The sequence below is a fragment of the Cajanus cajan genome, chromosome 11, assembly GCF_000230855.2.
Source record: "Cajanus cajan strain Asha chromosome 11, NIPB_CcT2T_4, whole genome shotgun sequence".
Classification (NCBI taxonomy): Eukaryota; Viridiplantae; Streptophyta; class Magnoliopsida; order Fabales; family Fabaceae; genus Cajanus; species Cajanus cajan.
Genome location: NC_138527.1, coordinates 31,351,852 through 31,488,461, shown reverse-complemented (window position 1 = coordinate 31,488,461; position 136,610 = coordinate 31,351,852). Strand labels below are relative to the sequence as shown.

Sequence of the window (136,610 nt, the reverse complement as noted above, 5' to 3'; positions counted from 1 at the left end):
ATTGAAGATGAAAGAGGTTCTTGTGCATCAGGGTTGCACTGCAGCACTGGAGGGTGCGGATAAATTACCCACAACTATGACTGATGATGTAAACAAAGCGATGTTGGAAAAGGTGCACAATTTGATTCTCTTGAATTTGACTGATGAGGTTCTGCGAGAGGTAGGTGAAGAAACAACGGCTGCAAGGATGTGGAAGATGTTGAAAGATAAATTCTAGAAGAAATCCCTAACCAATCGATTGTATCAGAAGCAACATCTCTATACCTTAGAATATGTCTGTGAGAGATCATCTTGATAATTTTAATCGAATTATCTTGGACCTACAGAGTATTGGAGTTAAAGTTGATGATGAGGATCTATCTATTATTTTGTTATGCTCTCTGCCAAAATCATATGAGAATTTTATTGATACTATGTTGTATGGCAGGGATAGTATTACTCTCAACAATGTGAAGGGCAACTTACAATCTAAAGAATTGAAGAGAAGAGTAGTCTCTAGTTCTAATGTGGATGATGTAGGTTTGACAGTTAGCAGAGGCAGAAGCATGGAGAGAGGAAATAGTAGCAAGGGTCATACACGCAGTAATTCACTTTCAAAGTCAAAGAAAGTGAGATGTTACAAATGCAAAGAGGTGGGGCACATAAGGAAGAATTGTCCACAACTGAAGAAAGATAGAAATAGTAACGTCAGTGCAACTGTCTCTGGTGAGAGTTCAGATGAAGGAGATGGCGGAGATGTTTTGACTGTTAGTACTACTGGTTTTGCTGATACATGGGTCATGGATACCAGAGCTTCTTATCACATGACTTTTAACAGGAAGCTGTTCAATTCATTTAAAGAATGGAATGGTAGTGTAAAGTTAGGTAATGATGAAGAGCTTGGAGTAAAAGGTAGTGGCATTGTACAGATAAAAATGTATGATGGCATGGTCATAACGTTTGATGCTTGGTATGTTCCTAGCTTACGGAAGAACCTGATTTCTATTGGTACCTTAGATAAACAAGGGTACAATTTTTCAAGAAATGATGGACAGATTACAGTTTCTAAAGGTGCTCTGGTTGTTATGAAAGAAAAGTTACAACATGGAATTTATGTTATGCTTGGCAATTCCTTTCAGGGAACGGTGTCTATATCCCATTCCTTAGAGCAACATGTTGATAATACAAAATCATGGCATTGTAGGTTGGGACATATGAGTGAGCGTGGACTTGCAGTGTTGATTAAACAAGGACTGTTGGGTGGAGCGGTGACAGGAAAATTGAAGTTCTGTGAATCTTGTGTTATGGGTAAACAACGCAGGCTGAAATTCAGTCACGGTAAGCACACTTCAACTGAAATATTGCAATATGTTCATTCTGATTTATGGGGTCCTTCCCCAGTGCATTCCCATGGAAGGAGCATGTATTTTGTGACGTTTATTGATGACTACTCTAGAAAGGTTTGAGTGTATTTTTTGAAGTCCAAGGATGAAGTGTTTGGACGTTTCAAGGAGTGGAAGACTATGGTTGAGAAACGAACCAGGAAATCAGTCAAGACTCTAAGAACAGATAATGGACTGGAGTTCTGCAATGCATTATTTGATGATTACTGTAAAGAAGCAGGTATAGTCAGGCACCTCGCAGTGAGACATACACCACAACAGAATGGCGTTGCTGAACGAATGAATCAAACACTACTTCAGCGTGCTCGGTGCATGCATTTAAATGCTGGTCTCTCAAAAGAATTCTGGGCTGAAGCAGTTAATACTGTTGCCTATTTGGTGAACGGGTCTCCATCTACTACAATTGACTTAAAGACTCCTTAGGAAGTATGGTCTGGTAAACCTTCTGATTATTCTGGCTTACGTATATTTGGTTATCTTGCTTATGCTCATGTTAATGATGGTAAATTAGAGCCTAGGACAATGAAATGTATATTTCTTGGGTATCCTACGGGTGTCAAAGGATATAAATTATGGTGTACTGAAAATAACAGAACAAAAAAATTTGTTATTAGCAGAGATGTTACTTTTAATGAGTCTGCTATGTTTGGCCAGAAAGAGGAGGTTGAAAATCTTGCAGGAAATAAAAGTACAAATAAGGGAGTTCATCAGAAGGTGGAGCTTGAGGTTAAAGATTCAAATAAAGAAAATTTGAATCCTGTGTAACAATCCAGTAATGTTCAAGAAGAGCCTCAAAGCATAGCAACAAGGAGAACAAGGAGGGAAATCATAAAACCTACGAGGTATGCAGATGTTACTAATGTTGTTGATACTAACTCTGTTGCATATGCCTTGGTAGTTGGTGAAAATCTTGATTCTGATGAGCCTAAATCCTATAAGGAGGCAATTCAAAGTAAAGAAGCATTGAAATGGCTAATTGCCATGGATGAGGAGATGCAGTCACTTAAGAAAAATCAAACCTGGGAGTTAGTACCATTACCTAGAGGTGTGAAGCTAGTGGGATGCAAATGGGTGTTAAAAAGGAAAGAAGGGATTCCTGGTGTTGAACCATCCAGGTTCAAGGCAAGACTTGTGGCAAAAGATTTTTCACAGAAAAAGGGAATTGACTACCATGAAGTATTCTCGCCTGTGGTAAAACATAAGACTATTCGAGTTCGGTTGGCTATGGTGAGTGCTTTGGATATTTAGAAGAGCATATTTACATTTCACAGCCAGATGGATTCCTTAAGGTCGAAAAAGAGAACCATGTGTGTTTGCTGAAAAAATCCTTGTATGGTTTAAAACAGAGTCCGAGGCAGTGGTACAAGAGGTTTGATGCTTTTATGATTTCCTATAATTTTGTTTGAAATGAGTTTGATAACTGTGTTTATAGTAGGAAGCTATCAAATGGTTCCTATATATATTTGTTGTTGTATGTGGATGACATGCTAATTGCAGCTAAGAGCAAGACTGATATTAGTAGTGAGTTTGAGATGAAGGATTTGGGTGCTGCCAAGAAGATTTTAGGAATGGAGATTTGGAGAGACAGGAATGCAGGTCTACTTTATGTATCTCAGAAGAAATACATTGAAAAGTTGTTGCAGTCTTTTCAAATGGAGAATTCTAAGTCTGTTAGTACTCCTTTGGCAACACATTTTAAACTTGATGCTAGCACTCTTCCTAGTACTATGAAGAGAAGGAGTATATGAATACGGTTCCTTATTCTAGTGCTGTTGGGAGCTTAATGTATGTCATGGTTTGTACAAGACCAGATTTGGCTCATGCTGTGAGTGTGGTTAGTAGATTTATGAGTAATCCTGGAAAGGCTCACTGGGAGGTTGTGAAGTGGATTATGCGATATTAGAAAGGTACTAGTAATATCTGCTTAGTTTATGGTTCTAATGATATTGGGTGTTGTCTTATTGGCTACGCAGATTCTGACTATGGTGGAGATCTCGTGAGGAGAAGATCTTTGACATGTTATATCTTCACTCTTTATGGTTGTGCTGTTAGTTGGAAAGCAACACTTCAACCTACTGTTGTTTTGTCTACCACTGAAGCGGAATACATGTGCTTGACAGAAGGGGTTAAAGAAGGTATATGGTTGCAAGCAGTGACAGATCCAGAAATTTTAGATAGTGGGGCCATAATTATTTATATATTTATAATGTTAAAAATTTTACATATAACTTTTAAAAGTATAAATATATATCATAATTATTTTTTACAAACTTTTATAACTATGCTTAGATTAAAGATGAAAATAAGTTAAGTCAAACTATGTTATATTATAATTTAATAGATTTGAACCTAAATTTTTTTAAAATACATGTCTTAAATATGACTTATTTATCTATCATAGACATTTTTTTAAATATTTGGTTAGAACTACAATTCTAAAAATATACTTTATAATAATTTAATACTAATAAAAATATAAAAATAAATATTTTAAGTTGTATAAAAATGAAGTTTAATTTATTTATAATATAAACATGTTTTTAATATCTAATATAATATTTTAGATAATAATTTATTTCAAACATATTTTATAATAAAAAATTTAAATAGAATATAAATATTCCAATATTTTCCATTTTGATTTTTTTAATCAACATATAGAATCTTACAATTCTTACTATTTTAATTTTTTTAATCAATGTATACATAAATAAAAAGCACATAAGGTAAATATATATGCTACAAATTTTATTTTATCAAAAATTAAATTTTTTAAAAAAATTAATTCGTTATTAAAAAGTATTCTTTATCTCATATGAGAAATAATCTCCTTAAAAAATTTGATAAATATCAAATAAATGAACAACTCTTTTAAGCTTGTATTTTATAATATCAACACACAAAAAAAACTTGTATTTTATAATATGATAATTTAAATATATATGTTTCTTTAATTAAAATATAATTTTTTTTAAAAATATATTATTTTTTGGATAAAAAAAATGTGTTGGAAAATGGTAGTGGGGGCACATGCCCCCACTCTCCCTTACGTGGATCCGTGCCTGGTTGCAAGGTCTTATTGATAGTTTGGGTTTGAATGTGCAGAGACGTATACTTTATTGTGATAGTCAAAGTGCTTTGTATTTGGCAAAAAATCCAATCTATCATGAAAGATCAAAGCATATTGATGTCAGATTGAATTTCATACGAGATGTAATTGAAGATAAATTGTTCTCCATAGAAAAGATAGTTACTGTAGACAATCTAACAGATATGTTGACTAAACCTTTGTCTTTTGAAAAGTTTAAGCATAGCTTGGACTTGGTAAATGTTCGCATCGCTTGAGACCCTTCGGGGAGAATAGGCAGGAGAGTTGTTCTTGATTACCGGTGACTTGGAAAAATTCAAGTCAAGGTGGAGAATTGTTGAAATGCCTTGAATTTATATCTTGTCCGTTACTATTTCTATCTTTATTTGGGTTGTAATGAAACTGTTATATTTTATCCTTGTTACAGGGCTAAAAGGCATCTGTATCATCATTTCTATTCATTCAGAAATAAGAAACTCTTAAACTGCTCTTGGACGTAAGTTACACTGACTAAACCACGTAATTTGTGTGTCGTCTTCCTTCTCTTGATCTCTTTCTTTTACATATTGTCATAACAAAAACATTAATGGCTAAAAGATTAAAAAGCTATTAAAATGATTGTATGAGTAATTAATTTTTAAAGATGCTAAAACCGTTACATTTTAATAATCTCTTAATTTTCAAGAATATTTAATAATAAAAAACATCACGTTAAATCTATACAATCATGTAGGAAGAACAAATCAGTTGATTTACACTAGAATTGATCTACTTGACACACATGTCTCACAACTATTGCTAAGTTTTTTATATACTTATATTACAAGTTGATATATAAATAATTCTCCAAAATAATCTTAACACCAAATATCAAACTTCTGTAATTTGTAATACTTATATACAACACAACCGATACTTGAGGATAAAAATGAATCAGTTTTGGTTTTATCATTTCTGCTTGAAAATATAAAATGAAAATGTTGTGTCCAGTTTGGGTTGGAATTAATTTGTTTTTGTTTTGAGAGACACGTCTGGTTCGTAACACGACTTGTGTTTCAAGAGAAGAGAACAAAACACGCATCCATAATAGTTTCTCTCGGCCCAAGTGATTCTCATGTGCTATCTATCATGATTCATATGCCGCTCATGGCACCACATGTCTGCTCAATGTTTTCTATTCTTTTCTCTCTCTTTTCTATCTTCTTCGGTATATAAACTAAAAGTCAATTTAAACATATTTATATTTTATTTATTTATAGAAATTAAACTCGATATAAAAATTTACAGAAATTCATACAATGTCCAATGTCCAACCGACTGATTTAAACTTCTTTTGGAACAATTTCATATAAATTAAATCATCTTTCTATTGCATTAGGCGCATATATTAAAGAAACAAAAAAAATGTTATTCATATAAAAAGTTATTTAATATTTACTTTTGAAGTTATATTACAAGTATTTAAGATGGTATATTTAATATCTCTTACTTTATGTGTTACTGCATATATACTATATACTTATATAAATTATTATTTTATATCCTATTTACTTGAGCATGATGCAAATAATTTCTGTCAACTAACTTATCTTAGAATAAGCATTATTTTGCACCGAAAAATGTTTATGAAAAGATTTTAAGGATTTATTCTCTTTTTAAATAAATTGTATGATATTTCTTGTGAGAAACATTTGGTTTTATTTTCATTTTATTCTTTCAAATACTATTAACTTGTTTTAATTTAAAATCTTAATATATGATAACAAACAGAGGATACACTTCGTTCTTGATAAATTCAATTTTAATCACTTTTGGGTTTTTTTTTAACGAGAGCATTTATAAGATATATATATATATATATATATATATATATATATATATATATATATATATATATAATATAAATTCAATTTCACCCCTATATATTAAATATAATTGAATATTTTCAAAAGCATTTTTGGAAAGTTTCTCTTTAACAAGAATGTTTCTAGACATTTTTCTTTGATGATGGAATTTTTAGGAATTTTTTAAATTATTTATAAATTTCAATTTTGATTTATCATACTTATTTATAAACTATATTTTAATGTTTTTAAAAGAAATTATCAATATCTAAAAATAATCTCGTATCACAATATAAACTATTTAGATTTAAATATATTTTTAGTCTCTATAAAATGAGTGAATTTTAATTTTTGGTTCTTAACAAAAATTCTTTATCTTTCATCTCTTAAAACATAAATATTATTTTTTGTTCTTGCAAAATGTTTTTGACCCCTTATAAAATGAGTAAATTTTGGTGGTTCCTATAAATTTTTATTTTGAATTTTTATCTCTCAAAAATAAAAAATTATTATTATTTAGTCGTTAAGAATGATTTTAAGCTATAAAATTATAAATAATATTTATTTTAATGACATAAATTTTTTTAAAAGATGTCACATACTAACATAATATTATTAACAATTGTGAATAACACATGAGATGATCATTTAACCTTTTGATAAACAAATAAGTAGTTAAAAATGGTTACACAATAATTAAAACTAAAAACAATGGTTTAAATTTTAGAGGGATGAAAATAAAATAAAAATATTTTATAGAGAACAAAATCAAAACTAACTCATTTTATAAGAGAAAAACATATTTAAGTCAATTATTTATCATAAATTTAAAAATATAATTAATATATTTAAAAATATTATTTATATATTTTTAAAAATAACTTATATATAATTTTTATTTGTATATATAATTTATTATAAATTTTAATTATATATATATTAAACATTTCGCATCTACATATGTTATATAAAATACTAGTTATTATAATATTAATCGATTTTAATCAAAATTTGAATTTTATTTAGTTGTTTGCTTTAAGTGGAATTCAATTTTTATATACTATTATTTAGCTATTCAATTTGCAACAATTCTATATGTATTACATCAATTTAGATTTGAATTTGGTTATTTTAAAATATCTATATTAACTATTTTACTAAATAATAATGTAAAATAAAAGCTTATTGTGAAAGATTTTTTTATTATTTTGTGAAATGAGAACATTTTTCACTAATTTGCATCTTATTACAGAGGGTCATTCTCATTCGCATATTCATTGACATGCTTCTCTTCTCAACATAATTCATGCTTTAAAGAATCAAGATTGAGAGGTTATTGGCTATCAAAACAAGCTTCATCCATCGACAGTCCTCTCTAGCTTTCTAGCTATCCTTGTCCTCATGGGAATATAACTAAATATTTTTAGGAAAATAAATTAATTTTAATAAAAATATTTATCTATATTTTAAATATTTAGATTTAATTTTTTTTTTATTTTAGAACTTATTTTTTATTTTTAAAATAAGATAATATTAATATTTAATTTTGTATCAATATTTTCTATATAAATAGAGATCTCATAAATAAAATTGAATTATGCTCTTCTGATATTATATATATATATATATATAATACAAATATAAAATAGTCCACCATTGGTATCTAGAGTTAAGTTTATAACCTATGAAGATGGAAATAGGAACAAACTTTTCATCACAAATTTTTTCATCTATCATTGATAAAGAAAGCTATGATTTTTTGGATGGTGAGAATGGAAGCATACTTATAGGCTTTAGATCTTTGGAAAGTTGTAAAAGAAGATTATGATATTTTTATGTTGTCAAACAATCCTACCGTAATCTAAATGAAAATTCACAAATTAAGAAAGAAAAATCAAGAAGTTTGTTTTACAAAATATTTTCACTAGAATTATGACTCTCAAATTGACAAAAGCAATTTGGGATTACCTAAAGGAAGAATATGTTGAAGATAAAATGATTCGAAGCATACAAGTATTGAATTTAATGAGAGAATTTGAGTTACAAAGAATGAAGGAGACTAAGACAATTAAACAATACTCAGACAAATTGTTTGGCATTACTAATAAGATAGGATTATTAGGAACACAATTTCTTGATTCTATAATTGTTGAAAAAATTCTAGTAACTATACTTGAAAGATATGAAGTTTCAATAGCGATCTTGGAGAACACAAAAGATTTGAGTAAGATCATTTTGATCAAGGTATTACATTTATTGCAAGCATTAGAACACAGAAGACTTATGAGACAAGAAAGAACTATGGAGGGTGTATATTTAGCCAAATGGAAGAACAACAATGGTGACAAAAACAAAAAGAAGAATTGTTCCAAGAGAACAATCAAAATAATAGCACTCAAAATTTTCCACCATGTCCTTATTGCAAAAAAAATATTCATCCACAATAGAGATGTTGGTGGAGACCTAACGTAAAATGTTACAAATGCGGACAATTAGGACACTTAAAATATGTATATGCAAATCTCACGAGCAACAAGAAGAAGTCAACATTGCTGAAAATCAACAAGAAGACGAAGAAGAACAACTACTCTCAATGTCATTTTTTGTGACAAAAAAACCTTCAAAAGCTTGGATTATTGGTAGTGGTTGTACAAACCATATGACTTATGAAAGAGAATTTGTCAAAGAACTCAACAAAATCCATATCTCTAAAGTTCAAATGGAGAATGAAGCATATCTTACAATAAAAGACAAAGGAACAATTATTATTTAAAGTCATTTAAGTTTGAAATTAATATATAATATTTTATATGTTCTTGATATTAATCAAAATTTGTTGAGTATTTCTTAAGTTCAAAATTTGTTAAGTGTTGCTCAGTTGTTAGAAAAAGGCTATAAAATATTATTTGAAGATAAAAATTGTGTGATTAATGATATAAACAACAAGGAAGTGTTCAATGTTTATATGAAAGACAAGAGTTTTGCTTAAATTTGGGGAAGGAAGAGTCAATTATAAATGAAGATACAAATGAAGAGTATAAAGATATGTCTTTAAAAAGAAGTTTGATGATGAAAAGGAGAATAAAAACGACGAAAAACCATCTTCAAAGGAGAAGTTCGAGACAAATGTTAAGGTGTTCCCACTCAAAAAAGATTACAACAAAAATAAAATAAAATAAAATAAAAAAATCAATCAAAAAGAGAAAATACAGATTTTAAAGTTTAAATTTAAATTAGGTGATAAAGATTTAGACTAGAAGGAGTGTTGGAAATAATATGCTTAAATATCTTTAAAAAAATAAATTAGTTTTGATAAGAATCTTTTATTTATGTTTCAAATTTTTAGATTTAATTTATTTTAATTATTTTAAAATTTATTTTCTTATTTTTAAAATAAATAATATAAATATTTAATTTTATATCAATATTTTTCTCCACAATAGAGACCTCATAAATAAAATTAGATTATACTTATTTAAAAAAAAATCTTTACAAAATAGAAATATAAAAATAATACATATGTCCAACATGCAACAGCTTAAGCTTTTGTTATTAGTTGACACAACGTTTGTGTCCTTTAGGCATGGCAACGGGGCGGGTTTTACGTTCCTCGCTCCCGCTCCCACAAATTTAAACTGCTCCCCCCGTTCTTGATACCTGCCAGGGATAAAATTTGGGTCCCTATCCTCGTCCCCGGCGGGGTTCGGGTTTCCCTGCCCCGCCCCCGTCCCCGCTCTTATTTTTTTTCTTCTTTTTTTTCTTTTAAATAAATATGAACAATTTAAAAAAAAATAAAAAAAAGTAAAATAATATAAATTTTTACATATAAATATTTATAATTTTGGTTTATATATGTAAATAAATAATTTTTTAATTATATTATTAAGTGAGACGGGGCGGGGGTGGGTATGGGGACGGGGGCGGGATAGGTATTAACATCTCTGCCCACGCCCCTGCCCCCGATTTTATCAATCGAGAAAAATTCGAACCCGATAAACACGAATTTTCCTCATCCAAATTGAGGCAGGTTCGGACAGGTACTTACGGAGACGGGTTAAATTGCCATGTGTAGTGTCCTTTGTTAGATTCCTCATGTTTTTTACTTTTCCGACTGGTAAAAAACTGAGAACATTAATTATAACTATGATATTAAAATTGAGAAGCCGAATAACCACTATCGATCTAGTAGTTGAAGATTTGTATAGGCGTAAGACAGAGTTCTTCTAGATTCGAATATTTACTATCATTGTAAAATATTGTTATGAATAAAAAAAATGACAACCCAAATTGTGTATTTAATAATAAATCCCACATTATATTTGAAAATTCTTATGTGATATTTAATTAAAAAAACTAGTAGAATTTATTATTAAATATACGATCTAAATAATCGATTTTAATTTAATGGTTACAATTATATATCATTCTCACAATAACTAAAGCACTCACCGCCAAATTCATCTCATGAAATGAAAACTAATAAAATGTTTAGAAATATTTTAATATTCATTTTACGTATTAAATTTTCCCTTCATTTTAATTAAAATTGTATTTTCAATGTTTCTTTTTATTCTTAATATAAAAAAAAAAACAATATTGTGCATTCAATTAATTTTACTTTTATATATATATATATATATATATATATATACATGAAGATGGGTCAATAGCAGATATGAAGAATGGCATTGTAAGAATGCAGTTTGGGCCATCAGAATAGCTGCTTCTCTCAGTAGTTAGGGCCGAATAATTGGTCCAAAAATTGTAAGCTGTTGATCAAAAAAATAAATTATTCTTCAGCTAACGCAGAAAAAGACAAAGACAGAGAAATGCTAAAATAAACAACAGATAGAGTTTATTGGTTCATATTTAATAATCTTAAAGTTTAAGAAACTTATATTATATGGTATTTCGTTCATTATTTAATAATACTGTAGTATACACATAGTGGTTGTAACTTGTGAGGACCGAGGTTTCTGCAAAATCAGTGTCTCTCATATATTAAATCAAAAGCCACTCCTGCTCTAGTCAATGCAATGTGATCACCCTCTATAAACTTGTAATACCTGTTCCATCAATACCATAATTTGGTCAGTGAGTAAATTATGTTAAACTCATAAGTTTCTTTTTGATATGTTAAGAGTAAGTGGCTAAAGTCAAGTTCTAAACCAAGATAGTAATATTGGTATCCAGTACCAGATGCCTGGTTGTAAGGGTTGGCATTCTGAATCCTTCTCAACCAAGCAGCTAGGGTGTTCAATTGGGAAGCGAGGATGAGTCATGGATATTGTGTTTAGTGTTCCATCATTTTCTTGCCAATCTTCATTCCTGCACACCCAATTATGTTCCTTTTAATAATTTTAAAAAAATCTATAAAAAGGGGAAAGTGGTCACTCAGCAAACTCAAGCAATTCTATCTAATAATGCTTCCTATTAAACTCAATCATATCACATCATCATTCATATATTACATTAATAATTCATGTCACAATTATGTGTCACATCAATAATCAACTAATAGAGACAAATAATCAAATAATAAGGTGATAAAATCTAAAAAAATTAAAAAAAATTAGTAACAAAATTCACAAATATGTAATGCATATGAAAACCTACCGGTAGGCTTTATAGGGGGGAGAAACATGTGGAGGATGGAGCCACCGGCCCATTTGCCAAACTCTGAAGAAAAGCAATGGGGGAATTCCAAGAATCCATGAATGAACTGTGACACCCATAAACTTCCAACTACGCTTGGTAGCATAGCTGAAGTAGTATGTGTTTGGAAATGTGTGTAGATGGTTGTTGAGTCTTATTGAACCTTGAATTGTAAGATCTGGGAGGATCCAATCCCCTGAAGCAAATGGGCCTGAATTGCCCAGGAGGCATTGGACAATACCCCATAAGCCCATCTTTTTCCATGACATGTTAAAGTGATCCAAACCAAAATTGTAGTACTTCTTCAGCCGGGAAATGTCAAACCAATAGTAAATTATCACGCCAATGCGGCAAAGTTGTAACAGGCAAAAAGGTTTCATTCTTCCCCCATCCTCTGGCCTGAAACAAGCTCAATTTCTAGTGTTGGTAACTAACAAAGTTTTGAAAAAAATAATCCATGATAAAGTATGGAAGAAAATTAAGATGAAATTATTTATGTTCTTTTACGGTTTTCTCAAATTGAAATTGGAGTCTCGTTATCTTTAATAGTGAGTATGTTTAAATAAACTTGTTAAAAATAAACAAATAAAATATAAATGAGTTTCTATGTAACTAAAAGTATATTATACATAAAGTTAAAAATGAGATTTTAGAAAAGTTAATAAGAGAGAGTTTATACAATTTAGCACATGCTTAAGTTAATTTTAACTTACGAAAAAAACTCGTTTCATTTTTTCTCATATTTTATTCTCTTTAAAATATTTTTGGAGAAATCTATCAAACAGACCCAATATTTTTTTAAAATGTTCCAAATAAATCATGTTTTCCTTTTAAAAGTAATTTTTTTCTAATTTTTTCATTCATAAATTATTCAACCGACACATTTAAAAGTAATGCATTTATTAAGAGAATAATATTATTTTAATAAGATTGTATCAAAAAGTAATATGTATTATTATTCTTAATATGTGTATAAAAACCTTAAACTTACTCATTATGTAACAAAAAGAGTATTAAATTAGTACTTGAGATTTGGAATTGTAAAATCATTGGGATCAACCTAAAATGAGAGTAAAATAAATATATAAAGATTTAAGTTTAATTTTTAGTGCAATTGTAATAAGATTTTCCATTGATAAAAAATGTAAAATTTAGAATAAATTACACTCCATGAGATTGTAGACAATCATTTATTTTCTAAATATTTCCATCATATAATGTATTTTAAATAATTAAAAAAATATATTAATATGATATTTAAAGTATAAGGATAAAGAAAACTATGTAGAATCTGATTAGTCAAAGTAATTTAGTATAAAGTTAAAGCATAAAAAGAAAAAAAGAAAAAGAAGTGACCGCATGCCATCTATGTAGGCTCTTGTAGTCCCATTGAGTGCTCCTGATACAGAAGTTAAGCATAAAACCCAGTTCTCTGAAGTGTTTTCATACCCTTTGAATGCCTGGGGCAGTAATATTAATGTCAAATTAATCATCTTACATTTACTTAAAAGGGTAAAAATATGATCACTTTATTACCTTATCAGCAAGCATTTGTTGCAAGACACGAACAACCTGTGCTCCAACTAAGTGTCCAACAAAGTGAACTGGGTGATCCTCGTCCCACTCAGGGTAGTATCCTGCATCCCAATTTTAAGTTTTAAACAAAACAATACGAAAATAATAATATTAATGATTGAACCTAGCTAGCTAGTTTTTGTAATACGAAAATCTTTTCAAATATTTTAAGAAAAATGGATATGAAATATTTATGGGTGAAAGATGAGAGGCGATGGAACCTCGTTCATAGATTCTTCCAAACTGAATGTGTCCACAAGCCTTGCTGTGCTCTTCACCGTAATCCACTTGACCACCTTTTAAATAATAGAACAGTTCGCGAGCTCTGTCACAAAATTCTTTTTCAGAATATTCGCAAAACATGCATGCATGGGACATGCACACAACCAATTAACAGGGTAAATGAAGATAAATATATATATATATATATATATATATATATATATATATATATATATATATATATATATAAAGCCAAACCATTGGCAAAATTTGAACAATAAATTTGACTGATCAACACACAATTTCTGCTAAACAAAGTGAATATAGCATAATTATATAAAACAATTATAACACTGCACAATGATGGCATATTTTAGGTTAAATCAATTTGTTGGTCTATATTTTTTAAAAAGATATTTCTAAAATGATTATATAGTTTAAAAATTTTGCAATTAAATTCTTCACCTGTTAACGGTGTTAAAATTCTGTTGATTTATATTGGTAAGATATTGTGTCATGGAAATTACCTTTTGATAAGCTAATTAATTAATTTTTATTTGTAATTATTTTAAATGCTTCTAATTAAATATATAATTTTAATATAATTATACCAAAATTTAAGATTTATTTTACGTTTAGATTTAAATTATATTTTAGTTTTTAAGCTCGTTGATATATTTTTATTTTACATTTATTCATAAAAATTAAGAAATAATGAAAAATAATAATATTTTATCAGTATTCAAAATTTTAATTTAATATTTTAGTTTGTACAATACATAAAATAAGTGTCTATTTCATACAATTAAGATTATATTGTAATAAATAAATTTTTTAAAATATATTGAGTATATGTAAATAGTTATTCAAAATTAATCTTATTAATTAAGATAATTATTCTAATTTATATATAAAGAAAATATAATATTAAAATATAACAAATATTTAACCTATGCAAAACACAAAATAAACGTTTATTTTATATAGCTATGATTTGCTTTGGAATGATACATATATAATAGTTTTTCTCTCTCTTTGTTGTACAATCTATTATATATGTATCATTTCTCTTTGTTAAAGGTGTATTTGGTAAAACTAGCCAATAAGCTTGCTGAAAACTTATAAATTACTATAAAATAGGAGTTGAAAAGTTGAAAATTTATAAGTTAATTAAGGAATTAAATTGAAAGTATTTGGTAAAATTATGTAACTAATATAAAATAATATATTTATTTATTTGATAATATAAATAAGATAATAGCATGAATAAAAAATGATTTTTAAATTTAAAAAAAGACTTCAAACAAATTAATAAAAAAAATTGATAGTGTATAAATTATAAATTACTTCAATTAACTTGTAAAAATATAGCATAAATTCTTAAAATAAAATTCTCATGTTAAACAAATTTATTTTTATCAAATTAACTTATAAATTGATAATAAAAAAAGTTATAATTTCTTTAAATATCTCGCAAAATATACTCTAAATAAATATATTATGACAGAACGTGCATTTGCTAGTTATTTGTTTATTTATTTATTAGAAGTTGTATAGTGGTATTAAAATAAGAGTGCCCTAAACAATTAGGATTAGCCTAATGATTAAGAGGGAGGAGTTAGGGTAGTTAGAAGCATGAAGACCTAGGTTCAATCTTCATTGTGACTATCTTTATAATGCTTCCTATCTTTACCCAAAAAAAAAAAAAAATAAGAGTGCCTTAGTGTCTAGATGAAAGAACTCACCTATCATAGATACTGGTTAAAGAGCCCAAATCAGGAGCCAGAACCCTTTTTCCTTTGTTCACTGCCTCAGCAATGTCACACAAAGCACCCAATCTCTAAGACAATGAATATGTCAAACAAAGACATCAAAATTAAATAAGATATAGAGAAATGGAAATATTAAAAATAAAAAAGTTGGGGGGATTGAAATTTAAGGCATAAATAAAGAAGGGTAAGGAATAGACTACACTAGACTCACCCCTTTGGCAAAGGAGCCAAATCCAAAGTAGCCATGAACCAACACAATAGGAGGAGAGAGTTCATGGTGGCTTTGGGTTTCTCTTTCTCCTTTTGGCATTTCCTCTTTCACCTTAACATTTTCAGCAATAGCCCCTGAGAGATCTTCACCAACATCTGAACTTAAAATGTCAAACCCATATAGCACAAGAACCAAGCAGCTCACTAATACCTCCACCAACTGCTCATAACATGCACTCCAGAGTCTCATTATTTTTTGCAACCCCAACATGAAAAACAACTAACTACTTCCAAAACCAAAGCACCACCCTTCTTTTATTGCCCTACAAACCCCAAAACAAGCCTGTTTGTAGCAGTTTAAGGGGTTCAATGCAAAAACTGTGTAACACTAGAACCTCACACCAAAGTTTCCTCTATCCTAAAATCATTTTTTTTTTTAATAAAATTTTACTAATACCAAAGAAGTGCGTTTTGAATAGTGTGACAAACAAAGAATATGTCATTGGTATTTCCTTAAACTTATATCAGTAGAGAAAAATTAGTAACACTCTTTTAATGTACTCCTTTTAAAACATTATTTTACTGGTTCAAATTTATTAAAAAATTATAAAATTATGAAAGAAGTTATATAAAATTTTATATATTTTTAAATATCAACCTATAAAAAGTTTTTAAATAGAAAAATGTGTTGAAGTGTTCATAGTATTTCACAATAAACTATGGTATGGTTATGATGAACCTTCAAGAAAACCTGATACGCCTCTTACACGCTTTTCGTTTGTAAATGGTCTGTTTTCACATTTTCTTCGTTTCCTTCCGAATGACCAATCACATAGCATACCTTTCGTATAGTATTTTTTTGTCCATAGAGCTGAGAAAATCACAACAGTAATTTCAAATTAAAAATATATATATATATGAAAGGAGTTCATTCTGGCTTGCTTTTGTTGTGAGTCTTCTTACACCTGTCATTGAACTAGTGGAATGACTTTCAGTATAATCTGGACCAGTGGACCCCTAAAATAAGGACAACTACTAATTAACAACTACAAATTTTTCTTATAATAATTGCGTGGCTAAGTATCAACCGCATAAAACTATGGAAATTATAGATTCCAAGCTGTACACAAAAGCCTTTTCTTTTGTTGCCTATTTGAAAAACGGTGGTAAAGAAAGAGAGTGGAAAGTAAATTTTGTTATTTGAATTGGAAAACAGAAAGTAAAAAAGGAATAAAATTTTGAGAAAAAAAATTAATGTTAAAATATTTTTTTAGTCTATATAATTTTACTTATTTTACCTTTTAATTTTTGTAATTTAAAATAAATTTTTAGTTTTTATATTTATTTTTCAATTCTTTTAGTTTCCATAGTCTTATATAAATTTTTTTAGTCTTATATTTACAAATTTTTAATTTTTATAATTTTTATTGTTGATTTTTTTTTTGTAACATTATATATTTTGTATTAATATAGTAAAAATATTTAACTTTGCAAGATAAAAAAAAAAAAAAAATATCTCTCAACAATGAGTATCACATAATGAGGATATAAAAGAATTATAAAACATCAAAAAATTTAATTTAAAGTAATTAATAAAATAAATTTGACGTAAGATACAAAATTAAATTAATATTTGTCATACTAACATAAAAGATGCAAGATTAAAAAAAATTAACAATAAAGACTAAAAGAATTAAAAAATTATAAGTATTGGTACGTAAAAATCTATCTTAAATTATAAAAATTTTAAAAAAAAATTATAGACTAAAAATATTTATTTTAAATTAAAAACTTAAAAATAAAGTGAAACTATAAAAAATATTATAACTTATTTTTTAAAAATCATACTTTTACTTTCTCTTAAGTCAAACAAAAAAATATATTTTGTTATCTGTATTTGTTTCCTCTCTTATTTCCACCTAACACATGCCATTAAAGAAATACTACTATTATGATTGTATGAGTCTGTAAAGTGTGAATATATCAGCTTAGAAATACTCGTGTTTGAAAAAACAAATGGTTAGATTATTATACTTATGACATCTAAGAGGTTCCATGTTGGGCAGAGGGAATTTCTGATCAATTATCGTCTCCTTTTCTTTCACAACACAGTTGTAAAGTCCAAAATTAAAAAATGTATGGAGCAGACATGGATAGAGAACTCAACAATTCATGATATTTAATATTGAGATAATAATTGTGTACACTATAGTGATTGTGGAAACTATTGACTATAGCCTCTGATATCTCTCACAATCCTACAAATTACAGAAAATGGTAGTATAAAAATGGGAAACGTTGGCTTAATATTTACATTTACAAAGATGAAAGGACATTATAGGAAATGAATAGCCTGTTTCTTTTCATATATCTCTTTGAATTGAATGGGAATAAAGAATTGTGAGCTAGTGATGGATTTCATTAGGCATTGTTGGAGGCTTCTTCCTAAAAGCATGTTTCCTACAGCGTTGGAAAATACTGTCATAGATCAAGTCAAACTGCACTCCGGCTCTCTCCCGATTTATAATGAATAGTATATGATCACCCTCCACAAATTTGTAGTACCTGTTTCATCAAAATATCATAAATTGATCAGTACAGAATAATTTCTCAAAACAAATGATACACAGACAAATCTTTTAAAACAAAAAATTGTGTTAATTGCAAAACCAGTAAACACACTTGACTTTACACCAGATTAAATGGCATTACTTAACAGTTAAATTGCAAACAGAATACCCATGTCTGGTATCCTTAATTAGTATTTTAGGCACATTCAGTTCAGAAAATAAACTGCAAAGAATGGTCCACTAGTTCTCTGACTTTATTAATGGAAGGGAGTCATCCATCCATGCAAATAAATAAAAACAAAAATTTCAAAATCAATGGATAATGCGTATAGCAATTAAGAATTTCCAAATATTAGATTGTCTAACCAAGTATCTATATTTTTAGGGTTACATAATATACATCTATATTAATTAAAATTTGATGCAACTTATAAAATGAGGGCACTGCACTATAATGATCTCCTGTTAACCAATTCAATCATGTCCAACCTTGTTGTATAATCAAAGCTAGACTAAATGGCAGTTATAGAATCTAATCAACTTAAACAGTTTGTGGACTAAAAAATTTTAGATACAAGGAAATAATACACAGCTAGATTTTACTATGTTATGGATTTACTATTGAGCAAAAGAATGCGGTAGTAGTTTTACAAACCAGATGCCAGGTTGTAAGGGTTGGCAATCTGATTCCTTTTCAACCAAACAGTTGGGGTGCTCAATTGGGAGGAGAGGATAAGTCATGGATATTGTGTTTAGGGCTCCATCATTATCTAGCCAGTCCTCATCCCTGCACAAGCAAAATTTACATTATTGATCAAGCTTGAGATAAGTTACAATTGAGTACTGAAAAAGAAGGAGAAGAAATAGTATCAATTGCATCTAAAAACCTACTTGTATCCCTTATAAGGGGGAGAAACATCTGGAGGAAAACGCCACTGGCTCATCTGCAAAACTCTTATGAAAAGCAGCGGGTGAATTCCAAGTATGCTTGAAGGAACTGTAACACCCATGATCTTTGTTGTGCGCTTGGTGGCATAGCTGAAGTAGTATGTGTTTGGAAAGGTGTGTAGATTGTAATTGAGTTTTATAGACCCTTGAATTGTAAGATCAGGGAGGATCCAATCTCCTGAAGCAAATGGACCTGCATTCCCCAATAGACAGTCAACAAGACCCCATATGCCCATCTTTTTCCATGACATGTTAAAGTGATCAAACCCAAAATTGTAGTAATTCTTCAGCCAGGGAATGTCGAACCAATCATATATTATAACTCCAATGCGGCAAAGTTGTAACAGGCAAATAGGTTTCAATGTTCTCCCATCTTCTGGCCTGAAATAAACTCAAATTACAGACTAGCTTAGCATTCAGTTTGCTCAATGTAACCAATGCTGGTAATTAGCAAGATATTGATCAATATGAATGATGGGGGATATAGGCCTTACTTATCATGCAGTTTTGTTGAAAAGCTCAAAAAAATTAGTTGAGGAATGTATATAATATGCTGAAACTAATAGCATAACCGGATAGTCTTTCAAATACATCATCCCGGCTATTTGTCTTTTTTGCAATTGGAACTATTACATGCTCTCTCAATCTCAAACCACCCCATTTCAAGCTAACAACTATAAAATAATAGTTGAAAGTTTCAACATAACCAAAAGTTGATAAAAACTCACTGCATGCCATCTGTGTAGGTTCTTGTAGTCCCATTAAATGCTCCAGATAAGGATGTGATGCTTAATACCCAGTTCTCTGAAGTGTCATGCCCCTTGAATGACTGAAGACAATAAGAACATCAAATTATCAGAAATACGAAAATCACAACAAATAAATAAATAAACAAAACACTTTACAATTAGAAGGAAAAAAAAAAAAAAGGTGAAAGCACATGAAACAATTAAGACCGACCAACCTTATCAGCAAGCATTTGTTGCAAGACACGAACAACTTGTGCCCCTGCTGAGTGCCCAACAAAATGAATAGGGTGATCCTCGTCCCACTCAGGGTAATGTCCTGTATCCCAATAACAACAACAAAAGACATTTTCATAGAACATTAGCAAATTACAAAGAGAAAGTGTGAGAATTAAAAAACTAAAAACAACAACAACAACAAAAAACAGAACATTAAGATCACCGAACCTCGTTCGTACATTCGTCCAAACTGCGAGTGTCCGCAAGCCGTGCTGTGCTCTTCACCGTAATCAACTTGCCCACCTTTTAAATAATAGAACAATTCTCGAGCCCTGAGACCCAAAAAAGAAAATATGAACCCTTTTCAATTCTGTTGCATAAACAAAACAATACACACACCCATTTAGTAGAAAAACCCCAAAACCCAGATTTTACGCCTCAATAACCTACCTATCATAGATACTGGTTAGAGACCCCAAATCAGGAACAAGAACCCTTTCATCCATCTTCTCTGCCCCACCAAAGTACGACAAAGCCCCTAATCTCTGCGAAAAACAACCATGGCACAGACAACTCAACACCCCAGAATGATATTCATCAAAAGGACGAAACTGGAAAGAAAAACAAGGGAAAAAATACAAAAATAAATAAAAACAATGAGCCTCACCCCTTGGCCAAATCCAAATATCCCATGAACCAACACAATAGGAGGAAGATCATCATCATTTGCTCCTCTCTCTGATACTCCCTCTTTCACCTCAACATTCACGTTGGACTTGTGAAAATATTCACTGACAGCCTGCGACAGATCCCCCGCCACAGCAGAGCTAAATATGTAAAACCCATAAAGCAAATGAACCAACGAACTCACAAACAGCTCCACCAATTGCAGATAAGAAATCCATAACCGCATCATTTTCCTCCTCCTTGCAAATCCAACAATAAAAACAACCCCTTTTTTTCTCAATAAAACCCGCAAGAGCCTTCTCAAAAGGAGAAACCGCAAAGGAAGGCTCTTTGCAGGGTTAAAATCAAAAACCGTTCCAACCCTTGATGCTGACACAGACCCCCCTAATTACATTAAAAAAAACATTAAATTTCTCCTACGCTGAAACAACATACAAGGTGTTATGGTAATTGGAAAGTTCACAAAGGGCGAGAGGTCTCTCCTTTATATATATATATATTTCACAAACACGCGCTCTTCGTTTGCTTCAGACTTTGAACGTGGTCTCTTCCCACATTTTCTTCGTTTTCTACCTCACAATTCACGATCGTCTTTTACCTTTTGCCTATTTTTTATTAGTCCATGTGGCTGAGAAAACCAGGGCGATAATAATAAACCTTTTATTAAAATTTAGTTGTAGTTTATCAAAATCCAAAAGAACTAAAGGTGGAATTGGAATGTGACACTTGTGTGAATTTGGTGAATGTGGGCACCACTAAATTTGACAAAATCTATACACAAAATAAAACTAAATTTTCGGCCATAAAATAGTGGCCAAAATGTATAAAAATAACATTGGATAAAATATAGTAAATTGTATGATCTAAGGTTCTAGGGGTTTCTTTAACAGTTTGGAAGTGTGGTGTAACAAGCTGGAAGGTTCCCTGGTTTCAAACCAAACTCAGTTGAATTCACCTTATCCATTGGAATTCGAGATTCCACGCCAACAACAACGACAACAAAATCAAATACATTTATTCATCATATAATAAACTCTTGTTGGTTGTTCGTTGGGTGATCCACCCCCAACGCGCTTTTCTGGGGATTGTGGATTGACGCACATTATTAGACTACAACAGAACGTGGAGTTTTTCACTAGGCATAGGAATTGGATTTCGTGCTCGTGGACCTCGTGATGGACAGTGGATTTTATTTTACTCAATTTCTTTTCGTTAGGAATCATGTAAATGTTTAGTGGTCGTGACTAATTTGATGTGATTTGTGTTTCGTTATTAGGCGTCACTTGCTATAAATAAAAGGTTTCGTTAAGAAACATGTTTGGTTCCTACATCTTTCAAACACTTTAGAATAACTGGTTTGTTTAGGTGGTATGCATTTAATTATATTATTTTTAAAATATCTTTAATTTAATTAATATGTTATTTACAATGACTTTTTATAATATAAAAGGCAGTTTAGAAAATTATTTTTTTAATATAATTAAATAGTGTTAACTAATTTTTGTAATGAATATGAACTATTATTTTTTAATTTGTTGTCTATATTTTAGTTCTTTAGAAGTAATGACTAATTAATAATTTGTTCACTAAACTTTAACAAAAGTTAATATAGATGTAACATATCTATCGTTAAGTCTTTATATATCATTAAGACCTAATTTATTACAATTTTTTTATTTAATTTGGGATCTCTTTCTGGGCTTGATTATAAACAAAATTAATTAACTTATATGTTAATTAAAAAGTTAGTTAACATTATTTAATTTCATTATTTTCAAATAAAATACACATTTATTTTGTGTCTTAATCTCATAAGTAATTCATTGTCATTATTGTACTCTTTGGTACAAACCTTGATCAAGGTTTCACCTCTCTACCTTCATTCACACCATCTCTCTGCTATTGTCCTTTGTTATGGTTATCCTCACTTATTTCCTTTGCACTCACGTCATCCTCCTTGTTAATTTGAGGGTCTATCAAGCAACAAGTTAAGATCCCAAGGATCATTATCATAACCTCAAATTAATGGTTTTCAAACATTTCTTCTTATAGTCCTTTAATATAGATTCCCAAAATCATCATATATATTATAAAGTTTGAAAGTATGTGTTTTTTTTCCCTAGAATATTTATTGTCGATAGTAGTGATTAATTTTCTCGTTACATTGGAAGTACTTCAAAGAATAGGATAACTAATCCCAAAATTTAACGCGGCTGTATACACAAGGCAGGATTCAAATCCCTGACCTTACTTAAGCGTGGATTAATCCCTGAAAATATGTGTTTAGATTAACATTTACATTTCACCTTTTTAATGGGATATTCATATATAAAAAAAATAACGAAAAAGCAATTGTTAATTGCTTTGGGTGATGCACGTCCACAATTACACGTCACCAATCCAAATATGGATAAAACTTTAAGCTCTCGCATCAAATCAAATCAGCACAATTACCATAAGAATTTTAAATCAAATTAAGGGATGTTGATCGATAGTTTTTGTTTTTTTATTTTTATATATGAATCGGTAACAGAAGTCAGTCAACATAAAATTATATTTGAATACTTTTAGTTGTGTTAAAATTAAGTATTAATTTTCTATAATTTTTAATTAAATATATTTGTATTTTATAAATTGATAAATTCAATATAAAATTGTTGATTTTTGACTGAACCATAATTCATGTTCATCAAAATAAGCATGAAGCTTCGTTGTGTGGATATGGGGTACAGTACTGGATATATATATGGATACGGGTACAATTTGATTTTTCAAAAATCTAAGCTATGAATATGTTAATGTAATTTTGAGAATAATTTTTTTAATTATATAAACTTAAGTAAATTGTATGAATGATAAAAAAAAATTATAAATAAACAAGATATTTGTCACTTGAACTATAATATTAATATTAAGAATAAAAAGTATAACACCTAAAGTGTGATTATAATATCACACTTACTTTGATTATGATATATCACGCTTTAACTATTTCAATTTCATCATTTTCTTGTCTGTCATTCATAATAAGGATTGTTTCTAACTTTAATTCATCAAAAGAAAGAACAGTAATTTTGAGAACGTCAACTTTTTTAGGTGAATTTCATTTATCTACACCAATATCTCACGTTTTGTTCTCATCCTCTACACAACACTTGATCTTTCATGAGAGGAGACGAAGATTTGTATGTATAAAAATTAAATTTTCAACTATTTTAAGATTGAGCCTATTTCATAGAATGAACAAAAGAATGTGTTTCGATTTCTCATACAACAAAAAGATTATTATGGTTATGAGAAAAATTTCAATGCAATGGATTAAAATTTAAGAATTGTTGCACCATACATGACCTACTAATTAATCCTTTGATTTTATTTTAAAATTTCTTGTTAATATGTATAGGTTTTATTTTTCGGGCTTAGTATGAGTTTAATATGCATTCAAAAAATACATATATGTATCCAAATTAAGTACTCACTTTTTCTTTTAAAAAAATAGATGCATACCTAGTATGTACCCACAAGTACCTAACATATATCAATATATGAGTACAAACCTGATACATGTACAACATGAATTTTGAAATACTCATACTTCAAAGACATGAATAATTAGATACTTTGGCAATGTTGAGATACTATGATAAATGCATATAACTTTTTTCTTTCAAAGTAATAGTAAGAGTCTTAAGTAGAGATGTCAAAAAATGATATATCAAATTGAACTCTAAAAGAAAGTGATCCAAAAAAGAATAAGCCAATAGGATGACACAATCATTTTTAAGCTTTAAATTATTAGGCTTATTTAGTCTTGTATTTTTTTTTTAATTTTCTTTCATAAATTAAAACAATAAATAAAATAAGATAATTTTGTTTGACTCAACAAAACAATTTGGTCTAGTTCGGCATAATAATAAATTAGGCCGAATTACAAAATAAGTAGTTTATAAGATATTTGAGTTGAATCGGATTAATTCATTTACAAATATCAGTTCACATAGTCTAGTTCATTTGAGAATTCTAGTCTCAAGGCTTTTTAAAGATTATTTTACCTTGATTTAATACAGTGATAGAATAACTTCAATTTATGTTAAAAAATAATCAATCGCGAATAATTGAATTATGTAATCATCTCTTTCAACATTATCTTTGAACAACTCTTTTAATTAGATGTTGAGATAACTTGTTATTCGAATTGATTTCAATCACAATTCAAAACATAATCAATACTTTAATTTAAAATATTTTTATTTAAGAAAATACCGTGCTATATTCATATACTGTAGTGCAACTAAACGAAAGGAAGTAATTTTGATATGACTTGAGAAATGTTCAACTAAAAATGGTTAGAGAGTAACTTGCACGGCTTCAACAAAACTAGTTGGAATGGTGATTTTGCGCATCTCTTGAAAGGCGAGTGGCACATGCATGTTCCGTGTGAGCAATTTTTTTATGGAGTAGAATAACGTGGTTATTTTATGGTATTTGTCTGAGAGAATATTTTATGAATTATTTTTATAAGGTTATTACATAAACATACTCCACAATGATGAGATATTGTCCGCTTTGGGCCTTAGTCCTCACGGTTTTGTTTTTGGTCATCACCTAAAAGGTCTCTCTATCATTGAAGTATATTTGTATTATATAAGTTGTTATTTATTGTGTTATTTTATCTATGTGGGACTTGTTTGAATCCCAACACTGCAAGTGAAATAAATTTAGAACCCTCAACCCCCTTCTTATTCAGATTTTGGAACTTTCAATCATTTTGACTTGCTTTGCTGCATAAACAAGGTTTTTACTTTTTAGTATTTTAATCACAAGACACATTTTTTTATTTGTAAAAATTACAATGAAAGATTCCAAACTAAAGCCACCACACTGTTTTAGTGTTATTGTTATGAAGCAGATACATCGGAGACACTGTTCTGTTTGATTACCAATTTTATGTCTCATTATTTTAATCGCAATCATAGTGTTGCATGCACGTGTTGACTGTTGAATTTCAATACTGGTTGTAGTTTTATGGGTCACCAATTTTGAAATATCAGTTGGTCCATTAATGGTTGTCAATAACGTGTCATGAAATTTCGGTTGAAAGATTAATAAGTCTACCTTTTCTATTTAGAGTATACTTGTTTTCTATTTTTTAAAAAATAGTTCATTTATTATTTAACATATTTTTCATTCACTAAATATAAACATAAAATATAAAAATAATATAATATTAGTATAATTATTTTTAATATATTTTCTATCCAATAAATACTTAAATAGTATAATATTATAATAATATAATATTAATGATAGTGTTTGAAAAATGACAATAAAATAGAGTTAAAAAGATATAAAAAAACAAAAGTGATTATATATCTATATTTATATAAAGAGATCTATATATATATATAGAAAGAAGAGAGTTTAAATGACACATATGTAACTTTTGTTAATTATTACATCGTTCAATAATTTTATATTAAATATAAATTTTATTGATATAATTATAAAATTATAATTTTATATCATTTTGTATATTTTTATTAAGTTTTGTTAAAATTGAATAATAATTTGAAAGTAATTAGACTGTTCACATTTTTGTATATTTTAATATAAATATAAATTTTTTTTACATATATTTTAAGAGTAGGAAACTTTTAATATAACAGTAAGTTTTGAAAAATTTATATTTAATAAAAAAAATAATTTATGTAATAATTGATAAAAAATTATATTAATATTTGAAAGTCATATTAACAATGATTTTTGATTGATTATCGGTGAATTTTTTTATACTAATATTATATAGTTATTAAACTCTAATTTAATTTTGTTTAAAAAATCAAATGATAAAATTAAAATTAAATTCAAGATGTCAAATATTGATAAATACGTGCATGTAATTACTATAATTTATTCTAATTTCAAGTTGAAATTTTGAGTATGCAATTACATTATATATTTTGAAGAAGAGTTTTGTGATCTATACTAGTTTCAAACATAATAATTGAATAAATATATTTTCTTAACTTTAAATCTTGAAAAGCTTTTATATTGTAAGTTGTGTTGAATTTATATCATGTAGAGTCTTAAAAATATGTTGTGACTTGTCTATACTCTTTATTTCAAAAGAAGGGATTTCATGATTTGCTCAAACCAACATATAAAAAAAGATTATAATATCTCATTGCAATTTTTTCTTTTATAATGAAAGTTGTTCTCATAAAAAAAAAGTTGTATGTTCGGAATAGTAGCTTAAATTTATAAATATTTTTTAAAATAAACTGATTTTATAAAATTTTAAATTTATGATTATTTTTAACAATCTTTTTTCTTTTAAATTGGTTTACTACATAAAAATTGAGTTTTTTTTCTGCAACTAAATAAAATTAAACATCATCATTCAATTAAAATTTTATTTTAATTATAATTAATTATTAAAATAATTTAATTTTTATAATATTTTAAACACACAGTTAAATTTATTTAATTACTATTTAGTAAGTTACAATATATATATATATATATATATATATATATATATATATATATATATATATATAGGAGGGTTCAAACGACACCGGTGTAACTTTAACTAAGTGTTACACCGCTCAATAACTTTATATTAAATGTGAATTTTTTAAATCCAACCGTTAGATTGAAAGTTCATATCTCTTAGATCATATATATCAAATTTTATATTAATCTAAGATGATTTGATACTTCATTCTCATAAAACAAAATTGACGTAATATATACATTTTAAAATATATTAAAATATGAACACTTTGATTACCTTCAAGTTGTTGTTCAATTTTAACAAAATTTGACATATATGATCTAAGAGATATGAACCTTCCATCTAACGGTTGGATTTTTAAAATTCACATTTAATATAAAGTTATTGAGCGGTGTAACACTTAGTAAAAGTTACACCAGTGTCGTTTGAACCCTCCTCGTATATATATATAAAGTAAATTAATGTTTGCATTAATTATGCTGTTTGGTTGGATCGAAAGAAAATAAAATGAAAAAAAAAACACACACACACATATGACTAGGGACCGATTCAAGGGAGCAAGCTAGGGCTTGTCTATCCTCTCATCCTGGATAGACATAATTCTCTCTAGTTGCTTATTTTTCTCTAACATTTATTATTATTATTATTATTATTATTATTATTTTATTTATTTTTTTCTTTCTCTCTGTCTTTCCTTTTATTTATTTTTAATTTATTTCTTTTTTTAAAAGGCTGCATAGCAGGAGAGGATCAGTTTTTCTTTTTCCCTTTATCCTTTGAACAGCAATGTTAAATTTTTATAAGCATACAGTAACATGCATCATTTTCTTATTATTTCACATGTATTAAGAGTTAACATCATTAATTTTAACTGAACACAAATAATTACACTGTATAGTTTTAACAAAATACGGGACCAAATGAACTTTTAAATAATAGTAAGGTCAAATTGAATAAATTAAATAAAATTAAAAATTAAAAAGGTAATTTAACCAAGAATTAATGTATTATGATAAAATATATTTATTATAATAAACATGTGATTATCAAGAAAACATTTTATTCTTTAATTATATTTTAATTTATTTAAAATTTACTATTTTTATTTTAGTTATCATAATTGAAAGTTTACTTTTCATCAATTTCTATATATTAAAAACCAACAATTATTTTTATGTGAGAATATTTTTAAGAGATCATTTTAATAAAATAATTTCTCTTCAACAAGAAAGTTTTTAGAATTTTTTAACATTATATTTAATTTAATTTTTATTTATGATGATTATTAATTAATTAAATTTTAATTTTTTAAGATAAATTATCAATTAATAAATAAAAACCTTATGATTTAATATAAGTTATCTATTATAAATTTAAAATATAATTTATATACTTCAAAAATTATTTATTCAAATTTTAAATATAATTTATATATTTAAATATATATATATAATTATTTTAAATTTTAGTTATATATAATAAATATTTAATTTATAAATTACACATGCTAAAATAGTAGGTATATTAATAATGAAAAATAAACTTAAAAGCAAGATAGAAGATGTACTATCCGTACTGCGAAGCCGAGGTCCGAGCCCGGCACCACAGCGCAGGACGACCTCGGACACGTGTTGTGTGACGTCAGCTCGTCATCCTAATCAGATCATAACTGATCTCGGGCCCAAGGCCCAACACAATCCTAATTAACACCAAGGTACGTGCATTATTTATACGAGACTCACACTCATACAAACCCTAACTTTAGCATCGGAGTCTCTTTTGCAGGTACCACCCCCATCTTGGAGCATCAAGCGTACCAGCGAAGGAGGCTCACCAATCTTATCGGTCACGCTTATAGTATTCACCAGAAGCCATAGCAGACACGCAACAGACGACGCAAACCACTCAACTTCCATGGACAACGAAGCCACATTGAGGAGACTGATCAACCAGGTCGAACAGATGCGGCAGCAACACGACGCCGATCTGCGAAACATGCGTGCCCAGCACGAAACCGACCTAGCTGCGATGTGGACCGCTAATGAAGCAGATCTAGCGGCGCTACGCGCTGAAAACGAGCGGATTCGCGCCCAGCTCCCTCGGCGCCCCTCTGATCATCCTCCTGAGGCGAGCAACCTCCACGAGGAAGAAGGGCACTCGGTCTCTCAGCCCCGAACTGCGACTAGGGCACTCGGTCTCTCAGCCCTAGTCGCAGTTCCGACGAACAAATCGGTCCATGAAGTCAGCAAAGCCCTAGTCGCAGTTCGGGGCTGAAAACGAGCGGATTCGCGCCCAGCTCCCTCGGCGCCCCTCTGATCATCCTCCTGAGGCGAGCAACCTCTACGAGGAAGAAGGGCACTCGGTCTCTCAGCCCCGAACTGCGACTAGGGCACTCGGTCTCTCAGCCCTAGCCCCGAACTGCCACGCATCGGTCTCATGTTCCGACGAACAAATCGGTCCATGAAGTCAGCAAAGCCCCGACTCATGTCACAGGGGGTCAAGCAACCTTCCTCCGTCATCCCTTTGTGGACGACATCATGGAGACACCACTCCCTCAGGGGTGGAAGCCTCTCCACCTCGATCGCTATGATGGCACGACAGACCCCGATGAGCACATCGACCTATATACCACACAGGTAAACCTCTACACCAATAACGATGCTATTCTGTGTAGGGTTTTTCTGACCTTGCTCAAAGGGGCCGCGCTCAACTGATACACCTAGCTACCTGCCGAGTCAATCGACAGCTTCAGCACTCTGGTCAGGCGGTTCACAATGCAGTATGCAACAAGCCGACCTCACCACATCACTTCGGCCGCCCTGACCAGCCTCAGACAGAATGACTACGAGCCACTTCGGGCGTTCATGGAGCGATTTGCAGCCACCTCGGTTAAGATCAGAAATTTGAACCCCGAGGTCGCCCTGCATGCCATGCTCATGGCACTCAAGCCCGGGCCCTTCATCGACAGCCTATGCCGTGAGGCCCCTCATGATATGGACGAGCTCCGAGCTTGCGCTGCTGGGTACATCCAGATGGAGGAGCATGCCGAGTTTCGCAAGGCAATTCGCGACAAACCACAAGGAAAGCAAGACCAAGGTCAGGCCACGAACATTTAAAGTTGGTGACCTTGTTTGGCGATTACGGGGAGAAGCAAGAACAGACCCCTCCAAAGGAAAATTTGGAACTTGGAATTCCACCCACCTCAAATTTTATTTCTCTTAACTTGTAAATTCAGGGGATGTACTCTTTTTCCTCCTCAGCCTTTTTTCCCACTAAAGAAAAGGGTTTTTGGCCAAGGAAGGTTTTAACGAGGCACCCCTCAGAAATAAATCAACAAAGCAACTCCATTCCCATACATTTTCGGTATTGGCACATTAACCATGACGACTAACCAAGGTTGAGTTCGAACCTTGATATGCCAAGGTCGAGTCCGAACCTTGAGATCACATTTTCTTAACCAAGGTCGAGTTCAAACCTTGATATGCCAAGGTCGAGTCCGAACCTTGAGATCACATTTTCTTAACCACGGTCGAGTTCGAACCTTGTTATGCCAAGGTCGAGTCCGAACCTTGAGATCATATTTTCTTAACCAAGGTCGAGTTCGAACCTTGTTATGCCAAGGTCGAGTCCGAACCTTGAGACTACATTTTCTTAACCAAGGTCGAGTTCGAACCTTGTTATGCCAAGGTCGAGTCCGAACCTTGAGATCACATTTTCTTAACCAAGGTCGAGTTCGAACCTTGATATGCCGAGGTCGAGTCCGAACCTTGAGATCACATTTTCTTAACCAAGGTCAAGTTCGAACCTTGATATGCCAAGGTCGAGTCCGAACCTTGAGATCACATTTTCTTAACCAAGGTCGAGTTTGAACCTTGATATGCCAAGGTCGAGTCCGAACCTTGAGATCACAATCTCTTAACCAAGGTCGAGTTCGAACCTTGATATGCCAAGGTCGAGTCCGAACCTTGAGATCACATTTTCTTAACCAAGGTCGAGTTCGAACCTTGATATGCCAAGGTCGAGTCCGAACCTTGAGATCATATTTTCTTAACCACGGTCGAGTTCGAACCTTGTTATGCCAAGGTCGAGTCCGAACCTTGAGATCATATTTTCTTAACCAAGGTCGAGTTCGAACCTTGATATGCCAAGGTCGAGTCCAAATCTTGAGACTACATTTTCTTAACCAAGGTCGAGTTCGAACCTTATTATGCCAAGGTCGAGTCCGAACCTTGAGACTACATTTTCTTAACCAAGGTCGAGTTTGAACCTTGTTATGCCAAGGTCGAGTCCGAACCTTGAGATCACATTTTCTTAACCAAGTTCGAGTTCGAACCTTGATATGCCGAGGTCGAGTCCGAACCTTGAGATCACATTTTCTTAACCAAGGTCGAGTTTGAACCTTGATATGCCAAGGTCGAATCCGAACCTTGAGATCACATTTTCTTAACCAAGGTCGAGTTCGAACCTTGATATGCTAAGGTCGAGTCCGAACCTTGAGATCACATTTTCTTAACCAAGGTCGAGTTCGAACCTTGATATGCCAAGGTCGAGTCCGAACCTTGAGATCATATTTTCTTAACCACGGTCGAGTTCGAACCTTGTTATGCCAAGGTCGAGTCCGAACCTTGAGATCATATTTTCTTAACCAAGGTCGAGTTCGAACCTTGATATGCCAAGGTCGAGTCCGAATCTTGAGACTACATTTTCTTAACCAAGGTCGAGTTCGAACCTTGTTATGCCAAGGTCGAGTCCGAACCTTGAGACTACATTTTCTTAACCAAGGTCGAGTTCGAACCTTGTTATGCCAAGGTCGAGTCCGAACCTTGAGATCACATTTTCTTAACCAAGGTCGAGTTCGAACCTTGATATGCCAAGGTCGAGTCCGAACCTTGAGATCACATTTTCTTAACCAAGGTCGAGTTCGAACCTTGATATGCCAATGTCGAGTCCAAACCTTGAGATCACATTTTCTTAACCAAGGTCGAGCTCGAACCTTCAAACAACAAATTTGGGAGCTCCTCAGAAGTCCCTTCGCTCTTACATCACTCGGTGCTTGGGGGGCAAGTGTACTGGCCAGCCAAGTTGCCGACTTGTCCCTCACCAATTTATTGACTCAATCAAAGGTTTACCTGCCTGACCAAGCAGTAAACTCATCATTGCCGAGTTCCTCAGCTCGGCCATGAAATATGGACATCGGCCCAAAGAGGCCACGTCATCAAACAGATAAAAATACAATCTTGTTACCACGCCGCCTGCACGTTCTCGAGAACGAGGCGACAGTTGCAACACATGGCATCTTGACAGGCAAGCATGCGCGAAAGGTCACTGCTCCCTGACGAGCTCGGTCTTAACTCCTCGACCTACGGTCTTCGGAGCTCGGGGGGCTAGTGTACTATCCGTACTGCGAAGCCGAGGTCCGAGCCCGGCACCACAGCGCAGGACGACCCCAGACACGCGCTGTGTGACGTCAGCTCATCATCCTAATCAGATCATAACTGATCTCGGGCCCAAGGCCCAACACAACCCTAATTAACACCAAGGTACGTGCATTATTTATACGAGACTCACACTCATACAAATCCTAACTTTAGCATCGGAGTCTCTTTTGCAGGTATCACCCCCATCTTGGAGCATCAAGCGTACCAGCGAAGGAGGCTCACCAATCTTACTCGGAAGATCATCTCTACAGCAGATTTCCGGTAAGAACAGAAGATATATATTTTTAACTAATTACTTAATTTTATAATAAGAGTTTGATCAAAAGTTAATACATGTTTTATATGTTGATAAATTTTATAATTTAAAAGATCATATTTATAAATGAGATAATGATGAATTTTTAGCATATAAAATAATCTATCATTCCTTTTATGAGTTCTAGATCCATCTTTTAGGTGTGTGTCGATTCAAGTTTTTCCTTTCCTTTGGATTCAAATTTGCTTCCTCTTTCGTAACTTTCGGTCATTCGTTGCACAGACAAGTCATTATTATACCTTCAAAAGAAGATAGTAATTCAAGTAAGCATGAACAAAATAATAATAAGTCATGATTTTAAACATTTGATAAAATCTAATTAAATATAACCAAGTTGTATTAATAGTGTAGAAAGTATTTATTATCATGCAATCACATATTCTTAGTTTTTTATAATAACATTTTTTAAAATTTATCCTTAGAATAATGTTTATTAATTGACAAATTATTTTGAACTAAAAAATGAAAACAAATGTAATGGTGTTAAATTTGGTTCTAATTATTATTTGAAGTTGATAAAAAAAATTATTTTTCTAATTCCCTATAATATAATAATTAATATAAACAAATGTGTGGTATTTATGAATTAATATGAAAATGGCATTTTAAAAAAGTATAATTATAAATATTAATTAAAAATAATAATTAAAATTGTAATAATCTATAAATAAATAATTTTAAATTATTAAAATATTCATAATTAATTTTACATTTAAAATTTTTAATATAGACGTTAAAGAAATTTTAATATACAAGCAAAAGAAATTTTTATTATAGACGTTAATGTTGAAAATGATATATTTGACATGATCACGTGAAAAGCGCAGGGGATAAAAATATTAAAAACAAAAGAGAATAATTTGAATTTGATGACTCGTCACTTGGATCCTTGTGTACCCTGGCCTCTAGAATCTTCCCCTACCCTATCACAGTCAGACTTTTTTCATTAATAGTATTTAATACACTTGCACTTTTTTTTTTGTTTTTTTTTATAAACATGATATATTCAGTGTCTCAAACTTAATAGATAAAGATTAATCTGTATTAACAATATTATTTTGATCAATTAATTTAATATCACAGAAATTAATCTTAAAAACATCAACCATATAAATTGAGACTATATTTATAATATACTTTTTTTTTTTTCTAAATAAAAGAGATTTATTAAAAAGGAGTACAAGGGGTACTCTAACCCATATACAAATATAATAGGCTAAAGAATACTTGTAGCAATTAAAAAATACGGTGCCTATTTTACAGTCACAGTAACAGAATATACGATATCTAATAAGCAATTATTAAGTAATTTATCACAGATTTTACACAAGGACATTGTTTGAAATACCCTTGATGATGACAGTATGTGATCTCCCACAAGTATAATATTACTAGTAGCTTAGGCATAATCAGCTAAAAAATCTCACCCTACGTACTCAGATGCTCAGAAATTGAGTATATGTCCAAAAAATTTAAACAGATGGCGGGGGAACCAACCCAAGATGAATAGGAGTACTGAAAAGAAAGGTCCTTAGCCTTAAGCCACTTCCAAAAACGAATTTGAATTATCTCCAATAAGTTAGAATGTAATATGACCTTATCAGAGAAAATAGCTTCATTCCTAGCAATCCAAAGAGACCATAAAATAGTCATCCACACAGTTGACCATCTTAACCGATCCATACTAGAGCAAATTGGTAAACCCACAAACTGTGCTAAGTAAAAGTGGCAAGAATTATGGAGCACAAACTTTATACCAAACCAATTTAAACACAACATCCATATGCAATAAGTAAAAGGACATTCAAAAAATAAATGGGACACTGTCTCCAGATCATGGCCACACCAAATACAGAATCCATCTCCAGCTCGTAGAATCCCTCTTTTAATATACTTACTAAGTAAGGTGAAAGAAACAATAATGTACAAAAGAAAAAAAGTTGAAATGAACAAGATACAAAAAAAATGAGATTGAAGAGACAATGAAAGAAAAAAATTGATATTTTTTAAAATTATTTTTTATTTTTATTTAATTAAATAAAAACTTTTATTATTTGTTTTTTCTCTTATGTAAATATACAATTAATGCCATATATTTTAGTTTATATATAATTTGATTTTATAATTTTAATTATTCATACAGTTTTTGTTATTTTTAATTGTTCAAATTAAGACATTCATTTCAAAATATTATCTAATAATAAATAGAATTTTCGTATAAGTTTAATCTATAACTGGTTTATATTAATTCATAAAAAAATTGTGTAAGATAATTAAATAAAAATAGTAAAAAAAAATAAAAATAGTCTTTATAATATTTTATGCTTTTTATTGCCAACTAAATTATATAAAATAAATCATTTTATACATCATATTTCAGGTAATTATTAGACAAAATTTTAAGAAAAAATACCTAATTTAAACAATTTAAAAACAAGAAATATTAAATATAAACAATTAAAACTAAATTACCACAAATTGTAACTATGATTTGATAAGATTGATTAATAGTGAATTAGTTTTGGTCAGGTCTATAAGGTTAAAACATTTATTCATGTTCATTATATCAAAATATTCCCTCATCCTGACACTTTGTGCCCAACATAACATATCCTGCATCTAGCGTCATCAAGGCAGGGAATTCTCTACCTTGTTTATGCTCGACGCCATCCAAACTATGCTTGATATGGGTGAGGTGAAGGCCCCTTAGAGCCTCACGTCTAGCGGGGAAAAACCCTCATTCGACCTCATATTAGATAGAAAATCTCTGCTTGACTCACATTTAGTGTCACCTCAACAATGCTCAATGTCACCAAGTTAGAGACTTCCATACTTTCACGTTCGACATTATTCAAATCGCGCTTGATGCCATCTCAATTCAAAACGAGTCTCTCTCATCAAGTTCGATGCCACCAACCTTGTGTCCGTTGTGATTGAGATAAAGCCCTCTAATTGAAACTGTGCTTGACATCACAAAGGCATGTCTAGCATGACTATGATTTCTGTTCAATGCAGATCATGAAAATTACTTCATTTTCCTGAAACTCAAAAAACAACCAACATGCATTGCGATAAACCATGTATATACGTCATAAACAACACACATTCACAACAAGAAGCAACCCGTGCAACAATAGATTAAGGAAATCACCAATTCCATCCTGACCCTCTAAAACACCAAAATCCTTTACCATTCAATATGATTTCAGCCATATTTATACCCATATTTGATGAAAATAACAACACAATTCATCAAATCAACCAATTAATTTGTCCTAACTCCTCTTATCTTTATTCTGAACCACCAATGAACAAAGAAGGAGAAGAAAGAAAGAAACTAAAATCTAAACTTTGCAAAGCTCTGCACCACTCTGAAAAACTCTCTTAACTCCATGGTCTCAAGCACACTAAACATCAACAATTCCTTCTATTACTTTGGAGACATTGAGAGACAAAAAAGAAGGAAGTTGTTTATCCTCTCCAATAGCCATGATACTTATATCTTAATACAATCCGATATTACATATTGAATCTCAAATCTATGCTTAGGACATATTTTTTTGGAGTTTTTCCTTGATAAATTGTGGCTGCATTTTTTTTTTTCTGAATTCTTTTTACCGTCGTGACCCGATCTCTACAGTAATTTGAACTAGGTAATTCATTTCAATCCAGTTACTACCGTATGGTTTTGATTTGATCCTCTATTAGCAAGTTTTTATTTTAACTTTTTTGAAGAAGATTTTGGATTTCTACACAACTTGCTGAAGAAGATTTTGGTGTCGAGTTTGATTAGTTTGACAATTTTATTGCTTGATGTTGTTTTCTGCTGGTATCAACTTCCTTTATTTATTTATTTTTCTTGTAAATTTATGTTGTATATTGTTTTCAATATATACTCACACACTTTTATTTTATTTAAATGATAGTTCTTTTCGATGATGTTATATAATTGGTCTCCAAGCTTTGTTACAGGCTGATGCTATAGGCATAGTTTTCTTACGTGTTTAATGTTGTTGTGTTTTTTTTTTAATTTTTTTTATCGTTTGTAATAAAAGAATAAAATAAAATGGTAACTTTGACAATTGACACTATGCTAGGAAGAGTGAAGAACTTCATAGTTTGGAACACGCCAAAATATAGAGCATGAATTAATTATTATGTGTATTGTGTTCATATTTGCTAATGTATTCTGTAATTTGCATTAACTTCTGAATTAAGAATGTCATTAGTTATGGATATGTTGGTGTAGATTTGTTTCTCCATTTAATAGGCGATAACCCAAATGAATAATCAATAGAACTTCCCGTGGTTTATTGAATTGGAATTAAGAGAAACATATTAATTTTATAAAACTTTAATTCTCTTTATTACACAGCTTGTGCTTCAATTTGGGCCTCGTTGTTTTTATTATTAATAATTTTTTTCCTATGAAAAAATTATACTTCCTTTTTGAAAAATTAGAATTCAGTCCAATCCAAACTCAAATTATTTCGAGTCGAATTGGATTCAATTGATTTTAAGCAATTAATATATTAGTAGTTCTCAAATTTGGGCCCATTTGGGCCTCAAGGAGAAATCTAGAGTATACAGAGAAACATTTCTTTCTCAAACTTTAAGCATAATCAAACATCCTAAAATTAGAGATCCCACTAGGATATATGTTTTGTCTTTCGCTTCCTCAAAGACAAGATTTGAAAGTCCTTTTTTTCCCACCATTTCAAGATTAACTTGCACGAAGCAATTTTTCACAAAGTATGGATGAAAGCTTTACACAAAATCTAGTAGAGTACACTATGTAGGGCGACACAAGATCCTCAAAATACATTATTATATTTGATTATATGGAATTAGTTTTATGTTTACACAAGTTATGTGTCAAATTTTATTAAGAGGAATAAGAAAACTAGAAAAGATACAAGAAATGAGAAAGGTGATTTTAATCAGTTTAGATAAATCACCCAATTACAAAGAGCAAGAAAGGAATACCACGAAGGGTAATATATTTACTATTTCTCTTTCAAGATTTACACAAGAGTCCAGGTGGTAATGGTATAATCAATGGGTGACTAGTTAGTCAAAATAAAAATAAAAAATCTTGATCAACAAACAAATTTAAATTCAATATAAGAATAATGACCCATGACCCAAGCTTCTTGAGACGGAAAACCAATGTCACCCAAACCCAAAAATGCCAAAAAAAGAAAAAAGAAAATAAAACCTTCTATATAATTTATTCCCTTAGGGACATCTTATGTTTCTCCCAGGTCCACCATAGTAAAAGTAATTTCCCCAAACATTATTAATCCCTCCTTGTATGTCATAGCAATTCGGGTGATCCGCAAGAACCCTAAGATTCGACAAGGGTACCAAGTTGTTATCCCAATCCACAACTTGCATATTCCTAAAATATGAAGCTTTTCCAAAACCTTCTCCTGCAAAATGTCCACTACCCATTTGGGTTGAAGTGTGAGACCCTGATTGCCTTGAATTCACAACTTCTCCACCAAATTGCACCATGCTTGCATGATCCCTTAGGTGAGTGAACAAAAATGATGGCCAATACCCAACTAAGATTCCTGATCCAAACTCAAGCCACCAATTCCCATGCTTTGGATCCTGTACAAAAAAATGAGCATGGCACCAAACCTTCAATCACACTTTTTGTTTAAAATGACTCAAAGATAGACATAATTATGAATAGCAACATGTTAGCCAGGTTGGTACGTGAAATGGGTCAAAAAGAGGAGAAAGAAAGGTGGTGAATGTTGGGGGATTGAGCAAGATATTGGGATTTTGTTAAAATAATAGTAAATTGAAGAGAGAAAAAAAAAAGTGAAGACCACAGAATTAGAAGCTCTTTGTTGGGAAAAAGGAAGAGAATCTTGAAAAGAAGGGAAGCATAGGAGAAAATACAGTTCATTATTAGAATTCACAGTGCATGCGTGTAATGTCCCAAAGTATTAAAGTGAGTAAAGTGGCATTGTTAACTAAGACGAGACATTGTACAAAACTTTGTGCACCATGACTTTATTCTTCCTCTTTTTAAATCAAATTTCACGTTTTATAAAATAAAAAAAAATAATTATCATGCCATGAAAAGCTTAAAAAATAATCTTCCCCTTGCTTCTTCTAATAGTCTATGTCACGAAATTCGATGGCTTTGCGAGACTTCCAAAATAATGGAGAGCCCACCATTGACTAATTTTGAACCCATTTTATTTATTCGTTTTTGGGTTCCTTTGGGCTTTTGACTACGAAATTTGAAGACTCTTTTGAACCAGAAAAGTATTCAAATCGGACGGTAAGCAGCAGTCTTCTGTCATCAAATCTTTTATCCTTAAGGTGGGACCCTTAACGTGGTCCTGCCTTGGTTGGTGGATTTCAACCCATCGTTTATGCTCATAAAAGATTAATCTAAACTAAGATAAAAATGAACCCTTATAATGACTTAATTTGTTTTATATATGACTTATGACAAAGTTTAACTTTTCCAATAAACAACAAAACATCACAAAATCACCCAAAATAAAAAAAAATAAACAGCAAGTAACCCAAAAAGAAAAGAAAATGGAGACTTCTGCATCAAATTGTTAATAAATATTTTCTAAGGTCAATATCGTAATGGAGCACGAAATTACCTTCCAGATAAGCAAGCTAATATCAAATTGTCCACCCGCATAAGAAGAAGTTGGAGAGATTGCAGCTCCAATTGCAATTCTATTGTTAGTTTGAACAAATCCTGAGCACAGTAAATTGTAGCACCCAGTTGCTTGATATGCATCACTCTGCAAATAATAATTAGTAATAATTTTCATTAGTTTCTTTCTTTGAAAACAAGAGTAATACTAATAATAAGAGTTAACTGTACTTTTTGTTATTGTAGTTTTAACTATGCATATTTTTTAGTTTTCAAGTTTTTTTTTTCATTTGTCCTTTTATTTTTAAAATTAAGTAAATTTAGTCTTAGTAGTCTCAAATTGTTATTTCTACCCAAATATATAAGATGCTGATAAATTTAAGGTATGAAATAGCTATAGAAGTTAGAAAAGTAATAAAAATTTGATAAAATTTAAAAGATCTTATAAGGTGTGAAAAATAATTGAGATTATTTATTTATTTAGACTGAAATTTGATATTTTAGTTGATGAATTTTTAGTATATGATAATTAAATTATGAAAATTAAATAAAAAACAAGAATTTAAAAATCCTAAGGATAAGAAAATTATAGTACTAAAATTGACAAACTTTTAAAATAAAAGAATTTAATTGACTAGGCTTAAACTTTATTTATATTAATGTGTTATCATGTAACTTAGACTTTAAGCAAGGATCATATAATTCTTTTACTTACCGTCCAATAAGTAAAGAATCTGGGGTATCTGTCCCCATAGAGCTCCGGGCTGACCTGCATCAAAATCAATTGAAATAAGTTTGGTTGTCAAAATTGCAAAATTAAATACATGAATGGTAGGTAGTTGAGCATGGTATCTGCCATTTGAATGCTAACCAAAAGGATATAGAAATTTATGAAATATTGAAAGAAAATGTTGGTGTAAATGAAGAATTAATTAAGATGCAGTAATGGCTGAGTTGAAACTTGCCTGCCAACCAGCTTCAATAGTGTTGAGATCATCCCCAAATGAACCAGATATGACCCACATTTGGGACAAACTGAATTCATCTTGATTTGCCACTCGAGGTGCCCACACGTTTATGCTGGCTTTTGCTCCATAGTACTGTGCACCACTCACATACCCAACTGCATGCTGTAACAACATACTATTGTTAGGTTTGCAAATAAAATTATTCAATTACTAGCTGAGGAACCATGGAATTCTGTGATTACCATAAATAGGAAAAGGTTCAAGTTTCACTATCCAAAGAAAGGAATCAAAATCCAGCTAATCAGAATTTTTTGCTATGCTTAGCTTTCATGACTATTCTTAGCTTCATACTAAAGAAGTCAAATACTCATTAAAGCATGGGGAAAAAATAGAAGCCATAGGAATGGGATGAAAGTGTTGTATGGAACACAACACACTTAACTCTCATGTGCTTGATTTACTAGTTTCTGCTAGAGTTGTTGGTTAATGTGATTACTTGGTTTGAAAAAGGAAAAAAGAAAAGAAAACCAAGTTTCTGTGCATACCTCATGTCCATTGCTGTTGGTGTCCCTTCTAACACGTCTTCTTACTTTTCTTCCAAATCTGCTAACAGAACTAGCCCTTAACATATCTTGTTCTGTTGTTCTTCTAATTGGAATTGTACCTTCTGGACAAGACTCTCCTGACATGGTCCATAACTGAAAATTCTCGCTCAATATGTCCATTTTGTTATGACCTTTTGGCCTTTCTGGAGGATCCTGCACATGCATGAAAATCTCCACTTTTTAATTCAAAATTCTTCCCAGCATGAATTCAAATAATTAATTAAAAGAATTCATTTAGATCGCATGAGAGAACATTTGGAATAGTTAGTAAATGAATCTGATGGATTAGTCCTTAACTTCTGTCTGTTGACAAAATAAATTCTTTTGACAAAAATAAGAATTACCAGTGGTTTGTGTCCCTTCAACATAGGATGATCAAAGGCTGGTTGCTGATGAGACACCACACAGTCTATTACATCACCATCAGGACTCTGCAAGGAACAATACAAAACAAACTTCACCATGTTATGGTTCAAAACAGGGGAGGAAACAGGGGAAGTGAAAAGCAAGAAACTTTGGCAAACCTGAATTGTCTTAACGGCGGCCTTGTTGATCTGTTGAAGACGAGTTCTTATGATGTCCATCTTGTGAACCTCTTCTTGCGGCTTAAGAGTGTTGTTGGCAACTAGGGTGGTTCCCATTTGTGAGGAACAAACAGGACAAAGCAAAGAAGCAACAAGAAGGAAATGTACAAGTGTGGAAATGATTGGGGAGCTCAAACACAAGCTAAAATCCATGCTTGAGAAATTTGACTTCCTTGTTTCTATTGACAAATCCTTGTGTGTTTGTTCACATTGGCTTTGTCTTCTTCTTCTTCCATGCACAAAACAAAAGTGTGTGTTCCTAGTCTTTGATTCTGCCAAGGGAAACACATCTATCCAACACATGGTGTGTATTCTAAGAAAGGTTATTTACTCCTTCACCATCTTCAATGTCTTGGAAGCACACAACAACGTCCTTCTATTCTCTCTCTGACTCTCTCTTGGAGTCTAGTGCTCAAGACTTGGGGGTTTTATTACTGACAACTTCAACTTCCAGGCGCTACCTGATTAAAATACATGCACCACAGTGTTTGGTTTTCTTCGAGTTTTGACCATGTGGGTTGGAGTACTTATAAATGCAAGAGTAGTGATGAAATCATGACCAATTTAAAAATTCCAAAAATGAGTGTGTACAAGGGGAGCATGAATCATAGCTTATAAAAAAAAGTGGTTGGAGTGTTTTTTCACAGTTTTTTTCTGGTCTGTAAAGAATATAACTATCATAGTGTCTATTAGTTTGTTAGTTCAATAATAGATACATTAAAATGGTGGTTTAATGTCAATTTTAACATTAAATTAGCTCCTTAACATTAATTTTTGACTTATGTTTATGATCAAACTACTGACATTTTAATATTAGAGAATTAAAATAAAGAGTTTATTCTTAATTGTTTCGTTTTCAAAGCGAAAAAGGTAGGGTTTTTTTTTTTTTTTTTTGCTTTTTCAAGAGAAAATAAAAATGTGTTGGTAGGAAACTGCAAAAAAGATTTTTGTTAACCAACTTTAATCAAGAAATGAGTTGTTAAAAGGGGTTAAGATTAGCAGAATTTAATGATGTCATTTTGTAGTTATCAATCATGATAGTTTTCTTTTGTTTCAGAATATGTTTTTGTTAGTGCTCTCTGTTTAGAAGTAAAAGAATTGGACAAGTAACCATGTATAAGAAAAGGTTAAAAAAATTAGACAGAAAATGTACTTGAAGCCATCCAAATTGGTCCTAAGACAGTTTGGGGAGAGGGAAAGAGAGGGAAGAAATATCGAAGACAGAGAGATACAAGAGGACATGTTTCCGGTCTCCGATACAAGAACTGAAACTTTAGCTTTTGTGCTGTTATTTTTTTGGGGCAAAATGGGACTGATGATTTCTGTTATTCTTTACTTTGTGTCTGAGGACAGATAGGAATTCCGACTGATTTTTTGCTTTCTCACTTCCCAAGATGTTCTATTCCGAGTCAGCTATCTACTACTACATTTTTATTCATTGCATGTATTATGTATTATACCATATAACATTTCAGGGATAACTTCCTATACTTTTCAGTCGAATCTATTTCCATCTTTGGAGGGGCTATTTGCATTAGTTGCAACTTGCAAAACAAGGCTATATCCACTTGTGTCCCCATAACTAGATAGAGCAATTATCTGCTAGATGAATTAAAATTTGTTTGAATACATGTTAGAAGAAATTTTCTATCGAAAAATAAAGAGTATTTTTCAATGAAAAAACTCTTTATTAAGCTTATATCCGATTAGACTCTTAATACATCATGAGTAATGCAGCTTCTATATATTGTATGAGGCATGAGAGTGAAGGCAAGTGTATGTATTGTTGTGGTAGGAAGGGCCCCCCCAACCTAGTTGGCACGCGCGCAAGCACCTGGCTTTGAGCGCTGCGTGTTTAAACATCTCATGCAATGCACCCTCCATGCGTATCATCCTTTGTCTATGGTTTTGGGGGCTCAATCTTTTCTTTGTCGTTAACCCCATCCAGATCACTAATCATGTTTACCAACGTAACTACCTTAACCCCACTTATTACATCTTCTATGCTCACCTAATTCCTTTTCCTTCAAACACTTTTGTTTTTTCTCTAGACTATAATCATTTAATGTCTTAATCTTATGTTATTACTATGGTGCGGCCGAACTAATCGATTGGCTGGTCAAAATTCTAACCAACACTTTTGAATATCCTTGGTAATAACGATACGTGTGGGAAGTGATAAAGGAGAGGGAAAATTAATGAAGTAAAGAACATACTACTGATTTATTAAGTACTCCTTCATTGAATATGTTTTTCTATTTCTTTCTTTTATTTATTTTGGGCTTGGATGTTGATTGCAACTTGAAGTTGTTTCGGGAAGAAAATGGTATTATCAGTGTTAAGCACTCATTTGAGTTAATAAAATAGTTTTGAGTATTTTGCTGCTAATTGTAGGATTGGTAGATTGAATTATGACGTTACTGTAGGGTCATGTTGGCGTCATTGATAGCCTGCCTGTGCTTACTTTTATTGAAAAAATTCTGCCCACTGACACTCTGAAAAAGATGTGAATATAGTACTATTTACACATGTGCTTTTTTTTTTTTAACAAGGGAAAATCAAGTATTATTATTTTTAAAATACTTTCCCATCCTTAATTGAGCTCTTCATTATGAAGTTCACAGTTGCAGCAATTTTAAACAGAAGTATCCATCTATATGCAAATATTGTTTTTTTTTTTGTTTTATGACATGATTATTTCTCAATTTTAGATAACGAATATGCACTTACCTTGGTATATAAGAAATACCAACCTCACTATCTTGACTCCGAGGCTACACAAAGACCAAAAATAGGCATGCCTAGCATAAATTATTGAGCAAGCACTTGATTGCAATTAAAAATATAGTTTCATTGTAGTAAAACTTGGTTCAAGTTACTTAGGCCTGCATACTTTTTAAATATGTATAAAACGTATGTCCACAATCAAAATGATTCATACCAACAATGCATAGTGAAAGTATGCTACACATAAGACTGGCTTAACCTTTGTAGGGATGTAGAAACTTTTGTTAGGACTAATTGAAGGCTTCAATTAATGGCATCAAATTAACACTGGAGTTGCTTTTCTTTCAGAATGTTTCCCTAGTTTCTCCTTTTTGGGGTTCTGGCAATGATGCCTACCATTTTGCCAGCAGCTCCTTTTATCTGTAGCTCTGAATTTTTAAATCTTACTTCTCAGAAGAGACCTGGCTCATATTCACTAACATAAGCAACATAAAAAATAGAAAGCACATATCCGGACCTTGTGACTTTGAGTCACTCTCATCACAGCTAATTGGTCGGCACAATAAATTATATAATCTCAGTGAAACCAGAAATTCATGTCTCTTACATCCACAAACATTCAACAATGTACTTTACATAAGTTAGTTGAAGGTCAAGAATCAATATATGTTTTGGTAGCAACTATAAAACACAAAAGGACAAAGATGCTTTCTTCTTTCACCACCTGTTGTTTGAGTGAAAACTGAAAAGACACCTCTAACTAACTCTTGGACAATTTCAAACAAGGGCTTAATTAACTTAATTATTATAGCCACCGGTTTAATAAATATGAAGCATTGTACAACCAAGTTTGGACTTAGAAAGTCCCCTAATTAATAATGCCTTGAAATTTTTTTGTTTATCTTTTAAGTTGTCATTTGTCACTCACTACATGTTAAATTTTTCATGGATTAAGACAGTTGAAGAGATGGAGACAGATGCTTTATTTGAGAAAACTATAATATAACCATTTGTTTTGCATGGTGGCTGTGAGAGCATGAAACAGCAATTTGACACAACTGATAAATGTTTTATATTGAAAAGGATACACATCGAAAAATTGACATGCGTTTGCATTTTTAATAGATTTTGTTACAAATTTCTTAAATTTAAGAATCAGTATTATAATGTAGTTTACTATTAGAGCAATTGATGGGTTCTCATAAGATTAGATGTTTGTACGAGTCATTTTAAATTCTTTAGGATTATAATTTATATATACTACCATTAGAACATCTCTAATCATTGAATTCTTAAATGAATTTTTAACTCATTTTTGTAAATTCCATTAAGTCACATATATTTAAAAACCCAACAAATTTTACTCCAATATTAAAGTTTTTAAATTAATTTTTTCTCTCATTTTTATTGGATTTATGAAATAGAAAAGAATATTTTTTTTTAAAACAGTTGCTTATAAAAATCTATTCCATTTGTTTCAATGGTTAAGAATTCATAAGAAGTTAAACAATTTCAATGGAGATGCTGCAGTGAAAAAATTGTTGAATTTCTTAAATCTCATGTATCATAGACAGCAATGGATCTTGATGAAATATATTTTGGGAGTCAAAACTCAAAAAACTTAAATACCTATACTTTAAAGTTTAAATTATTTATATTTTATATCACATATAAAAAAAATTCATAAACTTGTTAAAAGGGAGAAAAAAAAAATGCACCATTGAAGATGCTTTAAGCAAAAAAATTAAGGCAAAACATGCTGCAGACAGAAAAACGTAGTTCACAATTAGATGGGCATACAAAAACATGTAGGTGTAGTAAGATTTGAACACAGGTTATTCTCTTCCTAGTGCTTTTTGGGGTGCTGGTAGGTACGAGGCTATTACTAGTATTATGGAAGGTAATTCTAGTCAATAACTGATAGGTAAGGATGACATGGGTGAATGGTGGATGAGCGTGCAGTGTGAGAGTCTGTTATGCAGAGTTATGGTCTAAATAATTTAATTAAGATGAGTTTAATTGAAATTATTGTACCACACAAGAAAATAAGAACTGGAGAAAGGAAAATATAAAAATAGTAATTCCACTTGCACTACCAAGGTACATTTAATAGAAATGAATATGTAACGAGGGGGTGCTAAATATGATTTCTATATGAATGATTGATTCATTTTGTCAGAGAAGAACGTGTGTGATAGAAAAAATAATACTTAATGTAATACTCCATTATTTAAGTTTCCACTTCCACATCTTGTTCAAAGACTAGTAAAAAAATAAAAAAAAAATAAAAAAGGCTGAATGGCTATAAACAGAAATTAAAAATCTGAGTTGATATACTTGAATACTATTGATGCAGGCCTCTTCCTCTGTATGAAAAGATTTCCTTAGTTTGCAGACATTGACATTTCATAAGTTAACTATGAGAGTTTCTCTCTAAACCTCCTGATGAGTGGTTACATCAAAGTTTTGTCTTGTATTCTTTCATTCCATATAAGGCGTTACATAAGTGACCTTTTTTAATGCATTATGTGGGCAGCATGGTAGTGCTCATTGAGGGTACTGTAGTTGGTGGGCTAGTCAGTGACTTAATTCCTTAACGCTTATACTATTATTCTTCTGAAATTCTTTTGTGCAGTATTCTAATTGGGGCCTGTGCATATAATGATGATGTCTCCTAGTTGAAGCTGCGAGATTAGATTAGAGGGATCAAGCATATGGAAAAAGAGAAAAAGAGGGAGAGAAAAGAGCCACTTTGTGTGGTATTTATGTAGCATTTCAGAGTGGGAGCCGAACCTCCTCTTCATTGACATTATTATTAGTAGCCGGAGGGTTGAATGAATTTCACATCACATTTCAAGTGTACCATGTAAATTAAGATCACCCCATTTTTGCTTTTCTAATTACTTACATGGTCATTAAAGCAATAATTGTGATTAACAAAGATATATCAATGGATGTTATATATATATCAAGATAATTTTCATTTTAGAAGTGATTTTATAAGGTTGGATTTGTTTCGAATTTATATTTTTAAAACGATATTAGAGTCTATCTTAATAATTATGATTGAATCTATCGTATCTAAAGTTTAATTCTATAAACTTTATATTTAGTAATTGAACATTTTTAGTGTAAAAAGTTTTCCTCTATTTTTATTTAACCTTTTGTATATATAAGATAAATGTGATAGAAACAAAAAATTGTATGACTGCAAGTTAAATTTTTTTGCAATTTAGAAAGAAGTGTATAAAGACTAGGTTAATGATAATTATATGAGTGTTTATTAGGTTGTTGTGTGTTTTAGTTTATAATGATAGTTGATCTAAAGTGGTGATAGAAGGGGTTGAATTTGTAGCGAGGAAAGAAGTGAAAAAGTAAAAGCAGAAAGAAGATTTCACAGAATTGTTTGTCGCCAAGGACCCTAGCCATGAGCCACTTTGTCTAAGTGAAGACTCCATTGGCTTGACAAGTAGCTATTATGTTACATTGCTCATTGCTCATTGCTCATTGCTCATTGCTCATTGCTCATTGCTCATTGCTCATTGCTGAGTCCATCCCAAAAAATTCAACGAGAATTTGAGGTCAGCAAAGACCCGTAAGTTCTAAAGCCAGTTGACCAAAGTATGGAATAATAATGGACTTTGGAGGTAACATTGACCAATGCCCATTCCGTTTGTTCTAATGGCCCATCAACAAAACTTCATCTAACAATGCGTTTTCCGTGGCTCAATTCCGAAACCTCCAAAACAGAGTGGCGCATTATGTAATGTGATGTGACAGGGAATTATAATTTTCGACAATTGGAAATATTTTTATTTTATTATAATCATAAACATATTATATTATGTTTCTATGTATTTATAACTATATAAGAATTAATAAAATGCTAAAAATATTATTTTTGATTATTTTTGTTCAAATATTTGAAAAATGAACAGAATAAAAATAAGATGATATATTTTTGTTATTATCGATATAAGATTCAAAATATTAAATATAAAATCTCAAACTAAATACATCTTAAAGATGAAGCTAATAGTTTGTTAAAAGAATTTCAGTAATACATTTTTTTTAATATGGTTTTATAACATACTTTTTTTTTATATATGAAATACAAGTAAATGACATCAAATTAAGAGTGAAATCTAAAGAGTGAGTCATTATTTAATAGGGTTTATTTTTTTATCATTAATAATAGGTTTACTTGTTTATATATACAATAATAAAAATGTGTTAAAACATTAATTTGAAAAGGTAATTATATTTATATACTTGCATAACACTTTTTTTTCATCTATTTTTCTTCTTCGGTGCATATTTATTTTTAAGAGTTTGTTATGATAATTTTTTTAATACTTCTAGAAGAAAAAAATAAAATATTTTTTTCATAAAAATTAATTTATTCATAAATTAAAAATAAGGTTTTAAAGAACTAATATGACATAATTTTTACAAATTAGTTAATTTATAAACTAATTTTAACTCATAAGAAAATTATTTATTCTTCTTATTTTTGTTCCTATAAATATTTATGGAAATATTTATCCAAATAAACTCTAAATTATCTTTAAGTATTTTTCACTTTTTTAATTATGATAAAATTGGTAAATAAAAATGTTTGTATTGGGTCATGATAACTTAAATATGTTTTTAATCTCTTAAATTAAAAATAAATTTATTTTTAATTTTTAAATTTAAATTTATTATTTTTAGTCTTTATAATTTTTAAAAATTTTAATTTAATTCCTGTAATTTTTAAAATTTTATTTTAGTCTTTCAAATTATCAATAACATATTTAAAAATGATAAATTAAGACAGTTATGCAGTATAATAGGGTTTAGTGTGATGTTTTTACTAAGAGTGACACTAGTAAGTAGATTTTATCTAACAATATTTTTTTTTGTTCATCCCTGTAGTATCCACTGCCGATAGGCGTGACTAATTTTCTCGCTACGTTGGAGGCACCTCAAGGGGTGGGATAACTGGTCCCAAGATTTAACGCGGTTGCATACACAAGACATGATTCGAACCCCTGACCTTGCTTAAGCGTGTATCAACCCTTCTCGTTGAACCACACACTTGGGATTTCTAACAAAATTTGAATATAAAGATTAATTTTAAAAAAAATTATAAATATTAAAAAGATCAGTTTTAAATTTAAAATATTATAAATAAATTTACCTTAAATTTAAAAAATCAAAAACATATTTAAATCTAGTTTCATCGTACTAAAAAGAGTCTGGCTGAATTTAAAATCTCAACCTTACATTTTATCACGTGAGTTTGAGCTAATCCGCCTCTATTTTCTGGGCTCTAATTCACATCTTCATCAAATTAGCTCCGTTATGATGGCATGCTATTCTTTACCTTTAGTCCTTTATGCAAATGTGCTATTTAAAGGAGACAAAAAAAAAATTGTTTTAATAAGCCTCTTGCACTTGTTAGTTTGGTCCGTTGAAGACCGTTAGCATACAAAATAATTAATTTTCTTTCAACATAGTATATTACATATTTAAAATTAAAACTTAAAACTCTAAACAACTTAATTAAAAGATATAAGTGATAAATTAGTATTGTTTATATTAATCAATGTTGTTCTACATAATTATATATTATCACACTAAAAATAAAATTTGTCTTAAGATAGTTTGAGAGTTAAATATTTAAAAATAAGGTACATAGAATTCAATGAAAGATTTTCTTCAATCCTTTACATTGTCGTCAAAGATTATTACCATAGTCAGCTCCTTAACTTTTTAATTCAAAGTGGCACAATGATGGGTAAGAAAATTGCAGTCATTTTCCCCCATATTCTAAGCTAATTAACAAGGAAGCCACAAAACACACTAAAATACAAAAACAGTATATATCTTATACATATATTGAAGTAACTAGAGTTTTTATTCCGCGTTCCCTGATCCCTGTCCCAACAAATTATTCTATGCTAGAATAGCATCTAACTTTAGAATTATTTTCTTTTTCTATTTAAAAAGTGGGATATTAGTAAAGTGATTCTATAAAAAGAAGAGAATAGAATCATGAGAAACGATGGTAGGTGCTTAGATTAAATGATGGATCTCCCTCTAAAATAAGGTTAATTCGACAACATATCATCTATATATGTGTGCGTGTAATATTTAAAAGCCAAATATTTCATGAAAGTGGCCAATAGAAATATATTAAGGTTTCCAAGCATGGAATAGTGATGTTAAGCAATGATTTTGTCTGAGGAGCTTAAAGGGCATGACCAGCTTTTCAAGTTCAAAGTGTAAACACATGTAAATCCTCAAAGTGTGCATAGGAACACAGAGATTGGAACCATCTCAAAGATACAAAGCAGCGTTTCCATGAATCATAATTTGGGAGTGTGGTATTGTTTGGAAAGAATGTTTCTCTGCCGATTTTCCTTTTTCTTTCTGAACTTGTGGTGCATGCATTGCATGCTAGCATCATGTCTTGGCCAACCTGTCTAATATTGTAATACATCATCATCTGCATCATGATGGTGTTGCTCCAACCATGTACAAAATTTAAATAGGAAGGTCTTTAAATTGATAGTTACGTGGAGAAATAATTATGATTAATCATGTGCTTTATTCATCCTGCATTTGTGCATAGATGTAGAACTGCTCTTTCAGAAAGGGGTTCAGAAACGTTGGAGATAGAAAAAGGCTTGGTTTGGAATATATCACAACAAATGAGATAGAAAAAGGCTTTGTTAGATATAATTAATATTTTTGTTGTTGGGATACAAACAAGTCTCACATCGATAAAATAAAATAAAAAATAATAATTTATATAACTATAACATAAATATACTTCAATGATTGAGAGGTCTTTTGAGTGATAACCAAAAGCAAAATTGTGAGGGTTTAATCCCAAAACGAACAATATCTCATCATTATGGAGTATGCTTGTGTAATAACCTTATAAAAATATCCTGTCAAATAAATATCATACAAACATCATAATCATAATGATAAATTTTGGAATTTTCATTTTAAAAATGAATAAAACAATGTTCTGCAAACATTTATCGTGAAACATGCATAAATAATATATCCAAATTATCTTGTATGAGTATGACACACAAAATTCTCCTAAGACAACGTAAATGACGAAATTATATGAATTATAGGGTGTCACCGTAAACAGGTCAATTTGGACTGGATTGGACTAAGTTTGTTAGAAATTTTCTATTTACACCTCTTATTTATTAACTACACCCCTAATTTAAAAAAAAATATATTTTCTAAAATACATTTTTTTAATATTTTTTTCCTTTAATAATCCCTTTCTTGGGAGTGTGATAATTGTTTTGTATCTTCAAAAAAGGTTCCTCTTCTAGTAACTCTTTTTCATCCTTCTTCCAGAAACATTCCTTTCTGAGTGACTTATTTTTCTTTCATTCTTTTTATAAACATTGAGACGCTTTAATTGTTTTATGAGGTTGATATGTTTTTTTTCTCTTTTAAATTCAAAGAGCATACAGGCAATCCATGGGCTTCAGTTGGTATATATGGAACATGTCAATTACTGGATCAGAGGACATTGATATGCATCTCTAGTTCCTTTTGTTAAGAGCTGGTGTTGCTTTCAGTTCTTTGTTTTTACTTTCCCATTAATAAATTAAAAAAAAAAAAAACTTTCATTTCATCCAAGGAGAATTACCTTTGAATTACTCTAATTGGGTGTTGGAGAAAAATTGAAATAGATGCAAAGGTTTGTTGTATAGCCAATGAGCCAATGTAAAAAGTGTGTGAGGCTGTAGAAGTGAGGATAAAGTGAGGCCCATTACAAAGCGCCATATGGGCTGCAAATAATGCATTATTGGCCCATAATAACCCGTCAACCATCTTATTCACCACATAGGCATTTACTTGATATTTGCATATGCGGGGTCTTATATTTTGGCATCCGTTGAATACACCTCTATTAATAAATATTACACTTCTATATTTTTATTTATTTTAAATAATTTTTCAGAAAATATTTTTGAAAGAGAAAAAAATATACTTTTGAAAAGTATTTTCTAAAATAACAAACATTTTTCTGGAAAGTACTTTTAGAAATATGTTTTAATATCTCTAAATATCAAGAGTTAAAATATATTTAAGAGAAAAAAAATATACTTTTAGAAGAATTTTCTAGAAGATAAAAATATAGTTTTAGAAAGAAGAGAGACAAAAATATACTTTTTTTTAGTAAAGTATTTTTCAAAAATTCACAACTTTGCATCTAATGCATGTAATATTGAAGTTAGAGTGAAAAATAGGGTTTTAAAATAATAAAAATGAGCCCATGAGTGTGTTGATTCTAGAAATAAAAATCAAAAAATAAAAATGAAGAAGGGAGACATATGAAAAGTGATTAGATAGTGATAAAAATATAAAAGAAATCATTCGAAGAAAAAAAGGAGTTAGTGAGGAGGATAATTTTTTAAAATAAAATTTATTTTGAAAAAAAAATTGAGAAGAGGTTGTATCTATTAAAAAGAGAAGGCATATATAACATTTGCTTTTATATTTATTTGGATAAGTTTTTTATAAATATTTTTAAAAAAATGAAACAAGTTTTTAAGTAAGATATAATGATAGAATGTCTACAAATTAATTTATTTATAAATTAATTTTAACTTTAATTTTTTCTTCCTATTTTTCTCTTAAAAAGGCTTAAAGAGTTTACATATATATATATATATATATATATATATATTAAATTAGAATAATTATTTCAAAGAAGAGTATTTTTATTAGATCACATTCTTCGTGGGAGTATTTATATCTTTTTTCTTGAACAGGAACATATTTTTCATGATGTTTTCATAATTTCTTATCTTTAATTAACAATATATGTATTTGTCTACGATGAAAAAAAAATTTGAATTTGATATTATTATAATTTGTATTATAAATAATAACCTTCTCTATATGTCTATATATAAATCAGAATATATATATATATATATATATATATATATATATATATATATTAGAATAGTTCTCTTGAACTTTTTGAAAATTTTTCTTGACTTTTTATCTCTTTTATTTTATTTATTCTCATTTTTATTAAATTAAATTTAAATACTTTTAAAAAAAAATAATTAAAATAATTTTATATAACAATATGAAGTATTTGTAAAAAATTAAATATAATTTAAGTCATTAAAAATATTTTTATTACAAAATTTAATTATAATATAACTTTTAAAATTGTATTTATTATACTTTTTTGTTATATAAAAATATTATGCGCTACACATACTAAATTACTATTATATATTAAAACTATAATAATTATCATTTGAGATTATTTTAGAGATATTTTTTCAATAAGCTTTTTTTCTAACAATAGTGTTTTTAGAAAAGAAATTTAACCTTTTATGTGTTTTTTAATTTAATATTTCAAAATTTATATATAAATTTATTTTTAATATTTTTAAAATTTTAATAGTTAAAAATAATATTGTATATTATAATATAAATTATTTATTATAAATTTAAAATATAATTTGTATCTTTAACAAGTCATATAGTATAAATTTTAAATATAATATACATATATATTTAAATTATTTATTTATTGTAGGATTTTAATTATATAAAATAAATATTTATCATTTGAATTACACAAATTAAAATACTAGTTCTTTATATAAACTACCGGCCTACCAACAAAGTGTGACATGATTGGTAGATTGCCTTAGTCATGTGTATTTGTTAAGAGAGATCAATCTTTTCTGTTGATCTCAAAATCTCTAAAAACAAAAATTCACTAGTCTGAGTTTGACACACATTCAAATCAACAATTAATGCTATCTAAGTGAGAAAGTTTTAATTTTTTAATAGATAAACATCAAGTAATAATTAAAATATTATTTAAAATTATTGATTGGTAGTTTTTTCACACAATTAATCAATAGTTATGAATTTTGATAACAACTATTATTAATCACCCCAAAACATTTTAAATAAAAAATCACTTCCTTAAAATTCTCCATTCAAACATAAAACTATGAAATATTAGAAGAAAATAATTTCATAGAATATAATCGTGTGATGGATTGGTCATTCATCAAAAATACATGTCGAAAAGTCCGCAGCTAATGTCAAAGAGTTATGAATATATTATCTCAATAAGAAAATTTTATAATGAACAAAACTCCTTAAAAAGTGAGCAATCTCACTCTCAATTCAAGGTCATATTTTCTCTTATTAGAGTGATTTAATTTGTTACAACTCAACAAGTCCTTACATTTTATAGTTTAGTAAACTAAGCAACGAAAAACATAAATCTAACAATTAGATTTACAAAATTCACATTTAATTATTAATAACAAAGATTATATTCTATGCACATTTTTTTAAAGATAATTTTGCTCTTATAATCAACCATTTCTCAAAACTATACATTTCAAATTACTATTTCTTTTTCCAACATTTTCAAAAACTACACTCACAATAACACTCATTTAAAAAGTTATTATTTATTATTTTCTTTTATTTTTTAAAATATATAGAGTGTCTTTTCAAGTAATTTACATATAACGAAATATTCCTTTTAGTAATTATTTTTTGTCTTCTATTTTTATAGACTTTTTTACTTCCTTAATTATATATATTTTTCATTTTAATCAAAAATAAAAATTGATTGCTCTTAAAATAATTATTTTTTATTTTAATGAAAAATAAGATATTATAATATTTATTTATTAAATTTTATTAGTAGGGCAGAAACTTTTCCCCTACTAATCTTGATGAAGGTTACAACTGTTATGAGTCAAATATTTGACCGAGATAGGGATCAGCCGTCAGCGGTCTATATTGGACAGCTGATTCTAATGTTGTCGTTCTTATCTTTATCTCCGAAAAGGAAAGGACTATATGTTTGACTTTATAAAAAGTTGTTTCTAATTTTTCAACCCATCTTTATTTTTGTATGATTTTATCTAGAACAGTTAAACTTATTATAATTCTTCGAACCCGATTCTGTAACTCGGAAAAAATCCAAATCTGAATCCTATCAAAATAGATTTTCTTTATGTGATGATGTAATGGGAGTCTCCTTCATCCATCGGGTTCCTCTTTAGTTTCTTTGGGCTTTTGCCCTCCTTTTAATTAAAAAAGAAGAAGATTTTCTTGTGAAAGTTGACTTAGTGTAAAACAAGAGCTTACATAGTCAAATTTAGCTGCAGTTGTAATATCTAGTTATGTGTATGACAAGTATAGTGATTTGTTTGATGTATTAGAGTTTTTTTTTTACCCATAATTATATTAGAGTTATAAGCTATAACTTTTAAATTTAAAGTAATTTTTAAGTTAAAAAAAAAAGCCAAACAAAACCTAATAATCAATAAGTAGAAAAAGTAGTAATGATATATATATATATATATATATATATATATATATATATATATTCATTAATTAAAAGTTTAAAATAATAGAAAGAGAGAAAGTTGCAGGTATTTATCTATCAACTCCTATTTTGGATTTTTTAAGAGGTTGAGAATATAAAATGTTTTATTGGATTTTTTATTTTTGTCTTATTTTTTTTTATTAAGATATTTTGTGTTGTTGAACTTTATTATAAATTTAAAGCACATATTATGAATCAATCTTTTTATAATAATAGATATGTGAAACTTCTTTGGCTAATAATCATTTTTAAATACAGTACATTATAAATAATCATTTGATATGAATAATAAATTTGATAGTTTTATAATAACTAAATTAAAAGTTATATCTAGTTTCTACCTTAATTGCTAATAATGTAAAAAAAATTACACTGACAATGCTTATAAATTAAACCATTTCATATGTTTATATATATATATATATTAATGTAATAATTATTATATATAGTATGATAAAAGAATACAACATATATAAATATATTTTATAACTTAATACTAGTTTGGTTTCATTTTTTCAGAACACTTTTAAAAATATTAATTTTCGAAAATAATAACCAAATACCCTGTTAAAATTTAACACTTTATTTTTTTCAAAATTAAACTACTAATTTAATCAATCCTACAAATATTTGTGATATTAAGTAAGTCACCCAAATATGAAAATATATAAAATAGAACTTATTTGATTAATATAACTTGTTAAAATGACTGTTTTGATATTATTTGAAGGACTTTTTCAGGACAGCATATTAGTAATTTAGTGTTTTTTAATGTAAATTATAATAGTGGGCCAACTTTTAATGTTTTGTAAGTTCAATATATTTATTCATATTCGTCAAAAGTTGATTAGGCGTAGGTAATTCTTAATGTGAACTCGAACACTCTTTGTTATACTAACTTTATAAACTAGGTCCTATGTTCAACCCTTTAGGGCTTCTTAAGTAGTTCTCATTTCTTGGATATTTCTTACTTGCCACATGAATGATTTGCAATTATTGACTTGACCTTTACAACTTGCATTTCTTCTCTGATCCTATCCAATTACCAAACTATTTATAAGGCTATAATAAGATTTAGAAATACCACAATATAGCAGCCTTCAATTCCTCTTCAAAATGAAACATTTTTCTTTCAAGTTACTTGCATTTTGGTCTATGTATCTCCACTTGTCTTCTTCATTTGCATCGGAAAATGAGACCGATCATTTGGCACTGCTCAAGTTCAAGGAGTCCATATCCAACGACCCACATGGAATCTTGCTCACTTGGAATAGTTCTACTCACTTTTGTAATTGGCATGGAATCACATGCAACCCCATGCATCAAAGAGTTATAGATTTAAACTTGCTAGGATACAAGTTGAAGGGGTCCATATCTCCCCACTTAGGCAATCTCTCTTATATGACAAGTCTCGATCTCGGAAAAAACAACTTCTACGGGAAAATCCCACAAGAATTAGGACGCTTGTCACAATTGGAACAACTCTATGTCGACAACAACTCATTGGTTGGAGAAATTCCTACAAACTTGACAAGTTGCACTCATCTCAAATTCTTATACTTAAATGGGAACAATTTGATCGGCAACATACCAATCAAAATTACCTCACTTCGAAGGCTTCAAGGTATGTTTCTTTTTAAGAACCGATTAACAGGAGGGATCCCATCATTCATAGGGAATCTTTCATCCCTAACTGCTCTCTCGGTTGATAGTAACAACTTTGAAGGAGATATTCCGCAAGAAATATGTAATCTCAAAAGGTTGACATTTCTAGCACTAGGTGTCAACAAATTGCGTGGAACACTTCCTTCTTGTTTTTATAATATGTCATCTTTGACTCAATTCTCAGCTCCAGAAAATCAATTAAAGGGCTCTCTTCCACCCAACACTTTTCACATCCTCTCCAATCTCCAACTATTTGAAATTGGTGGCAATCAAATCTCAGGTCCAATCCCATCTTCCATCACAAATGCATCCAACATTTCAACACTTGATATTGGTGCAAACCATTTCACGGGACAAGTTCCAAGCATGGCTATGCTACTAGATCTTCAATATCTAGCTTTGGCTATGAATAATCTAGGTGACAATTCAACCAATGATTTGATGTTTTTAAATTCATTGGCAAATTGTAGTAAGTTGCAACATTTAGATATAGAGAAAAATAATTTTGGAGGTCAATTACCAAAGTCTTTAGGAAATTTATCCACCCAACTTGGTATACTAGCTCTTGGGGGAAATCAAATATTTGGAAACATCCCAGCCGAATTAGGAAATCTAATTAACTTAATTGGCTTAGGCATGGAAAATAACCATTTTGAAGGAATCATCCCATCAACTTTTAGGAAGTTTCAGAAGATGCAAGTGCTAGACTTGAGTGGAAACAAACTTTCGGGAGATATACCAGACTTCATAGGCAACCTTAGTCAATTGTTTTATTTGGATATGGGAAAAAATATGTTAGAAGGTAATATTCCTCCAAATATAGAAAACTGCCAAAAGTTAGATTACTTAAAACTTTCACAAAACAACCTTACTGGAACCATATCCTTAGAGGTTTTCAAGTTGTCCTCTCTAACAAACTTGTTGGATTTGTCACAAAACTCATTGAGTGGTAGTATCCCAGAGGAAGTGGGTAGTCTAATACATATCAATTTGCTAGATGTCTCTGAGAATTATCTGTCTGGTGAGATTCCTGAAACTATTGGAGAATGCATAATGTTGGAGTACCTCTATTTGCAAGGGAATTCTTTACATGGAATCATACCATCCTCTTTGGGATCACTTAAAGGTCTTCAAGGTTTAGACCTCTCACGAAACCTCTTGTCTGGATCAGTTCCTAGTGTTCTGCAGCACATTCCTTTCTTACAATATTTCAATGTATCTTTCAACATGTTGGATGGCGAGGTACCAACTGAAGGTGTCTTTAAAAATGCAAGTGGATTAGTGGTAACTGGAAATACTAAACTTTGTGGCGGTATTTTTGAACTACATCTACCACCATGTCCCATCAAAGAGAAGAAACTTGCAAAACACCACAAGTTCAGGTTGATAGCTGGAATAACTAGTGTGCTTGTTTTTCTTTTCATACTGACAATTATTCTAATTATCTACTGGATGAGAAAAAGGAGCAAGAGACCATCTTTGACTTCACCAACGATTGACCAATTGGCTAAAGTTTCATACAAAAGCCTTCACAACGGAACTGATGGGTTCTCAACTACAAACTTGATAGGGTCTGGAAATTTTAGCTCTGTCTACAAAGGAATTCTTGATTTAGAAGACAAAGTTGTTGCCATAAAGGTTCTAAACCTTGCAAGAAAAGGAGCTCACAAGAGTTTCATTGCCGAATGCAATGCACTTAAAAATATTAGACATCGAAATCTAGTACAAATTTTAACATGTTGTTCCGGCACAGATTATAAAGGTCAAGAATTCAAAGCTCTAATTTTTGAGTACCTGAAAAATGGAAGCTTAGAACAATGGCTACATCCTGAGACACTAACTGCAAGGCATATGAGAACATTGAACCTTGATCAAAGATTAAATATCATGATTGATGTTGCTTCTGCATTACATTATCTTCATAATGAATGTGAGCAATCGATCATTCATTGTGATTTAAAACCGAGCAATGTTCTTCTTGATGATGACATGGTTGCTCATGTGAGTGATTTTGGCATAGCAAGACTTCTCTCAACCATTAAAACTACTCCTTCTAAGCAAGCAAGTACAATCGGAATAAAGGGGACAATTGGCTATTCTCCTCCAGGTATGTTATAAACTCTCTAATCGATGTTCTTGCAATTACCCTCTCTTTTGATGAAAACTTAACAAAATATTAACAATTTTGCTATATATTTTAGAGTACGGATTGGGTTCTGAGGTGTCCACGAATGGTGACATGTATAGCTTTGGGATTCTTGTGTTGGAAATACTTACCGGAAGACGACCCACAGATGAAATCTTTGAAGATGGTCAAAATTTGCATAACTTTGTGAAAAATTCATTTCCTGATAATCTATTGCAGATTTTGGACCCATCACTTGTACTAAAACATGAAGAAGCAACAGTAGAAGAAAACAATCAGAATCTTACCCCAACAGTTGAAAAAGGCTTAGTTTCGCTCTTTAAGATTGGACTTGCTTGTTCTGTAGAATCACCAAAAGAAAGAATGAGTATGGTGGATGTCACTAGAGAGCTAAGCAAAATAAGAAAACACTTTCTTGCTGGTAATATAACTGAAAGTGAAAAATGACTTAGTTCTTTGCAAATTACTATAGAACAAATGTAGATGTATCATACTACTGGCAAATTTTAATAACAATTCTGTTTTTAATGATACTCGTGTATTTTGTTTTTATTTTTTTATTTTTTGAATTATTTCACGTATTAGTTTTCCTTTTCAAGCTTAACAAAATAATAAAATTGGGATTTCTAAATGCTTAATTGCATATCCTGCTGTGTTGTGCTCTTACCTGATTAATTACTTATGTAGTTACAATTTCATTTTTTGCCACTTTATATGTTTTACAAAATTCTGAAACTACAAAGATAACTGTCTTCTTCTCAAATTCAGGGGTTCACACTTGAATAATCAAAGCTGAGATCAAACGTTACGACTATTTCAGAACCAGAGAAGCACACCAACTGCACAAAGTTTATTTCAATTGGTATTCGCCCAGGAGGTGGATTTATATCTGTAACACAAATGTATAATGATATTTAAAACCATTTGATTGATCTTCCTCTTGATAAGGCCTTCTATCTTATGTTTGTTTTCAGAAGTGATGTAGCACGAGACTGCTAATTTCTATTTTGTTATGAGATAATTTGTCACAGATCATTTGTTTCCTAATTTCCTAAAATTATTCTGTTTCTATTCTGTTTTCTAATTAGTTTTCAAGTTCCCCTTTTTAAAGTTATTTTTCTAGTTTCTTTAATATGGTGTGTTGGATTTTATCTTAAAACTAATTGTCTTTATGTGAAGTTGTCCAACAAATATACAAGCTACACTCCAAGAATTGAGGCAAGCAATGTGAGACATCCCAATAATCTAAGGTGTAATTGTTTCTTAGTAATCTGAAAAATATTTTCTATTTTATTGTCAAATCTCTCCATAGTTTGAGTATTACTGTCTTGTTCTTAGATAATCTTCCACTGCACCAAGAAGCGTTGGTTCTCTTGTGACCAACTAATCTATGTGGTTAAATTTTGTCCTTTACAAAACAAAAGAAGTCTTGGAGTGTGGTTGGGATGTTGGTATGTAAATTACATTTGGTATTCAGAAAAAGTCCATGTTAATTCTAGAGTATTATTATTGGTTGGCGTATTGGTATGCTTTACCACACAACCATTACTGACAAACTAAGTATCAAGATAAACAATATATAAAAGTGACAATGACAATGCTGATACAGAACCCTATTATAGAAGTTGTAAACTGCATCCATGACTTTAACATTATGCCTTACATAATATACATTATCGTTCTTGGATTGATAGTTTATATTTAAGTAAATGCGCATTTAATCTTCTTTGTTTGGTGATAAATGCTTCAACCCACTATTCTCTGACATATATAACTGAGTCCCCGGTGTAGCAATAAACAAAGTCTACTAGTACATTAATTCCAATAGGAAAAAGAAAAAACTTCACCTTCCCACAGTTAAAAAATATTTGTAGAAGGGAAGCTGCCACAAAGCGCAAAACTAAAGCCCACATATGGTGTTAGTTACACACTCTATCATGTGACCTTGCTATCCTCTTGATCAATCCCCCACCACTTCTCAAACAATAATCAATGCTTGAAGGTAGTAAGTGGCCTTGTGATTTTCCATAAGAGTTCCAACACACAGCTTGTTGCAACCCTCGGTATTTAAGGGAGGGACTCAGTTGAATGTCTGTTAAATTAATATCTGTGCAGGGTATGGAATTGCTGCAAGCTAGATGAACAGGCTGCATACCATAAGTCCCACTTATTTGATCAAACTTAACACCAGAAATCACCACAGTGCCTGTGTGGTTCTTGCAGATTTGCTTGTCACAATAGTATTGGTCAATCATAATCGGAAACATAACATCATAGACTTGGATTCTTGAAAATGACACATTTTTAACCATACCAATGCCTCCCTATTAATTAAAAGAAGAAGAAAAAAAACTCAAATTAATGCCAATAACCAGTCTTTGTTTTAACCAGGTTCAATTGCATAATTAAGTTAATACCTGCCATGTTTTGATCCTTGCTCCATATAGAGTGTTTTTCATAGAGATATCCTCAACAATGATGTCAGAGACACATGCCGCACTCTTGTCTTTTCCTAATCCTCCCAAACTATATAAAGAAAATTAAATGAATAATGAATTATAAGTGTGAGTTTTCTAATCATTACTAGGAGGATTCCAAGTTGTACTAATTAGGTTGTACATATATTTTTCTTACCTTATGCCATGTCCAGGGCCACAATTAATGTGGTGGACATGAATATTAGAGCAACCGGTTTGGATGGATACACAGTCATCTCCTGATAATATAAAATAAGACCAACTACTATGTTAGTATTATAATCTTCTGATGGAAAATATAAAATTTAATGTAGGTACTGTGCGCAGTGTTACAAAAGTTAAAGTTATTTCAGTTGTTGCAATAATTTTATAAGCTGCACGTTTCAAAAGTTAGTTGTGGTGACAGTTTACCGTTTAAGATTGAAAAGGGTCTCATCCAATCATTCTTTGTCAAAGTAGTCACTAGTGGCCAATGCACCATACTGACCATGATTTAACAATTTACATTATTCTACTTTGCTAGCAGGTAAAAATGGAATGTACAGTCATTTTAAATATATTAAATTAATCCCTTGCCTGTTCCAATGATAGAACGTTGAATTTCTGCGTCTTGTGTGTTCTGTAAGTGAATGCCATCAGTGTTTGGGCTATTCTCTGGGGAGAAAATTGTAATGTTGTCAACTTTGATCCCCTTTGAGTTGTCAAATTTTAGATGGCACAAAGGACTGTTTATGATTCTGATATCGCGAACTGTGACCAAGTTGCTGGAGTAGAATCTTATAGCCTGCATAATAAATGCCAAACAAGACTAATAAGAAACTTGGAAACCAATGTTTGATTTCTACTTCTAAAAATTGTTTCGCTTTTAAAATGGAACGTTCAGATAACTGATGGGGGTGGTGCAAGAAACAAAGTAGAATATGGAATCAGGAAAGAGGTTGAACAAGATAAAAACAGAAGAAGATGATAGTTATTTCTTTTTTCTTTTTATGTTTTTTATAAGACTTGTTTCGAAAACAATTTTCAAAATTTAGTACTTTTTAGATGAGAAAATTAGTTGTTTAGTAGTATGAAATTATTTTAGAAAGCAGGTTTTAAAATCAGAGAGTGTGAAGAGAATCACATAGACTCTAAAACAAAACAAAATCACACACAACTTTGTAAGTTAAACTGTCGGGGAAAATCTTACAGTTGGTTTAATGCCTGGAATTTGTTTGGAGTAGCTCTTCTTCTGCAAGAATTCCAGAATACAAAGTGAGTTATTCGTGTTTGAAACTTCTATTAACTTTGTCACATATACTTGAATTTTTTTTTTCTGGCATATTTACCTGTGTGTCATAAAATTCTGAGGAGCTCCACCAGTTATTGCCTTGGCCATCTACAATGCCAGAGCCTTTAACGGTAAAGTTCTGGACCCACTTGAAATTTATCCACTGAAACAAATTTGATTTTGGCCAGGAAGATGCTTCAGGAGGTGCCAATAGAGTTCCATCTATCTGTCAGAATTTTATTTGCATCAATATGTCAAACATACAACACTATCAAAGTGCCACATAAAATATCGTGTGTGTGTGTTTTGTTATGCCCAAAACAAGCTCTACTTTTTATTCTATAGCTCTTGTAAACTATTACTTTGAGACTAAGTTAAAAGTGTTAAGAGAGGGAGAGAGAAGTGAAAGAGAACCTGAAGAGTAAGGTCAGGCATACAAGGGCCTTGCAAAGTGACAGGTTTGATGAGGAACTTGAGTTGTGCTGGAATTTTAACTGTAGCACCAGCAACTTTACATGCACCATTCCATGCAGCTACAAGTGCCTGTTTTATAATTAAACATTATCCACAATGTTATAACTCTAGCAATTGAAGCTCACTTTTTGTCTTTAAACTCTTGATATATATGTATATGCTCTTCCTTTATTTACCTCTGAATCATCAGAAACTCCATTGCCCTTGGCGCCAAAAGATAAAACATCAAAGGTACTCCCTTGAGGACCATAATGAGGAAGAGGGGTTGGCGTTGGACATGGAGAATGTGATCCTCCAGTGTGACCATTGCTACTATGACTACCTTTGTGACGTTTGTGAAGTTTTCTCTTGATATTAGTCTTCCTTGCTTCCGCAGAAATTATAGAGAATGTGACAAAGATAATCACCAACAAAGACAGGAAAAAAAGTGAGGAAAAACTTCTGTGCCTCTTCATTTTGTTTGTCACTTTTAGAAACAACACTAGCAACTAGAATTCTAGGATCTTGAGGTGGTATTGTGCTTCGTACAGGGAAGTCATGTGGTAGTTATAGACGGTTTGTATAGTGGAATATGATGGAAATAGAGTTTGTTTATTTTTTTACTTGGGGTACGAATTTTAAAATGTTATTATAAATCACTAATGCTCAAGATTAGGTTTATTAAATGAGACATAATATGAAGATTCCCATAAGTGTGACACGGGTTGTGTACTTTGCAGAAGTCATGTTTGTTTATTGTTATTTCATCATACTTTTTTCAGCCAAGTGCGGAACCAGAATTTTATGGTTGTCCCTCTGCAGTGAATATTCTTGTTGCTTGTGAAGAATATGGCTGCAATATATAAGTCCCCATTAAGGCATGGTTAAAGGGACTTTTGCCATCTTTATGTAGGTAAGAAATTTGGCTTATCCTTCCAATTGGCTGTCCTCTTTTCAACTCCATATCCATGTCCCTCCAATTGAATAATAAAAAGTTAGCATACAAGTAAAAGAATGAGAAAGAGCGATAAGTATTATCATTTAAAAGAGAGAGTTTTCATTTTAATATTGTGAATATTCAAAATTAGATGGACGGAAAAATGGTACGACAAACACAGAACAAGTGTTTTCACTGTATCCATTAAAAAAATGAAAGTGAATAATTAATTTAATATAAGCAGATTTGCTATCATAGTAATGGTAAAAAAATTAAAAGTATATTTTATTAAAAAATATTTAAGATTTGTTTAGATAAACTTATTTTTTTTCTTAGACATGATATATGCAATATCAAAATTGACATCTAGGGATGACAAATAAACTCGTACATGTGAGTAATACTCGAACTAGTCTCGACTTTGACAGAAAATACCTGGTTTGACTGGGTATGAATACGGATAAAATCCAATATATTAAATCGGGTACAGGTACGAGTACGAGTATATACTTACCCGCCCCATACTCGTCCTCGTAATACTCACCCCCAATTTAATTGTGTTAAAGAATTTTAATATTTTATTATATATAATTATTTATTATAGTGTGAAATATTTATAGTTGTTTAATTATTAAGAAATCTCTCGATTAAAATATGAGATAGAGAAACAACCTAATTATAATTGTAATATAATAAAAAAATAATTTAAAAATATTGTATATTTCTTTTGCAAAAAATAAAATAAAATAATTTTTGACAAGTACATGTACAGGTATGGGTATACCCAATACCTAACAGTGATGGAGATGGAAACGAAAATTATATACCCGACGAGTACATGTATGAGTTTGAGTCGTGGAGATGGAGACAGGTATTATGAAACTCATACCCGACCCACCCCGTTGTCATCCCTACTAACAACTAAAAATTAATTTATATTTACAGAACGTAATTTATGCTGACCAAATTTTATTTTAATACAAATAAAAATCGAGTTTGAAATCTTAAGCTATAACCTCAATGATCAATAAATTTGATTAAAAATAAATTTACTTAAAAATATTTTTTTAAAAAAATTAAAATAATTGTTTTTATAAACTAAAACTATCTTCTTCTTTCTCTTTTTTTTTTTTGTAATTGAAGGAGTAAAACACTCCAACAAAAAATAATTAAAGACCATGATGATGGTATAAAGTTGAAGCTACATTATCCTTAGCAATTGAAGAAAAAAAAAACTAGACAAAAATTGGCAAACTTTCAATAATAGACATTTGAAAATTGCTAGTTGGTACTTGATTCCTTCGTGCATGACATGAAATCAACTCAAATCACTGGCAGCCCTATTGAACGAAGCAATACTCTACACCAAACGTATGTATGATGCACAACCCTTCTTTATCAGAGAAACTGCAATCAACCCACCACTCCTTTTAAACCAAGCAGTACTCCACACCAAACCAAAGCAAGGACAGTATCATACGCAACCCCTCTTTTATCACAAAATCTGCATCCCAGGAATCTGTCTCCACAATAAAAAATAATAACAATAATCAATAACAACTATTAAATTAAAATAAACAAGTTTAGATTAAAAAATTATAAATAAAGTTACCACATTATTATACTTTTACCAAATAAAATAATATATATATATCATTGTTACTAACATCATTGTAATTGTGATCACCCAGTCATATTACTATTATTTCTTTTATCATTTTTGCTTCCACCACTAACAATGTTACTGTCGTATCACTATCATTGTTATTATTATTTATTTGTAATAATGTTAGTTTTATTTATAATCTTTTAATTTAAAAATTATTATTAATTATTCTCGTATTTTGCTGTAGAATGCAAGTAAGACAATATGTCAAGTAGGATTTCTAATTTTCTTTTAGACTGGAATTGTCTCGTCAATGCATGGAATATTCAAACAAATACTCTCTGCATGCGAGTGCTGATAAAGTAGAAATTTTCTGTTGTTAATGACAAGAGTGTGCATAATTAAACCCATATTTTTATACTTATATTGTTGTTGTTACATAGGCTCCTTTTTTCCTCTAATCGCACCATTTGACCATAATTATAAGGTTGATAAGGATAATGTACTCATTTGAATAATTGGTTGTAACAGCAAATTAAAAAAATAAAAGGAGCTTACCCAATTATAAAGCAGCAATGGATAACCAGGTCACGACCATACTAAATTAAACCCTTATCTTTTCCGAAATACCGGCTTTATTATGACTAAGAAATACACACCGCTGCTTCTTATTAATCCATTCATTGTTTGTAACCAAAAACGAAAACTCCATTCATTGTGTAACAATGTATCCCGGAAGATAGAAGCCCATCAGGTGTTCTTTGGTTTTTTTGTTGCAGACAGATAAGGGTGGGGCCATTAAAGCACTCACCACTCACCATTAAAAGCATTATTTTATCATCAATAGTATAATATATTTACCCAATTATCTTAACATTAATTTTTCTTAAACATGTAGGAGGTTGAATACCTACATGTGTCTAAAAAATCATCTGTCTAAAAAAAAATCAAAATGAGAAGTTGCATAATAGTTTCACTACTTAAGTTCTTTTGCAGTTAAAAAAAAACTACATAAGTTCTTCAAGTCTGTAATTTGATTAATGCGCGGTTTAGAAAATAGTTATAAATTTGAAAAATCAATTATGGTAATATTATTTACGAAATTGTTGCAATCACAACTATTTCCGGATCAATACTAAACTGTATTTCTATACTTTTGAGAAGAGCCAAAAAAACATTATTATTATTTTTCTTTTCCAAAATGATATAACCACATGAACAACAGTGATGATTTGAGCAATAAATGATGGTATGGAGAAGCATTTCTCGTACTAAAAAAATCTAAAATTATCGAATCTTTGTCACAGAAAGTGTGGTGCGATGAAGGGTAGGAATTGTGTGGAAAGAAAGACCAAATAGTAGCAAGTTTAGTTTAGTTTAATGGTAGGTTTATGGTATTTTATGAATGAGAAAGTGGTTTACACGTATAAGTTTGTAGCTGAAATTGTAAAGTGAGGCATGCATGGCTGTTTGGGCTGAAAAGAGTAATTGTGTTTGTCTTGTTCTAGCACGCGTGGGGTCTATGCCACTCTGTTATTGCTCTTCTTTGTTTTTGTTTATATCAGAAAAACTCTCTCCTTTTGCAAAGCATATATATACACATAAAGAGGGGCCAAATTGCCACTTCCAGTTTCCACCGATTCATTCCAGGAACCTACAATTTATATTTGACAATCCTACTTCCTAGTGTCACCACACCAGCTATTTTCAGACTAATAATGTTACTTTCAAAGAAACTTCTCAATTTTCATACAACTCAATCATACTGTTCTAGAACATATAAAAAAAATAAAATAGAATAAGCGTTTACACTTGGAGAGAATCTGTAACAGAAGGTAGTATCAAAGAAAATGATAGATTGCAATTTAAGAAGAAACTAAAGATATATTTTCCTTTTGGATTTCACTCATCTAAAATGAAAAAATTACACTTTAAAAAATAAAGTGCTACAATAATTATTGATTGAAAAATCAACGGTTGAAATTACAATTAATTTTAAATTTTATTTGATAAGAATTTAATTTTATCACAATTCTTAATTCGATCAGTTATATTATTATTATTATTATTATTAATTTTCATTTATCAGTTATATTATTAATACTTGTGAATTGTGATATATATATATATATATATATATATATATATATATATATATATAAATTATTTAGTGGTGGTAAATGTATATATGCATTTTTTATTTTTATTAAAATATATATTATAAGTTTTATTTATATAATACTACAGTTATATAAATAAGAAACTAACACTTAATTAAAAAATTAGGCCTAGTATAGTGTAGAGATTTAAGATATTATGGACATAAGGTCTAGTTCAAATTTTACTGATATTATTATAATTTAGTTGATAAAAAAAATACTTAATTCGTCAAAACCAATAAAAATAGTTAAATTATTTAGTTTAAATTAATGGTGTTATAATTTAAAATTTTATTTTAAAAAATATACATAAAATTAAATGATAGTTATATTTAATAACACAACTCATAAATCAATAATAATAAACAAGACTTATAATGTTAGTAGTCTAGTAAATGCATTTTTTTTCATAGAAAATACTCATTAATAGACTTATAATAAATTAAGAGTATTAAAAAAGTTATTTTTTATTATATAATAAGTGTCGTTTTAGGTTATTTTACACAAATATATATATATATATATATATATATATATATATATAAATGAAAGGGAGTGATAATTTTATTGTAATATTGTGCATTTTATTAACAATTGGTGTTTTTTATTAATTTAAATACTATATTGTGATTAGTTGTTTATTAGTTATAAGACTCTAAGGATTTAGGAATTCTTATGAATTTTAAGTTCTTTTGAGTTGTTCTAAGTTGAGGTCAAGTTTAATCTGTAAAGAAAAGTTAAAGAGAGAAACTCCGGAGTAAGAAATTCTTCCTCCATTTTTTGAGTCTTCTAGAGAGTGTAGAAGTCCTTCCTTAGAATCAAGGAACGATTGAATTGAGGTTCAAGTCACTAAAGCTAAGAATTTGAGTTTTAGAGTTACCATATGCAGTTTTCAGAGGATTCCATTTTCTATCCCTTCGTCTTCCTTTCTAATTGATTTTTAAGTAAGGGAAGCTTTTGAAAATTTTTGTGGTTGAATGAATTGTTGAATCATTGTCTGAAGTATGCATTTTCCTAGTTGTGTTGGTTGGAATTGAGAATCAGATACTTGGACTTTGAGTTCTTTGTTGCCTTTTGAAGAAATTGAGAAAAATGATGGTTTGATCTAGAAAAATGATAGAGCCTTCGAATGCATTCTCCGAAATTCATTCTGAACGATTAATATAATAATTTAAATTATAAAATATTAAATTAAATAATTATTTTATAATAAATTTATTAAAAAAATTAATATTTTAATATTCGGAACGTGATTCAGAATACGTTTTCGGACAGTGTATCATTTCTCTTTGATCTATTTATGAGTTGCATGTTGAAGATTGTTATATATTTGAGTTGAGTATGATGCCTAATTGTGTTTTATTGTGTTGCATGTTGCTTTGAGTTGGATTTTAGGTGAGGAGAGCTAAAAATGTGATTCTGCTAAGTGTAAAAATTATCATGGTGTCAAATGTGATGCAGACTAGACAATGTCAAGTGCCAATGTTGTGATATTAGCTAGGCGCGAGTTAAGTAGAGACTCTATGCTTGAACAAACTCAAACATTGATTTAGCCATGTTATGCGTGATTGACACAAGAATTCCCTACCTTATTCACATCAGACATGGGTAGTTTGGTGTTGGACATGGGTGAGCCAAAGGCTCTCTACCTAAGTGACGCTGAGCGTGGAAAGAATGGTACGGGTGTGAGATTCTAAATGAAAATATGTTGTTTAATTAGTTAAGTGTTGAATATTATGTGTATAAGTGAAAATGTTCAATGTTGTATGATTCTGTAAGACTTTAATTATGTATACATTGATTTAGGATGATGTATATAGATATTTAAGTTGTTTAAAGTTATAAGTTGAATAAAAGTTAAGTTGTATGTTATATAATGTTGAGGTGATTGTGTTAAGAATGCTAAATGCACGGAATTGAATTTTGTTGTGTTTTTTATATTGAATTTATATTTCTATAGTGTTAATATGAAAGAGAAAACATTAAAAAATTAATAACAGAAATTAAAAATATTTAAAAAACTGCAACTATAAGAAATAAAAAGATTTATCTTTTAATTATAAATAAGGATTAAAAATGATTGAATAAAATAAGTATAAAAACAAAAAAAATATATTTTAAACTATTAAAACTATAAAAAAAAATAAAGGTGAAACTATAGAATAAAAAAAATATTTTAGCCAATACAAAATTATGAAAAACACAAGTCGAAATAGAATTCAACAAAAATAAAAATAAAAAGGAAAACAAGTATGAGGCTAATTAACCTAACAAAAGTGCAGATCTGCAAGGAGAGAACACGAAGGTCTTACCAAAAAGTCCAAGCAGCTCGAACTGACCAATTAGTACATTTTGCAGTTTGGTCATGCAATATCATTATCAACCATATAATTTTGTAGATGCTTTGTTTTCGCACTGTTTCCATTTCTATGCACATCCTTCGTTACTTACGTAGATCCATCTAAAACCTCACAAAAACTGATAAACTAAAAAATATAATAAAAAAACTCTATTTTTAACATTTGAAAATGATAATTTTTTAAAAAATCATTTTAATTATTTTTAATTCTTTTAATATTTTAATGATATTACTATTTTCTAAAACAAGTTTGAGTTAGTGTGTAAACCAAATAATAAAAAGACTAAATTATATTTATGGTTCTTTTATTTATTTATAAAATTTAATTTATTTTCACTATTTTTAAATAATTTAATTTGATTTTTTAATTTTTAAAAATATTCAATATTATTCTTTTCTGAAACAAACATTGTTAGTGAAATATGATGAGAGAGTAACATTAAACATCATTTAAAAATTAGAGACTAAATTGGACATTTTATAAATATAAAGATTAAATTGAACAAAAATTTATCTAACATTTTTTGTTTAGATAAATTGAATTTTCTCTTACCTATTTAATAATTTCTTATATTAGATAACTCCTTCATTTTGTGATAATTTTTCTTTTAATTTCAACTACTCAATTTGTTGTCATTCATGATCTTGTTAAAAAAAATTAAACTTATCTAAATAAAAAATTAGATAAATTTTTATTTAATTTAGTCACACTATTTTTAAAATGTTCGATTTGATTCTATTATTTTTAAAATATTCAATTTGGTTCTCATGTACAATATTTTCTTTTCACCTAATTTTATTAATATTGTTAGTATTAATTTAAAAAAAAAAGGACAACATTTAACATTCTTTAAAAATTAAAGAATTAAATTAAATCTTTTTAAAAAATGAAATTAAATTAAATCTTAAAAATAAATAGAGTGACTAACAATATAATTTAACCTAATAAAAAAGGTATTAGTATATTGTTTATAAAAAAAAACTTAAGCTATCACATACCTCTAGTTAAATACTAATCTCTTAAAATATGCATATATATATATATATAAAGATTAACATTTTCGATACATGTTATTTATATACGTGGCGTGAAAATCAAACTTTTAATTACATATTTAATGGCATCATTTTGGTAACTAATAATGTAATGTAACTAATTAAATATAATATGCAGACACATTTTATTAATATTTTTAATTGGTCATTAAATTAGTCGGTAATAACATTTTTATTGTCTAAGTCAATAATAATAATTTATTAGAACAAAAAATCATTATGGTCATAGTAAAATAAAATAAAATTACATATACCCCCTTCCAAGTTTATCAAATAAAATTCAAAACATCAACTTTCATTAATGCAACTCATTGCGGTTGGTTTTTCAACTTCAAGATTTCAAATTCGTAATACAATCAAGATTTTGAGGAAGATTAGTTTTTTTTGTAAAATCCGTAAATATTCTTGTCATTATTATGGGTAAAAAAAAAAAAAATTTCAAACAATAATCATTCATCTTAATTTGACTAATTGTATTTAATTCATGCCAAAAATATATTCTATATCCGACAAACAAAACTTTAATGCAACTTTAACGAATAATTCCTGAACAAAAACTTTAATGAAAAATTCTAACGTGAATAAGAAACGTTCGTGAATCATCCTGTTTTTCTATATCTTCCGTGTCTAAAAATTCTGAAAAAGGAAATTAAGTTAACAAATGTAAATATGAAAACAACAAACAACGCTGTTACTGATTATATGATTAGCATGTAGCAAGGAAGACACGTAGTTAGCCTCAACTTTTGACTCTAACGTTGTTCACACGGTTTCTTCCTTTTTCACAATGCAAATGCATTGCGACAATCTATCTTCCAAACTTCTCGTCCTTTGCTTTCTTGTCCACACTTCCAATGATGTACACATTTTCTAGCATTTCAAGCCCCATCTCCTGCAAACAACAGAAACAATCTATTGCTTCTTCCAACTTCAATCAATGTCTCTTGCATCATTTTTTCTTGTCTTCCTTTGTTGTCATGCACTTCCTTCTCTTGCTGATCCAAGAGAGACAGAGGCAGCTGTGTTGTGCACCAACACCACAGCACCAACGCCTCTGAGACAAGCTTTCTTAGAAAACTTTTATGATGCTTTGGATGCCTTAACCAGTGAGGTCACAAGGCAAAGATATGCACTTATAGTTAGAGGATCTACTCAAAGTAATGCCACTGTCTATGCCTTTGGTGAGTGCATGAAAGATCTTTCTATTCCAGATTGTGGTGTCTGCTTTGCTCAGTGCAAGACAAGTGTCCTTAAGTGCTTTCCAATTCAGAGAGGGGTTAATGGTGGCAGGCTCTTCTTTGATGGGTGCTATCTTAGGTATGATGGCTACAACTTCTTCAATGAGAGTGTGAGTCCTAAGGACATGACTGTTTGTGGAAATGAAGATTTTAGAGGGAATTGGAGTGTTTACAAGGCCAATACTTTGGAGTTGGTGAGAAATTTGAGCGTTGAAGCACCAAAGAATGAAGGGTTCTTTGTGGGGTATGTGAGTAGAAGGAATGTGACTGTTTATGGGTTGGCTCAATGCTGGAAGTATGTCAATGCCACTGCTTGTCAGAATTGTTTGGCTAAAGCTGCCACTAGGATTGATTCTTGTGCTTCAAAAGGAGAAGGAAAGGCATTGAATGCAGGGTGCTACTTGAGGTATTCCACACGCAATTTCTATATTAGTTCAAGCCACAATAACCCTCAAGAAAAAAAAGGTGAGTTGGTGCCACTCGTGGAAATTTTCACTTATTGTCTCTTGGTTTTGGTAGATGTTTTTGGGATTTTAAGTAAATTTCAAGTGTACATTTTGTTACTTTTTTGTTAGTTATAGTATTTCATTTCTTAACAATACAAAGCAAAAATCTTCATGACTTATTCTGATTTCTTGGAAACCATGCAAATAAAGCCGTGTGTTACTGTGTTAGGAAATAAAAATCTTGCTATAATTGTGGCTGCATCATCTGCTTCCGTGGCTCTTCTGCTGATTGTTACAACTGTGATTTTCTTTGTAAGGAAAAATGTACTGAAGCGGAGGAGAGGTAATCTATGTGTGATATTTTGGAATATTAGATTATTGTTCATTGTTTAAACTTCAGGTACTGAAATTTATGTTGGTTTTTGCCTCAGAAAGAAGACAATTTGGTGTACTTTTGGAATCGGTGAACAAGTCCAAACTAAATATGCCATATGAAATTCTTGAGAAAGCCACTGATTACTTCAGTGATTCCAATAAGCTAGGAGAAGGGGGATCAGGATCAGTTTATAAAGTAACTTCTGATCTAATCTATTCTTATCTTTTTTAACACCAAAGTTGTTCATTTAAAAATGGGCTAAAACTAACTGTGTGGTTTCAAATCAATATAGGGAGCTCTGCCAGATGGTACTACCGTGGCTATAAAAAGGCTTAGCTTTAACACAACACAATGGGCAGATCATTTCTTCAATGAGGTCAATTTGATCAGTCGCATTCATCACAAAAATCTAGTGAAGCTTTTAGGATGCAGCATTACAGGACCTGAAAGCCTTCTTGTTTATGAATTTGTGCCTAATCATAGCCTCTATGATCACCTATCTGGTAGCAATCTAATATTATTTATCTGGCCTTAAACACGTTATCCTTTAAGTTAATCACTATTTACTAATATGTCCATTGATTTGGTCCAGGTAGAATGAATACTCAACAATTAACATGGGAAATCAGGCATAAAATCATATTGGGAACGGCAGAGGGCTTGGCCTATCTTCATGAGGAATCACAGAGAATCATTCATAGAGATATAAAATTAGGCAACATTCTCATTGATGACAACTTCACACCTAAGATTGCTGATTTTGGACTAGCTAGATTATTTCCAGAAGACAAGTCTCATCTTAGCACAGCCATTTGTGGCACACTGTAAGTTCATCACCCTCTTTAATATAATACACATACAACGCATAAATGCCATTTATAGAAGAATAAGCATATGGGAAGAAAGAGCTTGTTTTATAAACAAAGGAATTATCATAATAAAATGCAGAATTGATGAAATACTTTCTTAAATCTTGCATGTAATGGGTTATAAAATTAGTAATTAACTGAAGGCACAATATTAAGTCATGAAAGTTACCTTCCAATGATGCCCTTTCACGATTGATAAGCAGTTAAGCACTTTGGTATCTTGTATGAACCTCCAAAGTTAACCCTTCTGTTGACTTCTAGCTCCTACACATTTTCATCACATAGTTCATAAATTCAAATATACAATTTCTTCCATGCTCACTTGTAGGGGTTATATGGCTCCAGAATATGTAGTTCTAGGAAAGTTAACTGAGAAAGCAGATGTCTACAGTTTTGGCGTTCTAATTATGGAAATTATATCTGGCAAAAAGAGCACATCCTTCGTTCAAACTTCATATTCCATTCTACACACGGTAACCCTCTCTTATTATTGTCATTTGGCATACTTATATTAATTTGGTCTTGATATCAGGTGAATGACATCATGTAATTTTTGTAGAACCTGTTTGGATACAAATTATAAATGTTTTTGAGAATTTCTCTATTAAAAAAAATCTTTATTTTTAATAGAAAATTTCTTAAAAGCACTTCTAAAACTTTTGTTGTTGTTTTATACTTGTATTAATTCATTTTGTGCTTTTGACAAGTGTTGTCATAGCTCTAAGACTTTTGTTCTCTCCTTTTGTACAAGGTTTGGAGCCTTTATGGATCAAACAGGTTATGTGACATTGTTGATCCAATCTTAGAGGGAAATTATCCGGTAGAGGAAGCATGCAAACTCCTTAAGATAGGGTTGCTTTGTGCACAAGCATCTGCAGAGCTTAGACCACCCATGTCAGTAGTTGTGAAAATGATTAACAACAATCATGAAATTTGTGAGCCAACACAACCACCATTTCTGAATTGTGGTAGTGCAGAATTCAGTAAATCTATTTTACAAGGAGAGAGTTTTGTGGGTAGCCCTAGATCCTGTTCCCAGTCTTCAGAGGACAGCATGACCGAAAATCTGATTGAGCATAAATGGGTTACAATATAAATTCGAACTAATAATATACCATTCCATAACATTTTCTCCTCACGCCTTGTACATATTTAATGGGAAGGTGCTTGATATGCTTTTTCATATGCCCAGTTTACCTTCCAATTTCAAATTATAAAATATGCATGTTCAATTTGACTCAACATACTTACAGTATGTTTGCTTTGAAAAAAATTAATAAGAACCAGATATTGACGGATTTATAAATAAATGTATATAATATGATTTGTGAGGAGAGAACTACCGAGAATTACTCAATTTAAAAATCCTTGTCAACATTGAATTTTATTGATTCATAAGTAAAATTAAAAGTTTTGTTTGAATTTATACATTTATACAAAATTTATAAACAATTTGATATTTTGTTACATTGATTTAAATTGATGTATATTAATAGGATTATATTATATGTTAATTTAAATTTATATAATAATATATTATATAATTTTTTTAAATTTTGTAAAAAATATAAATTTAATTTATTCTTAAGAACTTTTAATTAGTGGTTAAACTGTTGAAATTTAATATAATATAAATCATAAGTTATTTAATAAAATAACTCTATCATAATTTTTAGAATAAGTCGATTCCTTGTCAATTTAAAAATATTAAAAATATTTTTTTTTAAATGACATAAAATTATAAAAATATCTTTGTTTATAAAAAATAAAATATTAATAATATAAAGACTTAACTTAAGCACAAGATGTACGCAAGTTAAACATTATACAATCATCATGTACAAGAGCAAATATGCTTATTCACAATGTAAAGCAATATGACATGTTCAATCAACTACAAAATATCATGTATAATAAATTTGTTGATTTTTTAATTATTACCTTAAAATTCATATTATTAATAATGATTTTTGTTTTTAATAGATGATTTTATAACTTTTGGTAAAATAAAATAGATGATTATAACTTTCCGTTTTATTATATAAAAGTGCCTCTTTATAGAAATTAAATTTAAGAATTATTGAAAAATGGAGGCTGACCCAATCAGGCCCTCTAACACATTGGAGTTGGAGACCAAATTTTAGACCCATTCAAAGTATGATAATGTAACAATACTTCTTGGAGTTAGAAAAGTATGTTATTTTAAGATATTTTCAAGATAGTTAAATTGAAAGAATGATGACACAAATAAAAATATTGATATGAAGAAGTAATACTACTAAACCACACTAAATTGACACTGTAATATTGAGATATTTTCCGCTTAAAAATTATATATTACAAATAAATTATGCAGATATTTACATTTTAAGAATTTTTTTTTAATTAATTTAAAAATTATTAGTCTAAAAAATTAATATATCACAACTTTATGTTTTTCTTGTTATTTTGATAATTGATAAGCATTTTATTTAGTGTATTTTTGTCATATCAAAATATTTTTAATTTATTGAGTTTGAGACTAACTATATTCGTGATATTATGACTACCATTAACTTGAAGAAATTTTGCATATGATAGAGAGTAAACATGAAATTTTTCACTAAATAAATCATCTATAATGTGTGAATATAAAATGCTTAAATATTAACTATTTTTTTATATTTTATTATTATTGTAAATGTCAACCGAAAAAATAGAATAAAATATGTGAATTAATTTTTTTAATTAATTTAAACTTATTTTATATTATTTAGATAGTTAGATATTAGTAAGGAAGATAACGTGTTAGGTCCCCTTTGGAAGAACTTATAAATAACTTAGTATCTATCATCAAAAATGGTAAAAAAATTCCATCGATATTACTCATAAGAGTGTTTGGTCAAACTAATAAAATATTTTATGGGTAATTCTATAAGATATTTATTTACATGGTTTGGTCTCTCATGTCTACTTTCACAAAGATATTTACTATCTCAAAATATATTATTTATGTTTCTAAAAATCTTCCTTTCAAGTTTTACAGATGAAACTTGAAAACACTCCTCACAAATTTCTTTAGATAAAAGTTGGAAACCCCTATTCATAAATTTCATAGATGAAACTTGAAAACCCTTAACATAAGTTTTACAAACACGACTTAGAAACTCCTAACACAAGTTTTATGATGAAACTTGGAAATCCTTCTTTGTATGGCCTCCTTTATAGGTCTACAATTCTTCTCATCTAAAGCCTTTATTTATTTATTGACTTAACATCCTAATTTTAAAATGGGAAAGTTTGCTCTTTAAATTCTTTTCACAAGCTCCCTCTCTCTCCAACTTATAAAATTTATCATTTTCTCATCTTGTATGATGACGATGGTTTGAGTGAATCCTAAATTCTTACTACAAGTGTACCTAGTGTTTTTAAATAACCTAAGTAGCATAAAATTGTTAAGTGTTTATGTTAGAGAACACAATCACTATGATTCCTAAGTTCAATTAAAAACTCAAGAAACCTTAGCAAGCTATACATAACATGACCTAGCATGTCCCATGTCATGCCTATTTATTGAGTTTCTCTTCTAATATTTTCTAATGACTTATATTTTTTTAGGGTGAGATGTATGATATCTTCTCATGAGTGAGGAGAGCATAAGGTTGCTTATGGCATCTTAGTCTCATGTAACAAGGATATAAAATCATGTTATATCGGTCACAAGAATTTGAATTCATAGGTTCTTGAGCGTTAATTAAGACTTGCTTATGATAAAAACAAGTTAGTTATGGAGATTGATATCTAAATATTAGTTGATTAATGAGAATGAGTCAATCTTGATTTTAGGCTCATTGAAGACTTACTTGACCAACTACATGTGTGCCCTTATTTTCCATCAATGGTACTTAGTCCTTCAAACGTTGAACTTAAAAGGCATAGGCAATAGGGTCAACTATCTCATCCTTTGAGGTGCCTCCAACGTAGCGAGGAGATTAGTCACCGCTATCGGCGGTGGATACTCTAGGGACGAACCTAAAAAAAAGGCATAGGCAATTGTTATTCTTGGTCAAGAAATGCACAATGCCTTAAGTGTTAAGCCTAAAACGTGTAAGAGGTTGTTATTCTTGATCAAACTGTCCATAACCCCTTAAATGTCAAGCTTAAAATGCATGTGACATTTGTTATTCTTAGTCGAAAAGTCTATTAAAAGATTAAAAAATGTTACAAAAATTTACAAAATGATGTCATTACTTACAATGAAAAGTTACACGATTTTATCTTTTAATATTAATCATTCATGATATGATCAAATGACCTTGATTCATTCCACTAAATAAGAGAAATTTTATTACGAAAAAAGTGATAAGACTGAATCTTTGACATCAAATCAAATAATGAAAGGATAAAATAAAAAGATAAAATTAACATGAATTTTTTAACAATCATATATTATTATTAAATAATTTAATTTTAACCATTCATGATGTGCAGTCAAATAAGATACACAAAATCTTAAATTCACTGAAATTTTGAAGAATAAAAAAATATAGTCTTAACATTTCTCTTTGAAGGGAGGGCAAGAGAGTAAATAAATATAAAGGATATCGATGTCAGTCATATTTGAAAGGCAGAAGGTTACCGCGTAGCTACACTCTCTCACATACCACACCTTGTGTCATACTCTGTTTTTCAACGAATTGAATTCTCTGCAACTTCAGTTTTTCAAAGTTTCAACCATCAAGTTGCGACCCTACCACATTATTCGTGCTTGACTCATTGCCTTAAATTTTGTCTCCACCTCATTGACTTCCCCACATAAAATCTTCACCTTCCCGTTCATCTCCCACACAACTAACTTCAATCCAATTCAATTCAATTCCTTCTATGCACAGGTAACAACTTCCTCCAAAACTCTCTTCCCACGTTTGATATTTTAATACTATGTAACAATATTTGCTTCGAGATATCGTGAAACACACTAAGGGACATGCACAAACGTTGTTATTGGTTTGCGTTATTCACTTTTCTTTGTTGTTTTTGGTGAAACCGTGTCCTTGATCGCTGGTTTGGCTCCTGGCTCCTGAGGCGTAGACATGGGTGGTTGTTGCCACGTGTGGGGCCTGTTTCTATGGCTAATAAATGGGGTAGGTTTTTTGTGGGGAAAGCTTTTTATTCCAATGCCCACTTTTTCTCTACAAGCTTTTATTTTCGTTAGCAGACAAAATACAAAGGCAATTAGAGTATGTGAATGAGTGGTTAACAGCGTTTGTTACTAAGGCAATTAACTCACCAATATCTTATTTTTCTAAGCAAAATAACATGGTTATATTGGCTAATTGATCACTATTAACAACTGATTTAGACATCAGTACTAATCGAGAGGATGGGGAAGTGATGGCTATTAATCCAAAGTGGGGCTGGGATGTGATGGGGTGCTTCCATTCTAAACCCCGTTTTTGAGACACTTGGCTTGGTCTAAGACTTGTTATTTTCAGCATCATTAATACGTCATGTAAGTGTGAGCAAGTTTAAAACTAGAGTTTTTAACTGCTGTATAAACAAGGGAAGAAAAGAACCAAAATCTACCTTTCTAGCAATGATTGCAAAAGCAGCAGAACTTTCTTTGAGACTTCAAGGATCGCAACAAAAAAGGTTAAGTACCGACTTGGGTTTCTGCCCTCTTCCCTTCACACGTTAGATGTTACTTTACGAATGTTTTTTTTTCTGCCAGAAGCCCCTCTTTGTCTTCAACTTGCCTTTCTTCTCGGGAACAGAAAAGTTTTGGGGTTCAATCTCACATCTTATATAATGAAATTTGGGCTATAATGGTGGTCTCCAACAATAGGTATTACTGTATTATTACCTCATAGGGATAAGGTTGCTTGAAGCATGTTGTGACCAGTTTAGCTTTAAGCATACAAGCAGTGGTGCCAAATAGATAACCTTTTACTTGTTTTGATTCACCAACAAAAATAAAAACCATGAAAAATGGAATGACTTTTTTATCAGGCATAGGCATTCAAAGCTTCTAAATCCTCCTTTTTCTACACAGTTTCTTGTCAGTGGCCTACCAGAGAAAGTTATTTGGATCAGATAATCCCAAAAATGAAGAAACCAGTCTCTCTCATATGTTCGCAATGCACCGTTCTTCTTCTCATCAAGTTCCTGTTGCTATCAGAGATTGCAATGGCAGAACCAAGGGCCAAGACAGTCCTAATAACATGTGGCCATGAACTAGAGCACAACACTACTATCTTTGTTCCAAATTTTGTTGCAACTATGGAGAAGATCAGTGATGAGATGCGCAAAACTGGCTTTGGCACAGCAGTTGTAGGGACAGGACCTGATACTAACTATGGCCTGGCCCAGTGTTATGGAGATCTTTCATTACTTGACTGTGTATTATGCTATGCTGAGGCACGCACGGTTCTTCCTCAGTGCTTCCCTTATAATTCTGGTCGCATTTTCCTTGATGGTTGCTTCATGAGGGCTGAGAATTATAGTTTCTTTGATGAGTATAAGGGACCAGGAGACAGAGCTGTATGTGGGAACACAACCAAGAAGAATTCAAGTTTTCAAGCAGCAGCAAAGCAGGCAGTTTTGAAAGCAGTTCAAGAAGCACCCAACAACAAAGGATATGCCAGAGGGAATGTTGCTGTAGCAGGAACAACTAACCAATCTGTTTATGTTCTGGCTGATTGTTGGAGGACTCTGGACCAAAGTTCTTGCAAAGCATGTCTTGAGAATGCATCTTCTTCCATATTGGGATGTTTTCCCTGGTCAGAAGGGAGAGCGCTCAACACCGGCTGCTTCATGAGGTACTCAGACACAGATTTTCTTAACAAGGAGCAGGAAAATGGGAGTTCAAGAGGTATACAAATTGCAGTTTTCTTCACACTTTATAGTTGACTATCAAATTGTGGAAGGATTCAGCATCTTGCATTTGAAAAAGTTTAGAGAGTAGGGGTGAAACATTAGTTCATTTAGATGACTTGTGCAGGTAATGTGGTAGTGATAGTGGTTGCGGTTGTCAGTTCGGTGATTGTTTCGGTGGTTGGAGTAACTATTGGAGTTTATATGTGGAAACAAAGATACATTCAAAAGAAACGGAGAGGTAATTGACTTGACTTATTTAATATCTCATCATTACCATTCCCCCAATGGTTAAAACTTAAAAGCTGAAAAAAGCCATTTTAATTTTTGAGCCAAATCAACGCAAGTTAAGTGAACTCACTTGAGATAGGTTTCATCGGTGCATATTTTCTTCATACACAAAATTCAAACCTTAAACCTTGCTTTACTGACTACCTTGCCCACTTAGACCACCAACATTGGTTGTTTTTATTGCATATTTATTTGATAGTCCCTGTCCTCTTAATCATAAATACTGTATATGAATTATTTTATCTTTTGAAGAGCCATCTTGTCCTATAAACAAATTGAGGAATCATTACGAGATACAACACAACAACGTTAAGAATATTCTCTGATCCTAATGTTCATTCTGGTTTACAGGATCAAATGATTCAGAAAAGCTAGCAAAAACACTTCAGAACAAGAGCTTGAACTTCAAGTACTCTACATTGGAAAAGGCAACAGAATCTTTTCATGAAAATAACAAGTTAGGGCAAGGAGGATTTGGAACAGTTTATAAAGTAGTTCTCTTCTCCAAAGACCTATATATCTATAATTTTACATATGGCAGCACTCTTACAATTTGTTATTGCAGGGAGTTCTAGCTGACGGGAGAGAGATTGCTATCAAGAGGTTATATTTCAATAACAGACATAGAGCAGCAAATTTCTACAACGAAGTCAACATAATTAGTAGCGTGGAACATAAGAATCTAGTCAGACTGTTAGGATGCAGTTGTTCAGGACCTGAAAGCCTGCTTGTATATGAATTTCTACCCAACAAAAGTCTTGATCGCTTCATTTTTGGTAATTACTGAACTCGTGCAGTAGGCTTGACTACTCTTTTCACCAATAACACCTCATTTTGATCACTAGGTGGTTATCAATTTATCATAATGTGAACTAAATGCAATATTTCTCAACTTATACATGACAGATAAAAACAAGGGCAAAGAATTGAACTGGGAAAAGAGATATGAAATTATCATTGGGACAGTCGAAGGATTAGTTTACCTGCATGAGAACTCCAAAACAAGGATAATTCACAGAGATATAAAAGCCAGCAACATCCTATTGGATGCAAAGTTTCGTGCTAAAATTGCAGATTTTGGTTTGGCCAGGTCCTTTCAAGAGGACGAGAGCCACATTAGTACAGCTATTGCAGGAACATTGTAAGTATCTTTTCATAAATCAAAACATAATTTTGAACAAATTGTAGGAGGCAAAGAGCCAGGTGCTATTGTAAGAAACAGCAGTGTATTATATCTGAAATAACCATTTACTCTCGGACATGCAGGGGGTATATGGCTCCCGAGTACTTAGCTCATGGTCAGTTAACAGAAAAGGCAGACGTATACAGTTTTGGGGTGTTGCTGCTAGAGATAGTTACTGGTAGACAGAACAACAGGAGCAAAGCATTAGAGTATTCAGACAGCTTAGTTACAGTGGTCAGTTGCAGATTCCTTGCTCTCTTTTTTTTCTGATCGTTGTTCAACTGTACAATGTACATTAATTGTGGTTAAGACAAGATAAACTACTGACGAAACAATTATGTTCTTTCTTTTATCAAATATGTTCTGGCAACATCAGGCATGGAAGCATTTCCAGGCAGGAACTGCTGAACAATTATTTGATCCAAATCTAGAGTGGCAGGACGAGCACAAAAGCAATATTAAGGATGAGATTTTAAGAGTGGTTCACATAGGACTTCTATGCACCCAAGAGGTCCCTTCATTACGACCAATCATGTCAAAGACACTACAGATGCTAACAAAGAAGGAGGAGCATCTTGTTGCTCCCTCTAATCCACCCTTCCTAGATGAGTTTACTATGGAACTTCACGACACAAGTGGTGACCCATTTTATCCCCTTAATGCAGCAGCTGATTCAATTGCTACTATGTCCCATAGCTCTTTTTATCCCAGGTGACCATGGGAATGCAGAGAAAACCACTACACACAGTATGTATGCAGCACAGCTTGTGATTGGCAACTTACTTGGTCTAGATCCGACATACTACTACACTGAAGGTTGCAAACGAAGCATATGTACCATTGCTATTTGAAATACATACTTCAGAAAAGGGGAGCTTTTAAGTCAATTTCCAATACCGTTACGGGAAGCAAACAATTCATACTGTATAGTTCCAAGATTATATAATTAATTATTGTACAATTTGACGTTAATCTGATATTTGTAACAGCACATAAATAAATAAATAAAGCAAAGATTATAAGCTTTTACTATTATGCTCTTTAATGAGTCCAATTTTAATGAGACATTGATTAAGCACTACCAAGAATACTCGGAACGTGATCAAGAGAAACAAAAAGGGGCTTTGATTACAATGTACTGAAACACGCAGTTTATAATGTACCAATCATGACACAACCAACATTTGCGAAAGGTCATACGAAGAAATATGAAAACGTGACTGGAGCATTTCCATGGAACATTTATCTCCGCATATAAAAATAACAAAATGCTGGGCAATAGAAGAGCAACTGTTTATTCAATAGTAATGCACATGGATTAACAACAGATTTTATGATTTTACAACCTGAATACAGCCCACAAGGGGGAAATAATCTGTTCATAGAAAAGATAAATCCACAAATCCCATCTTAGCTCTAACGCTTAGCTACTAAACACCCCATGAGGCCTCCACCAATCTCATAATGTTGGGCGGCAGAAAATCCAACTTCTAAGGCAAGTTTCTCCAATTCCTTCCCTGCATCAGAGGAGGATTCTTAAATTAGGCAAGCAATCGTAACAAAGTTCTACCATCAATGGACATAATTTATGTTTCCCGTTTGTTTGCTAATTATTTTCCAATTATTAAGCACAATTATGAACTGCATGAATATCACTAGGAATGATAATTGGACCCGAACCTAATGGATACCAGAAAAAATATATATATATATACAAGTAGAAGGTTTTATCAGCTAAATGGATATAGATCCAGGTTACACGCAAAAGTTCACAAGTACGTTAGTATATGGATTTTAAAGCACCCCACCTAAGACCTGCATGCAGGAATGAAAATAGGTCGGACTACTCGACAGTAGCCTTATAGCTTAGCCTACATTAGGCTCAGCCACTCAGGCCAAACCAAGGCTTTTATTAAGTTTATTTAGTTAAAAAAATCAGGTTCTACGCCATTCAAAAAGCCTTTTAGGCCTAACAAGCCAACCTATTCAAATAAAAGTAAATAAATATTTTGTTATTATTATTGTTATTATATCAAGTACGAAGAAGACAGAGGTCAGAGAACACATTATAATAATCCTATAGAATAGCTTCACAAAAATATACTTAAGCATGTTGAATTAAAAGTTTGATCTGATAAAATCTTCCACTTCAAAACAAACCTGTTAAAAATTCTCTTATTGAACTCTTGAGATATCTGTATTCCTCTGAAAGATCATAAACAGAGGCAACAGGGACAACAATATTGTCAATCATCCATTCCTAGCAGAAGTAAATACATGGGGTTACCTTCGGTGCATCCAGCAAATCAAAAGAATAAAAGGAGATTGTAAAAAAAATGCCGAATATATGATATGATGTGATAATCTAATATTCATTAACACATGGATTAAATTTTTCTCAAAACCTAGCAGTGCCAAGCATGATTACATCTGTCTAGTCAAACTGATAACTCTAAGGCATTGCTCATTGCTGAAAAGAATAAATTTATTGTCCTTTCACGTATCTTGATTTTTAACCTTAAGCCAAGCCTTCTAATTTACTGACATCAGAATGGTGACTATAATAGCATTGCTGCACCAATTATTGTTATATCTCATATGAAGTAACTAATAAGGCTGAGATATACCGTAACTGAAGAAGCTAGTGAGTCGTCGCTTTTATTAAAGTCGAGGATAGACACTGTAGCGCCTGGCAAGCAAAATAAACCATAAGATGCATCAAATTTGATATAGAGTTTGTTTAGATACAGTTTAGAAGTATTTTTTAAAGCTTCTCTACTGAAAATAAAGAGTATTTTTCAATAAAAAAACTCTAAAAACTAAAAAGTCTTTCTAAACTTGTATCCAAACATGCTAATAAACATCAATCATCATATTAATGGGTTGAAATACAAAACCTACCAGCTTTTAGGACACGTAAAATTTCCTGCATGGCTTTACGCTTATCAACCACATTCCGAAGACCATAGCCCATAGTGATAGCATCAAACCAACCATCAGAAAATGGTAAGTCAAGAGCATCACCTTCAACCCACCTATGATACAACAAACGATTACTACCTTTTGAAGTCACCAATGATACTAAGATACAACACAATCACAAAGGAACTCCTTACTATAAACACTGCTAGTAGCTTTATACCAGACAGCAAGGAAATTTTGTTTGAAGGACCAAATATTGTGGACAAAGGGTTAAAAATAATAAAAATAAAGAATCTCCAGACCATAATCTAATGTCTGCATACTACAAAATTTACCCATGCTCACTCAATATTCGTGAAGCGCTTCTTTGAAAGCGAGCACTGCCGAGATGAGGCAATTGATAGCTGGTCCTTGGAAAAATCAAGACCAATCACCTACACCCCAAAACATTCACATAAGACATACCCACAGTGTCACTATAAATGCTTAACAATAATAGCAAGAGTAAGAGTGTATGTTCTATCGATGTAAAGGAGCTTTCACTATGATTCAAGCACAAACTACCATATATAGTAAATTTATTAACTTTTATAATAACAACTTAAAAACACACCAACAATGTTTTCTAATTGGTTGACAATGTAATTTTTTGTTACTATGATATGGCATAGAATTTAAACTCAATAATAACAATAGTAATAGTTAAAAGAAAACTAATTGCCATAGGACCAAGACACACAACAATAATAATAAATCTACCCTTATATTACAAATTAGAATACATAATTAACTTGAAAAGTGGTGCCTTCACTCTTCTCACTTTCTCAACTTAAATTAAACACTCTCAATCTTTTCTCTTTTTTCCATTGGACGTGCATATCAACCATTTCCCCCACATCTAGCCAAAACATTTCTCCCAATCATGTCAAACTGCACTCCTTATCTGTCTATTTTTTCAATCTACCCTCTTCTATCCTTTATTTCTAAACTGAATTTAAATAATTTTTTCAAAGAAATTATAAATAGTCAAAATAAAACTTATATCACAATCTAAATTATTGATTGTAAATCCAAAATATAATTTATCCATTTAAAAACATTCATTTATCATAAATTCTAATTAGATAAACGTAAAACACGTGGAGAGAAGACACATTGCCAGAGAGAGAGAGAGGACCTTGCCATGAGAGCCAACTTTGTCAGACAAGAGAAAGGATAAATCCCCACTTCCACAGCACACATCCAACGCACGGTCTCCGAATTTCACTCTGTCCCCACATTCACAGCACAAAAACAACACCGAATTTAGAAATGAAAACAAAAACAGTGATATTTTGGAGTGAAGAAAGAAGGATACCCACCCAGTCCACGAAACAGCCATTCGCTTCCAAACACGGTGTTGTCCAAGGCTCAGCAAATCGTTGAGCTGTTCAAGCAGACACAGAAACGGCGTAAGTTATAAAAGAGGCGACACCGGAAAAGGAAGAAAGGGAGAGCGGCGCACGTTATCATAGACAGGTGCAATGCGGCTAAACAGCTCCCGGCGCTCGTTGGAGCAGCGAAGCAACGTCGGTCGGAAAGTGGAAGAAGAAGAAGAAGAAGGAACGAACGTCGCCATGTGCTGCTCCTGCTATACACACTTTTCCCATCGCTTTGAAATTCGGATTCACTTCCTTTTTTATTCATCTATTGATGACACGTGCGCGTCACGTGTTCATCCTTCGTGGGCCCACCCATCAGCCTATGGATTGGGTTATATTACCGCTTCCACTCTTTCAACCCAAAACAACCACTCATCCATTTTATTTTATTTTAACTCTCTACTTTGCTAGTTGGATTTTGTTCGGCTACAAAATTTAATTTAAGGTAGTCTTATCCTAAGCATAAAAGTGAAATTACATGACTTGAATTTTTTAAGTGATATATGTCTGTTTATTGTCTAATGGGCCTATCTTATAGATTTCATAAATAGTAGATCCAATCTAGGTCCATCTATATAAAGATCGAACGAGAATTGATCGATCATGAACTTAGGAAGGTCTAGATTTAAAATGCATCATTATAATGATTCATAATGGGAAGAAATTGTCAAATTTTTAGGATGTCAAATAAATTTTTCAAATTTAATTATTTTTATTATTTTATCTTTAAATATATATTAATATTATCACTTTTTTTTAAAAAAAATTTAGTTTTGGCCAAATGTAGATGATAATTTACTTTTCTTAGGAACTTATTTTACAATTTCTTAACACTAATATTATAATAATATATATTTTTAAATTCATGATAAATAATTTTTATTACATTATTTTTGTTTATTGATAACTTATTTTAAAATATTAAAATATAATTCATAAGTTAGTATGATAAATAAAAATTAAATTAGATAAGAAGTTAAAAGAATTTATAAAAATTTATGAGTAAACATCCAATGGTTCATGAAAGATGGTAAAAGTGAATTATGGGTTCCTAAAAGATTTTTTGTGACATATAGATCATTAAATTTTAACTTTGTTATACAAGTTAGTCATTTCATACTAATTCTGCTAGTCTTTTGATCAATCAATGGTTAATTGGTATGTTGTCATGTTTTCTTTCTCTGGGTTGATTGCTTTCTCTCCTAATTACTTAGTATGAGCCATAATGCAAGGATTTGATATTTTTCAATCAGTAATGAATACTTTGTTATGTTTAAATATTCTAGTCTTAGTTGCTCTAGTTACAATGAAAGGATTTGGTACTTCCACACTACTATCATAGGAGTTTTGCAATACATTAAACATAATAAAAGCAATCATATTTTATTGATGCATCGTTGTTTAAGATCTTTCATAAAAACAACAATTTTTTCTAAATTCAAAATTTAATAATTTAGGACTTACAATCTTTAACTTATAGCCAAAATAAACAAAAAAAAATTAGAAAAATTCTACGTCCCCGCAATCATGTGTCGAAACTTATTTTTAATCCTTAAAAAATTAGTTTAAACTATAAAATATTAAATTAAATAATTATTTTAAAATGAATTTATTGAAAAGTAAGAATATTTTAAAAGTTTGAACGTTTCGGTTTTTTTGTTGAAGGATATAGCAATTCTCAAGAAATTAAGGATGGTCGAGACAAAAAAAAAATCAACTATAGATAATTCTACAAAATTCAACAACAACCATCCATTATAATCAGAAATTAGAATCTTTAAAGATGACAAAGTGTTTGTTGCTGATTAACAAGTATCAAAATCTTATATTATGATTTATATTAAATGACTAGGAAAGAGAATAGATGTCAACTTGACACTTAACTATTAATTGTTTAAAAAACTAACAAAGTTAATAATTAAGTATAATGGAAGAACCTACTTGCATAAGAGGGTTAAAATTTAGTAGGACAGTGCATGGCTTGAGTTTTAAAAAAAACCTCATCAAACTGCATTGCACCATTTTATCAAACTAAACCAGCTTATGAACTATTTTAACCTTAAACACTAAGTCCTAAACCATTTTAACCACATCAATAAACCACTTTAGAACCAAATCACTTTTATAAACAAGTTCAAAATAAGTTTAAAATTGATTTCATAACTAAACCAATTTTGAAGCACATTTAAGAACAAAATAAGATTTAAACCATTTATTTAAGTAGAAAGCAAGTTTTTTCTTTTATCAAAAACAAAGTTATGATTAATGAACTTTTAGAGACATATTAAAAGAAAATTACTAGTTAAACATTTAATTTGGAAACCAATTAACTAGACAAATACATTATAAAAGGTAAAAAAAATTGTTTATTTTATTAAAAAAAATTAAGGAAAAAAATGTACACAAAAGAACTCTTAGAGATTAATTCCAAAACATTGAAAAACTATAATTGTATTTCAAAAAAATTAATTATGAAACATGATTTAATACGTGACATTTACTTTAATAGACTAAAGATAATAAAAAAAAAAGTTATAAAAAGGCAAAATTAAAACATGATCACTGTAAATAAAATTCAAACATTTTATGCAATATTATAAATTACTAAATCATGAGAAATGAGAGACAAAAAGATTAATTTGATTTAGTTTTATTTTATTATTTAAAAATTGGTACACCAAGGTGTCAAATTTATCTACCAATGGGTTCAATTTTTAAGAGTCATTTTAGGGAAACAATTTGATTAGTTTTCTTTCAAATTGGTTATGATTTTTTTTATATGGTGCAATTTGAGTTCAAATTTAAGTTTATTTTTTTTATTTTTTTTCACACTCTTAAAATTTAGAGATCTAAATATCACAAAAAAAATCTTTTAGAAATTAATTGATTACCTCTACCATCTTTTGAAAATCAAATTAGATATTTACTTTTAAAAAAAATCTTCCAAAAAAAATACTCTTAAAAACACCCTCATATAAGATAATTTTTAATGTTTAATATATTGAACTAATATAACAATATTTTTCAAATTAAATGTTTATTCTATTTTAATTGTGTTTGCTTATTTAATATGAAAAGAGTCCTTAATCTCTTTTACTTTATTTCTTTTACAAATATACATTCTAAACTTTAATTTCATATTAAATGATTTTTAAAAAATGAGAAATTGAAAAAATATTCCTAAACGTATTATAATTAAGAAAAATTAGCTAAAATTGCTTTATTTATAAAATTTAAACACCTCTAGGATATTTTCTTATTTATATTTATTATCTATTTATAAAATTATCACAGAATCTAAATTTACTTATAAAAAACATTTAAATATAGGTAAATAAATACAATCATAAAGTTCAGTAGTTTTATTTCCAATAGTCTACATACAAAGAATTGTACTACTATTAATTATATAACTCAAATGATATATTCAATATTTTACAGTATTTTAATTAAATTTATTATAAATTATATTGACTTATATATTTAAAAATTAATCACTTATATACTGTCAGTGTAAAAAAATTTTACACTAACAAGCAATCATATCTTTTAATAATGTCATGCCATTTACTTATTTAATCAAATAAAAATAAAATAAAATAATTTAAAATATATGATCGATTACTAGTATAAGAAACTTTACACTGCCAGTGTATAGATAATTAACTCTATATTTAATACTACTCCAGAAATGTAAAACTATAACAAAAATTAAATTTTTTTTAATTCAAATTGTTTTAAATTATATTAAATCAAATTTATACCAAATTAATCAGGAGATGAATTATTAAAAATAAGAAAATTGAATCAAATAATTTTTCTCTTCAAAATTAATCCAATTCAATATGTAAATACATCTAAATATCATTGTGAAAGATTAGCATTTCTTCTGCATCTTAATTAACAACCTCCACTTCATATGCAAAAATTGACTTGCTGCAATCTAACCTTGAAAGTTCTTATCTCTATCTATAACTCTTAATACTATTTAATAGTGTTAACACTTAAGTTTTGGTACATAAAATATTAACACCTTAACTACTTTAGCACATAACATACTTTAACACATAACCCACAAATAACCAGTGACCTAACAAACTGTTGATATATCAGAAAAATGTAAAATGATAAATTAATATTGAAACAATGTGGTTTATCGGAGTAAGACCTTGGACCAAAGTATATATAAGCATTCATTCTCAATGCCAGTAGTTATTTATCAAGAATACAAGTGACGCAAGTTACTATGATCATTTCCCTTTCTCTTCATGGGAAAGTAAGCATTTTACTGTCAGTAATCTGCTCTTAATTTAGAATTTACAAAAGAAGATACAAGCAATAATTAATGGGGATATACATTTGAGAAAGTCATGTACATGCACCTCATTCGTTCATTCATCGGCAAGGAACCGTCCGTTAAGATTTTCCATCATAGAAAACTGCATATTCTCGGATGGTTTCCAATGACGTTTTCTTTGATTAATAAACCAATTATTAATTTGCTTCTGATCTAGTCCTGTTGACCTAGCCAGTTCAATCTTATCAGCTTCCTAGATGATCAAGTCAAAGAAAATACAAGTAATATATATTAGATTCACCAGCAAGTTTGCATTTAGCAGGGGTATACAAAACACAAGCAATGAAACCATTTACCGTTGGGTAAGGCCATTTGTAGTGAACATTCCACCACTGAAGCAATATTTGTCTTGCTTCCTTCGGAAGCTTACCCTTCTTTTTCTTCTTTGAGAACTCCAGTTTCAAAGTACCAATGTGACTCCCAAACTTACGTAAAAGCTTATCCTTCAGCTCACGATCTTCACCCTTTACTTGCCCATCTTGAGCATCACCATCTCCGGTACTCAAATCTTCTTCCGAGGACACACCCCCATCGTCTAGCCAAATCAAAGCAAAAGCAAAATCATTAAAATAATAGCACCTCGAATTAATCTTACAATTATGCAAACGTAAAATCCTTTGCTGCAATATATAAAAAAAATGCCAAATATAAGAGCAATTATAATAAGTAGAATATACTATATAAATTGTCATGTATAAATATAATAAAAAGTAATGAAACATCAGACAAGTTCAAAATTAAATTAAATAACAATAAATGCAGGGCTTAAGCTTATAATATCAATATCGATATAAACTAAGAATAATATAAGTTCAAATACCTCGTCTAAAACTTAAGAACTTAATTCAAGTCTTAGTCAAACCTTAAATGAGAATTTTATTCATTTAAAAACCTTCATAATCAAGGTTTGTTGGTCCAGAAAGACAAGAATTTTAATTAACCTAAAGTTATCTGAATCTTGCGAAAGTAAAAAAATAAACAAAATGTGTAAGCTGTGGATTTGACTCAAATTAGATAGAATCCAATAAACCTTAGGAACATTCGATCCCAAAAGGATTATTTTAATACTAACAAAGTGGCGTATTTAACAAACAATAATATAATAATAATAAACTTTGTTATTATAACAAATTCGTACTACAATATCTTGAATTTAAATATTTAAGAATCAATTATAAACCTATGTCTATTAATTTGAACATAAATTACATTTATTAACCTACTTAAAACTTAAAAGTGAGTTTGTAATCCAATTTAGTGAAAAATCGATGATAAAAATAATAATTAGACATTAAAAATAGTCTTTCAAAATTTAAAATATAAAATTTGAAATACACAATTCTATCAAGTAAAATTTAAACATTAATAGTTCCAATGAAAATAGCAAAAATAAAAGGGAAATAATATATTTTCCCTTGTTTAGTTGGCACAAAAGAAAAGGAAAGAAAGTTTAGATGAAGAATACGTCAAAATTTGATACTTTCCAATTAGAAAAGAAAATGAGAAAATATGAATTTAAATGAAAAATGAAAAATAACATTTTTGAGTCAATTTGTTATTAATTTTGTTATGTTTTATTTTAAGTGGTGAAATAATTTTAAATTTTATTATTTTTTGAATTTATCTTGTGCCTTGACTAGTATTTTTTTATTATTATTAAGGGCATATTTTGTTCTTCTTTTTATTATATTTTATTTTTGTTCGGAATACTTATATCATTTGATAATTATATATTTTTCTTTCTTCTCATTTTTCACACAGCCAAACATGAATAGAAAGTCTCCTATTAAACAACTAAAATTTATTTAATTTTCCACTCTTTGTACTTTCGCTTTCTTTCTTTTTTATTTTTTAAATCCTTATAAAACTTGAGGTATTCCATCATTGTTATTCCATTTTCATCCCTAATTTTCATCCCTAGTTTCACCTGAACATAAATTAATCTTGAGAGGAACTTTTGTCACTCATCATTTCTGATCAGCTTATCTCAAAAACGAATAAAGTTTAAGGACAGGGCTAGTCGCCCACGAGCACCCACAACAAATTGCTTCTGACACCCACTCAATCCGACAAGGATTTGACCATCGCATGAGAGTACACTGTACACAGCAGACCAGATCAGAGCAGACCTAGGTTGGAAAGAAAGAAAGTAAAGAAAAAGAAAACATCAGTGTTCAGTGCCTGGTTCCATCCATTGTCACTATGACCCAAACCAGAGAGACTCAGTTTCCAACGAGGCAAACGGTACGGTATCATCGAAACAGCGTCTTTCATCCTCAGCCCTAGTCATTACACTGCGCTGCAGATCCTAATTACCCATTTCATAACCCTTCGGATCTTGGTCTTCCCTCTGTATCCAACACATTTTTACATTATACTATGTAATGAAGACCTTCTAAAATCCCCCCCACCCGGTATTAAAGACTCTACTAAGGAAAGAAAGTATCAGCTTTAAACAAGGAATAAAAGAATAGGATTGCTTTCTTTACAAAGAAAGAGGGACCCCGTCTATAAAAAAGAAGAGACATTTCATTTGGAGTTCGACAAGTGTTACGCATCATACAATAACCCAAGGGTCAATGACAGAGGCCCACAATGGGCCACAAGAGAACAAAATATCGGAAAATGGCAATGACAAGCACTAAGACAAGCACTGGGCAGGCCAGGCTAGAATGCGTGGGGAAGGTATATACATTCATGGCATTGACATTGAACGTTCTCTCAAAGAAAAAGGCTGTAGCAAATTCACAGCGAAATCTGCGGGAGTGCATGTGAAAGTTGTAACTCTTAGATCACCCGCTGCACACGGGATTTTTCTAAAAGGGCCTAATTAATATTCACCAGAACCACCAGCCCCAACCTATATTATAATACCAAAGTCTTTCCCTCACATTCCATTATTTATGTAGTTATCAAAATCTTAAGATTTGGAAAAACCTATAACGTACATCTGAAAAGTCCAAATTATTTTGGATATCCGAGCTCCAACCCAAGAAGGGCCATGAACCACCACAGAGGTGCATCATGCGTATGTGTAAATTTCAAAACCAAGCTAGAATTTTCAATACCACCTATCCAGCAGCATAATATTTTGTTTCACATTTCTACATCACTCACATATATGCATCCGCCAAGAAGTCAATCCTAGGGTTCTTCAGACCCCCGGAATAAATGAATGTTAACGCAGCAAGCAAATTAGATCATAAAAAGACAATATTTGCACTACGCAGGAAGAGAGAAATAGCACAAAACAGGGAGACATTAAATTACGATCTGATCTCTAGGACTTCAAAAAAAAGTCAAACATCCTATCCGCAAAACACGGTCCAGTATAAATACTTAGCTTGAGATAGTACTACGTATGCCAGCAATGCACATTTTAGTTGGTGAAAATTTCATGTTAGATCCACTAGATCATGCAAGTTTCATTACCTATTTAACACATCCAACGCAAAACTCATTTAATAATAAAAGATTTATCGAAAAAAATTAGTAAAAAAGAAGTGAGATGTTAGGATTTCAATGCCCCAATTAACATTAACATCCCATGCATGCACCCACCATTTCACACCACGATGTAAGCACGCCATAGACTGATCATTCAAGATCGGGGAATAGTGAACTTTTCTCCATTGTAACAAATAATGAACATGCAACGCAAGTGCAACGCAAACTACTATCAATGAATATTAGGTAATTTCAATATTATTACAAAATTACCAAATAAAATAAAATTACCTAATAATAAATATTAGGTTATATTTATTATATAACATATTACATTCAAGATTCATTAGTTATGCAATTACAAACCACTAAAATCAACATAACGGTGAGAGATTAGAATAGATAACTAAAGACTAAGGTCATTGTAATATTTCCTATTAAAAAAAATTATGCCACGGCAGAAGATCATAAAATAAGAATACGGCTGGATACAAATTTATGAGTTTTTTTAAATGCTTCCCTATTGAAAATTCGAAATTTTTTCTAGCACAGAAACTCTATAAAAAAAACACTTTTAACTAGTGTCTACACGTTTCTACACAGGCTCTAAGACGGAGATCACTAACAAATAACTACAATATTCATCCCTTTTCACTTCAATCCTTTATTTTTCTTCATATCCAAGTATAAGCCTTGATCTAAAGCAATAACTTTATCTATAAAGCCTAGAGGTATTAATAGATATCTTTAGCACCTAACTAACGCTTATAGTAAATAAAAAAAAAACTTATTTTTATCACACACTTAAATAACATTACACGGAAAGAAGATATACTGAGCAACCCAAACAAACATCCATTAACCCTAAGCCTAAAAAATACAAACCAGACCAGAGTGCAAAATATTACAATATTAACGCCCATTTACAGGTCTAATTGAGTAAAAGCTTCATTTAAATGGATTATCTAGGAATCAACTAGATAGTCGTTTGGGATGTGATCAGGAAATGTCAATATCGGAAGAACTTCAAACATTGTTGCCAATTATTATGGTTCTCCTGCATTTGGTTTATTTGACTACATGAATAAAATTAATCAAATTATGTTCAGAATAATACCATTGATTGGAACCAAGTGGTGGAACTAATTGAAGTCAGAAGCTAAGGTTTGGATCAACTAAAAAATTCCAGGTGCTTGCTTCTTTATCTTCTGTAGGATGGTATCTGAACCAAATGAGCTTTTTTTTAATCTCTGCCTAGGAGGACAAATAGTTAGTAATTATCTGATTGTAAATATCCTGGAGATACCTCATGTTCAACTTATTATCATTGTCGACGTTCTATTTGTAAATGGGTGGAGTACCATTCATACTCCTTTCCTTTCCAATAATATTGACTTCGAAAAAATCAACGGCAGCAATGCTGCACGAATCCTAAGAATAAACATAAGTTTACCAAATAGAAAGTTCATGTCGATCCAAGAACCAGAAAACTTGCTTAAAACAAATACAAGATTCAATTTGACACCTGTAGAGTTTGCAGTACGGGGACAAGAAAAAATAAAATCAAATGAAAAAGATAAAGTAGAAAGAAGAAATTAGAAACAAAAGGATTTCACATCCTGTCAACTTTGCTTTTGAGACAATCGCTAAAGGAATATAGGTTGGCAAAAAAGCATAATGAAGGAGTTTCCATCAAATTAAGGATGCAAAACAAAGCCATTTTACAAATTAAGACATCACCACTAAAAAGGTAATCTGTACTTTCAGGCATAAATAATAATTTTTGCCAACCATAACCAACCTGACCAACAACCACACCTTTTAACAATAAAAAAAAAAATCAAATATAGTATAAGAATCCACAGTAATCAAGCCTCCACAATTAGCCAAACGGTATGAGAGTTGTAACTGGCGTGGATAAAATTCAGTAACCACAATAAAATTCCATAAAAATAAGGCCGACAACCCCTAAATAAATATAATACACATGCTTCTGCTTCAATGAGTATGTTCAACATATGGTGAAATATTATATTAAGAAACATAATCACGTATTGATCACACAATGAGAGAGAACAAGATCAGAAAAAAGCAGACGAGAAAAAAACCATCAATTTACAATTGGCCGATTCCTTCAAATAAAATTTCACAGTAAATTTGCAAAATTAATTTCTTGAATGAAAGGTTGACAACAGGATAATTTTTTTTTATTTTTTATTTTTAACTATAATAAATACACGAAGTATCTACCATAAAAAACAATAACTAATCTTTACCAAAAACTCTAAGTGCAACACAACAACAAGATAATCTAACTTCAATACTATTGAGCTCATTCTTCTAATTTTTACTAATTAACCAACAGGATAACTGAAAGCTACTTAATTCCATTTATTTTTAATAAATCTGACTTTACTTTTGTTGCAGACAGACTATCAGCTCCTTAGACAATTCCCAATGAGCATTTTTCATCACCCAACAACATGCATCATCTGTGCTCTATTGGAACTCGATACATTAATAAAGTATGAAAGCAGAATCATTGCATGCCATTACTGTCAGATCATGTTGTGTCCATCTAATCCAAAATGGGTGATACATAAGAGCATCTGCAATGGAGATGCTCTAAGAAGCTTATAATATTCAAATTACATTATTATCATAGTAAGTCTTTGAAACATGCAAGTTTCATGTCTGCCGGAAGAAAGAAGATAGTCATCCATTTCTATTAACGAAGTTTACACACACCTTAAAAGCTTGCATATAAGATATTATATGGGAACGCATTTTGAAGCCGAATAACTAATTCATTTTCTAGTTTCCACCACTACAAATTTAGGTAGCATTTCTGCTATAGTCTTCCACAGCAATAAAATAATTTAAGCCTGGGCGTCTACTTTTTAAGCCTCTAATTTTCATGATAAATAAAAGAGGATAAGTTTCACACATGATTATCAGATAACAATTTAATATATAACAAAAAGTAATGTCAATAAATATCATTTAGGTGTCAAAGCATGTAAAACCACGGTCTTCAAAATATTCACTACCAGGCAGTTATTTCTTTGAGTTGCACAAGTAGAAGAAAGCATACCTATTATTACAGGAGAAATGCTATCTAACAATAAGCGAACCAAAATATAAGTCATGCATCATTTAATCGACTGCGGCGGGTATATGAATCACAATTGATAACTAGAAACCAAGTATCAATATCCAGTGCGGCAGGCATAACCATTTTACTCGAATGAATTTTCTGTGGAAGTTTTTCAAACAGAAACTATTTCAAAATAGGCATGCACTTACAAGCCTATATGAAAAGAGTAAAGAATACGAAAAACCATTTGATAAGTGGCAGATGCGAGACGGGCAAGAAGGCCCATTAAAACTGATGGGTGTTTTGAAAAAACACCATCTATTGTTTGGTCAGTGTCTTAAATCGAGGCCACTATTATGCCATTAAGAACATATGCAATGTCAAAATTGGAGAGCCAAATGCAGAAGACCGTTGCTTGTCAAACTTGACATTTACGAGCAGAAAATGAGTAAAGAAAAATAGGATTAAAAAATCATAAATAGCTAATAAAAGCGTGCAAGAGAACAACTCCAAGACCAAACAAAACAAGCCACACAAGTCCATAGAAGCTAGCAATTAATTCGAATACCCGTTATAAAGAAGGAACTGAAAAAGGCGAAAGGTTCAAACAGCACCACTACCCCGGAATGACCAAACAACCAAACTTTTTTTCCTCCTATGACGAAAGAAGCACAGATTACAGGCCAACAGTGAAAGCACACAAAGAAAGTTACATACATTAACAGCAAGCAGCTGCACAGTCATGCACATAAACACCGATCCATAGAATAAAGAGAGAGAAGTGTTAGGGTTTTCCTTTCCTTTTTTCTACATTCTAGTACACTCTTTTCCTTGCGCTACTTCGAAAGCTGCGTGTCATGTCTCATTCTTGAGAGCAACTATTTGCAGCTCAATTATAAGACTATTCTGTGAGGTTTACTCATGTTCTCAACCAATGGTTAAACAACCAAGAGCATAAAAAACAGACAGATCAAAGAAAGCAACCAATCATAAACCGTGCTCATTTCTCCATGTAGGTTCTTTTCTTCAACCCAACTAAAGACATCTAATCCTGTTCTACACGCATACTCAGAATTTAAACTCGAAACCACCGGTTTAACCGAAAGAACTAGTTGAATCAGGCGCCATTAATGTGCCAACTAAGGGTGCTATTACTATAGCAGCCCCCACAACGTTTATTAAAACTAGCTCTTCGTTTTGTTTCTCCGTAAAAAAAGCAGCACGCACAGATATCAACGAGCATCGAGTTCCGGAATAATAGTAGCACTAGCAGTGAGGTAGTGAGAAAAACGAACCAGAAAGAGTGGAAACGGAAGCGCCGGTGCAGAGATGGCTGAGCTGCATTTCGATCTTGTTGAGGAAGGTGGTTGCCTCGTCGAAAGGGCGAGCCAAGTCGGATTTATACTTGACCAGCATGTCGCAGTAGGTTTCCTGAAACCAAAAAGAAGGGATAATCGGAGACACAATCTCAATCTGCGGCAAAAGTTGCAATAAATAAAATATTCATGTGTGTGTGCGTGTGCGTGCGGAAAGGAAGAGAGGGGGGACCATGAACTCGTCGAGCTCGGGATCGGCTCCAAAGCACGTGGAAACAAAGTCGCTCTTGCACAGGTCGTTTTCTCGCCGGATTTCGTCCAACAAGCGCGCGATTTCCGGAGGCGCCCCAACCTGCCGTTGACAAAAAAAAGTTTGTTATAACCGTTTTTTTCCCTTTCTCCGAGAAACGGTTACAATTCACGAGTTAGTTGCAGTCGCGTTGCGTCTCACCTTCTGGCAATCGATGTAAGCTTGGAGGAGGCGAGGGTAGTGAGGGTGCGAGGCGATTTTGGCCTTCATGACGGCGCTGGCCACGTCCTCCTCGTGCGGGCGCTGAATTCCGGCGGAGGGCTCGGCGGAGAAGAGCTCGTCGGATCCGAACATCGGAATCCGGGCTGCGGCGAGGTAGCCGTGGTAGTCGGCGGGGAAAATCAGATTCTCCGGCGTCATGAGAGCCTTGTCGGCGTACTCCGCCGTCGACGGCACTCCGTACATTTCATCCATAATCGCTGCGTTGCCTTTGCTTCGTTACCAGAATTTCTGGAACTTTTTCTGCTTCTGCTGCCAGTGCCAGAGACAGCTAGTCTTCAAGGAGAAGGAAATAAGGAACACAAAAATACATATAACAATAACAATTCCCTACCATTTTATTATTATGATTATTATTATTATTATTTTATTTGAAAAAAATGATGAACGGCCATCCAAAAATATCCAATTTAACCAAGCTTAAGATACTAATTATTTTATGGTTTTACTTTGGTTGAAACTAGGAAAATCTCTGTGGACTTACCTCTTGAAAGGTCAAGTGCTTTGGTTCATTTACTCACTCTTGGTGTTGTTTTTGCTTTGAATATTTTTGGATTTTCCTTTTTTCCAGGACGTTAATATAATAGTACTATTAATTTAAAATGATCGGGTGCGTGCGGGCATACGACACTTCCGGAATGGTGGAAACATGGTTTGGGTTGTCTAGGCCAACCAATATTACATACTAGTCTCTAGACCTCACCCCCTTCCCTCCTTTTGTGTATGAATGGTCACTTGTCAACACCTGTCCTATGCTTTCAGAATTAAATGTGAAAAATGCATATTTACATGCTAACAATTGAGACTCAAATAGTTTGTACCACTCGTTTTCAAAGCCCCAAATGTAAAATATTCCCTCCCTTTTCTCTTTTTATTTTCATTAAATATTTTTCTTTTTTTATTATAACAAGACAAAGGATAATTACTGATCAAAAAATAAATAATAAAGTAAAGATAAATATGTAGGCCAACTTTTAGAGATAATAATTGCTCGTGTCTCGTATAAAAGTGGATAAATGTAAATTTATACTATTATATATTGCTATTAGTTATGCACGAATTACCTTATTATTAGATAATGATATTAGTTTACATTGACTCACGTGATATTAAATTTAATCTTTAAATAAGATTTTCAGAACAAGTTTTTTATATAGAAAAAATATAACTAATGTTAAAGATTTAATATCAACAAATAAATTCTCAAAAAAAAATATCAACAAATAATAAAATTATCATAAAGTATATATAAGTGATAAATATATTATTTTACAAGTCAACTTTATAGATAAAATTATATTTAAATATATATTTTAAAACGGTGTCAAAATTATATATATCTTTTAATAATGATCATCTACCATTTATACATATATTAAGTCTAATAATATTAGGTGTGAGGTATATTGAAAATAAAATTAAATTTTGTTTATTATATATTATTGAAAAATGTCATTTGTCATTTATTTATACATAAAATCCAATAGTATTAAATCAAAATGGATATATAGAGAAAATTTTAAATCTCATTAACTAATAATAAGGAAACAACTAGTATATAAATGGAGACAACTCTCACCATTCAAGTTGGTTTGTAAGTTGAATTAAATTGAAATTAACTCTTTTAAAATGGTATCAATCTTACAAAAATGTTATGTAAGACAATGTTTATTTCCTATTTATATATATTAAAAATAATTATATCATAAACTCGTGTGGAATCTTCAACACACACCCTCTTTTGTCGAAAACTAAATATTTTGAACATAAAATTTATAAGATTGAATATTTATAGTTATTGGCAACAGCTAATCTAAATAACAAATGACCTAATTAACCTAAACTCATTATCAATCTTAAAAAATTAATTGAAACCTACTTTAACTTTAAAAAAAATGATTTATAAAATAAAAACTATTTACTACTTAAATATATACTATATTCACCGTATCACTACGTGAAATTAGAATGTCCAACCAAAAGTAATAAAAAAATACTTCAAAACTTAATCAAATTAATACTCAATCAACCATTGATTCCATACTTAGAGATATCACGATTTTTTAAAACAAAATCAAACATTCGCTCTTTATTAAAAGGAGAAAAAAAAAACAGTTTGAGTATAAAAATTTGTAACAATGATTAAAGTAGTTAAAACTTTATAAGAGAAGTAAATTTGAATAAAAAGTTAAAAATAATTAAAATGAGATTTATAATATTAAATTTTGACGAAAAAAATTTAAAAATAACAATTTGACTATTCTTTTAAATATATATATATATATATATATATATATATATATATCACCAGTGTAATTTTTGTTAAGTATTACACCGCTCAATAATTTTATATTAAATATGAATTTTGTATCCAACCGTTAGATTAAAAGTTCATATCTCTCAGATTATATATACAAAATTTTATATTAATCCAAGATAATTTGATACTTCATTTTTAATAAAAAATTGATATAATATATTCATTTTAAAATACACTAAAATATGAACACTTTGATTACCTTCAAGTTGTTATTCAATTTTAACAAAATTTGATATACACGTATAAAGTGATATGAACTTTCAATTTAACGGTTGATTTTACAAAATTCATAATTAATATAAAATTATTGAATAGTATAATACTTAGTAAAAGTTACACTGGTGTAATTATAATCATATATATATATATATATATATATATATATATATATATATATATATATATATAGGGAGCATATCAAGTGAAAGGAACTTATTATGAGAGGGTGAGAGGGTTAAAATATAACCCTTAGATTAATCAAGTGAGAGAAAATTAATCTAAGGATTATATTTAATCCTCTTACCCTCTCATAATAAATTCTTCTCACTTGATATGCTCCATATATATATATATATATATATATAAATGCATGTTAAATCACGTATCGTAGTAAATAAAATAACAAGAAAGTTATAATAAAATGTATAATATAATCATAAATTTATAAGAAATTTATGTATTTGGCTGTAAATACATGTCTATAAACAGTAAATACATGTAGTGAAGTATTTGGATCAATTGGTTAAAGAGTGAACATAACCCACTTAAATTTTTAATATATTTTAAGTGCATTATAAGCTAAATTATATAAATCGTGATAAGTGACAAGAGTTAGAATATTGTACCAGTCAACTCTGTACGGAATATTTTGTATATTTTCAATTCAAACAAGTAACTTTTTATTATAAATTATACGATTAATTATTCCCCAAACTTATTTTACAAATTGTGATTTATGTAAAGGGAAGTCCTAATGTCCGGTAGCTCAAGTTTCAAACCAACTATAAAAGCATTTTATGAATAGAGCTAAGCAAATGCCCCCGTAGGTTCCTTTTGTCTTAATTTGATTAATGTAAAATTTTGCAACACTATCATCGAATGTGTTTTCATTTGTTGTTTTTTTATTCAGTCCAATCTGATCAGATATGTGTTTTCATGTTATCAAAGTTTTTTGATTAGATGTATATTAACGTAAAAATATGTACTAAGTGCATACCAAAAATAAGAAAGGTAAAGTCAAGCTTGCATGACCTATAGTCAAACCTTTAACAAATGCACGAAAGTTGGCAACTAAATTGACCAACACCTTCAAACTTCGTAAAAGAGACAACCAAAGGCAACACTTACATATTGAAAGAAATTTAATAGAGATAGAATTTTGAAGGGAAAAAAAAAATAGAATGAGTCAACCATACGCAATTAAGTATATAAGCACATCATATAATTAAGCATACCATAATACTGGATTGAAATTCCCGCATTAACTAATTATTCAAACGAATCTTCGATTCCTTTGTCCGATTATTTTGTGAATAAATTAGAGGTATCTTCTTTTACTTAGTTGTTCATAAAAGGATTCTATTCATTCATTGGGAGAACTGCACTCTTAATTTTTAAGTGAACAAATAGACATGAAAAGACCTAAAAAGAAAAGGAAAGAAGGAAGGCACCTTGGCATATATTGTCTAGTTGCTTCTCATCCTCATCTAAGATATTGCACATATCTTCAAAACTGGAAAACAAAAGAATTGCATTAAAGATTCATTTACTCAAACTTTTTTTAAATAAATTATGATATATATATATATATTTTTAAATTATATTTTTCATACATAATACTTAAACTTGAAATTTTATTTAAAAGATCGAAATCAATTTCACTCCCATCAATACTTATTATTAAGATTGTTTAAATTTGTTATTATTTACCTTTTAAAAGTTTTAAAAATTCAACTTACCTAATTACTGATGCAATTTTTTAAATATAAAATTCCATTAAAAATAATTCTAGAAAACACGAACAAACGAACCACCTAGGTTTAATAAATGTACTAGAATCATTTACATTCTCTCACAATATATCCTTGTACAATAAATTAAGCACTTCCATTATCTTCTCGGCAAGTGAAGGAACTCTGAAGATTTATTTATTTTTTATATTGAATACTTAAATATTTGGCAAATCAACAAAGAGTGCACAAAACTTCTAGTGTTTGCCTTTTGAAATTGTGGTCGACATGATGCTGGCTGACGATCGGATCAATAAAACAAGTAGATCTTAACTATATATTCTTATCTTTTGCTTGTCAATTTTATTTTGCATCATATCTAAATTAGGGTACGTAGCCGAAAATTATAGGAATGACAACATCGTATCTTATTTTCAAGTGCCGAAAGAAAATGCTAAAATTAAAAGCTATAAGACTTAAATGATATCTTAATATTGTAAATACTGTGAAACGATCATTTAATTAGGTTGCTTACGCTGTGATTTATTCATAAATGTAATTAATTTGTTGAATTGTTTCTGGTTGCCTACCGAGAGAGTAAACTGGAAAAGTATTATGGGTATTAACTAACTAATAATTGTGTAATTTTTTAAAGTAATATTTTAAATTTGAATTTTGTATATAAAAAAAATATGATTGAAAGGAAAAATAATGTTAATAATAAATGAACATTACGAAAGAAAAGTAGTATTTTATTTGCGAGTTTAAATATAAAATTTAATTATCTAGTTCACTGAAATATGAAAAATAATTAATCTAGTTGATAATAATAAATTTTTCTAATTTTTTTTTTCAAAATTATTATTATCTAAGTTTTTCTCCTAATTAATATTTTTCTAAATTTATATATAAATAAAAATAAATTAATTTTATGTAGATTAAGGTAGATAGTTAAATATATTAAATTTTTATAACTTTATATAAAATATATATTACATTTATTAAAATATTTTTAATCATATTTATCATAGTGCTTTCATTTATTATATTATAAATATTTTTTAATAAAGAATATTAAATAAAGTTTACTTAATTAAATTTATTTATATTGAATAAATTTTTTTTAACTCATATATATATATATATATATATATATATATGTAAAAATCCGTTAACTACAAGAATAAGTTTATATAAACTTACTCCATTTAATAATTTATGTTTTATATCAAGTTTTAATGATTTAATAATTGAATTTAAAGTTTCTAATACATAAATTAAATATGTAAATTTTGAAAATTATTTTATATCTCATTTCATTAATTTAAATTGATAAATAATTATAAACATATTTTATATATTAATTTAAATTAATAAAATAAAATATTAAATAATTTTAAATTTTTTAAAAAATTTATAAACTTAATTTATATATTAAAAATTTTAAATTCAATAAATCGTTAACATTTGATATAGTGGATAATGATAAACATTGTTTTAAGTATAAGCTTATTTTCCATGGGAAAGAGAAATATCACGTGCGCCAGAGAAGGACAATTCTCAAAGCATCAATATATATTGAAGAGGTAGAATCAGAGTACTTACATTTAAAGAGTATAATTAATGAATTCCACCGAATTTAAAAAAATTAATTAGAAATATTTTAATATAAAAATGATTTTTTTTTAGATAGAGTGACATAAATTGAATCTTATATATAAAAAACACAGATAATTATTTGAAGTTAAATCGTATGAATAGAAACAAAGATGATGATTATTACTTCTTTAATTGTGTGTGTTTCTTATATTAGGAAAAAAAAATACCCTATCATTTCTTGTCTACATAAAGAGCGAGTATTTGAAACAATGAAATAATTTTAACTAAAATTACAATTTATTTATTTTATTGGGTTAAAAATATATTTAAATATTAAAATTTATCTAAATTTAGCAATTGTATTCGTTACTGTAACTATTGTCAAATAAAAATTATACTATTAATATAAATATCAAAATCTACATTAGTAACAATGACATAATATATTATATTAACATTTAGGATATATATATATATATATATATATATATATATATATATATATATATATATATATATATATATATATATATATATATGAGAAGGGATTCGTTTATTCTAAGAGTAAGTCTACCTAAATTTACTTCGTTCAATAACTCATGTTATACATTTTTTAAGAATTTGCATATTTAATATATGCATTAAGAACTTTGAATTCAACGGTTGAATTATTAAAATTAAATGTAAAACATGAGTTATTAAACTGAGCAAGTCTAAAATAAGTGGATCCCTCACACACACATATATATATATATATATATATATATATATATATATATATATATATATATATATATATATATGCATGAAAAGATATTCACTTATTATTATAGTAAATTTACTTATATTTATTTTACTCAATAACTCATGTTCAAAATCAAATTTTAGCAATCTAATCATTAAATTAAGAGTTTTTAATGTATAGATAAATCTAAATTTAAAAAAACTAAAAAAACATGCACTTCATTATATAAATTTAAATCAAAATATGAAATATTTTTATGATTATTTGTCAATTTAAATTAATGAAACAAAATATCAAATAATTTTTAAAATATTTAAAATTTACAAACTTGATTTGTACATCAGTAATTTTTAATTTAACAATTTAATAGTTGAAATTCAATATATATCATGAGTTATTCTCTCTCTCTCTCTCTCTATATATATATATATATATATAAACTAAACCATAAAATTAAAAGTTTTTAATGTGTAGATCAAATTTACAAATTTTAAAATAATTTAAAAATTATTTGATATAATGTTACTTTAATTTAAATTGATGAATAATCATAAAAATATTTTATATGTTGATTTGAATTAGTGAAACATAATATCAAATAGTTTTTAAATATTTTAAAAAATTACAGACTTATCCATATATTAAAAAATTTTAATTCAATGATTTAGTCATTTAAATTTGATGTAAAACTTGAATTATTGAATAAAATAAGTTTAGGTAAACTTATTCTTTGTAAAAGTTACATCGGTATTATTACAACACTTCTTATATATATATATATATATATATATATATATATATATATATATATATATATATATATATATATATATATATATACAAATAACCATGAGAACATTTTATATATTATTTTTAACAGTTGAATTGTTAAAATTTAACATATATCATGAATTATTAAGTGAAATAACTTTATGAAATATTAAGTCATTTGATCCCTTCTTATATATATGTGTGTGAGGAAAGGTTGATTTATTTCAGAAATAAGTTTACCTAAATCGTAAACCCTAAATTTTGACTAAAACAAAAAATAGTTAACAAATATTAATTTTCACGAAAGCAAAATTCTAACTAAAGTTAAATCAATATATTAAATAAAGAAACTCTAAAATATTATAAAAAATAAATAAAATTCTTTTTAGATAGAAAAGTAATTAGGTCTAATAAATTGCCTTGAAATTATGCTATTTTTCATAATAGAAAGATGGTAATACATTCTAAACCTCCTTAAAAAATTATTAAAATAGATTATATATATATATATTCAAATATAACTATTCGTAAGGATTGTATATTATAATGATAATATAATCTTACAATAGTTTGATTTAGACATAAATCATTCTGACAAAAGTAAAACATAATTAATTAAGAACTAGTTAGTATATTTTTTAACATAAATAATTCCGTTCTTATTTTTTTGTTGGCTAAGCTCATAATTTATTTATTTTTATGTGATACACTAACATTAAATCACAATCCACATAACGATAAATTTATTAAATTTTATAATAATTATTTTAAAAATCATACAAATTAAAATATTCAATTAATTAATAATGTAAAAAAACTCACACCTACAATATATCACCATTATACTTATAAAAAAAAAAAAAATCTCATACGTCAAGTAATACAACTTACAATGTCATTTGCATTTCTGACGGCTCAGTATTGTTCTCTGTATTTAATCGAACAACAGTGTGAGTTATTTAGGCGCGTGGATCACTTGCTGTTCTTCTTCCTTTTTCTCTAAGAAAATTGTCTGCAGTACTGCAAAGTACAAATTATTCAGATAAAAAAAAAAAAAGAGAGATACAAATTATTCCGATAAAAAATTCAAATTATTATATATGAAAAATTATAATAATTATCTTAAAGTTAGATTAAGTACAATTTTTATTAATTAGTTATATAATTTTTTTACATAAACAATATATAATAAATATCTTAAAACTCTACTTTTTTTTTCTTCTTCTTCTTTTCTTGTGAAGTTTGTCCTTGTTTTTCGTCAAAGGGAAGAACTCGAGGAGACTCACTTCCTAGACATATTTTATATATAACTAACCCTTTTTCTTGCAATTGTAAGATCTACTTTAACATACATGAATTAATTCAGTGTCTATAGAGTTGAATTATATATAATTGTTAAAATAATCTTTAATCAACAAAAATTATATTATATGAATTTAGATTGGTCTTTATTTTTTATTTTAAAACATTGTGCGAACTATATCTACATAAAAAGGACGCATTCAATTTTAGATAAAGTTTATTTTTATTTGAATATGTAATATTAAAAGTTATTCTATCTTCATAAATTTTAGTCAAGTTAAGAAAAAATAACTTAGATGAAAATATTATTTATTTTTTATTTCTATTTGCGAGACTTAAAGTTAAAATCTTACTTAAAAACTAATAAAAAAAACTTACTTAAAGAGATTAAAGTATTAAAATATTATCACTTGAATCGATCGATATTAATCGACTAATTAATTTTTTTTTAACATTTTTATCAAAAGATATTCATGAAATTATTTTTTTATCGACAAATAATAATTAATTTTTTTTAGGTTCGTTCCTGGAGTATGGTGGGATAGCTGGCTCCAAGATTTAACGCGGCTGCATACACAAGGCAGGATTCGAACCCCTGACTTTGCTTAAGCATGGATCAACCCCTACCGCTGAACTACACGCTTGGGGTTTACAAATAATAATTAGTTAGTTATATTAACCGTGAATTATTATTTTTCATTAATCTTATCCCTAGGAAATGAACTAATCCAACTTTCAACATATATTATTTAGAACTTTGATGATGAATTCCTCGCTTCTTCCAAACAATGTGTTTTATAAGGCAAAATAAATGTTTTGGAGTCATGGGTGTTTTAATTATTAATTTAATTAAAATCATAAAATCAGAGGTTTTCAATCTCCCATTTAATTATAAATTATTATGTATATATAATGCAATTTTCTTTTTTTTACTTTCATTGCTTTAAGAAACTAATTTAAAGTGATTTCAAAATAATTAACAGTGCAAAAATTTGTATATGTGAAAATTAAACTTTTCAATTAAATTTTAAATAGTATAAACTATGGATATAAAAGTTCATCGATAATTTAACCTTCTCTTTCAATCAAGTCAAACAGAAAGTTTTTCACCCCATCCTTCTTGGGTCGCAAATTTAATTATCCAAAATCATCAAACTAATATACAGAATTTGTATATACATGTTTTTTTTTTTTTTAAAATAGTTTTCATTGACTAAAAAATTGACCTAAAAATGACTATATGAGGTACAATATTGATCATAATTGAGTGTTTTGTAAACAATACTGAAAGAGAAGGAAAATGGTGGGGCAAGTTCACGTGCGGAACGAGTTGAAAGTAAAGTAAGTACATTTCCAAGATGCCAAAACCAGAGGCTACAAAGCAGCAGGTGAACCCTGCTAGCCTATCTTTCCAACATTGGACCCCTAAGGACGGAGTTCGACCAATTTTTTTTATTTTTATTTTTAATATTTTTAACTCAACTTAATTTGTTGGATAACATTATCATTTGAATTTTGTTGGAAATTTTAATTTATAGGTAATGTGAAATTTGTATACAATATTGTTTCGGAAGAATGCATCTAAATTCCTTAAATTACAACATACTAATCCAGATATATGTGTTTACCATTTAATGACATAACATATCTTCTATTTACAAAAAAAATATCACACAGTGTACTTCTGTTTAACTTTTGCTAAACCGTTAGCTGTCTTTTGTGTTTTTGTGATTTGTACACAAATATTTATTAAGATGTGTGGGTTATTTTCACGGAAAGTAAGAGTTTATGGGTTATTTTTTATATGCCTGTTAAATTAATTTTTTTTCTCAAATACTTATTTAATAAGATAACTTATTCCTAATGATCCTCCACCAAATTGGAGTCCAACATCATCTCCAAAGATCTTCGGAAACAACGACATAACACTTGGTAGAAAAATTCAATCCTAAGTGAAATAAATATTGCGACTCCGAACTTTTTCAATAAAATCATCTAGTGAACCAATGAAATCTAAAGTAATTTTTCTTTTCCCCTTAAGTTTATCTACTATGCTACAAGAGTGAATATTATCTCCACCAGATAAATATAACGCTTTAATTAAGTTATTTTAAGAGTAATTTTTAATAAAATTATTTCTTTCAATAACTCATAATTAATATATATATATATACATCTTTTTAAATCTGATAATTCAACTGTTAATTAAAAATCATTATTAAATAGACTAAGTTTACAAAAAAAAAAAATTATAAAGTTTGAACACACAAACAAGGTTTTTTAGTTTTACGATAACTTAATCATCATTAATTCATTCACTAAATGAGCTAATAATTAAAGTTTACAGTAAATTTTATTAAACTTAAATGTAAACATATTTTTTTACACCGATAAATATATTTATTCTTAAAAATATATATAAATATTTTAAAAATATATATTTATGATGAAACAAACAGATTTTAGTTATCCTTAAAAATTTTGAATATGAAAAATATTTCTTTTGTCCAACACAATATTAAAGTAATTTTGTTCATCATATTTGTCTATGTTTGTAACACCATTCAATTACGTTCAATGCCAATCCATTGTGAGAGGACGACTGACGTTGGATGTGCTTTGAAAAATGAGATGAGTGTGAAACAAATACAAACTATATTTTTATATATACACGAATACCCACTTAATAAGTTTTGCAATTGTTTATCGTTTTATACATATCAAAATTTTGAACAATTACATTATCAAGGATATTTCTATAAAGATTTTGTATACACAAATGCTCAATTTCGATGAAGGTTACAAATATAAAGATACGAGATGTAGAAGCTCTTAACAATTCTTACAGTGATTATTTTCACATGAGGGTTGATGTCGTTGGAGGCTAGGAAAAGTCTTTCACTATTGCAAAATGCTTAAAGAGATTTGTAAAAAGTATGAACCAGGCATTTGGAGTTGGATACCTAAGAAGGACCTAACAACAATGACACTAAACACCTACTACAAATAGGAGGAGACACGTGATTTTAGGGTATGTTTAGTTCCATTGAATATATGCATTAAGAATGAAAATTTTTCTAATTAAGTAGAAATTATCGAAATGGTCATGTCTAATCCATGATCATGTTTTAAGTAATGGTGTCACGAAACTTATGAAATAATGATATCCAAGTGTTTAAGACATCAATTATTTGTTGCAGTTTTCTAGATATTTAAAAGTCAAAAACAAATTCATTTGAAATTAGAAACTCCCATAAATTGGTTTTTTTTAATAGTAATTTTCTGCATTTTTTATTGTTTAAATCGGTAAGGAAAATATCCTTTGAGTGGTTTTGTTGTCTTGGCTTGGCAATGGCTAGGTGTTGCTTATACAGGTAACCAAAGGCACTGCAACTAAGCAACTGTTTGGTTCTTTTCAGTTTTCAGCTATCAATTTTGATTGATTGATAGATTGATAGTTCAGTCCATCTGCTTAATTTATAGCTTTACTCCACTCTTCTCTCTCTCTCTCTCTTTATGGGCCACGCATTGTGTCACATGCATTTTCCTTGTTTAATTTAATCTCACAGTTAAAATGATTTAAGTAAATTACGATTTTCATTGGATAGTGTTATGATTATTGGTATAGAACGGACAGACATAATTTATCTTTTTTTAATAGAGTTCTTTATTTAAATATAAATTTGATCTACACTTAAAATCTTATAATATATAAAATATGATTGGGTCAATCCATTACTTTCTACCTCCTCTAAAAGAATTTTAATTAAATATTTTTTTAATTAATTAATTAATGTTTGAAAGATAAATATTTATGTGTTGATTTATATTTTCAATCCTAATAAAAGAGAGATTTTATATCTAATTAATTCTAAGTGTTTGTTACTTGTTATATAAAAATTGTCACTTAAATAAAATAATTTTTAAAATAATGTAATTAATTTAATTGATAATTACAAAATACATCTCATAAGACAAAAATAGTGAAAAGAGTATATAGGAACATGATAGTATTAACTTTGGAATATATATATATATATATATATATATATATATATATATATATATATATATATAATTTTAAATTGTAAAACCGAACATATACAGTTATAATTAAAATATATTTTATAATATATTTAAAAATAATAATAACTAAATTTATCTTTCATAATTTTATAAATTTATATAATCTTATAGTCTATGCAGTTATAAATGTTTTATTTTAGTGACTATACATACTATTATATATTTAAAAATAAAAATAAATTATTTTTAATTTCGGGATTAAAAAGTATAGTTCATAAAATTATAGAGTCAAAAAAAGTTAATTAAACTTAAATAATGTTAAAAAAATAAAAATAATACAATAAAATAAAAATTATACTAACATAAAAAATAATTAAAATTTTTCTTCTTCTTCCTCTTTTACTTACCAATTAATAACATTTTTAAAATTTTAAAATGACTAATTAAAATTAAAGCTAATTGTCGTTAAAATGATAACAAAAAGGCTTTTTCTTTTTTATATCAGCATAAGGAAGTGCTTTATACTTTCGTGTATTTTTAAAAAAATAAAAACAAAATAAAAGTGAGAAAGTAACAATATTAGAGTTTGAAACACTGAGCAATTTTTTAGTAGTTATAGTTGTAAAAGTAGTTTTTGAACATTTTTTTAATAGTTTTAAAAGATGAAATTTAGGATAAAGTAGAAAAAAAAGGAATAGAAAAAAAAACAGCATGTTTGGAGAGATGATTATAAGAACAAAATTAATTATAAAAAAAATGTGTACAAAAACAAGATATCAATTTCTCGCTTAGTCTGTAGTGTACTGTACATATGGGCTTGCGGCCTCAATTTCTCGACAAACATATAGCCGATGCTCAACCACTACCAGTCTAATACAAGCAATCACTAGAGTGACAACATTAATTTATAATCACTGTGTGTTTAGCCACTTATATTTCTTAACTAAAAATCAAATTTTGATTTATGATTTAATCGTAAGGAATCACTAAAATCACGGTTATACTTCCTTATTAAATAGAAGTACGTGTATAACAAGAATGAAGGACGTACATGTGTAACACTTGATCTCGAATATATTGATACCAATAATTTATGCAGTTTATAAAAAAATATACAAACAGTACTAGAAGATATATATGGAGGGAATAATGAAAGAACTTTGCATAAAACTAAACCCCAACACACGCCTCTTGAATATATGAAACAGCGTAGGTACCTGTTAAGGGGACAAGAAGTACTGCATATACACTATTAGTTTGTGGCTAATTTGTGCATTGCATGGTTCAACTTGTACATAGTTGCAGTCTACGTTGGAACTAATCGCCGCTTCTATTCACAAGTTACTTGCCAAAAGTTTGTTTTGTGGCAAGTTACAAGAAAGTGAGACAACATGGTGAGAGAAATGAGAAAATGAATTTCAGACACAGGAGTTAACGGGGGCACAGTTTTTGACTGAAGTTGTTTGAGTATATAGTAAGGGGATCTATGTTCTTTATATAGTTATCTTGAACATGAATTGAACTGAGGATTTTTGGGGGGTGGAATATTGATGTTGGTGCCAAATTCCAAAGAACGAGGATCCCCATTTAAAATAACTTATCATAGACATTGGAGAATCCAAATCTGATTGCAAATGGCTCACTTGTCTTCACCATTTAACTTTTTGGAAAAGCTTCCACAAATATTTGCTTACATCTTTATGACTTTGATCCTCGGTTTTCACCACCATTAATATATGCATTCACCAATATTTATTATAACACTGTAATGTTTTGTGTGCACAATTTATTGGTAGCTAGGTTTATTCCTGTAAATTAGTTTAATTTAAAAATTGTAACACTATTTTTTTTATAAAAAATTATATATTCCTTTGATGCATGTTATATTAACATATTTTAGTATTTTCTTTATTATTGTCTAATAATATGAGATACATGTATTCACATATCATGCATTTAATGTGTTTTATTTGTTAATATGTCAAGTAAATTCATGAGAGATATTTTGTGACTCTCAAAGCATTTACATTTTTTTTTGGCAACATCTTATGAAGAGAAGCGACGCATAATGCAACATTAATGTGTCTCTTTGTTTGCATGTGTTGTTGACTTGTGGCAGCATTGGACAATGTCATCAATCATAACACTCGTCCCGATTCAATTAATTCGATCTATCAATATTGATTTTTAAGATTATGATTACTATATAGTCTTGATTTTAAGAAAATATCTTTTTGTCTTGAGACAAAACTTTGTTACATAGTCTTTTAAAGTATTTTAAAATATTATTTTTTAAGTTGTACGTTTCTAAAGATAAAAAATTATAATTTAACCCCCTCTCCCTCTCTATCTCTATCTATCTATCCATATATATTATTTGTGTTTTCAGCATTTTTAATTAATTTTTAAGTGAAATGTATTATGTTGTAATGTAATGAGAGTAAGAAGTCTTACATTAGATTAAATGAGCACTTTAAACAACATACAGTAACAAAAACTTACAAACTTTATGCTATAAGGCCTGAGGTTGATATAGTATCAAATTCATTAGTTGACTTGATGAACAGCTCATAACCCATTATTAAATATTTTCCCGATATTTATCCTCTTATATTGCCAATACAATATTTTTTTTCATATTATAATAACACAAATAAACTAATTAAAATTTTGCTTCATTTATGTTGGCAAATCGTATAAAAATAATGTATAAAATTCCAAATGCAAGAATCATTTTCTTTACGGGATTCTATTCTTATACTTTTCTTTACGTCTATTTCTACAATCAGGAAACAAATAGAAGAAGAAAATCGATATAAAAGAATAAAATAAAATAAATGATGCGAAAGAAAAAAATAAGCTTTGTAAAGACATTTAGTTCATAAAGCGAGTAAAAATAATGAGTTCAATTTTAATATATTGTTAGTTTAATTTTTATATTATTAATAAACTAAAAATTATTTTAAATATAAAATTTAAACTAATTACAAAGTTAATAATCTTAATATGTCCGATAATATATAATCTTTCGACAATATAAATACATTTTAATTAAAATATTATAATATAACTTTACTTTAATCTCTACTTTTGTGATTCTCACGCGTCTAGGACATGAAAAGAGAAGGATGAGCAACTTTTTTTTTTTTCTCTACAAAGTCATGATACTCGTGCATAATTTGATTAATTTCCCTTTGGTAATATTTTTCTAACCTTTATGACTTAAATTATTTAAGGAATATATTATAACATAGACTTTTGATCGTTTATTATAACTTAGGCTTAAATATGAATTATATTTTTTTTCACCATATTGATTAAAGTATCGATCCATTCAAGATGTGTTTGATAAAGACAAGAAAAAAAAAGTTAAAATAAATAAATAAAAAATAAGTGTGTAAAAATAAATAAGAAATAAAGTGAAAATTTAGTTAATTATTTTAAGAGAAATAAGAAAGAAATAAATAAATACTATTATAAAATTTTTTATATATGAAAAAATATTTATTATGTAATTGACATTTGTAGCAACAAATATTAATCAATTATATATTTTTCTAATTGATAAATACAAATCAGACTTCTCTTTCATTTTCATTTAGTCTTATGCTAAAATAAAAAGATGGTGATCACCTCTTATTTCTTATCAATGATATTGGCTAGTTCATTTTTATTATCTCATTTAGACTCTCCCTTTCCCATTTCTTATAAACTAAACAAGTGATTAATGATTAGTCTTTGAGCAAAATTTGGGAGTCTATAAGTGCAAAACTCATCATCATGCCAAACAGATCTTCATGATGTCAGGCGTGACTCAAATCAAGGAGTCTCTATATTGCTCCCGTTGGGCCTGAGGAGAGAGAAAAGTCTTTGACTTGGTAATGTCGGGCATGGTTTAAATGACGTTGGACGTGAGATTATAAAATTGGCTTTGCTTGAATTGGCATTGAGTATCAAAGGAATGACGTTAAGCGTAAGGAAAGATACTTGTCTTTACCTAAAATTGAATTGGGCGTGGACTTTTTCATGCTAAGCGTGAAAACCTAGGGATTCCCAGCCTTATCCATGTTGGGCATGGGTTCAATGATGTCGAGTGTGGGCGAGACAGAAAACTCCATGCCTTAATAGGATTGGGTGCAAGGTGTGTGGCACTAGGCACAATTTACTTTGAAAATTCATGTTGTGTGATTGATGATATGGTGAACATGAATATATTAGGTGAATTTATTGCATGTTATAGGAAAATGGGTGATTATTGGTTATATATATGTGTGTGTGTGTGTGTGTGTGTGTATGGATCTAGAATAATATGTATAGATATTTATTATTGTTGAATTGTTGCGGTGTAATTTTGAGAATGCTTTAGGCATTTAGACATATTGTGTTTATACACCGTCTAGATGCAATGCTAAAAATGCTTTAGGCATTTAGACATGTTGTCTTGATACACCATTCAGGAGTGATGCTGAGAATGTTATAACCATTTGTTGATTGACTTAAGACTAGAGGAAATTGTGTTTCGAAAGTTGGATATCTCATTGTGAGGATATTGGTGTGGTGCTTTAAAAGCCCAATTTGTTGAAAACCATTATTGAGTAATTGACTCTTAAATTGAATATTTGAGTCTCCTTTAGGACCTTAGTTGATGTGGTATGTGGGCTAAGTTGAGGCATACTGACTACAAGTAACCAATGTTGAAATGTATGTGGGCAAGGTTAAAACATACATATATAAAGTGCTCAATTGAGTAGTAAGGTACAAGTCAAGATCTTAGTCCCTAATTGAGTACTAGAAGAACATAATATTTGGAGGATAGTCGACGGGTTAAATTTATAGGAGGTTTAGTCATGCAAGCTAATGTCGTGGTAGACTCATATCCAAGATGTTCTACCTTGACAAGATTGCTAGTCATCCTAGTTTAAGTGATGACGTCCAATAAACCATGTTCTTAGGAATTGGTATATCAATTTGGTTGTTAATTTAGTAGGTGTAAAAAGGTCGATTGGTTCGATAGGGTCAATTTTAGTTAGACTAATCATCTTACTGTAGGAGATATCCGTAGGTAAATGCGTGACAACGTATTAGTTGAAATGTATATATATGATGTGGTGTGATTTGATTTGATGTTGTTCGTATGCTTGTTGATTTTATGGTTAAATGGCATCAATGTGATGAAATATGATGTATCATGTGCTATAAGTTGCTTACTTTTGTAAGGTTGTTGAATGACATGTTGAGAGGTTTGGTGTGTTGCTATGTTGTACACTATGAAGGGATATGTGTATGGTTTTATATGTTGGTAAATAGTATAAATGTTTTTACTTTTATACTTGTGTTATGTTTTATATGCTCTACCTTCCCCTTGCATGCTTTTCTAGTGGTTGGATCGCAATGATCATGTTTTTATGGGAGAAGAACAATGATAGGCTTAAGGAGTTGACAATTTGTGACCTTACTAGATAGCGGTGTAGCTAAAAGTTACTTTGTATAGGTTTTTGGTAGTGATGCTTGGCCGACACTTAAGGTTACTTTTTTATAACTTTTAGATTATTGTATAGCCATATTTACACACACATTTATATATCTCAACTTTTTCCATATGTATATATTATTTAAGAATTGTTGTGTGATAACCTAAAGTAGATGTGTATGTTTTTCTACTACTAGTCGTCAATTCTATCAAGTTAAGGATTAAAAATCATGATAAATTGTTACATAATTTATTTTTAGTTTTAACTAATTTTGTTAACATAAGTTTTTCACATAATGTGGTCTATACTTCACATTCTTGATTATTTAAGCGTTCAATTATGTATTCAAAACTTCAAACGATCTCCTTTCGTTTGGTTTTTGTCTTCTATTTGTTCAAAGAGAAATCCTTTTGACCTACTTAAGTATTAATTTGGTCCCTTTTTGGATACGCTCCTTTTCATATGATTTGCTCTTCCATTCTTCTCACTTTCTAATTTATTCACCTCTTGCTGTATTCCCTTTTCGGATGGATTAAATAATGATAGATAATCTACATTTCTTCGTGATTTGTAAGTGAGAATAAAAGAATCATCAAATAATATAAATACTTATTTATATAAAAATTAGAATAAATAGATACTTTTAAATATATACATTATATCATGTGTAAAATTTATAATAAATAAATATTTTAAAACATATGACGTATATTTATATTTATAATAAATAATTTATATTATAATATAATGTTACCTTTAATTATTGATAATTTCTTTTAAAAAATAATTTAAAAACAAAGATGAAACGATAGATTAAAAGAGATGAAATGTTAAAAAAATCCAAAAATACTCTAGTTTATTTTTAAAAAATCTTAAAAATATATTTGTTGAGGAATATTTTTAAAAAATATCCTCTAATACAAAATAACTATTTTAACTCCCTTAAAAACTCTTACATCTATAATAATATATAAAAGAGATGCAATAATTTGGTTATATTAATTAATAGTTAATTTTACCTCTTAATCTCTTCTAATTATTTTATTATTTAATTCAAAAAATGACTTTAACTTAAATTTTAGTTTTCAATTATCAGAACTCTATCATTATAAATCAACCACGACTTTTCTTCTATATCAATAAATGATTAACTTTTTATCTTAACAATTAATCTTGTTTACTTTTAATTATTTGTCATTTATTTTCTATTTTAATTATTTTATATTTTATCTTTTATTTAAATAAATCATATAAAATATGAAATTTCTCGATCCCATTAATATATAATTATTTGTTTATGTTTTTAACATTTGAAAGCCATGTTTAATGTTTATTCTACTTACATGTTACTTATTTTTAATACTTGATCTCTTTATATTTTTTATTTCAAGAGCACTAATAACATTTTAAATAACAATATTTTTACACCTTTTATTATGTTAATCCATATATTTTATCAAAGAAATCTATTTTAATTGGTTGAACAATAGTGTATTGTAATTTTTTTTAATATCAAGTTTAATTTTTATTAATAAAAAAAATTCACACACATTTACAAAACTTGAAATTTTATATACATAGTTGAAATTAATGTTTTAAAATCAAAACCATTGAATCGATATAAACACTAATTTAAGATTTAATATTCAACCATAATAAAATAACTATTCAACCTTAATTTTCGGGATTAATAGAGGACACGTGTTTGTAAAAAACTAAAAATACCCCACAATAAGTGGTCAAAGATCATTCATTATCATGATCTTTCTAATTAATAGATGTATTAAAAAGGCATAGAAAGAGATTAGTCAGAAAGAAAAAAAGATTCATAAACCACAACCTGAAACAGTACGGTGTGAGTAAATTAAGAAACTTATCTCTTCAAAAGTCAAACCCAAAAGCCAAATCCAAAAGGCAAAACCCTGGTCACTTCCAAAAGAAAAAAAAACAGCTAGCAATGAACATGAGGTCTAAATCTCTCTTATTAGTTGCTTTAGAAAACTTTGTTCCATAAGATGCTTTTTCACTTTGATGCTCACAGCACAATTATGCTACTACGTACATTGAGAAAGAGCTAAAAAAGATGGTTCGTGTAAAGTTTTAAAATTTTGAGAGTACCTTATCATGATATATAGCACATAACGAACCAACCGACAGGGTGCTTGTGCTGCATAGCATTAATTGGTTAAACAATTTGTGACATGATAAGCTATGGTTGGCATATTAGCCCACTAATTGAATGGGAACTCTATGTCATAGCCTATACTTAGTTCAACAATTGTGTTGAGTAACTATCCCAATTGCACGTTGTGAAAATTCCAAACTATGTGCTTGACTTTTGGAAAACGATTGTTTGGGGTAGTAGGCTCTGAACTTTTAAGCTTTCTGTTAATTTAATCGATTCGTTTATAATTTTGTCCAACTAAAGCACAACAACGAGAAGATGCATGCTGCTTTTGTGCATTATTGACATTACGATAAAATTAATGATGAGAAGCTCAAAGGCCCTAACCTAGCTATTGATAATTCGACTGCATGCTTTTACATGATTAATTTGTTATGTAGTTTGAGAGTGACTGTTAAAATCATGCACGATTTCCTTTTTTTAAAAGATTTTGCGTTTTATGAATACAAGACAGGTGAATGGGTACAAATTTTTTTAAATCATGTGAAGGGTACAACCTGGATACAACTTAACGAGAATCATATTGCAATCGAGGGAAAGGTTAAATGTTTGTCATACATCAATTATACCCATGTTTTTTTTCTTGTGAAAGGAGAATTTTATTAAAAAGAGATAATAAAAAGTATACTAAAAAGGATTATCAACAGCACTCGAACTGTATTAAGTGGTTGACGTGATTAAGATGTAGAAATCTTATCATTTTTTTATACTCTTACTCCTCACGCAAAGACTTAAGAGGGTGTTATATATGGATTTTCTTGTTAATCCTATTCTATGCAGTTTTGTTGCAAACAAATAAGGCAGGGATGATAGCATCATAGTCCAAAAAAATTTCCATTAATTCTATGATGAGTAAGAAAGGGTGGATGACTATAAAAATTTGAATTAAAAAAATGTATGACAAGCTTAGTTGAGTGGTTGTTCATGACATCTTGAAGGTTATTGGCTTTCCAAAGAACATAGTGGACCTGATCTAGGCGTGGATTTCCACTGAGTTTTATGGAATAGGAAGGACTTCAATAGTTCACTCCCTCAAGGTGATCGATAATTGTGATTGGATTATAATATAATTATATAACATTATTTTTCTATTATAAATATCGATCATTAGCATGCATAGATTATTTTATATCTATTAATTCATTTTTTTTACTAACATCTAAATTGGTGCAGTTGTTATCATTTGAGGGAACTAACAATAAAATTACAAACTAGATTTTTCTTAAAAAGACAATTTATTATTTAAAATTTGGATCTTATAGTTTTTATCTGTCAAGAATTTCATTGTGATATTTTTATTCATTTATTGCGATTAAGAGTATAAAACTTTTTTACACGTATACTAATAGAAATTTACTTTAATTGATGCGGCATCATATTAATAATTAGGAAGTTCTTTTGTTATTAAAATCGATAATTGGATACTAGTTCTTTTTGAAAGATAAAGATGACTGTAGTGAATTTTATTTCTTACACAAACATAAATTAAACTTTTGAAAACATATTTAATAAATTTAACTATTTATAATTATGTTAGATGTTGCTATACATGTAATGATTCGTCAATTTCCTGCATTTTACAATTTAGACTAGCAATAAAAATAAACATCTAACTATATATCTAGGATTAACTTACAAGTAGTATCTAGATATACATGCAATAATATATATATATATATATATATATATATATATATATATATATATATATATAGAGAGAGAGAGAGAGAGAGACTCACACACAAAGTAATTCATAATTGTAAATCTAGGTTGTCAGTTAATCAACAACTACAAAATAGCTTCATATAAGAGTAGTCCAAAAGAATATCAACATCGTCATCCTCCAGCATGGCCTTAAAAATTCTTCCTCCTCCTCTAACCTATCTTTATCTTACTCTCATATAAATATGATCATTATAATCTAATCATAAGAAAATATACAAGGGTAAACTAGTATTAAAAAATAATCAACAAGTATAGAAGAATTAATTAACTATACTACAACTTAAACAACTCAGCATACACTAACCATTATTCACTTGCAATCCAACTACACAACACAATAAGTTCTCAACTAACAACATAATCATACAACCGCAACATACCAACATGGTATATGAACAACACAACACAATTTTTAACTTGAGCAACACAACAACACTACAAGTTGTACACATAACAACATAACATATGAACTATACAACTCAATAGTTCAACCCTATATGCATAATATAGCAATTACATGCGTTATCACACATTCAATTAAGATATCTCTTACAACATAGGTGAAGAGCCAACTTTTCAATGACCACTTAATAATTTAATCCTAAATTTTATACCTTACTCAATTGACCACTTTATACATAATGGCTCGACCTAACTTCAAAACAACTCCATACAAAATCTAGAGAAGACAAATTAAAACATCTACCCATTTAAGAGTCATCTACTCACTGAAGGTTTTCAACTCTTGCCTCGTACCACAATTGATATCCACATAATGAGATATGAAAACTTTCAACAATTTTTTTTTTCCTATAATTTTCATGTATCCCAACTAAGGCATGTATCCCATAACCACATATCTAACAACTTAACAACTCCAAACATTTATCAACACATACAACTTTACACCTCAATTAACTTACTAAACACTAATCAATTATCAACTAAAAACCTCACTATACATCATCCTAAATCAATGCATAATGAATCATAATCATACAACATCATATGGCAAGTAAGAAAACATTACATTTCATATGAATCTAAAGACTTAGCTAAATTTCACCAAGCTCCATCACATAACCCACACCTGACACCATTCTTTGCGTGCATGACATTGTTGAGGCAGAGAGCCTCTAGCTCACCCATGCCCGGTGCCAAACCACATGTGTCTAACATGGATAGGGTAGAGAGCCTTTGTGTCAATCACACCTAACATGGCAAAATCCATGTTCGACCTCATTCAGGAGAAAGGTCTCTGTCTGATTCACACTCGATGCCACTAAACATGTGCCTAACGTCATTCAAAGAGCCACTAACTTGATCATGTTCAACATCTCTCAACTTGCACTCGACGTCACCAAGTCAAAGAGTTCCTCGAGTAATCACGCTCAACACCTCTTATTATCACGTTTGATGTGACCAATTTAGAGAACTTCTCATTGACCCACGCTAATGCCGCCAATCTCACACCCAACGTGATCCGGACAAAGAGTTTGTAACTTGAGTAACCTTCGATGCCATGAAAGCGTGCTTGGTATGATGATAATCTTCGCACATAGCATAATCATCCAATGGCTCAAAACCTGTAATCAAATCAACCTAAACCACATGCAATACATATTTTAACACATACTCAACTCGAACAACTGAAATCTAGCACCATATATGACTTGCAACTACTAAAATTCAAGATTACCCAAGTCACTCAAGAACACCTTTAAGAGCACTTTTATAACAACATTTTCAATCCATAATTTTCATTAATTCAATCATGTGATGATGAATTTAGGCAACAAGCAACAAGTATTCACCAAACAATATTCAATTCACAAACTTTCCTTACCTCCAGTCAATTTAATTGAGAAGAGATGAGGAAGAAAAATGTGGACTCCACAAGTTTCTAACTTGATATATATTGTTAACTTTGAAAGCTTGAATCTCTCACTCAATTAACTCTGATCGATTGAAAGGAAATGTGTAAAAGAAGTTAGTGGAAGATGAGAGAAGGAAAAACTTCTCTAGCTCTAGAGTCCTTTTCTCTAACTTTCCTCTATTTTTTTTCTTAAAATAAAACTTATGATATTTACGTCTTAAGAAAAATCTTATATATTCCTCATTAGGCTAAACCAACTCAACACTAACTCAAACTATTTCAATTAATTTAACTCTCAAAGATCCTTTGTCCCCTAAAGTTCTAAAATAATATAATAACAACAATTCAACAAATAATCATATATAACATATCATTACATAAAGCACCTAGAATATACAGTATTTCCAAATTTCAATAATTAAAATATTTTATATTACAATATAATTTACATATTTAAAAATATTTCATTTAAGGTAGTGTAAAAATATTTAATATATAATGTAAATTAAAATACTGGTTAATAATAATTGAGTAACTCTCTTCATGATCCAATTTAACTTGAATACTCGATTTTTATATATATTAAGTTAATAAAATTCACAAGTTGAATTAGATCTTGGCCTACTTTTTTGATTGTTGGTTAGCTACCTACTACTTTTTTGTAGCCAACTACCTATACAGTGCAGCCTTTATTTGTTGGGTCAAATTTCTCTCACAATAACGATGTTGCCTCTACTTTTCCTTTATTTTCATTTTTTATTTCCGTACTTTACAACTTAACTCACAAATTTATTTTTAGTAATTTTATTAATGAATATTATTTTAGTTTGTATACATAAATTATTTAATAATTTTCACATATTTATGAAATTGTTTTATATAGATCTTTTTAAAGACAATTATTGTTAATAAAAGTAGTAATTAAAATCAGTCTACTTAGGAGAGATTTGAAGTGATATATAAACTTGTAGGTTTAAATCATGTTATTGTGATTATAATTCTAACGGATAAAAAAAAATAACAATTAAGAAATAAAAATTTTCATTAATTATAAAATATTATCATCAAAATATCCATTTAATGCAAGTCGTAAAGGATAGTCGGTTTCTAGAATAATAGAAAGTCAAAATGAGTTATCCCGAAGTCCTCCCTCATAAGGCCAAAAGAGTGAGAGAGAAAAAAGTGTAAGATTATACTTGAAAGGAAAGAGAGAAAATAAGAGAGATAGGGAAGATGGATAGGGCTAAAAAGAAAATTTGTTGGAGAAGATACATATCCAAAAAAATATAAAAATGTAAAGTAACATTTTACTAAAAAAATATTATTAAAAATCCATAATATCCATTCAAAACTCACTTCAGCTTAGCAATTGGAAAGTCAGAATTTTAATATGTTTCATCTAATATAAATCATGATTTGATTGTGATTTTGTGCTCAACTAATTCAAGATTAAGAAAAGAGGTAAAAGCCAAATTAAGGAAGCAAATAAAAGAAGTAAAAAAGCATTAATTGAATTTATGTAGCTTTCGAAACTATCACAAGAAATTTACTTGAGCACCATAACAAAATCAAATAGCGGATTCAAGACTTATTTATTAATATCCTTAATATGAAGCTATACCAAACTTTTTATTACATAACCACATTTAATTATAAAATGATAAACTAAAAATAAAAATATTTACATGTTACATAAAGAATTACTTATTATTATGTGTGGACCATTTGATGTTAAATTATTTTAGTTTATGAAATAATTTTGAGTTTAAATCATAAATATGCAACAATGTTAAATATTTGAATAATTAAATAGTTTTTTCCACTCATAATAACTTACTTTATTCGACTCAAATATATAATATTCCATGAAAAATGCATGTATCTTTATGAAGAAAAAAGAAAGGTACATGAAGAAATAAACAATAAGAAAACATGAGAGAAACACCTGTGAAGTTGAGAGGTTAATATGTTTGATTTTTTGTTAAAAAAATCTAATTATATTTTGGGGGGAAAAGTAGAAGAGATAACTTTTTGCTCAAATCATAACTTAGGGTTTTTCTCACCAAAAACAAAACATGTATCGAGGAGTTGCAAAACGAATTTAAAACTAGAAAAGCATTGATATGTTTGAAAGAAAAAATAGGACAAAAGTTAATTAAAATACTCAATCTAAAATTCCAATAATAAAATATGTCAAAAAGTAAAATTAAGGTACCATGAGAAAAACTCATTTCTTGATCTAATTTTAGACTTGGAAAAAGACTGGTGGATTTCGATATCTATTTAAAACTCAGAAAAAAAAGGGGAAAAGACATATGGTGTTAACAAAAGAGAGAAATAATAATGTATTAATAGAGTATTTAATATATGGAAAGTGTCTTCGTGTTATCTTAAGAAGAGTTTTCAATCCTAAAACGATCCAGAAGAATATGACATATCACTAAGGATTATCAACGTTTCTATGTTAACCACTCATGGTGGGCTACTTAGAAAAATCTTAAACAAAGAAATAATCGCAGTGAAGACTTTCGTTGGGGTTTAATTTAAATTTTTTTTTTAATTCTTATATTTTCGGTCAAAAGAGATCAAAACTCTTATATTTTTATATGCATGAAATTGGTACTCAAGCTTTAAAAAAAAAATCCGGATTTAATTATTTCTAGATTAAAAAAATATGAATTTTTAGAGAAGAAATGCCAAATTTATATTTTTTTAAAAGTTTAAATACCGAATTCTTCAATATAAAAGTACAAATCTTAATCATATTTAACCAAAGGGCGTGGAAGACATCTTTTGTTGTGAACCCCTCATATGTAAAAACAATCATTAATATGAAAGAAATGATTGACGGTCCACAAGTACAGAATGAATCACGTTGGAAAGGCTGGGCCTCATTTGGACTCAGCCCTCAAATACTAAACATGGGCTTGCTATTGCTAAGTTGCTTCAATTCTGACTCTGTTATTGGAAAATTGGAAGATGATAAACACACCTTCACTCTCGTATAAACACACCCCCTTTTTAAAAAAATATATATAAAATGTCTAAATTACCCTTTTAAAAAAGTGAAATTCCTAAATTTACACCTTTCTTCCCCGCACCCCCTTTCCCTGCACCCCACACTCCACACCCCTCTTCTTCTCAAAGCCTCTTTCCGCTCAATGTCATTAAGCAATATACTTTTACAGTCATTCTGAATAGAAAAAAAGGACTAGCCCCACCATAATCAGCATAAGAAAGGTTCTTTTACAGTCATTAGCATTCCGGAAAGTACTTTCTGGAATAGTAAATTATTGTTCATATAATTCCGGAAAGAACTTTCCGTAATAGTAACTTTAATATTATGGAAAGTACTTTCCGGAATTACGTAACAAAACATTTCCGGAAAATACTTTCCGGAATAAGAATTTAATATTATGGAAAGTATTTTCCGGAACATTTTTATATAATTCCGGAAAGAACTTTCCGTAACAGTAAGAAGAAGAAGAAGAGGAGTGCCAGAAAGAGAAAGAAGAGGGGTGTGCAGGTGCGGGAAAAAAAAAAGAAGAAGAGGAGTGCCAGAAAGAGAAAGAAGAGGGGTGCGCAATGTCAGCAGGTGGTCTTGTAAGAGAAAGACTCTTACTTGTTCTATGGAAAGACACACTAGTACAAGAATGACTTTTAAAATCGGAGTTTTAAAATCAGTCATAAGGTAGCCATTTTAAAAGTGACGCGGTGGCCTGTACTGCAACAAAACGGCCCCAGAATGGCCCGTTCTGCAAGCAGAACGGCCTGTACTGCTTGCAGAACGGCCTGTACTGCTTGCAGAACGGGCGTTCTGCAATCAGAACGGGCGTTCTGCAATCAGAACGGGCGTTCTGCAATCAGAACGGGCCGTTCTTCTTGCAGAACGGCCCGTTCTGATGTCGTTCTGGTGCGGGGAAGGGGGTGTAAATTTAGGAATTTCATTTTTTTAAAAGGATAATTTAGACATTTTATATTTTCTTTTTAAAAAAGGGGGTATGTTTATACGAGAGTGGAGATGTGTTTATCATCTACCAAATTGAAAAGGTTTCTAATCCTACTTCAGCTACGACGGCCCAATGCATCATTTGAAACATCTTACTCCATGGTCACCACAAACTCCAAAGTCCAAAAGCTATGTGGCATAAATTATATGAACAGAATACAAGTATAAAACAATAAAATTTAAAATCCCATATATTTAAAGTACATATACTCTATAAAGTTGAATGAAAAATATATCTTTTTAAGTATTTATACTTCTACTAACATATGGTTTGCTAGAGTGGAACTAAACTCAAATATTTTAAACAAAGTCTTAGTGAAGATGACTAGCAGATTCCATAAGGAAGATTAGCTGTCGACAAATACCAATAACATTTGACCAAAAATATATATTCTTTTCATGAGTATATAGTAATTAGTTAATTGTCAATCTCTTTTCTTTTATTATAGTATATCGTAGATAAATATTTAAATACTCATTCAAGTATTTAATGTAATTACGAACCTAAAGTTTCATGTGAATTAAAATAATTTCACGTGAATTGATTTCTATGCTTTTTTATATGTCATTTTTAATAATATATCGTTTATATATATATATATATATATATATATATATAAGGAGAGAGAGAGAGAAAGAGAGAGAGAAGAGATCTACTTATTTTAAAAATAAGTTTATCTAAATTTATTTCACACAATAATTTATATTTTACATCAAATTTTATCGATTCATCTGATAAATTAATTTTTTTAATGAAATAGAGTATTAAATAGTTTTCATTTTTTTTAAAAATTTGCAAATTTAATCTATATATAAAAAACTTTTAATTTAATAGTTAAATTATTAAAATTTAATATAAAATATAAATTATTATGTGTATAAGATATTTTTGAGAAGAACAAGCTTTAAATGTAACTGAATTATAAATTAAATATTGTTTCATAGTTCATTCGAAAGGATAGAAACTTATGCTCATATCTAAGGATCCCATTAAAGATCCAAAAGATCTAATTATGATGCTTACAATTTTTTTTTTGTAAAGATAGAAAAGATTATAAAGATGGTCATGAAGATTGAACCTAGGTCTACATGCTTCTAACTACTCCAACCCCTCCCCGCCTAATCACTAGGCTAACCCTAGTGATTTGATGCTTACAATTTAAATCATTCATTATAAATTTAAAATATAAGTAATATTTTTAAAAATATTTATTTACTATAAAATTTAACTATAATATAATTTACATATTTAAAAATATTTATTTATTATAAATTTTATTTCTAAAAATAAATATGTATCAAATATTAGTTAAAAATTTATTTTTTAAAAAAGAAACTCTATCAAACAAATGGGTTTGAAGAAGTTGCTGCAGACAAAAAAAATTATAATGACACAATACTTATTACTAAAAACTATTTTTACCTAAAGTATAAATAAAATATATTAATATATTATTAAAAAGTGTAAGTATAGACTATAATGACATACAATATATATTATTAAATCTCATTCAAAATTAACATTAAAACTGTGTATAACTATATGTGAAATAAATTATACATAATGATATTTTTTGTATGTTATCATATGTGACATTTCTTGTAGTGAAAATTTAAATTATTAAAAGTAATTTTTTTTTTTCTTTCGATTGATGAATGAAATGTATTAAGATTTTTCATATATTAGTTTGATTTATATTTCAGATAAAATAAAATTCAAAATCATCACACATGTTCAAAATAATATAATCTTTCAGCTAATTTTAATTAAATCACCTCGATTAAGATTGATTTAATTTAATTTATAATTTTTAGGTAGGCTAAAAAGTAAATATTTTTTTAAATTTTTTTATTGTCATATAACATTTATTATATAAGTTTTTAAATTCAATATTACTACATTACTCTAAATTTAAAAAGGGTTTTGTTCAATAATTTTAGACATGCAACAACTAAGAGCATGTTTTAGAAAAAAAATATTTTCTGTCATTTCAGTTGTTTTTTTTAAGAAAAATAAAAGTTATTTGTAAAATAAATTATATGTTTAGAACAATAGTTGTAATTTATAAAAAAGGTTTTTTTTTTCAAAAAAAAAAAAGTTGTTTTGAAGCATCTGAAAATTTGAAACGTATTATTTATCAACACCTTATTTCTCTTAAAATTGATTTACTATATAAAAAGTTTTTTTTGTTATCTAAATGAAGTTAAATGCATTAAAAATATTTTCAGAAAATTTATCTAAAATAATTATAATTGATTTTGACAACAATCCATGTATGATCGATTATTAAAATAATATAATTTTTATACAATTACAAATTTATATATTTTATTAATATTTTAGTGTTTAATTTGTATATATAATTATCAATTAAAAAAAATTACACTGTCAAACAATGTTTTTATTTTTATTTTTTGATTGAATAGAAAAAGAAACAACAGATCACCCAATACAATCCTTCAACAAAAGAGAATGAAGAGGAGTAGAGGAAGAATTCACAAGTACAAAGTTTGTATATTCAGGGACACCAATATTAGCTAAAAAATGAGTTACCCCATTCAAAGTAAAATTAATAATAATATTTAAGAAGAAGAAAAATATTAATAGTAAAATTTCAAATTATAAATTTCAAAGTTTAAATAGAAAGTAAAAAAGTATTATCAATCAATTTGGGTTAGAAAAAGAAATGAGAACCATAATAAGGGCAATTAGTTTGAGTTCAAATTAAATTGAATTTATTTTTCTTTTGATGCATTAGAATACAATAATAACACCAAATTGAGCTTAGTTGTGTAGTGGTTTAGGGTTTAAGTTAAAATATGCTATAAAACTTGTCACTAAAGACACTAATGACTACACCTTTCTTTTATTTTCTTTATTTGTCAGATTTCCAATGTAGAGAAAAGAGACTTGTTAAAGAAAATGTATCCTTTTTCTCCTTAGATGGATTGGATTTATTTGTATGAAATGGTATCCACTATTGAGTATCCACGTTGTTTTAGAAAAAGAGGTAGCAATTGAAAGTGAAAGTCTATGAGAAGCAATGGGTGGGGATTGTTACCTTAAGTGCACGTTCTAATTGTGTAATAATTGACATGCCTTCCAAAAATTGACTGGTAGGGTAGGCAACTATTTGTAACTTTTATTTAGCTTATATATCAAGTTTCCAACTGCCAACTACAACCAAAACTCAAAAGTAAAACCCTTTTTCAATATCTCTGCCTGGTTTTGGAGAGGTGCTAAACTCCCCCCATATACTTTTTTTTAATCATCATCTTAAAGATATAGATTAAAACATACGAAATGCTTCTTTTCAGACCAATTCTCCTTTTCAAACTAATTTGTAGATAGTTCAATTCAAAAGATAAGAATTACATAATATTCATCTACACATTTATTAAAACTATATATTTAATTCAAACTCAATTACATATATTTGTGTGTGAAGTTTTTGATAATCTTTTTCCAAATTAACATGCAAAATAAGAGAAAAATAAGTTAGAGAAGAAAAAATTATAATAGAAGATGTTATCATGAGTCAAATTTACTTGTAATCATTTTTTTAGAATGTTCGATAAATATTTTTTTCTTTTATGTGTACCTCATCAAATAATTTGTGTACTTAATTAATCTTTATTTTAACATTTTACAAGTTGTCAAATAAATATATTTCTCAGATTTTAATGGAAACCTTGTAACTAGTTTTTGAATGAATGTATTAAAAAATATATTACTAAACTTTTTAATTTTAAGTAATTATCTAATTAATGACTTTAAGTATAATAAAACCTTTTATGTAACACTATACTAAGGTTAAATTGGGTAAGTTGTGAGGGTCTCTAGTCAAGGGTCTAGTTGACCTCAGAAGAAGGGTATATAAGATTTCTTCTAGGAGTCGAGTCTCATAAACTCAATTTCTCAAAGATCTTATAGGGAGAGTAAAGTGAGAAACTTTAAATTTTTTAAACTTCTTCTATTCTTTCTAGATTCCCTAGAGGTGTGAGAGGCTTTTGTTGATCCTTGGAGTGGTGATCCAAAGTTGTTGGAGTTGAATATTGGTGTGGTAGAGTATTTCTTGAAGTTGCTTCTTCTTCTTCTTCCTTTTCCCTCTTTTCTTCTTTTAGGTGGCTTGAGTTCTAAGGTAAGGGAAGCTAGAATAAATTAATTTGGTGATTTGACAAAGCATTTGTTGTTTTTCCATCAAATGTGGACATGCACGTGGTAGAAATTTAACTGAATGGTGTGGGAGATGAGTTCTTAGTATTTTGAAATATGAAGGTATTTTTGGGTGATTTTGAAAAATTAGTTTGCATGTTGTTATTTGACTTAGATATGAGTTGTATGAGGGGAATAGGCTTGCTTGGTGTTATTGCATGTTTGGTTGAGCTGATTTTCAGGTGAAAAGAGGTAATTTTTGAAGTCTACAATTATAAATTTTTGATGTCACATCAGATGCACCTTGTAAAAAGAATAATTACTAATTAAATATATTTTTTAATTATCAGTTATTTAATACAAATTAGTTAATATTACTTATTATTAATAAATTTTTATAATTGATATTTTAATCAAATTTAATCTCTTAATTACACATTAATATCTTTATTTAAATACTAATTTAATATAATTTAAAATTACAGTACAAATGCATGGATAATAATAATATAATATTTTTTCTCTTTTTATAATTAATAATAATTTTTTAATTATTATTTTTTTATAACCCATATTTTAATCAAATTCAATCTCTTAATTACATATTAATATATGTAAATACTAATTTAATAGAATTTTCAACTACTTCATAGTGAATATGAATGGTAATACACATTAAATTTTTGATACAATTAATATAACTAATAATTATATTAATTATATATATATACACACACTTTTGTTTGTTGACATTTGAAATTGTTCAATTAAATTAATTAACATAAATATAATATGTCATGTGTATTGCCCAAATATTAATACTATTTTTTTTTATGTAAAAAATGGTAGAGAAAAGATGACAATCTCATGAATAATGGACAAAAAAACTAATAATATATTAAAGATTTTTAAATCAAATATTACTACCCACATTTTATGAAAAGTTGACCTTTTGTAGATAGTTAAAGTCACAGTAAGTATTAAGATTATTTTTTAACTTATTTGAGAGCACTATTTAGATAGTTGAAGTCATAATAAGTATTGAGATTATTTTTTTACTTATTTAAAAGAATATAGTTATATCAAGAGTCGAATGTTAATTTTGTTATTTTCATTAGAGTAAATATGTGTTTAATAAACTTTTTTTTATCTTATTTTATTATTGTGTCACCTTATTTATATCTAACAGAAATTACCTAGACTCACTTAAGATTTTATTTCTCGTACTCACAGGATGACTTTATTTCTGTCTCTAGTATCAAAGATCTTCTTAAAATATGTACACCAAGTAAAATTTTAAAATTTTAATAGTGTGGGAGAAAATCAAAATCACCTCATAGAAGATACAATCTCTGACATAACTAGTTGTCCAACTCCAACCCACCTGGCCAACTGGTTCCATTTAAATATTTGTATGCTCTTTTTAGATCTTAAGCGTACAAATAACTGCAATTGACCTTCAGAAATTTGGGAATCTTCTCTTTACCACATGTAATATGTGAAGGGCCACTTAAGAAAAAGTATAAATGTTTTATTAAAAGATAAGGGCAACAAAGATTGTGGCATTAGATTTTGAACTGTTGGGAATCGGAATAGCATCACCTCCTAAAATCCTAAATAAAGTTGGTGTGAATCTTGAAGGCTACCTAGTACCTGCAATGGTTTTTTATTTATCTATTTTTATTAATAAAAATAAAAGTCGGCACTAGATGTTGCATAAATATGAATACGATCAGGGATGACAAATATATTCGTACCCGCGTGTAATACTCGAATCCGTTCTGACTTTAATGAGAAATACCTGATTTGACTGGGTACGGGTACCGTATGAATAAAATTCGATATATTAAATCGGGTACGGGTATTACTCACCCGTACCTGTCTCCGTTCCTATTTTTAATTTAATACTCACTTTTAATTTAATTATATTAAAAAAATTTAATATTTTTTTATGTGTGACTATTTATTATAATATGAAATAGAGAAATAATTTAATTATAATTATAATATAATTAAAAAAAATTTAAAAATATCATTTTTTTATAAAAAAAAAAAAAAAAAATTTGACAGGTACGAATACGGGTACGGGTATACCCGATACTCCACGGGGACGGGGATGGGGATGAAAATCACATACCCGACTGGTACGGGTATGAAAACGGGGATGGATTTGGCTCGCGGGAACGAGTATCATGAAACCTGTACCCAACCCGTTCCGTTCTTAAGTACGATATCGATACCAAGTACAGGTATAGAATACGTGATTTTTAAAAAATGTAGAATATGGATACATAAAAAATTTTAAATATATATATAACTCTTACCTCTATTTATAAAATTTTTCAAAACTTTAGGATAATATATATCTTGTTTACAATATCTCTACCAATATTTCACATTTTGTTGTCATTCTCTTTATAACTTTTTTTTTAAAGAGATAAAGTTTTATATGTATCAAAATTAAATCCTTAATTGTCAATCCTTATATGTTATCCACGTTGTAAGTTGTATGAGTTTTAGTCATTAATGAATCATGTTACATCACTTATAGATAAAGAATTGAGATTTAACAGTAAATAAAATTAATAAAAAAAAATTAATTTTTCATTTATAGATGTAATTTTTATTTCAGACATACCGATCCAATCATTATTAAAATAAAAAAAAAGGAACTAATGCGTGTATTACCTGCAATGGCTATTTTTCTTTTTATCTATAAAAATAAAACTTACTAACAAGAAGTTTAAAAGAGATCGTACACATTACTCAATCAATTAAGAGTTTATTTAAATATAAATTAAAAATATTTTTGAGAATTTCTTTACTGAAAATAAAAAACATTTTTAATAAAAAAACTGTCAAAAATATTTCTAAATTCATATTCAAACTGACTCTAAATTAGACCCTTATTTAGCATTTTTATTTTTGACCAAGATCTGGTGCGTGGTCACATGAGAATTGGAGAATATCAAATTATGAATATACAAGTACACGGTAAAGTAGTCTTGATCTTGGACCAAGAATAATGAGAAGTAGGGCCCCATAAGTTTGATTCCAAATTGAAACCACATCATGGAAAAGTCACTTGTCCTACAACTCCCCATGCCATGTGGAAAGTGAAAGGCAACATTTATAATTACTACGATGATGACTACTTGGTGAGTCATCCAAGTTTGAACGTAAATTAAACTGAACTCACAGTAAAATTTGGATTATAAGGGACCCAAAACTTGATTGCAAATTCAGAACCAACTTAGAGATACTTAACATTTTCTGTTGGTTGTGGTTTGTCCAAATTGCAAAGTGGTGGACAATAATGATAGTTTCTATTATGATTTATGAAGGCAACAAGAAGAATCCAACTCACTTTTCAGCAAAAGTAGAATTAATTTTTTCCCTATTTTCCCTGATTTATTTCTTCCATTCATCTTAGGGACTAATTGGATTTTTCCCCTTCTTTGACCAAGTTAATTAAATGGGTTTGTTGTTTCATACCAATGGCCACAATGAAAAGTTCATAAAACAAGCTGTGAATTGTGATCACCTACAGTGTTGTAATAGGCAATGCTGATGGCATCTACAAATAACAAGTGGCAACAGTAATAAATAAAACAGCAAGGAAAGATTCCAAAAGGGGACTTAAAAGAAAACAATTTTTTTTTCTTGCTTGAAGAAGAGGCAAACCAAAAGCCTGAATGGATTGTCTAGCAGCTATGATTGTGTGCATATCTGAGAAGGAGATCACTGCCATATTTTGCAAAATTCATCAAAGGTGTTAGGGAAAGTTTTGGTTATCTGTAAAGCCAGCTAGAGAAAGAGAAGTGACTCTTGGGTATATTCAAGTTATTGTATTGACTGCTACTTTTTGTGACTACATA

The 136,610-nt window shown here is 29.4% G+C and overlaps 9 protein-coding genes across 18 annotated transcripts; 3 read left to right on the top strand and 6 right to left on the bottom strand.

Annotated features, from left to right (window-relative positions):
- Positions 1–11,144: 11,144 nt before the first annotated feature.
- Positions 11,145–16,795, bottom strand: LOC109800385 (uncharacterized). The gene is made up of 8 exons (XM_020361171.3): positions 15,750–16,795; positions 15,512–15,606; positions 13,766–13,869; positions 13,506–13,606; positions 13,326–13,429; positions 11,931–12,368; positions 11,511–11,642; positions 11,145–11,380 (listed from the first exon to the last, which is right to left on the bottom strand). The coding sequence occupies exons 1-8, from the start codon at positions 16,017–16,019 to the stop codon at positions 11,299–11,301; spliced, it is 1,326 nt and encodes a 441-aa protein (XP_020216760.2). The 5' UTR covers positions 16,020–16,795; the 3' UTR covers positions 11,145–11,298.
- Positions 16,796–17,902: 1,107 nt separating this feature from the next.
- LOC109800724 (uncharacterized) lies at positions 17,903–21,502 on the bottom strand. Its single transcript, XM_020361577.3, has 8 exons — positions 20,899–21,502; positions 20,682–20,776; positions 20,460–20,563; positions 20,231–20,331; positions 19,995–20,095; positions 19,210–19,647; positions 18,974–19,105; positions 17,903–18,313 (listed from the first exon to the last, which is right to left on the bottom strand). Exons 1-8 carry the CDS (start codon positions 21,145–21,147, stop codon positions 18,154–18,156), a joined length of 1,380 nt encoding a protein of 459 aa, XP_020217166.1. The 5' UTR covers positions 21,148–21,502; the 3' UTR covers positions 17,903–18,153.
- Positions 21,503–38,151: 16,649 nt separating this feature from the next.
- Positions 38,152–42,563, bottom strand: LOC109800790 (carboxyl-terminal proteinase, putative (DUF239)). Its single transcript, XM_020361665.3, has 7 exons — positions 41,924–42,563; positions 41,744–41,830; positions 41,340–41,552; positions 40,792–40,956; positions 40,542–40,595; positions 39,828–39,974; positions 38,152–38,805 (listed from the first exon to the last, which is right to left on the bottom strand). Exons 1-7 carry the CDS (start codon positions 42,284–42,286, stop codon positions 38,428–38,430), a joined length of 1,407 nt encoding a protein of 468 aa, XP_020217254.1. The 5' UTR covers positions 42,287–42,563; the 3' UTR covers positions 38,152–38,427.
- Positions 42,564–57,110: 14,547 nt separating this feature from the next.
- Positions 57,111–61,021, top strand: LOC109801167 (uncharacterized). 3 transcript variants are annotated; one of them, XM_020362173.3, is made up of 3 exons: positions 57,118–59,898; positions 59,993–60,358; positions 60,706–61,021. In XM_020362173.3, the coding sequence occupies exons 1-3, from the start codon at positions 57,243–57,245 to the stop codon at positions 60,717–60,719; spliced, it is 3,036 nt and encodes a 1,011-aa protein (XP_020217762.1). In that variant the 5' UTR covers positions 57,118–57,242; the 3' UTR covers positions 60,720–61,021. The 3 variants fall into 3 exon arrangements, with proteins under 3 accessions (XP_082922700.1, XP_020217761.1, XP_020217762.1); XM_083066574.1 differs by lacking the exon at positions 59,993–60,358 and having other exon boundaries at positions 57,111–59,898; XM_020362172.3 differs by lacking the exon at positions 60,706–61,021 and having other exon boundaries at positions 57,117–59,898; positions 59,993–60,470.
- Positions 61,022–61,580: 559 nt separating this feature from the next.
- LOC109801514 (Pectin lyase-like superfamily protein) lies at positions 61,581–64,851 on the bottom strand. The gene is made up of 8 exons (XM_020362596.3): positions 64,335–64,851; positions 64,099–64,227; positions 63,743–63,910; positions 63,604–63,645; positions 62,991–63,198; positions 62,572–62,653; positions 62,355–62,463; positions 61,581–62,261 (listed from the first exon to the last, which is right to left on the bottom strand). Exons 1-8 carry the CDS (start codon positions 64,611–64,613, stop codon positions 61,857–61,859), a joined length of 1,422 nt encoding a protein of 473 aa, XP_020218185.1. The 5' UTR covers positions 64,614–64,851; the 3' UTR covers positions 61,581–61,856.
- An 8,135-nt stretch (positions 64,852–72,986) lies between these two features.
- On the top strand, positions 72,987–76,368 carry LOC109801245 (cysteine-rich receptor-like protein kinase 3). The gene is made up of 7 exons (XM_020362266.3): positions 72,987–73,957; positions 74,168–74,281; positions 74,370–74,509; positions 74,607–74,817; positions 74,907–75,138; positions 75,512–75,656; positions 75,935–76,368. Exons 1-7 carry the CDS (start codon positions 73,192–73,194, stop codon positions 76,277–76,279), a joined length of 1,953 nt encoding a protein of 650 aa, XP_020217855.1. The 5' UTR covers positions 72,987–73,191; the 3' UTR covers positions 76,280–76,368.
- A 3,471-nt stretch (positions 76,369–79,839) lies between these two features.
- Positions 79,840–84,544, top strand: LOC109801065 (cysteine-rich receptor-like protein kinase 2). 7 transcript variants are annotated; one of them, XM_083066275.1, is made up of 9 exons: positions 80,341–80,814; positions 80,894–81,007; positions 81,215–82,033; positions 82,163–82,276; positions 82,678–82,817; positions 82,892–83,102; positions 83,233–83,467; positions 83,593–83,743; positions 83,886–84,544. In XM_083066275.1, the coding sequence occupies exons 3-9, from the start codon at positions 81,268–81,270 to the stop codon at positions 84,222–84,224; spliced, it is 1,956 nt and encodes a 651-aa protein (XP_082922401.1). In that variant the 5' UTR covers positions 80,341–80,814; positions 80,894–81,007; positions 81,215–81,267; the 3' UTR covers positions 84,225–84,544. The 7 variants fall into 7 exon arrangements, with proteins under 7 accessions (XP_020217636.1, XP_020217638.1, XP_020217633.1 ...); XM_020362047.3 differs by lacking the exons at positions 80,341–80,814; positions 80,894–81,007 and adding an exon at positions 79,840–80,054; XM_020362044.3 differs by lacking the exons at positions 80,341–80,814; positions 80,894–81,007 and adding an exon at positions 80,070–80,306.
- MENG (S-adenosyl-L-methionine-dependent methyltransferases superfamily protein) lies at positions 83,232–88,097 on the bottom strand. The gene is made up of 8 exons (XM_020361974.3): positions 87,936–88,097; positions 87,793–87,857; positions 87,609–87,699; positions 86,777–86,865; positions 86,411–86,544; positions 86,137–86,198; positions 85,670–85,769; positions 83,232–85,026 (listed from the first exon to the last, which is right to left on the bottom strand). Exons 1-8 carry the CDS (start codon positions 88,047–88,049, stop codon positions 84,926–84,928), a joined length of 756 nt encoding a protein of 251 aa, XP_020217563.1. The 5' UTR covers positions 88,050–88,097; the 3' UTR covers positions 83,232–84,925.
- A 3,924-nt stretch (positions 88,098–92,021) lies between these two features.
- KNAT6 (homeobox protein knotted-1-like 6) lies at positions 92,022–114,787 on the bottom strand. Of its 2 annotated transcripts, XM_083066506.1 has the most exons (8): positions 114,528–114,787; positions 108,874–109,002; positions 104,589–104,650; positions 100,521–100,874; positions 100,302–100,421; positions 100,049–100,184; positions 92,506–92,744; positions 92,022–92,402 (listed from the first exon to the last, which is right to left on the bottom strand). In XM_083066506.1, the coding sequence occupies exons 4-8, from the start codon at positions 100,791–100,793 to the stop codon at positions 92,244–92,246; spliced, it is 927 nt and encodes a 308-aa protein (XP_082922632.1). In that variant the 5' UTR covers positions 100,794–100,874; positions 104,589–104,650; positions 108,874–109,002; positions 114,528–114,787; the 3' UTR covers positions 92,022–92,243. The 2 variants fall into 2 exon arrangements, with proteins under 2 accessions (XP_082922632.1, XP_029127471.1); XM_029271638.2 differs by lacking the exons at positions 104,589–104,650; positions 108,874–109,002; positions 114,528–114,787 and adding an exon at positions 101,083–101,344.
- Between the last annotated feature and the right edge of the window lie 21,823 nt (positions 114,788–136,610).

Excerpts from the sequence above, each read along its gene's own strand:
- LOC109800385 (XM_020361171.3), bottom strand. The coding sequence starts at position 16,019 with ATGTTGGGGTTGCAAAAAATAATGAGACTCTGGAGTGCATGTTATGAG. Across the intron at positions 13,430-13,505 it reads AACAAATGCTTGCTGATAAG|GCATTCAAAGGGTATGAAAA; the intron begins GTAATAAAGTGA and ends TTACTGCCCCAG. Across the intron at positions 11,643-11,930 it reads CCCCCCTATAAAGCCTACCG|GAATGAAGATTGGCAAGAAA; the intron begins GTAGGTTTTCAT and ends TTGGGTGTGCAG.
- LOC109800724 (XM_020361577.3), bottom strand. The coding sequence starts at position 21,147 with ATGATGCGGTTATGGATTTCTTATCTGCAATTGGTGGAGCTGTTTGTG. Across the intron at positions 20,096-20,230 it reads AACAAATGCTTGCTGATAAG|TCATTCAAGGGGCATGACAC; the intron begins GTTGGTCGGTCT and ends TATTGTCTTCAG. Across the intron at positions 19,648-19,994 it reads ACCTACACAGATGGCATGCA|GCCAGAAGATGGGAGAACAT; the intron begins GTGAGTTTTTAT and ends AGTTTATTTCAG.
- LOC109800790 (XM_020361665.3), bottom strand. The coding sequence starts at position 42,286 with ATGTGTTGGATAGATGTGTTTCCCTTGGCAGAATCAAAGACTAGGAAC. Across the intron at positions 41,553-41,743 it reads TGAAGGGACACAAACCACTG|GATCCTCCAGAAAGGCCAAA; the intron begins GTAATTCTTATT and ends ATGCATGTGCAG. Across the intron at positions 40,596-40,791 it reads CTATTGAAGCTGGTTGGCAG|GTCAGCCCGGAGCTCTATGG; the intron begins GCAAGTTTCAAC and ends ATTTTGATGCAG.
- LOC109801167 (XM_020362172.3), top strand. The coding sequence starts at position 57,243 with ATGAAACATTTTTCTTTCAAGTTACTTGCATTTTGGTCTATGTATCTC. Across the intron at positions 59,899-59,992 it reads AATTGGCTATTCTCCTCCAG|AGTACGGATTGGGTTCTGAG; the intron begins GTATGTTATAAA and ends TATATATTTTAG.
- LOC109801514 (XM_020362596.3), bottom strand. The coding sequence starts at position 64,613 with ATGAAGAGGCACAGAAGTTTTTCCTCACTTTTTTTCCTGTCTTTGTTG. Across the intron at positions 62,464-62,571 it reads GGCCCTGGACATGGCATAAG|TTTGGGAGGATTAGGAAAAG; the intron begins GTAAGAAAAATA and ends TTCTTTATATAG. Across the intron at positions 62,262-62,354 it reads CAAGGATCAAAACATGGCAG|GGAGGCATTGGTATGGTTAA; the intron begins GTATTAACTTAA and ends TTTAATTAATAG.
- LOC109801245 (XM_020362266.3), top strand. The coding sequence starts at position 73,192 with ATGTCTCTTGCATCATTTTTTCTTGTCTTCCTTTGTTGTCATGCACTT. Across the intron at positions 75,139-75,511 it reads ACAGCCATTTGTGGCACACT|GGGTTATATGGCTCCAGAAT; the intron begins GTAAGTTCATCA and ends GCTCACTTGTAG. Across the intron at positions 75,657-75,934 it reads CATATTCCATTCTACACACG|GTTTGGAGCCTTTATGGATC; the intron begins GTAACCCTCTCT and ends CTTTTGTACAAG.
- LOC109801065 (XM_020362044.3), top strand. Across the intron at positions 82,034-82,162 it reads GGAAAATGGGAGTTCAAGAG|GTAATGTGGTAGTGATAGTG; the intron begins GTATACAAATTG and ends TGACTTGTGCAG. Across the intron at positions 83,468-83,592 it reads ACAGCTATTGCAGGAACATT|GGGGTATATGGCTCCCGAGT; the intron begins GTAAGTATCTTT and ends TCGGACATGCAG.
- MENG (XM_020361974.3), bottom strand. The coding sequence starts at position 88,049 with ATGGCGACGTTCGTTCCTTCTTCTTCTTCTTCTTCCACTTTCCGACCG. Across the intron at positions 87,858-87,935 it reads TTGCACCTGTCTATGATAAC|CTCAACGATTTGCTGAGCCT; the intron begins GTGCGCCGCTCT and ends CTGCTTGAACAG. Across the intron at positions 86,199-86,410 it reads TTTACGTGTCCTAAAAGCTG|GCGCTACAGTGTCTATCCTC; the intron begins GTAGGTTTTGTA and ends TTTGCTTGCCAG.
- KNAT6 (XM_083066506.1), bottom strand. The coding sequence starts at position 100,793 with ATGGATGAAATGTACGGAGTGCCGTCGACGGCGGAGTACGCCGACAAG. Across the intron at positions 100,422-100,520 it reads CTTACATCGATTGCCAGAAG|GTTGGGGCGCCTCCGGAAAT; the intron begins GTGAGACGCAAC and ends TGTCAACGGCAG. Across the intron at positions 100,185-100,301 it reads CCGAGCTCGACGAGTTCATG|GAAACCTACTGCGACATGCT; the intron begins GTCCCCCCTCTC and ends TTTTGGTTTCAG.